Source organism: Cucurbita pepo, chromosome 7, assembly GCF_057944985.1.
Source record: "Cucurbita pepo subsp. pepo isolate OVF chromosome 7, ASM5794498v1, whole genome shotgun sequence".
Classification (NCBI taxonomy): Eukaryota; Viridiplantae; Streptophyta; class Magnoliopsida; order Cucurbitales; family Cucurbitaceae; genus Cucurbita; species Cucurbita pepo.
In genome coordinates this window covers 10,961,439-11,083,334 of record NC_141804.1, presented here as the reverse complement: position 1 = coordinate 11,083,334, position 121,896 = coordinate 10,961,439, and the positions used below count along the sequence as shown (strand labels likewise).

The 121,896-nt window shown below is 38.1% G+C and overlaps 19 protein-coding genes across 29 annotated transcripts; 7 read left to right on the top strand and 12 right to left on the bottom strand.

The window, feature by feature from the left end:
* Nucleotides 1-354: 354 nt before the first annotated feature.
* On the top strand, nucleotides 355-3,366 carry LOC111798078 (LOW protein: nuclease-like protein). The gene is made up of 2 exons (XM_023681035.2): nucleotides 355-1,774; nucleotides 3,227-3,366. Exon 1 carries the CDS (start codon nucleotides 420-422, stop codon nucleotides 1,755-1,757), a length of 1,338 nt encoding a protein of 445 aa, XP_023536803.2. The 5' UTR covers nucleotides 355-419; the 3' UTR covers nucleotides 1,758-1,774; nucleotides 3,227-3,366.
* Nucleotides 2,350-5,555, bottom strand: LOC111798079 (temperature-induced lipocalin-1-like). The gene is made up of 2 exons (XM_087125810.1): nucleotides 4,253-5,555; nucleotides 2,350-3,649 (listed from the first exon to the last, which is right to left on the bottom strand). The coding sequence occupies exons 1-2, from the start codon at nucleotides 4,622-4,624 to the stop codon at nucleotides 3,464-3,466; spliced, it is 558 nt and encodes a 185-aa protein (XP_086981936.1). The 5' UTR covers nucleotides 4,625-5,555; the 3' UTR covers nucleotides 2,350-3,463.
* A 766-nt stretch (nucleotides 5,556-6,321) lies between these two features.
* On the top strand, nucleotides 6,322-9,744 carry LOC111798603 (uncharacterized). Its single transcript, XM_023681850.2, has 3 exons — nucleotides 6,322-6,739; nucleotides 8,328-8,351; nucleotides 9,232-9,744. Exons 1-3 carry the CDS (start codon nucleotides 6,547-6,549, stop codon nucleotides 9,528-9,530), a joined length of 516 nt encoding a protein of 171 aa, XP_023537618.1. The 5' UTR covers nucleotides 6,322-6,546; the 3' UTR covers nucleotides 9,531-9,744.
* Nucleotides 9,745-10,142: 398 nt separating this feature from the next.
* Nucleotides 10,143-13,790, bottom strand: LOC111798601 (two-component response regulator ORR24). Of its 3 annotated transcripts, none has more exons than XR_015421677.1 (7): nucleotides 13,581-13,789; nucleotides 13,278-13,432; nucleotides 12,540-12,692; nucleotides 11,960-12,361; nucleotides 11,798-11,874; nucleotides 10,287-11,686; nucleotides 10,143-10,193 (listed from the first exon to the last, which is right to left on the bottom strand). XR_015421677.1 is itself a non-coding variant. In XM_023681849.2 (7 exons), exons 2-6 carry the CDS (start codon nucleotides 13,423-13,425, stop codon nucleotides 10,499-10,501), a joined length of 1,968 nt encoding a protein of 655 aa, XP_023537617.2. In that variant the 5' UTR covers nucleotides 13,426-13,432; nucleotides 13,581-13,790; the 3' UTR covers nucleotides 10,143-10,193; nucleotides 10,478-10,498. The 3 variants fall into 3 exon arrangements, 2 of the variants coding, with proteins under 2 accessions (XP_023537617.2, XP_023537616.2); XM_023681849.2 differs by having other exon boundaries at nucleotides 10,478-11,686; nucleotides 13,581-13,790; XM_023681848.2 differs by having other exon boundaries at nucleotides 10,143-11,686.
* Nucleotides 13,791-14,753: 963 nt separating this feature from the next.
* LOC111798237 (Calcineurin-like metallo-phosphoesterase superfamily protein) lies at nucleotides 14,754-19,992 on the bottom strand. Of its 2 annotated transcripts, XM_023681264.2 has the most exons (9): nucleotides 19,788-19,992; nucleotides 19,570-19,620; nucleotides 17,760-17,781; nucleotides 17,372-17,486; nucleotides 17,084-17,116; nucleotides 16,269-16,391; nucleotides 15,441-15,547; nucleotides 15,274-15,345; nucleotides 14,754-15,201 (listed from the first exon to the last, which is right to left on the bottom strand). In XM_023681264.2, exons 1-9 carry the CDS (start codon nucleotides 19,923-19,925, stop codon nucleotides 14,813-14,815), a joined length of 1,050 nt encoding a protein of 349 aa, XP_023537032.2. In that variant the 5' UTR covers nucleotides 19,926-19,992; the 3' UTR covers nucleotides 14,754-14,812. The 2 variants fall into 2 exon arrangements, with proteins under 2 accessions (XP_023537032.2, XP_023537034.2); XM_023681266.2 differs by lacking the exon at nucleotides 17,760-17,781 and having other exon boundaries at nucleotides 19,570-19,680; nucleotides 19,788-19,919.
* Nucleotides 19,993-22,889: 2,897 nt separating this feature from the next.
* LOC111798239 (putative cysteine-rich receptor-like protein kinase 20) lies at nucleotides 22,890-29,531 on the top strand. 2 transcript variants are annotated; one of them, XM_023681269.2, is made up of 7 exons: nucleotides 22,890-24,041; nucleotides 24,123-24,257; nucleotides 25,569-25,732; nucleotides 26,646-26,856; nucleotides 28,288-28,525; nucleotides 28,608-28,758; nucleotides 29,002-29,531. In XM_023681269.2, the coding sequence occupies exons 1-7, from the start codon at nucleotides 22,955-22,957 to the stop codon at nucleotides 29,311-29,313; spliced, it is 2,298 nt and encodes a 765-aa protein (XP_023537037.2). In that variant the 5' UTR covers nucleotides 22,890-22,954; the 3' UTR covers nucleotides 29,314-29,531. The 2 variants fall into 2 exon arrangements, with proteins under 2 accessions (XP_023537037.2, XP_023537036.2); XM_023681268.2 differs by having other exon boundaries at nucleotides 25,563-25,732.
* Nucleotides 29,532-30,303: 772 nt separating this feature from the next.
* MCM5 (Minichromosome maintenance (MCM2/3/5) family protein) lies at nucleotides 30,304-35,780 on the bottom strand. The gene is made up of 18 exons (XM_023681271.2): nucleotides 35,342-35,780; nucleotides 35,102-35,245; nucleotides 34,784-34,963; nucleotides 34,599-34,697; nucleotides 34,371-34,507; nucleotides 34,175-34,280; nucleotides 33,700-33,834; nucleotides 33,547-33,624; nucleotides 33,319-33,423; nucleotides 33,071-33,162; nucleotides 32,863-32,995; nucleotides 32,675-32,770; nucleotides 32,284-32,375; nucleotides 32,095-32,185; nucleotides 31,900-32,009; nucleotides 31,117-31,246; nucleotides 30,924-31,025; nucleotides 30,304-30,667 (listed from the first exon to the last, which is right to left on the bottom strand). The coding sequence occupies exons 1-18, from the start codon at nucleotides 35,633-35,635 to the stop codon at nucleotides 30,584-30,586; spliced, it is 2,208 nt and encodes a 735-aa protein (XP_023537039.1). The 5' UTR covers nucleotides 35,636-35,780; the 3' UTR covers nucleotides 30,304-30,583.
* Nucleotides 35,781-37,023: 1,243 nt separating this feature from the next.
* Nucleotides 37,024-40,225, bottom strand: LOC111798241 (uncharacterized). The gene is made up of 2 exons (XM_023681272.2): nucleotides 37,580-40,225; nucleotides 37,024-37,499 (listed from the first exon to the last, which is right to left on the bottom strand). The coding sequence occupies exons 1-2, from the start codon at nucleotides 40,206-40,208 to the stop codon at nucleotides 37,192-37,194; spliced, it is 2,937 nt and encodes a 978-aa protein (XP_023537040.2). The 5' UTR covers nucleotides 40,209-40,225; the 3' UTR covers nucleotides 37,024-37,191.
* Nucleotides 40,226-44,406: 4,181 nt separating this feature from the next.
* On the bottom strand, nucleotides 44,407-59,567 carry LOC111798953 (protein ENHANCED DISEASE RESISTANCE 2-like). 2 transcript variants are annotated; one of them, XM_023682309.2, is made up of 22 exons: nucleotides 59,158-59,567; nucleotides 58,947-59,021; nucleotides 58,755-58,808; nucleotides 57,718-57,783; nucleotides 57,448-57,506; nucleotides 56,913-56,989; nucleotides 56,578-56,703; nucleotides 56,445-56,479; nucleotides 56,160-56,260; nucleotides 55,984-56,079; nucleotides 55,691-55,755; nucleotides 51,529-51,600; nucleotides 50,687-50,857; nucleotides 49,579-49,784; nucleotides 49,377-49,443; nucleotides 48,539-48,714; nucleotides 48,283-48,384; nucleotides 47,819-47,866; nucleotides 46,625-46,768; nucleotides 46,455-46,550; nucleotides 45,172-45,273; nucleotides 44,407-44,708 (listed from the first exon to the last, which is right to left on the bottom strand). In XM_023682309.2, the coding sequence occupies exons 1-22, from the start codon at nucleotides 59,392-59,394 to the stop codon at nucleotides 44,616-44,618; spliced, it is 2,268 nt and encodes a 755-aa protein (XP_023538077.2). In that variant the 5' UTR covers nucleotides 59,395-59,567; the 3' UTR covers nucleotides 44,407-44,615. The 2 variants fall into 2 exon arrangements, with proteins under 2 accessions (XP_023538077.2, XP_023538078.2); XM_023682310.2 differs by lacking the exon at nucleotides 51,529-51,600 and having other exon boundaries at nucleotides 59,158-59,566.
* Nucleotides 59,568-62,837: 3,270 nt separating this feature from the next.
* On the top strand, nucleotides 62,838-64,176 carry LOC111798562 (uncharacterized). Its single transcript, XM_023681799.2, has one exon. The coding sequence runs from the start codon at nucleotides 62,982-62,984 to the stop codon at nucleotides 63,588-63,590; it is 609 nt and encodes a 202-aa protein (XP_023537567.2). The 5' UTR covers nucleotides 62,838-62,981; the 3' UTR covers nucleotides 63,591-64,176.
* LOC111798561 (adenylate kinase family protein) lies at nucleotides 64,098-69,954 on the bottom strand. Of its 2 annotated transcripts, none has more exons than XM_087125547.1 (19): nucleotides 69,528-69,954; nucleotides 69,356-69,448; nucleotides 68,988-69,116; nucleotides 68,765-68,899; nucleotides 67,958-68,104; nucleotides 67,752-67,826; nucleotides 67,577-67,664; nucleotides 67,330-67,367; nucleotides 67,019-67,147; nucleotides 66,715-66,750; nucleotides 66,568-66,648; nucleotides 66,363-66,501; nucleotides 65,924-66,003; nucleotides 65,755-65,820; nucleotides 64,977-65,006; nucleotides 64,795-64,904; nucleotides 64,524-64,661; nucleotides 64,392-64,421; nucleotides 64,098-64,307 (listed from the first exon to the last, which is right to left on the bottom strand). In XM_087125547.1, the coding sequence occupies exons 1-19, from the start codon at nucleotides 69,732-69,734 to the stop codon at nucleotides 64,283-64,285; spliced, it is 1,776 nt and encodes a 591-aa protein (XP_086981673.1). In that variant the 5' UTR covers nucleotides 69,735-69,954; the 3' UTR covers nucleotides 64,098-64,282. The 2 variants fall into 2 exon arrangements, with proteins under 2 accessions (XP_086981673.1, XP_023537566.2); XM_023681798.2 differs by having other exon boundaries at nucleotides 69,356-69,457; nucleotides 69,528-69,953.
* A 1,090-nt stretch (nucleotides 69,955-71,044) lies between these two features.
* LOC111798397 (transmembrane 9 superfamily member 11) lies at nucleotides 71,045-73,752 on the bottom strand. The gene is made up of 2 exons (XM_023681507.2): nucleotides 73,551-73,752; nucleotides 71,045-73,366 (listed from the first exon to the last, which is right to left on the bottom strand). Exon 2 carries the CDS (start codon nucleotides 73,346-73,348, stop codon nucleotides 71,360-71,362), a length of 1,989 nt encoding a protein of 662 aa, XP_023537275.2. The 5' UTR covers nucleotides 73,349-73,366; nucleotides 73,551-73,752; the 3' UTR covers nucleotides 71,045-71,359.
* Nucleotides 73,753-78,178: 4,426 nt separating this feature from the next.
* LOC111798188 (uncharacterized) lies at nucleotides 78,179-78,946 on the top strand. Its single transcript, XM_023681193.2, has one exon. It carries the CDS (start codon nucleotides 78,328-78,330, stop codon nucleotides 78,655-78,657), a length of 330 nt encoding a protein of 109 aa, XP_023536961.2. The 5' UTR covers nucleotides 78,179-78,327; the 3' UTR covers nucleotides 78,658-78,946.
* A 2,473-nt stretch (nucleotides 78,947-81,419) lies between these two features.
* LOC111798189 (uncharacterized) lies at nucleotides 81,420-82,247 on the bottom strand. Its single transcript, XM_023681194.2, has one exon. The coding sequence runs from the start codon at nucleotides 82,175-82,177 to the stop codon at nucleotides 81,692-81,694; it is 486 nt and encodes a 161-aa protein (XP_023536962.1). The 5' UTR covers nucleotides 82,178-82,247; the 3' UTR covers nucleotides 81,420-81,691.
* A 3,118-nt stretch (nucleotides 82,248-85,365) lies between these two features.
* Nucleotides 85,366-89,075, top strand: LOC111798918 (uncharacterized). The gene is made up of 3 exons (XM_023682268.2): nucleotides 85,366-86,740; nucleotides 86,834-86,949; nucleotides 88,745-89,075. The coding sequence occupies exons 1-3, from the start codon at nucleotides 86,570-86,572 to the stop codon at nucleotides 89,016-89,018; spliced, it is 561 nt and encodes a 186-aa protein (XP_023538036.2). The 5' UTR covers nucleotides 85,366-86,569; the 3' UTR covers nucleotides 89,019-89,075.
* Nucleotides 89,076-90,086: 1,011 nt separating this feature from the next.
* Nucleotides 90,087-95,950, bottom strand: LOC111798027 (putative protein phosphatase 2C 27). 2 transcript variants are annotated; one of them, XM_023680976.2, is made up of 4 exons: nucleotides 95,114-95,880; nucleotides 92,675-92,872; nucleotides 90,931-91,142; nucleotides 90,087-90,859 (listed from the first exon to the last, which is right to left on the bottom strand). In XM_023680976.2, the coding sequence occupies exons 1-4, from the start codon at nucleotides 95,285-95,287 to the stop codon at nucleotides 90,298-90,300; spliced, it is 1,146 nt and encodes a 381-aa protein (XP_023536744.2). In that variant the 5' UTR covers nucleotides 95,288-95,880; the 3' UTR covers nucleotides 90,087-90,297. The 2 variants fall into 2 exon arrangements, with proteins under 2 accessions (XP_023536744.2, XP_086981783.1); XM_087125657.1 differs by lacking the exon at nucleotides 92,675-92,872 and having other exon boundaries at nucleotides 95,114-95,950.
* A 2,894-nt stretch (nucleotides 95,951-98,844) lies between these two features.
* Nucleotides 98,845-100,639, bottom strand: LOC111798028 (small ribosomal subunit protein uS17). Its single transcript, XM_023680977.2, has 6 exons — nucleotides 100,501-100,639; nucleotides 100,350-100,390; nucleotides 100,085-100,185; nucleotides 99,341-99,485; nucleotides 99,165-99,254; nucleotides 98,845-99,073 (listed from the first exon to the last, which is right to left on the bottom strand). The coding sequence occupies exons 1-6, from the start codon at nucleotides 100,510-100,512 to the stop codon at nucleotides 98,986-98,988; spliced, it is 477 nt and encodes a 158-aa protein (XP_023536745.1). The 5' UTR covers nucleotides 100,513-100,639; the 3' UTR covers nucleotides 98,845-98,985.
* Nucleotides 100,640-101,752: 1,113 nt separating this feature from the next.
* LOC111798029 (ubiquitin-like domain-containing protein CIP73) lies at nucleotides 101,753-109,650 on the bottom strand. Of its 4 annotated transcripts, XM_087125628.1 has the most exons (17): nucleotides 109,490-109,620; nucleotides 109,370-109,398; nucleotides 108,442-108,567; nucleotides 108,198-108,315; nucleotides 106,786-106,863; nucleotides 106,365-106,483; nucleotides 106,218-106,277; nucleotides 105,954-106,115; nucleotides 105,686-105,755; nucleotides 105,407-105,588; nucleotides 105,017-105,181; nucleotides 104,867-104,938; nucleotides 104,649-104,778; nucleotides 104,145-104,567; nucleotides 102,861-103,159; nucleotides 102,677-102,757; nucleotides 101,753-102,313 (listed from the first exon to the last, which is right to left on the bottom strand). In XM_087125628.1, exons 3-17 carry the CDS (start codon nucleotides 108,562-108,564, stop codon nucleotides 102,305-102,307), a joined length of 2,091 nt encoding a protein of 696 aa, XP_086981754.1. In that variant the 5' UTR covers nucleotides 108,565-108,567; nucleotides 109,370-109,398; nucleotides 109,490-109,620; the 3' UTR covers nucleotides 101,753-102,304. The 4 variants fall into 4 exon arrangements, with proteins under 4 accessions (XP_086981754.1, XP_023536746.2, XP_086981755.1 ...); XM_023680978.2 differs by lacking the exon at nucleotides 109,370-109,398 and having other exon boundaries at nucleotides 109,490-109,650; XM_087125629.1 differs by lacking the exon at nucleotides 109,370-109,398 and having other exon boundaries at nucleotides 104,873-104,938; nucleotides 109,490-109,650.
* A 6,151-nt stretch (nucleotides 109,651-115,801) lies between these two features.
* Nucleotides 115,802-120,361, top strand: LOC111798180 (S-adenosyl-L-methionine-dependent methyltransferases superfamily protein). The gene is made up of 8 exons (XM_023681185.2): nucleotides 115,802-116,019; nucleotides 116,539-116,639; nucleotides 116,740-116,880; nucleotides 117,084-117,165; nucleotides 117,994-118,187; nucleotides 118,320-118,431; nucleotides 118,937-119,041; nucleotides 120,017-120,361. Exons 1-8 carry the CDS (start codon nucleotides 115,867-115,869, stop codon nucleotides 120,143-120,145), a joined length of 1,017 nt encoding a protein of 338 aa, XP_023536953.2. The 5' UTR covers nucleotides 115,802-115,866; the 3' UTR covers nucleotides 120,146-120,361.
* The last annotated feature ends 1,535 nt before the right edge of the window (nucleotides 120,362-121,896 follow it).

Below are 121,896 nucleotides of genomic sequence, written 5' to 3'. Positions count from 1 at the left end.
ATAATATCCTTAAATAAAACAAATACACATAAAATTTGAAAAAAAAAATCACAATTATTTCTATTATTATTTTTTTAATATCAATTACTATTTAGTTTTAAAAATATCTGAATGTTTCAAAAATATCAAATTTAAAAAAAAAAATTAAAAAATATACGTTTTAAAGATATTAATATTCTCAAAATTTTAGAAAAATAAAATTAAAAAAATTTGGAGATATTATATCAAAATTAAATTTTAAGTATTTTTAAAATAAATTAAGGATATCTTTAAAAGAAATTAAAAAAATTTAAGTTTTTATTTTTATTTTTATTTTTATTAATTTAGTGTTTATTTTAAATTCCTTTTATTACAAAGGACAGCGATATTCAAAGTGTTCACTGTATGCCCTCTGACGCCTAACGCCTCCCCTCTCCGCCATGGCCGCTGGAGGATTCAGCGGCGATAAGAGAACCACCAGAAGCTCCGCCATTAACGCCGGTGCCGTCACTACCAGAAGCAAGGCCAAGAAATCCGACCGGAAGAACCATCTCAAACACCAACTGGTAACCCTCATCGAAACCACCATTTCTTCCGCTCACTCATTTCTCTCTCTCAACGATCTCCACCTTCTTCCCTCTCAAACTCTTGCCCTTGAATCCTTCATCTATTCCACTTCATCCTCTCTTCAAGCTCTCTCTCCTTGTCTCCCCAAAGTTTCCCTGCATCCGCCGCCGCGGCAATGCTGGTTCCAACGCTTCCTCTCTGCGACGGCGGAGGTTGATTGCGACCCGAGATGGAATCTCTTCTTCCGTATGTCGAAATCGTCCTTCTCCCTCCTCCTTCGTCTCCTTTCCCCGATTCAAAGCTCCTCATCCACTTCCGTTCCGCCTGATTGTGCTTTAGCCGCTGCGCTTTTCCGATTGGCGCATGGCGCGAGTTACAAGGCGGTTGGGAGGCGGTTTGGGATTGATTCTGCTGACGCTTGCCGCTCGTTTTATGCGGTTTGTAAGGCTATCAATGACAAATTGGGGCATTTGCTTGAGCTTCGGTCTGATATTGATCGGATTGTAGTGGGATTTGGGTGGATTTCGCTTCCGAATTGCTGTGGGGTTTTAGGACTAAGAAGATTTGGGGTTGAAGGTGACCTTCTAGGTAAAGACGGATCGCTTCTGGTTCAGGCATTGGTTGATGCTGAAGGGAGGTTTCTGGATGTCTCTGCCGGATGGCCGAGCTCAATGAAACCTGAAACAATCTTGCGGCAGAGCAAGCTATATGCAGAAATTGAGAAATCCGGTGAATTACTCAAAGGCCCTGTTTATAATCTCGACGATGGAAAGCCCATTTCCCAATACTTGATAGGTGATTCTTGCTTCCCCCTTTTGCCATGGCTTTTGACACCATACATGAAACTGAACGAGGAAGATAGCTCTGGTTTTCCTGAGAGAGCATTCAATTCCACACACAATCGTGCAATGGGGTTGGTTAACACAGCGTTTTGCAAAGTCCGAGCTCGGTGGAAGCTTCTTTCAAAGCCATGGAAGGAAGAATGTAGAGATTTCTTCCCATTTATTGTGTTGACTGGGTGTCTACTGCATAATTTTCTCATTAAATGCAGTGAGAAACTAGAAGAAGAACAAGATGAAGAAGACGGAGCAAGTTGTTCTAGTGAGGAACAGAAGTTTCCTCTTTATGATGGTGAGACAGGAGATGATAGAGGTAAGGATATCAGAGATGCACTTGCCTTGCACTTGAGTAGGCTGAGCTTCAGAAGATGATTGCTTTGAACATCTTGGTAATTTTCATCTTTCATCAGCTGTATATATTCCTTTCCAATCTTTTAGAATATTTTGTCAAAACTGTTGATTGGAAGTCCTAGTTTGCTAGAAGAATATCCATTTTCTTTTGTCAACTCATTAGCTTCGTAATGATTTGATTCTTCTTATAGTTAGAGAAAGTATTTTTACACTTATCTACCATGAAAGTGACTTTGAAATCATTCTTTCTATATATAAAATTTCACAGAATCTGCAGTTCATGATTTGGAGTCCTCGAGAATGCAATGTTTTTGACATGATTTATTCCATTAAGTGAATAGTAATCACTTTTTGAATCTAATCATCTTAGGAAATTAACTTGAACCCCATTTGGATTTGCTCTGGTTAAGCTTGATCTTGAATTATAGTTGAAGTGAAATAACTACTCCGTGTACTGCAAGGGCTTTTGAAATATTTCTAGATGATTCTTTTTAGGGTAACAAAAAAGGTGGCCTTTTAAAGTTATACAGATGTTACCATTCTTCATCACAGACCATCCTAAAAGGCTGAAATTTCTATTCAAAAGCATCTTTTTTTTTTTTTTTTTATATTATTAACACCCCCTTTGGCTGGCTAAGTAACATAACGTGTTGAAAACTTTAATTTTAATGAACTAAAACACTAGAATTCTTGATTATGTAGACAGGCACTTTACTTTTCTACTGTATGAACTTCTTTTATGTGCTTATATAACCAGAGGCCATGAATGCAATGTCATGTTGAACTCTGAGAAACAAGTACAAGTGTGATATTAAACTGGTAAGAACATATACTACACTTGATCTCAGGCCGCCGAGAACGGTTTAATTACATGTTAATGTTGAGGATCGTTGGGAGGGAGTTCCACATGGAAATAATTATGGGTTTATAAGTAAGGAATACATCTCTATTGGTATGGGGCCTTTTGGCGAAACCATAAGTAAAGCCACGAGAGCTCATGCTCAAAGTGGACAATATCATGTCATTGTGGAGGGTCGTGATGTGTGGCTACTTTCTCATTGTTCTCCAGACTATAGCACATCAAATTGGAGGCTAGTTTGGCTTTATATACCTTCGTAGACTTCAATTCTCAACCCTCATAGCTCTTCTTTGCTTCTCTCAATCTTAATGAAGTTCTTGAATTATCCTATCATTACACGAGACTTCAGAGAATATGTTAAGTTCAATTTCATATATACTTCAATCTGGAGGGCTACCTGTTCTTGTATAGGACATTTTCACAGGCAAGGAGCTTGGATTGGAATATTTTTGCAGATTTTAAGTGGTTTTTAGGATAAATTCTGTGTGTTCAGGATGAACTGATATATTTATTTTGTTCTAAACATCCAACAAGCTGCCTTTTCTGTTTGATTGCCAACAAAAGGTAAACTGAAAAGAGTTGTAGTTTATAGCATATAAACTGCATTTGCATTCAAATTTCATTTTTACAGGATTGGGAAACTTCAGAACCTGGCAGTTCAAAAGTGAAATGTTGAGCTCACAGCCCCAGCTTCTTTCAACATTATTCAAGAAGGCTCTATACAGACAGCACAAAGGATTTATTGTAACAGTTCCACAAGATCAAGCACAAAGTCTTCACAGTATCAAACAAAACGTAGTGAAGCTTGACAAAATCATTGATGAACTCAAAGGTACAAAATTTAACTTCTTTTGTCTTCAAACCTTGATCATTTTCCAAGGATTGATTTGATCCACCATATTCCTTTTGTATCTTTTGGGCCTTCATCTCCCTCTGGTGGAGGGTCTGTGTGTGTTGTCCTGCGCAGCTTGCTCACATCATAACCCTGTTCCTTAGCTTTCTCCACCAGCTGATTATATATCTCCTCATCCAAATGATTCTGTCTGCACAAAATCTGTCAAAAAGACACCACGAAACAACACGATTCATAAACCTTCCATCGTTATAACTCAACCGTTAGAGCCTGTTTGGTGACCATTCCTGTGAGATCCCATGTCGGTTGGAGAGGAAAACGAAGCATTCTTATATATAAGGATGTGGAAACCTCTACCTAGCAGACACGCGTTTTAAAAACTTTAAGGAGAAGCCCAAATAGGACAATATCTGCTAGAGGTTGGCTTTGGTCGTTACAATTCAATTTTTGGTTATCTATTTTTAAAATTTATACTTATTTTCTTACCAATTCTTCAGTTTTGAAGAAAAGTTCGATTTCTTATTCAAATTCCAAAAACTAAAACAAGTTTTTCAAAACTACCCAAATAGTTATCATGTTAGGAATCACGACCTTCCACAATGGTATGATATTGTCCACTTTGAGCATAAGCTCTCATGATTTTGCTTTTGGGCTTCCCAAAATGCCTCAAATCAATGGAGATCTATTCGGTACTTATAAACTTTTAGCCAACGTGGGACTCTCTCCCCACGAACACTTCACAAACAACATCCGAAACTCCCCATGGAATCGTAGGATTAACAGAAAAGATAATCGAAATCATACCCAGAGGTAATTTCTACTAGGCTGACCAATCAAAGCATGGTGATAATCACCATCAAGATACAACACCCAGTAATCTCCAACAACAGGAACGATAGGCATAAAAGGAGGAACATAGAATTTAACTTGGAGCTTAGCTTCATCACTATCAGGGTTGGCCTTAACAGCAGTACCCTCAATGAACCCTCTCTTGCCATCAACCCATGTCTCATTTACGACATTCACCGACCGGTCGTCCCTCAGAGTGTAGGTCGCTCTGGTATTGGCTCCATTTCTGGGCTGGAACCTCGAAGGAAATGAAGCTATTTCGTACCATCGACCCATGTACCTCTGTAAGTCGACACCCTTCATGGCTTCCATCAATTTCTTCGCCATTGTTGAATGTTTGAGCTTCTGAGAGAGATCTGAGAGGGGTTTTTGTTCTGTTTCTTGGTGCTTTGATTTGAATATATGGGTGTTGAAGTAGAAGATGTCGATCCGTTTTTAGATTTTTTAGTGCCAAAGTTTTATATTTAAGGCTTATTATTTTAAATCTTTTGAAATTAAAAAAGGAAAAAAAAAAAAGTGATTTTTTTTTTTTTTTTTTTTTACTCATGTCAAATTCATAATGAAGTTCATTTAATTCTACTTTTTATCCATTTTTGGGTTTCTTATTTTTTTAGTATTATAACTAAAAATATTTTGAATTTCAAAGTTTTTTTTACTAGACATATGGGTTAAATTTAAACTTTAAAAATTAAAATGAACTCGAGATCTAAATGTGCTACTAAAAAACTTAATCTGTGATGTCTCACATTGGTTTGGGAGGAGAACAAATCACCCTTTATAAGAGTGTGGAAACCTTCCCCTTGCAGACGGGTTATAAAGCCTTGAGGGGAAGCTCGAAAGGGAAAGCCCAAAGAGGACAATATCTGCTAGCGGTGGATCTGGGTCGTTACAAATGGTATCAGAGCCAGTCACCAGACGATGTGCCGGCCTTCTTGCTGTTCCCCGAAGGGGGTAGACACGAGGCGGTGTGCCAGTAAGGACGCTGGGCCCCGAAGGGGGGGTGGATTGTGATGTCCCATGTTGGTTGGGGAGGAGAACAAATCACCTCACACTAGCAGAGCCCGAAACCTTCTCCTAGCAGATGCATTTTATAGCCCAAAGAGGACAATATCTGCTAGCGGTGGATCTGGGTCGTTACATAATCAACCGGAGGTATCATTTTATTTGGGTTTATTTGGGTTAAATTGAGTTCTCAATTGAACAATTTTTAATTCGTTATTAATCTTAGGAAACATATATATTTTGTGTTAAGGGTACCATTATACATACTATATTAATTTTAATTATATATATTTTTTACTATATTAATTTTAATTATATATATTTTTTATTATTTATTCTTCGATTAATCTTAAAAATAAAAACTTTAAGCTTTTAGAAAGTTATTTAAAAAAATATATGAGGGTTGAATTACAAATCTTAATTTAATATTTTAAAATAAATAAATATTTTTTTTTGCAATATAATGAAAATGTCGATTCATCTTTCCCGCACCGAAACAGTGCAGTCAACTGTTGCGCCTCAACTCATTTCGGGGAGAACTAGCTAGCTCTAGGTTCGAGTGGCATTTCACCCCTAACCACAACTCATCCGATGATTCTTCAACATCAGTCGGTTCGGACCTCCACTTAGTTTCACCCAAGTTTCATCCTGGTCATGGATAGATCACTCAGATTCGGGTCCTTAAGTAGTGACAATTGCCCCAGGAAGACTCCCTTTTGCTCCGGCTCTAGTGAGTTCCCTTAACAAAGCCACTGCCTATGAGTCCCAGTTCATTCTTCAACAGGCACGCGGTTAGAGTCCTGGTCGTGTCGATATCAAAATTTTGAAGAAAAGTGTACCAAAATTTCCTATATTTGAAATATATTGAAATAGGAAGATGTATTATTGATTTTGAAAAGTGTGTGTATATATATGTATATGTATATATATATGGTGGGGTTGGCTTTATTTAATTATTATCTCCTTCTCATAGCTATTGCATAATGAATTCAACTGAATTTAGAGGAAAAAATGGAAACTTTTTTTCTTTTTTAATGTTCATACACACCCACTTAATATTTACACCCACTTCTCCAAGAACAAATTGTAGCTATAGCTATAGTTTTGTTTGTTTTTTTCTCTCTTTTTTCTCCCCATTCATAGGTTTCAAACTTCCACTGCTGCAATTAGATCTCACTTCCTCAGTTTCTCACTAACACGGAAAGAAAACAAGAACCAAAACGGAAATTGGAAGATCTGGGTGAGCAATGTCACGCCGATCTGGGGCTTGCCTGCGCTGTTGTCTCGTGTTCTTCGCTGTAGTCTCTGCTTTGGCTGTTTGTGGACCGGCTTTGTTCTGGCGATTCAAGAAGGCTTTGCATTTGGGCGATTCCAAAACCTCCTGCGCTCCTTGCATCTGCGATTGTCCGCCCCCATTATCCCTTTTGAAGATCGCCCCCGGTATACTCTTTAATCTCTAATCTCTTGGCTAAGAAAACGCCTTCTCTTGTGGGTTGTTGCTTTGCATTTCTGTTCTTGTTGGATTAGTTGTGGAATTTAGTGAGATTTACAGATACCCTTTTGGAGGATTTGGTTGTTTGATCTGTTTTCATTGATGATTTTGATTCTGAGCTGTTTGTGTTCTTTGTAAATGGGTGTGGAAGAGTTAACCCATCTTAGATTTGGATTTCTACTCCATTTCTTCTCTCCTGTTAGGGCTCATAAAGCATGAACAAGGCATTTTTCAGCTTGAATTGTTGGTTTTTGTTAGGAAAATTTCCTGGAATTTGTGTTTTTCTTTACCTTCCTTTGGAGTAACAGCAATGGGTCGGTAGTTGCCATTTTACTGCTCTTTTTGGACGATTCACCTCTTAAATGGCGTTCGGATCTGAAATTATGAACATTGATTTGTTTCTTACTCTTCATTTTGAGTTCTGGTTGACGTGGGATCTCACAATCCACTCCCTTCGAGGCTCAACGTCCGTGTTGGTACTTGTTCCTCTCTCCAATTGATGTGGATGACACACTGCCCGGTGTCCACCCCCTTCGTGGATTAGTGTCCTCGCTGGCACACCACCCGGTGTCTGGCTATATACCATTTGTAACTGACCATCTCACAATTCACCCCCTTCGAGGTCCAGCATCCTTATTGGCACTTGTTCCTCTCTCCAATCGATGTGAGATCTCACAATCCACCCCTTTCGAGGTCCAGTGTCCTTGCTGGCACACTTTTCGGTGTTCACCCCCTTTAGGGTTTAGCATCCTCACTGGCACACTGCCCGGTGTTTGGCTTTGATAACATTTGTAATAGTTCAAGCCTACCGCTAGCAGATATTGTTCCCTTTGGACTTTCTCTTTCGGGCTTCCCCTAAAGATTTTTAAAACGCATCTGTTAGGGAGAGGTTTCCACGTCTTTATAAAGAATGTTTCGTTCTCCTCTCCAACGGATGTGGGATCTCACATTATACATCATGCTTACTGTCTATCCTTGATCCACGACCATTGAATTAGCAATGGCCATGTAGAATTGCTTCATAAATGAATATGATTCTGAACCTATTTCTGTTGTTTGGAAAAGGAAACACCCAGTTTCAATATAGAATGCATATGCCTCCAAGGCTGGTCCTAGTAGCAAAAGTTCGAAATATTTGGGATAAATTACCTAAGGGTCTCGGGCTCGAGCCTCTAGGGGAAGCCCGTTTCTCCGTTGAGCATTGAGTCTCGATACCATGGCTATAAAAATGATTTATAGATTGCACATGGTTACTCAATGCTTCTACTTGTCAAATGAATATAAAAATGATATATTCTGTAACGGTCCAAACCCATTACTAGTAGATATTGTCTTCTTTGAGCTTTCCTTTTCGGGCTTCCCCTCAAGGTTTTTAAGACGTGTCTACTAGGGAGAGGTTTCCACGCCCTTATAAAGAATGCTTCGTTCTCCTCCCGAACAAACGTGGAATCTCACATATTGTTTGATTTGTGTTGTTACTAGATTCATTGTTGCTTCTACACTAACACATCTTTTTTCTTGCTTCTTCTTTTATAGGTCTGGCCAATCTCTCTGTAACAGGTTAGAATTCATCCCTCGAATTCAACTTCACGATGAACTTCTTGTCTTCATTACGTGAAAATCACGACGATGTTTTCCTAGCACTGTCGTGTCGCTTTTCATGGTTGACTGAATTAAACTATTTTTCGTTCAAATTTTATATTCTACCTTTTCTTCTATACAGGAGAACACAAATGGTATGTTTGAGCTACTTGCATGTTTTTTTTCTGTTTTTTTGGAGAAAACTGTGCAGCTTTCATCACATTTTTCTCTCGTCTATTTCCACGACGTTATGATCTTTTTGAAGGTTTATATTTACTTGTTTCGGGTTCGATGTTTTCATTCTTCAACGAATCAAAACTCTCTTGAAATAATTTTGTATTCTACATTTCATTAAAGGGATTCTGCCAAAAGTTTCCTTCTTCTAGTCCTAGACATTCTCTGATATAGTGTTGTGCACTACGTCCAAACATTTGTCTTCCACTGCTCTTGTAGGCTATAGCATCTTCTTATATAGACGCTGGCTCGTTACAAATGGTATCAGGGTCAGATACCCGGCAGTGTGCCAGCGAGGATGCTGGACCCCCAAAGGGAGTGGATTGTGAGATCCTACATCGGTTGGAGAGGGGAACGAAACATCCCTTATAAGGGTGTGGAAACTTCTCCCTAGTAGACACGTTTTAAAACCGTGAGGCTGATGGCAATATGTAACGGGCCATAGCAGACAGTATCTACTTGGACTGTTATCGAGACAAATTTCATTCATATTAAGTATTATATGCACCATCGACCGTTTGCAACTCTTGTTCGAGCTTGAGACTTCATTTTGTTTAAGATCTCGAGATTATATCGACTTTTCTTTGACTTCCTTCAATGTATCTCATTTATTTATACGATACAGACTGTGGAGGAAATGACCCAGATCTCAAGCGGGAGATGGAAAAGCAATTTGTGGACCTTTTGACAGAGGAATTGAAGCTTCAAGAAGCAGTTGCTGGCGAACATACTCGCCATATGAACATCACTGTATTTGAAGCAAAAAGGGCAGCTTCTCAGTATCAGAGGGAGGCTGAAAAGTGCATTTCTGCAACCGAAACTTGTGAAGAGGCTCGAGAACGTGCCGAGGCATTGACGATCAAGGAGAGGAAGCTTACATCATTATGGGAGCGACGAGCCCGCCAAATGGGTTGGGATGGGTAATAACTCTATCATCTCATAGTCCCGTCTCTTAGTTCAACTAGTCGTCAAGCCTTCAACCCCACGAGATCAATCGAGCGAAGTGCTCGGTTCATCAATTTCTCAAGGCATAATGTTCTCTCTTTTCTCCATTACTTGTGTTGCACTGTTCCTGAAAACATGTCAATTCTACGTCAAAATTCATACATGACAATGTTATAGATCCCACTCTTCTGCATATGCTACATGACCTGTTCTTGAGCGTGTTTAATCCGTTCATGAACTTGGAATAGATCGTATGTTTCTCGTATCGAAAAAACTGAGCTGTTCTCAGCTTTGACACCAGGTTATTTCTAACAACTAAAAAGAAAGTAACGATACTTCAAAACGACGGTATTAATCGAAATGGAACCGGGAAAGGATTTCATACGTAGAAGAATAGAACGAGTTCTCCTGTCATTATTCTAGTAACAAATCAACCAGGCAAGAAATATAGCTAATGATAAGAGAACTACATCATCAAAGAAACATGAAGATACAGTGTTGGGATTCTGTTCTAAAAATCATTCCCCTTTTCCAATCATTCAGCAGCAGCAAGAGTCTTCATATACACGACGACCCGAGAGACCCGAGAGATTGAGTATCAAATCCAAATTCGTCATTTATTTGAATAGATCGATCATGATCCTGCATCACATAGCGATGTAAATGAGAAACAACTTGTCGAGCGGGTTCGAGAGCTCCCTGCTCCATTCGAAAACCAACTATGACCTTACTAACCCATTACCCGTCCCGCTAACCGGTTACATCGAGCCCCACTCTTTTACATTCTGCTAAAATGTATGCTATTCTGTCCTCGTTCTTACATCTGTCCGATCTTGAACCAAGGGGGAATATTGTTCGAGTAATCCGAATACAACTAGGAGAACAATTGAATATAGTTACGAAAAAAGGAAACGTCTTGACGATACCTGTTTCGACGGAGCATTCATCTATTCATCCAGGGAACTAAAACTATAGTGTAGCTTTGTTGGATCCATGAGACTTTTTCCGTCGAAGTTCATCCAAGTCTCCATCATCAACGTTTCTGCGTCTTGCTGAATGAAGGCGGGAGCGTCGTTATTCAACTGGTTAGTCAAAGAGCTACCGATGTTTTCGAGACAGATCGCATTGTTCGGATCTGCTGAACTCGGGTCCAAGGGATCTGCAACACTATTCCCAGAAACAAGAGAGTTTCTCAATATAGAACTATGGTTGCCATAGTAATTCTGTTTAGCTGTTTCCCATTGTTGCTTTGATCTGTCATTCATGGCATCGACAACCCGATCCATTAGTTCGTCGTAGCATTGCGTCTCCCCTCTTAAATCAAGCTGAGAACTCGAGTCCACGCTAGTCGAAGGAAAACCAACAGGAAAGTTTTCGTTATCGGGCTGAGCCGAAGAAATCGTCAAATTAATCGCAGGCATTCCATCAGAAGGGTAAGTTCCAGTGAGCGAGACACCCTGCCAGTTTTTGTTCGACTGACCATGGCTGCCCAAGATATTAGATACGCCCGTGCTGCAGCCAACGGATTCCGGGTTGATTGGAGATACCTTAAAACAAGACTGATCTCGAAACTCTCCGCTGCCATGACTCTGTTGCTTATGTCCTTGTAACATCAACGAATGGCTCGAAACACCGAAGTCAAAATTGCTCGAGCAACCAACAGCCACTCTAGCATCAGGGAAGCTCGTGGAAACTGTAAAACTCGAGACATCATTTATCAAATTCGACTCTTTAAATGGTGCGTTGTGTTTGTCCCAATGCGACTGGATGTGATCCGATGGCGTCGAAATACTGTTGAATATACTTGGTGGTCGGTTTGAAAGCAAGAGAGTCGGATGGGGTTTCCCGAGTATATTCAATGAGCTACTCAAGTTATGGGAAGCACCCTGTTGGATCATTCCCGAGGAAGCAATACCGTGTAAGCTCAATCCAGCAGTAGAGTTTAATCTACCAACGATTCCTCGAGAGGGATACGACGAGAACGTAGCGTTCGAGAGCCTTCCCGTTCCCGTCATTGAAAATCCATTGAGTGAAGCCATGGGCCTGAAGGAGGTGTCTTTACCTCCAAATGCAGCCATCATATTACATTGCTGAGCTTCCTTAGTACACATTTTTTTAAGGTACTGCCTGTATTTCTGCAATGAAGCACAAGAAAGTAGAGTTTAGGTAGCCATTCAAACCGAACGAGCTTCACGAACCTCCCACCGAAATTAAGACATAAACGAAAAGAACGAAAAGATCAATGCCTGAAGATGGCTAGCGACATTTTCTCTTGTGAGTCCTTCGACGTTCATTAGATCGAGGATCTTTTTAGGAACGGCCTCTGCATCAGAAATTTATATAAAGATCAAGAAGAAAAAACAAAGAACTAAGCACAAGAATGCCTAAAAAAACACCAAAAGACATACTTTCATAGCCCAAATGATTAACAGCTGCAATAAACTTCCTATGCAGCTCACCGAACCAAACTACCCTTTGCTTTTTTTGGGACGAGGAGTCGTCGGTCTCGTATGCGCTCTCTTCTTCACCTCCTTCCTCATCGTCATCGTCGTCTTTCCGCCTTTTACCAGGTTTCCCGTTATCAGCACTCGCCGCAGACGGGAAACCTTTTACAACTTCAACAGTTTGACATAAAGTGTCATTACCATTAGTGCACTCATTTTGGTTCTTAGCTGAGGAAGTCTTTCTTCGGAGGACGTGTTGCCATATGTTCTTCAGCTCCTCAATTCGAACGGGTTTCAGCAAATAATCACAAGCACCGTGAAAAACTCCCTTCTTTACAAGCTCGGTATCGCTATGCGCAGACAGCACTAGAACCATATTTGAACAGAGAAATGCAATCAAAACCAACCCATCCATCAATTCAACACAATTAAATTTATATCTGCATCTATACATAAAGACCCGAATAACGACGGTAAGACCGAGATGAAGTAATAAAGAAAGAAATCAACTAAAACATCGTAGAGTAGAAGTGTTCGTTCTCACTGATAACAGGTAGGTCCATTTCAAGGCCTACGAGCTCGAGGAGCTTAAAACCATCCATGTCTGGCATGTTCACATCACTGATAACCAAATCAAACTTGTTTCTGTTTTCCCTCAACATTTTAAGTGCCTGAATCGCCTGATTCGTCGTTGTAACTGCGATAAATAACATAAGCTCGAGGATAAACATCAGTATGCAAAGCCATTGGAAGCCAAAAAAACAATCAGTTCATTAACATCCTTAATCGCCAAAGTCAAAGTGTTTAAGGTGACTTTCGAAACGACGAAAGGTACTTTTAAAACATTTTCGATATTTCATGATGTTTGGTCGTTTATTCAAAAGAGATTCTAAAAATAGGATACCAAAGATTCACTTAAAAAGAAGCATATGATTAAAGATTCCACCAAAAAGTATCCATAAAAAAAGTGGCTAAAAACAATACTCAAAATCATCCTTAACTCACTCAAAACATCACAAGGTAATCATCAAGAACCTCAAAGAGTATCCAACAATCCAAAATCAGACAGATTTGGACTTACTATTTCCAGACAGACAAACATGTTCATGATAGAAATGTTTCAAAAACAAGACAAAAGGTGTTCTTGCAATCAAACTATGTTCTTCAAACACATAAACAAGATTCACTGACAAAAAACAAACCAATAAGCATTTGAGAGTCAGAAACATTCAATAAACAAAGATTTCCTCAAAAAAAGACACTAAATCCAACAAAAACTTACCATGATATTGACATTTACGAAGCAAATTCTCCAAAACCTTAAGGCAAATGGGGTCATCATCCACAGCAAGAACACGCATACCAATAGGAAACTGATCCATAACCCCATTTTCACCCACCAAATTAGCTCTTCGATCCTCCACAGTCATAGTGAACCTAAAACCCACACGACCCACAACAACAACAACAAAAAAAACCTCAAAATCCTCAAAATCATGAACAAAGAAACAAAGCCGACAAGATGGGTATGTCTAAAAATCAAAGAAGAACGAGGGAATCAATGTCTCCGACCAGAAAAACAAACCTTAAACTTCACACTCTGTTCTTCTTTCTTCTTCTTCTTCTTCTTCTTCTTCCCCCTCTTCTGGGTCTGTGTGAAACCCAAAATTCCTTCGACAGAGGACAAGAACAGCAAATATTTTTATAAGAAAATGTCAAATGGGGGCATAAAAATTAGTGCTTTGTTCCCTTTTTATGCCATTTTGCAGCCTTCATTTTCCTTTCTCTTTTTCTTATGGTAATGTCCCTTTCTTTAGCCTCTATATTATTGGAGGCTCCCTGAAAGTTCTGATCTTGTGCATCTCGACTCCACCTTTACTCCCATGTGCCCCTTCTCCCTATACATTAATGTTTGAAAATGCACTCCCAATAGTTTCATTACTTGTAGTTAAGACCCCTTCACGCAATAAACAAAATATTCTTTATTCCATTTATGACTTTCGGAGACCATAAAAATCCATTTTTTCACCCAATCCATTGCTCGTTTTAAATTACGTTTTTCCTTTTCTTCTTCGCTTCCATATATTCTCGATCGAGATAACAAAATATTCCATTTTTTTCTACTTCACGTGTTCTTTAAACCGAGTAAGAAAACTATATATATATATATACATAAATAGGCGTGTCAAATGAGCTACATTATTTAACGAACAAACTGTTATTAATATTAGAAATTAAATAGAGTTGAAAGTTCTATTTTTGTTAAATTAAGAGTTTAATTTTTTTTTTTTTTTTTTGAAAATTTTGTATTTAATAAAGTTTTAATATGTTTTTAAGCTTAGTTTTTTTTAATTAACAAGTTTATTAGCTTTAATTCATTTTATAAATTTTAAAAAATGTGAAATAATTTATATGAAAGTATTTTATGGACAAAATTAAAATTTTAGGAATTTATATTTAATGATATATTAGATATAAAATTATATTAAGTAAATATAATTATCAAAATTATGGTAGTTTATTTTTCATACCATAAATAACTTGCCACATTCCATTTTTATCCCTCTAATTATCAATTAATATTAATGAAATATATATAATTCTTCCTTGGATTAGTAAAATTACAAGAAAATAACGATTTTTATTTTTATTTTTTTAAATCATGTTTTTTTTTTTAATTTTAAAAATTATTAATTTATTAAATTTATAAATTTTAAAACGTGTAGAATCTTCAATATGATAGTAAATAAAAAAAATTAAAAAAAAAAAAACTACATTTGAAAAACGTTTAATAAGATTTGAACAATTTGGAGGAAGCTAATGGCTACTTTTGTACATCAAATGCTCCTCATTCAACAAGCTCTCATCACCAACAACAGAGATCCAACTTTCAGTGATCTTATCCACCCGCCCATCTGAAACGTCGATTACAGTGAATGCTCGTTTGGAGCGTATTGGAACGGGCTGGGAAGAGGACGTTTCGCTACTCGTGAAGGTTGTTCTTCCCTCGCATTCTTCATCGAAGTTACTATGAACCCTTGGAACTATAGCTCCGTTAAGGTAAATGGTATTGTCAGCTGCAACGACTATCATTTTACGATGACCGCCGCCGTATGCGAGTTCTTTATGCATATGCCCGAACACAACCAACGGAGGGACGTGAAATTTTCCGTTCTCTTTCAAGGAGGATATGGCTTGTGCTAGATCTATACCAGAGCAACATGTATTGGAATGATAAAGTCCCCATTTCTAAAGTTACTTTGGAAGAGATATTTTACCTTCATCACCATTGTCTCCACCCCCAAATACCCAATCTTTTCCACAAATGTCACTTGCACAAGAACCAAGACCTGCAAAACAAGAAACACGAAATCGTTCGGTCGAGAAGAGCAATAGATGAATGCATCTCGAACAGAATTTAATCAACTTTGCTGATAAACCGCACCAGAAGGCCCGTTATGTGCAAGAATTATAACCAAATGATCTTCGGGCGCGCCTATCGCAGCTTCGTATATTCTCTTCGCACTTGTTTCCATGTCTTTGACGCCATATCTAAGGGGACAAAATCCAATTTTTAGACAGCTTTAGAATTCAAAATGGTCACGAGGGTTGAAGAGACTAGTAATGTGAGATCACACATCGATTGGAGCGAGGATGCTGGGCCCAGAAAGGAGGTGGATTGTGAGATTCCACATCGGTTGGAGAGAGAAACGAAGCATTCTTTATAAGGGGGTGGAAATCTCTCCCTAGCAGATGCGTTTTAAAAACCGTGAGGAGAAGCCCAAAAAGGAAAGCCCAAAGAGGACAATATTTGTGGGCTTGGACTGTTACAAATAGTATCAGAGCCAACACCGGGCGGTGTGCCAGCGAGAACGCTGGCCCCGAAAGGGGTGGATTGTGAGATCCCACATCGGTTGGAGAGGGGAACGAAACATTCTTTATAAGAGTGTGGAAACCTCTCCTTAGCAAACGCATTTTAAAAATCTTGAGAGGAAGCCCCAAAGAGGACAATATTTGCTAGCGATGGGCTTGGGCTGTTACAAGTAATACGTTCACGCGGAAGCTCTAAAGGTAGTTAGGATAAAGCAGCTAAGGTTTCATTAAGAGAGAGTAAACCAACTGGTTGATCAACAGTTCTGTTAAACTAAAAGTTTGATCTTAAAAGTTCAGAATAACAAGGAAAATTTAATATTAAGGTAATTAGAACTGGAATTGAACTAATTAAAGATGTTTTAGTCCACTTCAAAAAGAACCGATGAGAAATGATAAGTACCTTGCGGAAAGAAGCTGCCTCCTAAACAACCTTCCACCATGGGAAAAAGGTCGTCCACCGACAATGCTTAGTTTTTGCTCGGGGAAGTCCACGCGTCGGTAAGCGATATGGTCCTTGCCAAGACTGTTGACAGAGAGATGAACATTTTCCCTTTATTCTTGCAGTTTAACCAAGCATGAATCCACACTAGAACATGCACACAGTTATGAAACATCTACTGAAAATATGTTCGAATGACTTAACTTCCACATCGCAACAAACAAGCTAAGAGCTAACTCAAAGCGAATAGGAAAAACCCATATCACTAACCATGAGTATTTCTGTAATAGCCTTGGCCAACGCTAGCAGATATTGTTCTCTTTAGGCTTTTCCTTCAAGGACTTCCCCTTGACGTTTTAAAACACGTATGCTAGGGAGAGGTTTCCACATCTTTATAACGTGGGATCTCACAATCTACCCCTCTTGGGGTCTCAACGTCCTCGCTGGCACACCGCCCAGTGTCTGGCTCTAATACTATTTGTAATAGTCCAAGTCCACTACTAGCAAATACGATCCTCTTTAGACTTTCCCTTCAAGGACTTCCTCTCAAGATTTTAAAACGAGTTTGCTAGAGAAAAGTTTCCATACCCTTATAAAAAAAATGTTTCGTTCCCTTCTCCAACCAATGTGGAATCTCACCATTTCTAAATTGAATCATAACATTCTAAAAAATTTATAAACAACCTCGTGCAATTCATATTGATTTTCATTTTCTTTTCGGAATTTCTCGAGCCTCCTAATTGTATCAATTAATCATACGTATGAAATAGACTCACCATTCTAACTGGAGTTGAACACCATCCTTTTTCCTGAAATTTCACATTCAAATCAGGAGTTAATGAAGTTAATGAAGTTAATATATCACATCAACAACATTAAGTGGTTTACATGCAGCATATCAAATGCCCCTACACTTCATCTCTGACAAACAAATATCTGGACAGAACATTACTCTTCACATATTGGAACCAGATATTGGAATGAATCAATTTCCAATGTAAGCAAAAATCTTTGACTTAATGAAAATAATAACTTATAATAAAAAGGGGCATAGCTGTACATACTCTTGAGAAAAGCATGGCGTAAACCAAGCATCATGGTTTCCCAGAATAGCTAGTTTTGCAAATTTAAGCTCTGCAATACTTCGAACCAGTTCGACGTTCTCTTCACCAAAATCGCCTGAAGAGAATCGAGATGGTGAAGGAAGGTGATAAGAAATGAGAAAAAGAATTGGAATATGCATATGTAACAAAGAAAAATCTGTGGTCTCTTAGACATCAGAGGATCCAATAACATGCTCAGTGTTCTGCGTTTCAGATTTTTAATAATAATCTCTTGTTACCGTTATTATTATTACCAGCAACCTGGAAAGGGGGGGGAGTATATAACATTCTCAAAGGTAGACGAAGAAGCATGGAAGCACAAGATAAAAAGAGAGAGAAAAGAGCATGCCTGTAAAGAGCACTAAGTCTGGCTGCATTAAGACATAAACCAACGTTAGAATGGGAAGGAAAAACATTGAATCAGAGTTGAATTGAAAGAAGAAATTGAAGGGAAATGAAGTGCAGGAATAAAAAGGTTTAGGATTGGGAGATAAATCCAAGATTCCAAGGGAATAGCTAGGCTAGTGTTTGGGGTAGTTCATCTGTAACAGCCCAAGTCCACCGCTAACAGATATTTTCCGCTTTGGCCTGTTACGTATTGCCATCAACATCACGATTTTAAAACACGTCCACTAGGGAGAGGTTTCCATACCCTTATAAGGAACGTTTTATTCCCCTCTCCAACTGATGTGGGATCTCACAATCTACCGCCTTGAGGGTCCAACGTCCTCGTTGGCACACCGCTCGATGTCTGGCTCTAATAGTATTTGTAACATCCCAAGCCCACCACTAGTAGATATTGTCCGCTTTTGCCTGTTACGTATCGCCGACAACCTCACGGTTTAAAACGCGTCTACTAGAGAGAGGTTTCCACACGCTTATAAGAAATGCTCCGTTCCCCTCTCTAACCAATGTGGGATCTCACATCATCCTTAAGGTTTGTAGAGTCCTACGTGTCATTCCACCCAGATGAAAATCTTTATTTAAACCAGCATACTATATATATATCCTCCAAGAGCAGAAACATCCATTTAAAATCTCGTTCATTTAATTAGATAAGCTGGAATGAGAGTTTCTAAGAAGGTAAAAACAATGACGCATTCATTAAGCTAATAGTTCTAATTCAATGCAGTGACATTTCCAACTTCCAAGCATGCAAAACACTATAGTATGTCATCATGCTCGCATCCTTTTGAAGACCAACCAAACATTACTCAATTTTCAGTCAGATTGGTTTGGTAGGCCATTGGAACCTAAAGATCTCCATCAGGGCAGTCTTCGAAATTCATTCAGTGGGGAAGGGATTCTCGAGCAAGTAAGAATTTGATCAATTATAGAAGTCTTAGTAGCACACACTCACAATATAGCTCCTCAGTTTCTAACATCAAATATGGTAAACGCAAATACTTATCCTATTCCTACGAGATTAATCATAATATGTACAAGTTTACACGAACACTATATGTAACGGCCCAAGGCCACCGCTAGTAGATATTGTCCTCTTTGAACTTTCCCTTTCGGGCTTACCCTCACGGTTTTTAAAACGCATCTACTAGGGAGAGGTTTCCACATTCTCATAAAGGGTGTTTCGTTCTCCTCCCCAACCGATGTGGGATCTCACACTGTAAATATGAGAATTGTATACATAATTGAAAGTTAACCATCCAATATTGTTGCAAGTTCATCTCATTGACTTCGATCTTACAAAAGAAGTTACAACTCCTAAAACTAAACACTTCTCCACTGAGTTAAGGGAAAAAAAAAGTCTCAACCCAAACCACCCAATGAATTTTCTGCAGATTGGAAGTAGTTTCATTTCTTAATCGATTCAACCAGCATCGGGTTCGCGTCAAGAAGGGCCGTAAACAATAAAAGGTTTAGAGAGCTTAAGATTTAATATCTTACGAGTTATCTTCGTAACCAAAAAAAGTTGATTGAGAAACAAAGAGATTATGTTTCACTCAGACCCCAACTCATAGGAGCTAATAGTGTCCTGTACTGACACTTAAAACAAAAGAGGAGATGCAATGGTTGAACCAGGAATCAAAAACCAGAACCATTACAAAGCTCAATCAATCCGTGTAAGTATTCTCTAGACAAAAGTTTCAATAATAAGATTATAATTCAGCTAAACTACGGATTACAGAAAGAAAACTTACCTGCAATAGTTGAAGTGCCTTGGTGTCTTCTCGTAAATCCCAATCCCCATGCTAGAAACCGTAAAGAGTAAGCAGGACAATCCATTCAAAGAACAGAACAACCGCAATTTCCTCGAAACAAAAATTAATGAATACAAAAATTTCCTAACCATTCCATTACATAAAAATGAGTTCGAATTACCAAAATCAACAGTCGAAAAAGAGAAAGAAAAGCTTACGACGTCACCGACGACGGCAATTCGAGCAAAGACAGCCATTGGAGAGAAGCGATGAAGGCTGCGATTAGGTAAAGAGGACGGAGGAGGAAGAGCAGAGAAAAAATAGACGAATGGCGCGGGGCTCAACGCGCGCAGCATTTGGTCGCCGGTTTTGTTCCGGCGACTTCTTTTCCACGCTTTTCCTTTTTTTTTTTTTTTTTTTTTTGGAATAAAAAAATTGTTTTTCTAGAAGAAAAAGGAATATTAAACATTTGACAAAATATTATTTATTATCTATTTAATATTTTCTAATTCACTTATTAATTATTACAAAAAAAAAATAAATAAGTAATGTAAAAATATTTATAAAAAAACTTAAATAATTTGAAATTTTGCACGAATTTGAATTTGATTATTGTATAATTAATTATAGAAAAAAATTGAAATCCAAAATTATTTTTTTGCCAAAAAAAAAACTTCTAAATATTCATTATTTTTTATATTAAATAATATTCAAAATATAATGTCGTAGTTATTTATATGGTTACGGCCGACATATAATAAATTATTCTCCTATTATTCCACGAGTTTCATTTTGACTTTTAATTTTAGAAATGGTCTATTTTTTTTATTTTATTTTTTTCATTAGCTAAATGAAAACGGGGACGAGGACGAAGATAAATAAAATAATTTAAAGTTACTATCGCACGTTTGAATGGACTAAGTAATGGTTGGCGAAGGAAGTTAAAAAAAAAATAATATGTTTTTTTAGTACTAAATATTTATTAGATAAATTTTAAAATTGAGAAAATTGAGAGATGCAATGTGGAGTTGACTCTAGACTTTTTTATGGATCGGATTGGTTTTGATAGTAATTTTTGAGCTACGGGCATGTAGGTCAACCTTTTAGGTCAAAGGATCGAGGTTGAGGCTAGAAATTGGGCTTTAGTTCTCGTTTTTAGGCCCATGTTAGATCTTGGGCTATACTTCGTGGCTCATTGACTAGTCAACCTTTTGTTCGCTTTTCATTTTTGGTGTTATGCCCTTGTCCCATCTCGAGGTCTTGGCTCCAAATGTTTTAGGTTTTATCTTCTCATTTGAGTCTTCAAATAGAGGTTGACATCTCGTTTGTGATCGAAGTATGCTTGAGGTTGATATACGAGAGAATTAGGTTGTGGGAATGGAAAACAAGCTCAACGAGGACGATGCAGCTTGAGGGCATGTAAGGAACATGCCTTCTCGATGCTAGATGAAGGCCTTAGCCTCGACTTCGTGTCGAGGTCGAACCGAGGAATTGGATCTTAGCCGCCAATTCATTTTCTCATTTGAAACTTTGTGGGATCCTTTATTGTTTCTCAATTTAGATATTTTTAAATTTTGATTCCAATTCTCGATGGACTATTTTATAAAATTTAGAACATAATTTTATAATTCTTAAATAAAAATATTATTTCAATTTGAAGGCAACCTTGATGATGCCAGCTGTATTATTAATAAAAAAAATAAAAATGTCATTTTCAGCATTAAAAAAAATCGTTCCAGAAATTTGGGCATAATATTTTAATTAGGATCATAATTCCAAATTTTATACTTCAACGCATACTCTAATTAAGATTAAAATTAACAAAATAATAATAATAATAATAACAATAAGTTGGCATTTTATTTATTTATTTATTTATTTTGACTTTTCTTATAATTTTTTGTGTTAAAAAAGAAAGGATAAATGACTGATTTCATCTCGAGGATTGAAAACGATGTCATTTCTCGATTTCAAAGTTGAGACAAACTATTATCGGTGACTATTGAATGGAGGTGAGATGTGACATTTTTTTAATAAAATATGAAAAAAAATCCTAAAAATCTCGAAAGATAGCTAGTTTGAGAAAACTCTTTTAGAGTCAGTATATAAGCCAAATCCGTTTGATTCAACGACAAAAGTTGATTATAGAATAGTCTTTTTGGTCAACTTTTTTGTTCTTAGAGACTTTGTGGCGGGCTCGTAAACTCAAGAACTAGAAGAAGGATTGGTTTCGGTAGGGCCATTGTTTCTGGAATGTTGTGAATTCATCTGATCTTTCCTTAAATAATTGATTTTTATGTGAGAACCCACATTGGTTGGGGACACAATCCCACGTTGGTTGAGAAGGAGAATGAAACACCATTTATAAGGATGTGGAAACCTTAAGCCTTGAGGGGAAGCCCGAAAGGGAAAGCCCTAAAGAGGACAATATGTGCTAGCGGTGGATCTGGGACGTTACAAATGATATTAGAGCCAGATACCGGACTATGTGCCAACGAGGAGGCCCTTCCCCGAAGGGGGTAGATTTGGTGGGGTCCCATATCAATTGGAGAAAAGATCGAGTGTCAGCGAGGACGCTAGGCTCGAAGGGGGTGGGAGACCCTTCCCCGAAGGTGGGTAGATTTGGTGGGATCTCACATCGATTGGAGAAAAGAACGAGTGCCAACGAGGATGTTGGGCCCCAAAGGAGGTGGATTGTGAGAACCCACATTGGTTGGGATTATAAGGGTGTCCGTTTTCCGTAGAATACCCGTTTTAAAGCCTTGAGGGGAATCCCAAAGAGGACAATATTTTCTAGCAGTGGATCTGGTACGTTACAAATGGTATCAGAGCCAGACACTAGACTATGTGCCAGCAAGGAGGCCCTTTACCGAAAGGGGTAGACATGAGGCAGTGTGCCAGTAAAGAGGAGTAGATTTGGTGGGGGTTCGGACGAGTGCCAGTGAGGAAACTAGGCCCCGAAAGGGGTGGATTGTAAGAACCCAAATTGGTTGGATGGGAGAACAAAACACCCTTTATAAGGGCGTGGAAAAGTTTCCGTAGAATACACATTTTAATAAATCTTCAAGAGGGGGAGTACAATATCCACTAGCATGGATCTGGGCCGTTACATTTTTCCTCCGAGCTTTCCCGACCCCAACCCCGTCCCATCTCCTCGTACTCTCCCCTTCCTTCCCTCTTAATCCCAATTATTGGCCCTTTCAAGTCTTATGCAACATTAATAATGATTCATTAAACAAACAACAATGAATGAAAAGTCAAGTTAATCACCTTAGTCAAATGGGTTTCATTTTTTTTAAAAGAAAAATCAAAACTTGTGGATGAACATCAACAAAGATCATAAAAAAAATGTAAATTTCGTACACACAAACACCAGAATCTCCTCATGGTATCAAAATCCTTCATTAGTGCTCTCTTCTTCTTCACGTTCTTACAAGCTTCCAAAGCTCAGCCATGGATCAAAGCTGGGTATTGGCTATCAGCAGCTGCTTCCCCTTCATCCGACATAAACTCACCTCTGTTCACTCATCTTTTCTGTGGGTTTGCAGAGCTCATAAACTCCACTTCTTACGAGCTTCATTTTTCATCCTCTGAGCTTCAAAGTTTCTCAAACTTCACAGCAATTGTCAAGCAAAAAAACCCTTCTCTGTCAACTCTTCTCTCCATTGGCGGCGGAAATGCAGATTATCATGTTCTATCCTCAATGGTTAGCAATTTCACTCATAGAAAGGCCTTCATTGATTCCACCATTAAACTTGCAAGAACCCATGATTTTGATGGGCTTGATTTTTGTTGGGTTTCATCCAACACGACATCCGACATGTCCAACATGGGGAAACTCTTTGAAGAATGGCGACAAGCAGCTGAAACAGAGGCTAAAAGCTCAAAAAGGCAAGTGCTTATTTTGACAGCAGCTGTTCAAAGCACTCCAGATTTGGAATTTGGGTCATATCCTGTTGATTCCATAAGAAATAACTTGAATTGGGTTAATTTTTTGGGTTATGATTATTACATGCCAAGTTTTTGGCCAAATTTTACAGCTCCTTCTGCAGCTTTGTATGATCCATTATTGAATGAAACAAACACAGACAGTGGAATTAGTCAGTGGATTGCAAAGGGATTGCCTGCTGCTAATATTGTTTTGGCTTTGCCCTTTTATGGCTATGCTTGGACACTTAAAAATGTTGAGGATTTTGGTGTTGGAGCAGCAGCCATTGGGCCAGCCATTTCTGCTGATGGGTCGATTACATACAAGGATATAAAGGATTATATGAGGAGCAACAGGGTTGATAATGTGGAGTTTAATGGTAGCTATGTGATGAGTTTTTGTGTGGTTGGATCTACTTGGATTGGGTTTGATGATGCTAAGGTTGTTAAAATTAAGGTTAATTATGTCAAACAAAGGAGGTTGCTTGGTTACTTTGTTTGGTTGGTGTCTAATGATGACAATTGGGAGCTCTCTTCTATTGCAGGTTGAGTCTTTTTTGAATTCTAGACTTGAAAATGAATTGTTTACATTTGAATTGATAAAGTTCTTGAACTTTTGGTTGCAGCTAGCGAGTTTGGGAATGAGAAAGAAAACAAAGTATCTTTGTTGATAGTTGTCCCAACCACAATTGGTGGTGCCATTGTTCTTCTCTTACTAGGGTTCTTGTTGTTTAGAAGACTCAAATCCAACAAATCCAAAGGTAATCGTCTTTTTTTGTTTGTTTCGTGATGGATTTGTGTTAATACAACGATATCTTTTATTGGGTCGTGAAGATTTGAGTCTCTGACCTTAAAAGAAGAGTTGATGTTCGTTAACACTCACTAAGTCGTGGTGTGAGATCCTGCATCGGTTGGAGAGGGAACGAAGCATTCCTTATAAGGGTGTGGAAGCCTCTCTCTAGTAGACGCGTTTTAAAACCGTGAGGCTGATGGCGATAAGTAATGGGCCAAAGTGGACAATGTTTGCTAGTGGTGGGCTTGGGCTGTTACAAATGGTATTAGAGTCAGACACCGAGCGGTGTGTTAGCGAGGACGTTGGGCCCTTGAGGAGGGTGGATTGTGAGATCCTACATCTATAGGTGAGGGGAACGAGCATTCCTTATAAGGGTGTGGAAACCCCTCCCTAGTAGACGCGTTGTAAAATTGTGAGGCTGATGACAATACGTAACGAGTCAAAATGGACAATATTTGCTAGTGGTGGGTTTGGGTGGTTACAAATGGTATCAGAGTCAGACACTGGGCGGTGTGCCAGCGAGGACGCTGGGCCCTTAAGGAGGGCAGATTGTGAGATCTTACATCGTTGGAGAGGGGACGAAGCATTCCTTATATTGGTGTGGAAACCTCTCCCGAGTACACACGTTTTAAAACCATGAAGCTGACAGCGATACGAAACGGGCCAAAGTGGACAATATCTGCTAGCGGTGGGCTTGAGCTGTTACAAATGGTATTAGAGTCAAACACCGGGCGGTGGGCCAGCATGGACGTTGGGCCCTTAAAGAGGGTGGATTGTGAGATCCTACATCGGCTGGAGAGGGGAACGAAACATTCCTTACAAGGTTGTGGAAACCTCTCCTTAGTAGACACGTTTTAAAACCGTGAGGCTGATGGCGATACGTAACAAGCCAAAGCAGACAATATCTACTAGTGGTGGCCTTGGACTGTTACAAATAGTATAAGAGCCAGACACCGGGCGGTGTGCCAACGAGGACGCTGAGCCCTTAAGGAGGGTGGATTGTGTGATCCTACATCGGTTGGAGAGGGAAACAAAGCATTCCTTATAAGGGTGTGGAAACCTCTCCCTAGTAGACACGTTTTAAAACTATGAGGCTGATGGTGATACGTAACCGGCCAAAGCGAACAATATCTGCTAGCGGTGGGCTTGGGTTGCTATACATGCTCGTGTCGGTTGAGGATAAGTTGTTGTTAAAAGAACTTATGTTTTTCTTTACAATTCGTTATAAGATCTTCATGAAATAATTTTCCATGGTTGAGCGTGGTGCTGATAGATGCAGGAAGAAGATCAAAATTCAATATAAAAAATCTTGTTGGAGGAGAAGATTTTAAGAACAGTGCTCCTGATTTGCAAGTGTTTAGCTATGCTGAGATTGAGAGAGCTACCAACAAATTTGCTTTCAAGAATAAACTTGGACAAGGTGGCTATGGCCCTGTTTATAAGGTACATATATAGCTACCCACCACAAAATCTTTGATATCAATATGAATTGTCCTAAGTCCTTTTAAGTATAGTATAGTATATCTTACGACTAGGATGATATCAAAAGTTCGTAAAATCAACTAAAAATGGTGTCAATCGGTTTGGAGGAGTTAGAAAAGTGAAGTATATGTGTGAGATCCCACGTCGGTTGGAGAGGGGAACGAAGCCTTGCTTATAAGGGTGTGGAAACCTCTCCCTAATAGACGCGTTTTAAAACCGTAAGGCTGACAATGATACGTAACGGGCCAAAGCGGACAATATCTGCTAGCGGTGGGATTGAGCTGTTACAAATGGTATTAGAGCTAGACACCGGGCGGTGTGCCAGCGAAGACGCTGGGCCCTCAAGGGGGGTGGATTGTGAGATCCCACATCAGTTGGAGAGGGGAACAGAGAATTGCTTAGAAGGGTATGGAAACCTCTCCCTAACAGACGCGTTTTAAAATCATGAGGTTGACAGCGATACATAACAGGCCAAAATAGACAATATTTGCTAGCGGTGGGCTTGATGACTGCTACAAATGGTATTAGAGCCAGACACCGAGCGGTGAGCCAGTGAAGACACTGGCCTCCAAGGGGGGTGGATTGTGAGATCCCACGTCGGTTGGAGAGGAGAACGAAACATTGCTTGTAAGGGTGTGGAAACCTCTCCCTAACAGACGCGTTTTAAAACTAAGGCTAACGGCTATATGTAACGGGCCAAAACAAACAATATCTATTAGCAGTGAGCTTGGACGGTTACAATGTCTTAGTATTACGATGATACGAACCTTCAACTTAAAGAACATTATTTCGTGTTTTATCTACTCAATTATGTTCGGATTTGAATCTCGGGCCGTATTTCAAATACTTAGAACAGGTGCATTCTACTTTGCAGGGAGTATTAGGAAATGGACAGGAGATAGCCGTGAAAAGACTGTCAGCAACTTCAGCCCAAGGTTTTGAAGAGTTCGAGAATGAAGTTTTGCTCACTGCAAGACTACAACATGTCAACCTTGTGAAAGTTGTTGGATTCTGTGTTGACACTCAAGAACATATGTTGATTTATGAGTACATGCCTAACAAAAGCCTCGATTTCCATCTCTTCGGTAAGACTTTCCTTCGGTTTAATTTTCTAAAACTTGGTGTAACAGCCCACCGCTAGTAGATATTGTCCTCTTTGGACTTTTTCTCGAGGTTTTTAAAACGCGTATGCTAGAGAGAGGTTTCCACACCCCTATAAAGGATATTTCGTTCTCCTCCCCAAACGATGTGGGATCTCACAATCCACCCCATTTTGGGGCCCAACGTCCTCACTGGCACTCGTTCCTTTCTCCAATCGATGTGGGACCCCCCACCAAATCCACCCCCTTCGAGGCCTAGTGTCCTTGCTGGCACATTGCCTCATGTCCACCCCCTTCGGGGCTCAGCCTCTTCGTTGACACATTGCCCAGTGTCTGGCTCTGATACCATTTGTAACAACCCACCGCTAGCAGATATTGTCCTGTTTGGGCTTCCCCTCAAGGTTTTTAAAACGCGTCTGCTAGGGAGAGGTTTTCACACCCTTATAAAGGGTGTTTCGTTCTCCTCTCCAACCGATGTGGGATCTCACACACCAAGTTTGTTGAGAGCGTAGAAAGTGTACCTTAGAATGTCGTCAAAATTCGTATCTTATACTCGTTTACTTGTAACATACATTTAAGTACTCTAACACTCTTCAAGAATCTCACCGGAATATCTAGTCATTGTAATTATGAACCGCTTCTACTCAATCCCTCCCGAGCTCAATATGATCCTTTGAGTGTCAAAGAGTTGGTTATTAGCCAACATTGACCTTCTCTCTCACCCTTAAGATTGGTTTCTGTAATAGTCCACGCCCACCGCTAGCAGATATTGTCCGCTTTGGCCTGTTACGTATCATTGTTAGCCTCTTAGTTTTAAAACACGTCTACTATGAAGAGGGACTAGCCCTACTCCGACCAGTGTCTCCCACCGTCTGGTGACTAACTTTGATACCATTTGTAACAGCACAAGCTCCTCGCTATCATATATTGTCCGCTTAGACCCATTACGTATCGTCGTTAGCCTCATGGTTTTAAAACGCATCTTTTAGGGAGAGGTTTCCACACCCTTATAAGGAATAATTCGTTCCCTGTTACTGTTTCATTTCAAGGTTCATCATGAGTCTCTCAATTGATTCTCGAAGGGATAGATTGAAGCTATGGTCGAACCTAGGGACTTTGCCAAGCAAACTAGCATGACCCCTCGAGTGATTAACTACATTGTTTGGCCGAATGAGGCCTCAAAAAAACCAGTCTAGGTCGACCCATCAAGGAGTTGACCAAGTCGGCCTAGGTCGACTCCTCAAGAGATTGGCCAATTAGGCCATTTGACTAACTCCTCGAGGGATCGGCCAAAGGAAGTCCGGTCCAGTTTGTTAGACAGACCCTTCTAAGGTCTAGTCGGGCTTAACCTCATGACTCGTTGGATCACACGTTAGCATATGTTAACCCTACTTTCCTTAACATGTTGCAAGGAAGGCCATGGAAGAGGAAATTTGTTGAATTGGGCAAAAAGAGTAGAGATCATTGAAGGGGTAACTCAAGGACTTCTTTACCTGCAAGAATACTCAAGATTGACAATAATTCATAGGGACTTGAAGCCGAGTAATATTTTGTTGGACGATGGCATGAAGCCGAAAATTTCAGATTTTGGCATGGCTAGAATCTTCGCAAAAGAAGAACTTGAAGCAAACACGAGCCGAATTGCGGGAACATAGTGAGTGCAATATTTTCTTTCACAACGTTACGATTCAAAATAAAAGTGTTCTCACATTAACTTCCGTTTTCATCCAATGCAGCGGCTATATTCCTCCTGAATATGCGAAGCAAGGAGTTTATTCTACGAAATCAGACGTCTTTAGTTTTGGAGTTCTTCTTCTTCAAATCATAAGTGGGAAGAGGACTACCGAGCTAAATGGGGAGCACGAACGTTTGAGTCTTCTAGATTACGTAAGTCTTTCATTATTAGTCTAATGTGGTAGTTTTCTTGAAAGTAGATGGATTAAGATGGGACGAGTCCCGACATATAGAGCCTGAATGGTATTTTAACCTTGAATTGTACCGTCCTGTCAACTCGAGCATATTTGATATCGCTTTGAATCTAGTAGTAGCTTAACAAATCTATCTATCTCCGTTCACTTTTACGATGAGATCGTTGATGGCTTTGAGTTTCAATTCAAAACCCATTTTCAGGCATATGAGGCTTGGAAAGAGGGCAGAGGAATGGAGTTTATGGATCAATCACTTGATGATTCTGAGTCAACTTGCAAACTAACAAGATGCATACAGATAGCTTTGCTTTGTGTTCAAGAAAATGCAGATGATAGGCCAACCATGTTGGAAATCTCTTCAATGCTTAGGAGTTCAACTTCAGAGCTTAAAGATCCACAAAGGCCTGCTTTCTCTGTCAAAAAAGTTCGTGATGAAACCGATCGTAGCCTTACGGTCGATCGACAAACTTACTCTGTTTCTAGTGAAATAGTTACAGAAGTTGTAGCTCGATGATAACAGTGTTTTAGAATGATTTTAGAATGCGACCAAAATCACTTCGTTATGAGTAAAGGCATGTTTATGAGTGATTTTAGAACGACTATAATCACACACAAGCATGCTCTTAGTATAGTTTCAACTGTTCTTTTTAGCTTCGGAATTGAAAACGTTTGTAAGATAAGATTTTTTGTGATGGTTTTTATGTTATGTTGGTTGGGGGATAATTAGGTGCATTTTTTGTCTTTCAATCCTGTTGTGGTGCAACTCTGATCGTTCTGGTTAATCACATCATTGACCTTTGTGATCTCAAAGGGATACAAGGAAGAAGGCACATCATATTACTAGCAATTATGCAGATCACAGCGTTCGTTCTCTAGCCGTTTCTCATCAGGTGAACGATCACGGACATGTAATACTTGACGATGAATGTTCTTAGAGGAATTAGTAAGCTTTGCACTTCATTTTAGACTGTTCTATAGAAGACCATGAGAGTGCTGAAGAGCCTTGGGATTTTGTGGATTTGTTGAGTGAGATCCCACATCGGTTGAGAAGAAAAACGAAAGATTCTTTATAAGATGTGGAAATCTCTCCCTAACAGACGCGTTTTAAAAACCTTGAGAGAAACCCGAGAGGGAAAGCCCAAAAAAGACAATAACTACTTACAGTGGGCTTGGCCTATTGCAAATGGTTCAGAGCCAGACACCGAACGGTGTGTCAGCGAGGTTGTTGGCCCCCAAGGAGGGTGGATTGTGAGATTCAACATCGGTTAGAAAGGGAAACGAAGCATTCTACGAGAAACATCTCCCTAGTAGACGCGTTTAAAAAACCTTGAGGGAAAACCCGAAAAAAAAAGTCCAAAGAAGACAATATCTGCTAGCGGTGGACTTTTGTTGTTACATGTTGTACCTATTGGATCCTCCATGGCTGTGAGTGCTGAGACTATTCGTCACGCACTTGAGGAACACTTGACTACATCCCCATGAAAAAAACAGTAGAGGTGCCACCTTTGAACAAAGACAAATAGCACATAAAGTAGACCATCGTGTCATATCCTTACATGTAAATGTGTAGTGTCTTCACCAGTTCCTACACAGTGATAACAATACAATTCTCTCTCTGAAGGTGCTTCCTTTATAATGGGGATGAGAGAAGATGAAAATGCAACTTTACTGATGTTTCTGGTTTACAACAAATAACATTTGCTACAAATACATATGGAGGTCAGCAGTATACCTATCATTCATGTCAGTGCAAGGGCACAATAAGGGGACTTAACTTATCATGATCATGCCTTGCGGAAAATGAGACGCCTCTCTCTTTTATATTCAACTTCATCTCTCTGGTGCATAATAATCAGGGCTCTTCTCACCTGTCCATAACATTCCTAACATAATCAGATGTTCGAACTGAAACATGAAAACGTTTAAATGATGATAAACATATGAGTTTCTTTTTTTATACAAATTCAAGAGTGTCCAGATCAGCTTGCACATACTTCGACTATTCTCACAATATAGCTTTTTCATTGTACCTATCCTTGTAATAATATTTCATCACTTTTTTATCTTATGCAAGTAATGAATGCTAAGAATGGTGAGGTTTTTTGCGTTCAGAGGGGGGCTTACAATTGACTCGTTCATCCCCATTTTGGTGAGCTCATCAATCAGTCTTCTCTCAGATATGTGGTTGCCAATTCCTATTCTTCTCTTTATCTGTGTTTCTGCTTGCTGTTTATGGGGGAGATTACACGAAATTAGAATAGCTGGTGAAACTACGAGGAAATGAGATTCCGAATTTTGGTTGTAGCACTAGACAAACCTTTATTTCATTAGCCATTTCAGGAGTTAGATTTACTTGCTGATGAATCCCAGAGCGTGCTGCATCCATCGTGGACACAGTAAAAAGTCTAATAGCTTCCTGCACATTTTCTTCTGTGGCAACATGGGACCTGATCATTTTGTCAATACAAAGATTTAAACAATGATTTAACACTGGGAGCGGGGTAAATTGGGTAAAAGGAAGAAAACATATACCATACAGATGAATTTAATTTGTTAATCAGACTTGCACAAACTTTCGTTTGAAACGGATGTTAACAATTCTAGTAAATATAGTTGGAAATAATGCCAAGAATGAAAAAGGGCACTTGGTTTAGAGAATCAGTTCTAAACTTTTGGTTTCTTAGTTTCCAAAGCCAAATGCAAATTCTGAAACCAGTTTATAAAATTTACTTCACAACTAAAACCTACTTTCAGTAATCAGTACTGTGAACTTAATGCGCAATTACAGTTAACCAGCCCAAACACTACAGATCTATAATAATTCAATAGTAAAACTTACGCCATTAATCAATGGAAAAACACAGCACTTATGATTAGACTAAGAATTTCGAGCATCTTACTGAAGGGTTTGACTACAACATGCTATTAGAAGTATTCTTAAATCCATGAATCAAAAAATCCTGATTAACGCTATGAGAAGGTGACACAAAATCAACTTATACAATTTGGTAAAACAAGCTCTCCGTAATGTCGACCAGATTTTGTTCTTAAATAGGAAAAGGGCAAGACAGGAGAAAAGGTTGGTAAGTAAGATACTTACAACTTCATTTTCGCAAGTGCCTCGCTTAATCTGACTATAGCTTCCAGCTGCCTAACTGTGATCGGAATTGCAGCAGCCTCACCTGTTTCATTTGCTTGTTGTCTCATGTCCTGCAAAAGAGATTAAGCATTCAGAGCTCAAGTTCGTGAGCAAATCCAATTTAAAAAATAAAATATCTTCCATGCACAAGCATACCTGTCTGATTTTAACATAATTATTCTGCAGCATTGTGGACGCGGATTCTGACAAACGGGGATGACAATGAGATCGGCAATATTGAAGATACCTGCCAAAATTGCAATCCAGACAGTTGGGCAACCACAAGATTTACAAAAGCAAGAAAAATGAAGTACATGACTACTTTCTCTTTATAACTTCCCTCACCTCTTTAGCCAATTCTCTTCTTTAGAAGTTCTATGTTCACCCAAGTTGGCATCAGCAGATGCATGAACTTTTATAATGTGGCTTGCTATGATCTGCAGTTATTAAGCCACTGCCATTAGCACAGGGTAGCCTGACACTATAACTCAGATGTTTCAAAACTAAACCAACCTATATAATCAGTTTCTATTCTAATCTTAATGAAACGAAGTAATAACCAATAATACATTCTAAGAGATAAAAATTGACAACTTATTGTGCCAAACACTCCAGTTACGTGGTCGTCTCTTGAGTTCACATTAAAACTCAAGAAAATAGAGACAAGCCCAAGCCCAACACAAAAGGTGAAAAAAGGCATTTTGAGTTGAAATAGAAGAGCAAGCTTTACAGTTACCTTATCTTGACTGTACATCCTTATATCTTTCACGATGAAAATTAAATCAAATCTGGAGAGAATTGTCGTTTGCAAATCAATGTTATCCTGTGCTGTCTGCAATGCAGATTAACAAACACGTAGCTATTAAGCTAGGCCATTAAGAAACTTAAAAATAGGCAATTGTAAAAAATGATATGAATAAAGACCTTAAGATCATCATAACGTCCTGACGGAGGATTAGCAGCTGCAAGCACTGAGGTTCTGGAATTAAGAACCGTTGTTATTCCTGCTTTGGCAATGGATATTGTCTGTTGTTCCATGGCTTCATGAATAGCAACTCTAATAGCAAAATGAGGATTTCAAAAATTAAATAAGGAACTTCGATAGATATAACTAAAGTCTCTTTAGGTTTACCTATCCTCTGATCTCATTTTGTCAAACTCATCAATGCAGACAACACCTCCATCAGCCAAAACCATTGCACCTCCTTCAAGATAAAACTCTCGCTGGATTGCACAACCAAGTGAAAAAATCAGAATTTTTTTTTTTACCATTAAGGAAGAAGACACCTTCATTTAATTGATAATGCTTTTAGAAAGCAATGCAAAACCAGACTTTAAACCAATACGTGTTCACAAAGCAAAATAAAATTGAGCACTCACAGAGCTGCTGTCCCGTATCACTGAAGCTGTAAGACCAGCAGCCGATGAACCTTTTCCAGAAGTATAAACAGCAACTGGAGCTGTCTTCTCAACAAACTTGAGAAACTGGGAAGGGAAATTTGACAATTTATATCAACACAAGGGAATATGGTCTACAACAATGAAAAATTACAGTAGCATTTCATGAGTTGTATATTATATTAGCCATAATCTCTTGAAGCAACTAACCTGGGATTTAGCTGTAGATGGGTCCCCCAAGAGTAATACATTAATGTCGCCTCTTAACTTAACCCCATCAGGCAAATTCTGCTCGTTGGAAAGATTAAGCATCAATACAAACTAATAAATAATTGAAGTTAAACATCATAGACCATGACAAACCTTCCTAGATCCTCCAAATAGAAGGCAAGCCACTGCCTTCTTCACATCTTCATGACCAAATATAGAGGGGGCAATCTTTGAACAAATGGCTTTATAGACATCAGGCTCTGCTGCAAATTTTTTGAACTCTTCTATCTGCAAATTTTTCCACCATGTTTATCCATTAGAAAAATGAGACTTGCCTCATGGAAACTAATCAGTGGTGGGTAAACTAAAAGGGCTGTCGACATGCAACTTTGAGGATATCTATCAAGCATATGGGGAACCTCGCTAAAGACAAATTCAAGAGATATTCTGATATAAATGAATGGCAAAATTAAACAGTCATTCGATGTAAACCAACTAACTATACATTCCATTGTACTAGTGTGTCACTTTAAACATAATATAATACCCACATGTTATTTATTAGCACTAACATCGTGTAGAAGATGGTAGAATTCAATAAATTTTTAGCGGTGATTGCACCACTTACATCTTCTGTTGTGAAAGATGCAGGGCCACGAGAGTTAGCTTCATTAGTTTCTTCAATGCCTACAACCCTGATATAAGGCTGCCTGATTGCAACTGCTCCTTTGTGGCTGCAAAGTTAAGTTAAGAAACATCAGCCATTGTGAGAATGACAATAGAAAAGGCACTGATAATATATATCAAAGAATGATGGTTCTCACGATGCGGCAGAATTGGCAGCTTGAAAGATACTATATATCCCCATGATGGTCAATCTAGTGCCTGGAACAATTGTTTGAACAAGATGTCGATCTACTGATAGAAGCATGTTCCTAGGAAGTTCCCCAGTTGGGACATCCTTCACATTCAGAAGAAACAACATTACTTGCTGCACATAAGCTACATGGAAAACTAATATTCACCATAATTTGTTACAATCAAATCCTTACTTCTGGGTTTTCCTGAAGTTTTAAAGTCTGTTGATCAACATACATGCTCTTATCAGGAACCACAATCCAAGGATCTAGAGGGCATGGTTCTTCTCCGGCCTACATGAATATCAAAGCTTGTCAAATTGTAAGTTAAAACTATCAAAATCCAACTAATTTAAAGAAAATGATAACAAGGGGTGAACCTGGGGCATATGGTTACATGATCGAGGGACAATTGCCCCTCCAAGTCCTGGCCGACACGGAACTCTTAATGTACTTCTACAGTTTTTGCACAATAAGGTCACATAAGTAGCCTTTGCCTTGGTCCTTGACGCAGCTATAGTGATTCCAGATATTTTAATAAGTTTTGAAATGTATTGAGCCTGCCCATGAATGCAGAAATATTCAGGTCCGACGAACACCAGTACAAATTAGCCTTTAATTGAAGAAGTTTCAATTTCTATCTCTTCTTTCTATCTCTAGTTTCGTTTCAATTCAACAAATTGAAAAAATTGACTAACCCCAAGTGACCGCATCGAGACCGGATCCTCCTTTGACGTTAGCAGAATTTGAACATCCCCAGGCACGGGCTCCACCATTTCTCCAGTTTCACCAGCCACCTTCGTCTTCAGATTCATTAAAACCTCCGCTGCAGCAGTCTCAAACTGCCAAACGAGGGAGATAGCAAAAAAGAAACAACAAAAATCATATAAACCCTAACGAGCGATTATCAACAACTATATCCAATATTATCACCATACCAATGGCAAGAAATCGGCAGGAGCAGATCGAAGCTTGGCCGGAAGATCGGAGTCGAAAGCGTGAACGTCCTCCATATCAACGCGAAGAAATTTCGGGTTGTGGAGAAGGCTCTCTCTGTAGGGGAAAACATTCTTTTCCACTTCAAATCCACGGATGAACTCCTTGAATTTGCGAAGGACCGAGTGATGAGTGGCCTTCTCGTCGACAACTCCGCTGCGGCCGAAGCCAGTTCCGTCGCCGAGGGACTGCGCTTGATCGCTGTAGTAGATTCCTCCTTCATCCCAACCCGACATCTCTGGGTGTAGATCAGGGTTTTTCCTCTAAGAACAATGAAGCCCTTCTCTCCCGACTGAGCTTTGAGATTTCTTGTTCTATGCTTAGCAACGGAGGCGAAGGCTTAAGAGGGACAGTTTTGGCGGGAAGAAAGAATTTGGCGGGAAAATGGGCTACTTGACTTATCATAAACCACGCGCCTTAATACGCGCGTGGCTTTGTCCACCTCTTCGTTGTTTCTAAATACTATTCCAAGTTTCGTTGTTTTATTATTATTATTATTATTATTTAGTTTCTATATATAAATATATATATATATTATTTTTTTTTTAAACAATGTAGTAACCGTAATTGTATTTTTGAGACAAAGTGCAAAGTTTAAGAGTATTTTTATTAATTTAGTGTTTCAATCAAAATATAGGAACCGAGCCAATAGTAGCACACTAATGTTGGATTTGAAAGATAAAGATCATTCTTGTAAGTTGTAACGAGTATATCGTAATGGAATAGTCGGATTCTTAGCTATAAGGATTGAGCGGAAAAAGAAAAAAGAAAAACATCTATCATATGTGAAAGAAGATTTAAACCGCTCTCTGTTCTCACTCATTCACCGCTAATCAATTTTCAGAGTCGAACAACTACATATACATATTTCTTCGTACTTCAACGGCCTGAAATCAAATTCACAGGCTATCGAGATAATAAAGATCGATTTTTTCTCTTAGTTCAAACAATACATATATAACAACTCAAAACCACCCCTAGTAAATATTGTCTGTTTTGGCCTGTTATGTGTCGTCGTTAGCCTCGTGATTTTAAAACGCGTCTAATAGGGAGAGATTTCCACACCCTTACAAGAAATGCTTCTTTCCCCTCTCCAACCGATGTGAGACCTCATAATCCACTACCCTTGGGGCCCAGCGTCCTCGCTGGCACACTGCCCAGTGTCTGGCTCTGATACCATTGTAACAACCTAAACCCACCACTAGCAGATATTTCCGCTTTGGCCCGTTATGTATCACCATCAGCCTCACGTTTTAAAACGCGTCTACTAGGGAGAGGTTTCCACACCCTCATAAGGATTGTTTCATTCCCCTCTCCAACCGATGTAGGACCTCACAATCCACCCCCTTAAGGCACCCAACGTCCTCATTGGCACACTGCTCGGTGTCTGGCTCTGATACCATTTGAAATAACCCAAACCCACCGCTAGTAGATATTGTCTGCTTTGGCTCATTACGAATCACCGTCTACATCACGGTTTTAAAACGCATCTACTAGGGAGAGGTTTCCACAGTTTTATAAGGAATGTTTCATTCCCCTCTCCAACCGATGTAGAACCTCACAACATAGGAGGAGAAAACTCGAACTTCTAAGCCTTAACATGACTTAACTGATTGAACCCAGGTAGCAGAAAACCGAGCATTTATAGAATAGACCGACTTTAATATAAATAGTATACATCCAAACCACTAGTACTATAAAATTACTACTTACAAAACTACAATTTATACTATTTTGGAGGGGTAAAAATGAAGCCAAGAGTAAGAACACAAATTCTTGGTTCAAAATTTTACTATTTTACCTTTGGTTTTACATCTGATAACAGCTTCAACACATCTTCCATGGATGGCCTGTTGGATGGCCTGCTCCTACTGCATTGCAAAGCTACACCAAGCACCTGTTTTACCTCTTCCTGTGATGAATCTGCACAGCTAATCCCATTTTCTTTGTATATTTCTCTTAACAGAAGATCTCTCGCTTTGTTCTGTGTGCTCGATCCCGCGGTTGTCAACCGACCGTTGCTTAGAATTTCCAGGACGATCTCCCCGAAACTACGAACATCCATCCACAGCTCCTCCTCCGTTGCACTATTGAATTCACCTATACAAGACGAGAACAAATCAGAACAACTTCAATCGGTACGTATGTAGCGAAGAAACATGTATGGTTTCAGCATATACCTTCGTTAATCTGTTGTAGAAACCGGAGCCCAAATTCCGCTAGATGGGGTTCCATATTTTCGTCGAATATGACGTTACTCGACCTCAAGTCACCATGTGGGATTGCAGGATAACAGTCATGGTGAAGAAAGTGTAGTCCTCTTGCTATAGCTATTACTAGATTGAGCTTAGTTGACCATTCCCTTTTGATAGCAATTTTCTCTGCTAGATTTCCATTGGGAAAGTAATCATATAAAAGATAAACCATCTGTTTGTTGTAGCAGAATCCGAGCAATCTAACCAGATTCTCGTGCCTCGTACTACCTAATCGAGTTATGAAATCCGACATCGTCCTCATTCGTTTCGCTTCCCAGTCTATCTTCTTTATCGACACTGTGATTCCAGTCGGCAGAACTGCTTTGAATATCGAAGCAGACAATGGCAATATCGCTTCCTTCGATTCCGTAGCGTCAAAGCTCCTAAGAATATCATTAGCTGTGAATGGAGGAAGTCCAGAGAACGACACCATTTTCCATTTGCCTTTGCTCCGTCGTCGAAAGACGAAAATCCATGCAATCGATATCGTCGTGATTATAGCAAGACCTGCACATAGTATCAGGACGAGTATAAGCTTCCCCGTCCCTTTACTTCCCAACATTGCCAATGAACCCGAACATGGCCTCAAAGGTGCTCCACACAGCTTAGGATTTCCAGCAAATGCACTCCTTCCCATTAACCGAAACACGTCATTTTCCGGGATGGAACCGGAGATATCATTAGAAGAGACATTTAGTAGAAGCAAGCTCGACAAATCCCGGAACTTATCAGGTATCGATCCATTGAAACCATTATGGGATAGATCAATGATGCTAATAGAAGGAAGACGTGCAAGTTCTTCCGGTATACGACCCGAGAGATTGTTGAACGACAAATCCATCCGCACAAGAGCCTGGCAACTTACAACGCTTTCCGGGACATCTCCAGATAGATTATTATCACTCAATTCAATAGTAGAAATGGATTTACAGAGATGAAACTTGGGAAGGCTTCCTCTTATGCCACAATCAGAAGCTGAAAAGTTTTGAAGAAGAGGTAATGTCCATATCTCTGTAGGAACAACACCTCCAAGTTCTGGGTTATGAGAGATATTAACGTATTGAAGGTCGAATCCTTTGCTTATATCTAAAGGAATCCCTCCACTAAACTTGTTCCGAGAGAGATCGACGTATGAGATACGAGGAAGACGACTAAATTTCAGAGAGATATCACCCGAAAACGAGTTATCCTCTAACCGCAATCGAACGAGCGACGAACAATTCGATAGAGAAGGGGAAACGCCACTACTAAACTTATTTGAAAAGAGTATCAACTTAAAAAGAACACCTCCTAAACAGATATCAACAGGGATATCACCCACAAACTTGTTTGTGGACACATCCACCCATTTAAGCTTTCTATTGCTACCCAAATGGCTTGGAAGTGGCCCAGAGAACTGATTGTTCCATATAAAAAGAGTCTCCAATGAAGGAAGCTCTGCAATACCCATTGGAACAGAGCCAGACATTTCATTATACATAAGACTAAGCAGTTTAAGATTCTTGAACTTTGAAAAGCTTTCAGGAATTGGCCCAGAAATATGATTATCAGAGAGATCTAAGCTAACAAGAGAAGAGATTTGGCTCAGTTCATCAGGCAAGAACCCAGAAAACTGGTTTCTAAAGAGGAACAGAGATTCAAGTTTTGTTAGATTACCAAGCTGTTTAGGAATTGAACCAGATAGATACCCACCAGCAATGTCTAGATATTGAAGGCTACTCATGTTGCCAAGCTCCCATGGGAGCCTTCCATGGTAATTATTGTAGCCAATTTCCATGTGGGTCACTGTTTTGAGCTTACCCAATTCAGGGGGTATGTTTCCAGTAAGGAAGTTCCCTGCAAGATGGATGAACTCAAGGCTTTTGAAAGAGCCATATTCTGAAGGGATTGATCCATTGAAGTAGCTACCAGCTAAGTTGAGGAACTTTAAATGTTCAAGCTCAGGAAGATCAACAGGTAATGACCCAGAAAAACTATTGCTAAAAGCATCAAGAACAACCAAATTTTCAAGAACAGATATCCCAACAGGAAAATGCCCAGAAAAATTGTTTCTACTGATATCCAAGCTTCTTAGGTTACTGAGATTGAAGATACCAATGGGGAGTTTCCCAGAAAAATAGTTATGGCTTAGGTTAAGATCAACGAGTTCTTTAAAAACATGAAACTGCTCACCGGAAATCGCCCCACCAAGGTTCTTCATCGAGAGGTTGATTCCGATAACAATGGTGGAATCCTTGTCGCATTTGATTCCTGACCAAGAACAGCCATGGATTTTCCCAGATGGGTTTTGTTTATAAGGTATAATCCAATCGCTCAAACTGCCAAAATCATCGAGAAATTCAGATTTCAAGGTGAAAAGTGCTTCGGTGTAACGATCGGTGGCGGATGCCGCTACACAAAGAAGGAAGAACACAAGAACATTGAAGAACAGGTATCTAAAAACCTCCATTGGAGCTCGAATAACCCCACAAAAGAAACAAGTTGTAGTTGGGTTTAAGAAGCGATCAAAATGCATGGGGACTAGAGAAAGCTTCCATAAGAGGGGCCCTTGCATTTTGGAATTAAAAATGTTCATATTTGAAGCATCTTCTTTTTGCCATCGCTTTACAAAGGGTGAGAATCCAATAATGATCATGACTGACAAATTTGAGTTGGAATTTGAGCAATATGGGGAGGCATGAAATCCCATGAATATTGGAAAAATTTGTGTTTATTTGGCTAAGGAACAAAACAAAATTCCTTTGATTGTTCCACTTTTTAGCTAAATAAGTTCAATTTCTTGCTCAATTTATGGTGAGGTCTTCAAGATGGATTGGAACGAAGATGACATCTTTTTCAAGAAATTAAGGAAGTTGTTTGGGATAAGATATATTTGTTGAGAATGGTCCCGATTCCATGTTGACTAACTAAGGAGACGATTATGAGTATATAAGTAGGAGGCAGTTAATCTTCTAGTGTCAACTTCTCCCTGCCCAAGGTTATTTATTGTAAGCTTGCTTATATAACCTCTTTCGAAAATCTCTCTCTGACCTCGCTTTCTAAAACATTCTCTTAAAACCGAGGCTAGAGGCTCGAGCATACGTCGCTTGGTCGTAGGCGACGCAAGAACGAATTGGCTTAGCTCACTTGTCGTTGGAAAGTGAGTGCCGCACAATCGCAAGTCTGCTGCCATTAAAAATGCGATTGTGAGTTTTTTTTAGAAGTTAAAAGAAAAGCCGTGAATATGATGTGGTAGCCCATAGAGGTAGAGACGACAATATTGTGACAAACTGCACTCAAATATGGCAAGACTAGGATAGACAACGAGTTCAAAAAAACATACTGTGATGGACGACTTTCGACTATAAATGATTGACTAATTGAGAAGGAGAGGACCAATCGACACTAAGACCCACATGTTATGAACCACTAACCTCCGCAATGATAGAAGTCACTCCGAGCAATCTTCAACAATCCTCCACTCTAACAAAGTACACCCTAGAGTCTCCCCTGAGGCCTATGAAGCCTCTGAACAGTCTCCCTTTAATCGAGACTCGACTCTTTTTCTAGAGCCCTAGTCACTTTTGGCTACACTTTCGAGGCTCACAACTTAGTTGTTCAACACTTCAGAATTATATTGACATGACTAAGTTAAGGGCATGACTCTGATACCATAAACGCGAGAGTATTTTTTAAAAAATATATTTTTACCATCTAAGTTTTCATAAAAACTCGAACACATCACTAGTCAACACTCCAGTCAATGAAAAATGATGATATAAAAAGTAATGTGAACCCGTTTTTATGAATAAAAAGTCGTGTTCTTTCGTTTTAACCGGACATAATTTACTTATAAAAGTCGTTTAATTTATAATTTTGATAGGTTCGTTTTAACTTAGCATTTGATTACTATATGATAAAAGCTTAATGAAGATTGGTTTAAGCTCCTTTAATGGTGGGGACTCTTCACATAGTTTATTTACATTGTGATTATAGTAATAATGATGGAGCTAAGCTTCATAATGCATGGAGAGATAAAAACTACACTAAGGGCAAATTAGTCATTTGCAAAAGGTTAAAAAGTTTTATCTTTTTAGCTTGAATTTTTCCGTCTTATGGATTATGAATTTTGATATTTACTTATTTACCGAGCTGAAATGGAGGGAAATAATAGATAGTCTAGCTCCGATAAGCTGTAACCAATGAAAATGGATAGTCGAGAACTAATAGACTGGAAAATAATTGTAGCTATCAATACTATATTAATCGTTCAATTTTTAATATAGTCAATTTGAATATAGTTCAACCGATGAAAGCATATTATTTTTTATCAAATAGTCTCCGTTTAAATTTGATTATTGTCGGTTAAATTATTTTATTATTATTATCTTAACAAATAAATTAAAAAAAAAAAAAAAAAAAAAAAAAAAAAACACCAAATAGGACAAGGTTAACGTTAATTATGCATGACGATGAGAGGTGGTTTGGAAAGTGAGATAAGGACAAAAGTTGCCAACAATAATCAAACAAAACCCTAATTTCATTTCAATTATTTTGCAAAACCCTTTTCAATATATATATATATATATATATATATATATATGTATATATGTATGTATATACGTACGTACTTGTGTGTATGTATATATATGATATTAATTCAAAAATAATAAAAATTAAGACGTTTATTTACCAGGGGGCAACGATTTTGTAGCAAATAACGGTAAAGAATGTTCATGAAATTTTTGTGGATAGAAGTAGAAACAAAAACTTCTTATGTCAGGTTGTTCGGTCAAGAGGTTACAAATTTGGGTCTACTCGTCTCACACATAGTCTAACTCAAATAAGTTTAGTATAAGATTCATACAGTTATGTATATGAAAATCTCACATTGTTTCGATAATGTTGTTGGTTGTAATGCGGTTTGATATAAAAGTTTTGAGACTCTATAAATCTTTCTTTTATTAAAAAAACATGTGACATCGAGTAAAATAGGGGTGCATGAATGAACCGAGAACATATTCGAATGAGAGCGATCATGAGGATAAAATGAGTAAGAAAAACTTACAAGAATTGATTATAGGAACTCTAAAGTTCAACGTGTTTTTTTTGGAGTAATTCTATATTGGGTAATCTCTCAGGAATTTTCCTATGAAGCATGCGAGTGAGGATAAAACATGCTGAAATGACTCGGGTTGGTTTGCGGGAATAGTCTTCACTCTTGAAAGTAAAAAATGGGTAATGTGATAATGTTGTAAGGGAATGTCGAGACTGTTAGATATCCGAAAAAAAAACCGTAAATTGTGTCGATTTTGTGTGTCGGAGAGAAAATATAGAAGTAGAATACAAAGTATACATAAAAAGGAGTGTGGAGGGCAACAAAAAGATGAATGGACATTTAAGTACAAAAGACACAAAAAATTTGTCCATTGTGCTTTTAAATCTTTTCTCCTTTCCTACAATATTCCAAATTTCACTCATTTTTTCTGACCAATTTTATTAAAATAGGAAAACAAAATAGGAACATTTAGATCGAAAATATAAGACCTAAAACAGTTCGAGTTATTATCAGCCCGGGAAGTTTAAACCCTTGAGAGGGAAGAGGGAATCCGAGGAGAAAGGGTTTTAAAGTATATTAACAAAAACGGGATGACAATCGTGTGGCCTCGATCAAAGAAGTGAACAAAAGAAAGAAACGCATCTTTTAAGGGAAAAAATGATTAATTTGACAGCATAAAACAAAAGACTATTGGGGTAAAAAAAAAACAACCAACATTGCTTGCTTGCATAATTGTAACATATACTTGGCTCGGGTAGGTCGGAATCTCTCTGCTCCCACCATCCAATTATGGTCAATAAAAAGAGAGAAAATATTTTTCACTTTTCGCGATTTTATTGGTGTTTCTCTTCTTGTTGTCAACAACTGAACGGTGGAAGTAAATGTTCGACTCGAGTAGGTCGAAATCTCTCAGATCCCACCATAAAGAGAGGGAACATATTTTCTACTTTTCTCGATCCTATTGGAGTTTTTCTATTTTTTATCAACAACTAAACAGTGGAAGCAAAGATTTCTAGATATCGTTAGTTGCTTGAAGTGTTTATTTACTCCCACATTTAATTTTTTTTTTGATAATAAGTCTCTAAATTTTTAATATCGTGTCATACGAAGCTATTATACACAAAAACAAAAGTTTCGATATTTATTCGACAGGGACCTCTCCGCATAAAATTGAAAGTTGAAGGACCTGAAACCAAACTTCATAAAAAATTTTAATTCTTTTTTCATTAAGGTCACACTAATAGATTTACATGAACAATAATGAATCCCAAGGGATAAACATTATGCAAATTAAATCATCCAATCAACCTAAAGTTTGTCCACTGATATGATCATAAAGTAAAGCAAAGAGTCGTTGGGAGTGAGTAAAGTGATTGCAGAAAGGCCTTTTTTTCTCATTTTTTTTTTGGCTTCAAGATGGAAAAGATTAGCCCTGCAACAGTATAATGATTATATATATATATATATATATATATATATATATATATATATATATGATTGATGATACCGAGCTGGTGGAATTATGATGAACAAAAGCAGAGAAACAATCAAGAACAGTGATGAACAATGTGAAACAATTTGCAGCAGTACTGAACAGGGTGAGGCCTATCCCATCAATCCAATTCCTTTATTGAATTTGATTCAAATTATGATAAAACAAACAGAATGAATGATCTGTTACTGATAGATCGGTGAATCAATGAACAAAATGAAGTATTGATCCCTCTGAATGAGCTAGAGGAGAAGTAAAGATTTTATTGCTGATTTCGTTATTAATTTATAATAGGTGTACTGATCACTTGTCTTGACTATACTCGGATGAACAGACTACCAGATGTAAAGCCTCGCTAAAGTGACCATGTTACAAAGAATGAATGAATGAATGAATGTGAGAAAGTTTGGTAAATGTAACATATAGAGACCTCATTTTTCCAAAGTTACTGCTGAATCGAGCCTGACACGGTTTAGCCGAACCGTTCCAAGAATATACTCGGGCAACTCTTCCTCTTCCTTTGCCTGCATTTGTGAATATCTGTCAGCATCCACGGTACTATGTTTTCTAATGATGAATTAACCTGTCAAAATATGTGGATAAACAAAACTACTATAGCTAAGAAATGAAAATATCAGCCATTTCCTTCATTGTTTCTGTAATTTCTTGAGGGGTGGGAGTGTGAGATCCGAGAGGAACGAGTGCCAGCGAGAATGCTGGGCCCCGAAGGGGGTGGATTGTGAAATCCCACATCGATTGGAGAGGGGAATGAAACATTCTTTATAAGGGTGTGAAAATCTCTCCCTAACAGACGCGTTTTAAAAACATTGAGGGGAAGCCCGAAAGGAAAAACTCAAAGAAGACAATATCTACTAGCGGTGGGCTTGGGCTTGGATTGTTATAAGGAGTGTCTATACAAGACTCAGAAGAGAAGCAAATAGGGTTCTGGATATGGATATAGAAACATAGTAGGCATAGAGCGACAACCTCTATGAGAATCGCAAGGTCAACGACTAAGCTTGTGACGTATCCGAGGACGAGGCCAATAACACTCCTGGCTACTGTTGAAGATCCAATATCCACATCAATCTGCAAGAAATTTATGAAGAAATTAGTAAAATAACTTAACATATCTTAGAACATGTATATCTGATATGGCTTAAAAGAGCTCTGGTATTACTTATCAACAATAGAACAAAGCTATAATACTTCAGCAGTTCAAGATGTCTGGTGCTTGACTCTTGGCCAAAAATGCACGACTAAACCGAATCCTAATTGCCTCCCTAGAACAGATTAGTACGTCTATCATTAGTAGGATATTAGTATGGGGTCAGGGAGACTTCGATGTAAATAGGGGGAGTCAGGGATCTTGGGAGAGGAGGATTACTTTGGGAGAGATAACTCTCTTGAAAGGCTAATGATATTGCAATCTCTTTTGATATCGTGTTTGTGAGATCCCACATCGGTTTGAGAGGGGAACGAAGCATTCTTTATAAGGGTGTGGAAATCTCTCCCTAGCATACCCGTTTTAAAAACCTTGAGGGAAAGCCCGAAAGAGAAAACCCAAAGAGGACAATATCTGCTAGCAATAGGCTTGGACTGTTACAGTTGGTATCAAAGCCAGACACCAGGCGATGTGCCAGCGAGGAGGCTGAACCCCGAAGGGGGTGGATACCAGGCAGTGTACCAGCGAGGACACTGGGCTCTGAAGGGTAGTGGATGGGAGGGTCTCACATTGATTAGAGAGGGGAACGAGTGTCATGGGTCCCGAAGGGGGGTGGATTGTGAGATCCCACGTCAAATGGAGAGAAGAACGAAACATTCTTTATAAGGGTGCGGAAACCTCTTCCTAGCAGACGCGTTTTAAAAAACCTTGAGAGAAAGCTCGGAAGGGAAAGCCCAAAGAAGACAATATTTGCTAGCGGTGAGCTTGGGCTGTTATAGTGTTATTGGATCCTAACACTTCATTCAGTTATCCTATCGGACTTGCTTCTAGCGTATGTAAAACACGTCGGGGGTTTGGCGTTCTTAACGACATCATCTACTATTCAAGAACTAGAAGAACTCCACATAGGGTGTAGTAAAGTTAAATAATGCGAAGCAGATGATACATGCAGTAAATTTTATCGAGCTTGACATGAACTTGCCTAGCAAGAAGACACAGACAATATCTCTCAACTTGGTATGTCTAAGTAAGCGTAGGACATCTCTAGCAAAAATTGCACCTGCTTATGAATGCATGCTACTAAGAATGGGTTAGAGTTATTTACTTCCAGAAAATTATCCCGTCTAAGGTACTTGCATTTAACTGCTTTGCCCAAAAGGCAAGCTTTTGTTCCAACTGCACGCTTAACCATCCAATAGCCCTGTTGAATTAAACTAATCATTAGTAGCAATATCATCAAGAACTTTTGAAATATAAGATATCAGTATGATGTACCTCCACAATGCTGGGGATTAATTTAAATCTCGAATCCCGATACATGTCATTTCCATCCACAAATTTACCCAGCAAAGAACTTTTGTTTACAGGCCTGTCTGCAGCATAATACATAACCATACTATAGTTTGGCTTGGCTGGAACCTGAAACCGAAAGCAATATAAGAAGCCCGGACATGTCACAAGAACTTTTCTGTCAACCCATTAGAGTATGAAGACTATAGTATAAGAAATATGCTTGCATTTACACCCATATAAAGCCATAAATAAAACTGGATTAATAAAAGAGCCAATGATTCCATAGAGCTATCAGAGGTGCAAATATGTGAGATCCCACATCGATTGGAGAGAGTAATAAGTGCTAGCAAGGACGTTGGGTCCCGAAGAGGGGTGGATTGTGAGATCCTACATCGATTGGAGAGGGAAATGAGTGCCAGCGAGGACGCTGGGCCTCGAAGGGAGGTGGATTGTGAGATCCCACATCGGTTGGAGTGGGGAACGAAGCAATCTTTATAAGGGTGAGGAACCTCTCCCTAACAGATGCATTTTAAAAACCTTGAGGGGAAGTCCGAAAAGGAAAGCCCAAAGAAGACAATATCTGTTAGTAGTGAGTTTGAGCTGTTACAAAATTTCTCTCTATCCATAGATTCTCGGTAAAAGCTTATTAAGGAACACATAAAGACCAATCGAAAGCCTCCAAGATGTAGGAACGGTATTTACGAGCAAAAGAGAAAGATAAGAATAGGTGCCTGTAAGATTCTTCGTTCACTTCGCACATGGCACACCGACTTGGAGATTAAGTAAGTGGGGTTCTTCTTCGCAACCTATTATTGATCCTAATGCGTGCTTTCATGACTGAGCTCCCATAAGAAGAATATGATCTTCATGGGAAAACTGCCGTGGGGTCGAAAAAATTTATATGTAAATGGGGCCGCAATTGGAGTATGCAAGCTACCTCTAGATGAAGCTCAAGACTACGAAAAATATTGAGCTACATAACCATTCAGCTGAAGCTAATGACCTCTAACCACTCTACTCAACTTTCGAGGTTATATGTTTAATACCTACAAATAAGTTCGAAAATAAAAACAAACCAAGCATGTTTGTTGCCTTGCAGCTCTAGAACCAAGTTCAAAATTATAAAAATTAATAATAATAACTAATTTCACAAGAAATGTAGATGGTTGCACATACCTGGAGGTTAATAATCAGCACGAATGGGAGCTTCTTTCCAGCTTCTGACTGATATTGAAAAGGAAATAGTTAATTATAATGTAGTTAAATCATACAACTCTACATTCGTCAGGATGGATTGTATGTAAGTATACTACACGCGAGTTTTGGTTGCTTTTCTTTCGGAATTGTGGTCGAATCGAAATCAAAGATTTTCACAAGGAAAACAGCTTCCTTGGTTTGATAGATTTGAATCAGCTCGTCTCAAGACCTCTTCTTGGTGTTCTTTGTTGAAGTAGTTCGTGGGATTTTTGCTTCGAAGTGGAACGCTTTTATATATCCTTTTTAGTTTGAATTGTTCTTCGCTGTTTTTTCGTTACTTTTGTTCATTCTCATGTGGTGTTTGAATTTTAGAACACTAAGCTCTTTTTAGTTATATCAATGAAAAGTGTTTCTTGTTCTAAAACAAATGCAAGTGAAAGTACCTGAACTAAATTCTGGGGATGCAATGCAATGCCATCATAGCTTTTATCAACTTTGAACCAATCTACTGCTATGAGATTGAGAAGGGGATCGCCTCCCGTTACCTGAAACAGATCATATCATATAGCCAAGGAATGAGCTAAGAACAATCATAATGATGATTGATAAATAATTATATTCCAAAATTGGTCTCGAGTCTTCCCCTCGTCCCACGAAATTATATATATAATTTGTAACTCACAAGAGAACAAAGCCCACCTTAGAGTTATCTTTGAGGTAACTTTTGCCTCTTATCATGAACCCTGCTCCACCTGGAGAAGTCCAACAGTTTGTATCAGTGTCCACCCCCCCTTTCTGCAAAGAACCTTTAATCTGGCATGTGTCCAAGACGATAGGAGCAATGCTATGATCTAGCTCCTTATTTGCATCGACAGCTGCAACCACGATAATCACTCGTATTACTGAACATTTTTCATTTAAATGGAAACTACATGTAAAATAGGTTATATATAACTATGACCTTTTTACTTGTGGGTCAATTCAAAATAGCAGTGCCACTGTATGTATATGTCGGTATGCATGCAAATACGCATGCATACACACAAATAAATAATATGGTATGTCAATGATGCATGGAAGTATATATCTTTTGTATGTGTAGATGATGTTGGAGCGTTGATATACCCATTAGTTTAAGCTTTTGGGTTGATTGGTGATTTAACAAGGTATCAGAACCGGACGGTCCTATGATGACATTTCCTCCCCAATTAATATTGATTTCCATTTGTTGGACCTTCTACAAATTTCTAAGCTTACAAGTGAAGTGGAGAGTTAGAGTGTTGACATAATTAAGTTTTCTATATTTCAAGTTTTTACTCCCTAATTCTCTCTTCGGTCTCAATCGTTCATCTTCAAGGCTATAGTTTTCTCGAAAAGAATAGGAAAAAGAACAGTCATGAAACCTGTCTCATTCTGAAAATCACAACCAAAAGTTTCTAGTTTCCTTATGGTGTGGGGAACGAATATGTAAGCAACTTGTTTGCTTGATATTTAGTTTCACCGTAGAAAAAACGGGACGGTATGTGAAGAGACAAACCTGATGACTGCTTCGTAGAAAAGCCTGCTATAGCCCATGAAACATTTTTCAGCTTCACCTTTAAGTCCTATAATAAATAATCAATAAAAAGGCGTTTAAATTTCAGGGCAAGGGAAGCTTTGTGTGTATAAGATCTTGATGAATGATTAGTGGGGGATCAAGAAATGCCCCTAAACCAAATTCAACATCAGAAGAGAACTACCTTGTTGCCAACTTCTTTATCATTGTCACTATCATCTTCCGAAGATGATGATGAAGCAGCAGCCATAGCATCATAAAATTCATCCTGTGTTCCTCTATCATCATAGTTGCCATTCGTACCAGAGACATCTGAGGTTTTTGAATGGACAACAGTGGGCCAGGGTTCATAATTTAGAGAGGGATTTGCTAATGCATATTCCTTTAGACCTGAAAATTGGGAATACATAAACAAAATTTTCAGTGAAAGAGGATCCTAGTTCATTCCTTTTAGCTTTTGCTAAAAAAAGATTCACATGATTAAGTAAATAGTGGACACTTATTCGGACATAGCAAAGGAAATATTAGGATGAATTTCAATAACTAAATGTACAAGGCAAACACGTCTTGTTCATTTTATCTTTTTATCCACTTCGAAACGCTGACTAGGTTTAGTTGACCTTTTTCCTTTTAGACATGACGGTCAACTAATCCGATGAGCAGTTTAGAAAACCTTAGTTTGTCCATCAGTTTGAGGATGACACGTAGTTTAGAACAGCAATCCTTATGATTTGCCTAACCAGGAGAAGGAACAGAGCATCTCAAACTGGTTAGTTAGTCAATCGTCAAGAGAGAGGGATTTGTTTTTCCCTTTCTTTTTGTTAACAAGAAACAATTTTTTACTGATATAATAAAAATGATTAAAGTTTACCTACTTTGGATACTCACTCAGGCCTTTAAAGGGAGGACAAATATTGAAACGAGTTTAAGCAGATCGTTTCAAGATTTTGTCTCAGTGGATCAAGGAGAAAGGGGGGTCGGCGGGAAAAGGATTATAACATGAGAGAAGCAAGGAGGGTCATGATCGATATCGCCGGGCTAGTGCGGCTCGAGTAAGGGATACGAACTCCAAGCATCTGAATGTTTGGAGTTTGTACTCAAAACACAACCTTTGGCAGAAAAGTGCTGTTAGTGGCCTCAGACTCTAGCCTAGCGAGTAGTTTCTGTTTGACATTGAGTTGAAAGAGATAGCAAGAGTTGAACTATTATATATATAGGTAGCAACAGAATATAGGGATAAGCCATTATATAATTGGAAATATATCTAATGGTCTTTTTCATAATCAACATACCTGCAACTTGGCACAGCAAAGCATAAGGAACACTCTTTTCAAACTTTGAAGGGTGGTGTCTCTGCCATTTAGACCAACCTGCCGGTTGTATCTCTAGTATTTGAGTAACAAGACATTTTGGAACTTTTGAACCCATGGATGTGTTTAAGCACCTTATCTCCCAAGTTGAAGCTACATGAAAATTTTAAAAAAATCTATGAAAAAACCATCTTGAAACTATAAATTTAATTTATGAAGAACAACCAACAATAGTAGAGATAAGAACATAGTAAATTCGGCAAGAATTTTAACCTTAATGAACGGTAAAAAAAGCCATCTTCTCACTTTAGAGATACAAACAAGATCATATGTTCAAAGAAAGTAAAAGGCAAGAAAAAGGAAGAGGAAGAAACAAAAGAAGACAGAATAAAACAGAGATGAATAATGATGTGTTGGATATTTGTGGAGGATTCTAGATCAAATATTCTCCATATTCTTTGTGGGTAATTATTAGTGAATTTGTTAGCTATTTACTGTGGTTAATTTGTTTAACCACCTCTGTATTTACAGCCCATTATCCCATACGCTAAGCCTATATGTAAAGGCTAAGGAAAATAGTGCCATAAGGCATTCAGCTCCACCACATACAAATATAAAAATAGGGGTAAACTGCATGTGCACAATAGTGTATAACTCATCAAAAGGTCCGTTAAGTGAAAGTACTCTCCAACCAGTAAAAAGGTTAATCAAACTATTGAAGCTTTAAATAGAAAAACACAGAATAGTTCTAAGTTCCTTTTTCCTTCTTAATCGCATTAGAAATCTAGGGGGAGAAAGAAATCAAGGGAAGAAAGAACTCATACGGTTAATCCGTGTACGTCGATATCCTGATCTATGTGGTTTCTTTTTATGAACGCAAGGAATTTGCAATATTGCTGCATTAGCAAAGAGAAAGTATAGTTAGGCCAAAAAAATACTCAAAACAGAATTCTTCGCAAGGCTAGCAAATAGAATCAACACAATTCCAATGCCGCCGCAACCCATTCACTGATAAAGCAACAGAGTTGACTTGCCTCAGGCAATCAATTGGATAAGTTCAGCATTTGAGATAACATCATACATAACTTTTTTTTTTTTTTTTTTTTTTTTTTGAATAACACATAACTTTTGACCTGTGAGGTTCTCTACGCACAATCAATCTGAAAAACTCAATCAATCAAACACAAACACGGCAGAATTCCAATAGAAAACAGCACTGTTCTATTGAAAAGAACTCCCTAACCACAAGAAAACAAAGTTCACAGCAAACAAACAACAACGAAAACAGAGGAAATCAAAATACTCCAGCTTAACCAAGAGAGCTGGTTCTCTCCTACCCTGGCCTAGAGCCACAAAATACCACAATGGATTCTCTCCTCCCCAAACTGGACAAAAACAACCTTCCGTTCATAACCATACCGAGCACGTCCTACTACCCCCACTAACTGTAAGTGGTCGAATTTCCTGAGTTGCCCCCCTTAGAATATGTCTTCACAATGGGAGACCTCCATAACTTTGTAAAAGGATATGTTCTGGTTACTAAATTGGTAGACTGACAAACATTTAGCCTGTCTCATAAGCATGATAAAAACTTCTCATATCACGGTTAACAATGTTCAAAATTTCTGTTGGCCAAACTGTCCAGAAGTTGTCGGACTAGCTCTGTTATTGGTTGTAACAAACTACCTGGTAGTAGTTAGGTTTATATCGTATATATAGCGTAAATTGTAAATAAAAATCAAATAAATAGCAGTTAGGTTTGTATCCAGCAAAACCCATTATTGGTCCCTAGACACACTAGCACACTAAAGAATGAAGAGGGTCCTTGGGAAACTATTGAACCCCTAGACACACTAAATAACCAGCCCACAAAACCAATTATTGAGTCCACACCTAGTACCGATTCTAATTATGAGTCCACCCATACTAATGTAGATTATCAGTCCACCCCTATTGCCATAGAGTTACCAGCAGAACCATACACTCCATCTCCATTACCAAATCTGTTGTTCTTTCAGGTATATGTGCTAGAAGGAAAGTCATTTCAGAATTGATACAAGTCCAACGTCCGACTCTACTCAAAATGAGGATGTAACACAAATACCAATAGATGATAGACCCATAGCTCTCCGAAAACCTACTAGATAATGCACAAAGTGACCCTTATACCCCCTACCAAACTATGTCTTTCTTGAAAGACTATCCCCATCACACAAGAGTTTCATTGTGACTCTAAATTCAATAGTTATACCTAACACAGTTTCTGAAGCTTTATTCAAAAGAGAATGGCAAGATGCAACGAAAGAAGTAATGAATGCTCTAGAAAAGAATAACGCATGGGAAGTTGTGGATAAGCCAAAAGGAAAAAATATAGTTGAGTGTAGGTGGCTTTTCACAGTAAAGTACAAGGATGGTGGAATGTTGGAAAGGTATAAGACAAGGTCGGTAGCTACGGGATACACTCGAACTTATGGAAGATGAACACCGTAAGAACATTGCTACCCTTAGCTGCCAACTTAAATTGGCAACTTTCACAGTATGATGTGAAGAATGCATTTCTTCATGGCGATCTAGATGAAGAAATCTACATAAGCACTCCTCCTGGATTTGAAAGCTCAAGAGGTAAAGTATGCAAATTGAGAAAGGTCTTGTATTGACTAAAACAATCATCAAGGGTGTGGTTTGGAAGGTTCACAAAAGTAATGATAGACTGGGTATAAGCAAAGTCAAGGAGATCACATTCTCTTTATCGAGCATTCAAAATCAAGGAGAGTTATAGTGCTTCTAGTGTATGTAGATGACATCATAGTGACTGAGATAATGAAGAATAAAATTTTGAACTAAGAAGAAAATTGATGAAAGAATTTGAGATCAAAGAACTTAGAAAGCTAACGTACTTCCTCAGTATTGAAATAGCATACTCAGCTCAGGGTATTTTCATATCACAACAGAAATGTAGGATGGATTTATTGATGGAAACAAGAAAAAATGGATGTAAACCTACAACAACACAAGAGATCCGCACCTAAAATTGGGAGAGTCAAAAGAAGAACTTGTAGTGAACAGAGAAATGCATAAGAGGCTAGCAGGGAGGCTTATATATCTAGCTCTCACTCGACCGACATATATTCAGTGAGTGTAATCAGCCAATTAATGCATGATCCACGGGAGCCTAACCTTCATATAGAGTATTACGTCAATTGAAAGGAACTGAAAAGGAATTTTATTCAAACAGAACAATTCTCTTGTATTGGAAGCTTACACCGATGTTGACTATGCTGGATCAGTAGTGGACAGAATATCTACTACAGGGTATTGTACTTTTCTTGGAGGTAATTTAGTAACATGGAAAAGCAAAAAGCAAATGTGGTGGCTAGATCATCTGCCGAATCAGAATTCTGAGCTATTACACAAGGGTTATGTGAACTCTTATGGTTGAAGATAATTCTTGATGAATCAAGTGAGAAGCATATTGAGATAAAGTTATACTACGACAACAAATCAGCTATCAATATTGCACACAATCCCATCCAGCATGATAGGACAAAACATATTGAAATTGATCGACATTTTTCAAGGAGAAATTGGAGGAGGTAGTATGCATTAGTTTTATGCACTCACAACTTCAACTAGAAAATAAAACAAAAGAACTTCACAATTCAATATTTCATGAGTTAGTATTCAAACTAGAAATGGATGATATCTATTCCTCAGCTTGAGAGAGAGTGTTAAAGGAATGACCTTGATTTAAGGAATATTTGAGTTATCCCTCTTTGAAATTACATAAGAAAAGCAGCAAGTTAATTTAGACTTGTAACGAGACTTTATGCGAGAAGGGCCAAACAAAGATGGACGTAACCACTTGGTTAGTGGTAAGAAAGTTGATGCACCTTTAATTTGGAGGGCAGGGGGTTGGAGATTTGAGAAGAAAGAACCTGGCATTGCTCTCTAAGTGGCTGTGGAGATTCATTCAGAAGGAGACAGCTTTATGGAAGACAGTTATCAAAAGCAAATATGGGCGTCTGATGATAGATGGCTGCCAAAGGAAATTAAGAAGAGCTCAAGTTGCAGCCGAAACACATTGGTAAAAACAGCAGCTCTTTTTAAAGAAATATCAGTTACAAGCTTGGAAATGGGGAAAAGTCGTTCTTGGGAGGATAGGTGGGCTGCAAATAGTCCATTTTGTGAGGAATTCCCCTCCATTTTTTAGCAAATTCCAAAAGGCTTCTTACTGTCAGAGATTGTTGGTCAGTTGGAGTTGAAGCTTGGGACCTAGGGCTCTTTGATAGAGAGTTGGAGGAATGGGCTGGTCTCACCACAATTTTAGAGGGAAGGAAGCCAAAGGGAGAGAAGGATAAGGTTTATTGGGATTTTTCCAGCAAATCAACCTCAAAGTTCCTGTACAGGTCCCCTACTTTTTCGAGCCACAATCTTACTAGTCTGATTTCGAAAGGAAACAGCCTAAAGAATACCGCTTTCTTCATTTGGTCTATCGCTCGTGGTAATCTAAATACAACAGACAGGAATCAAAAACAATATCCACCCCTTCTTTGCAATCAAAACTTTGAGAGTAGTAATCATATTTTCCTTCACTGTCCTTTTGCCTATAAGGGGTGGATGTTCCTCTTGAATCTCTATGATTTGGCCTGGTGTACTCCAAAAGAGGTGTTTTGTTGAAAATGTACGGTTTACAGCCCCTACATTGAGTGTTTTACACAATTATTTTTTGTAATACATAGTGTAATCTGATTAATTTAGCTTGGAGATCTTTTGTTATCAATCCTTCGAATTAGGCTTGGGAATCCCTCATCCCGAAGGCCATTAGACCGTGTTCTCCATTTTGTTGAACATATGCTGTAAAGTTTCCTATTTAAAAAAATGGATGTTTAACAGCAGCCTATCTGTTCTCAAATCACCAGAAACTATATATATCAATGGCCTTTTAAAACAGTGTAGCATAATAGAAGTACGAAATGTTTCTCTTACTATAAGTTCCATCTTGTCCTCGAAACCATTGTCGAGAGAAGACAAAATCTCTTTTGCCTTGCGATCTGCAGTTGAAACACAATGTAGAAATATATGAATAAAAAACTGAACAAGAATTTGAACATAAGTCGAAAACAGACAAGTAAATGGAACTAATCACCTTAACAAGTTTGTTTGTTTTAAGGTAAAGAATACAATTCTATACAATTGATATTAGTAGAATATTAAGGTTAAGAAAAGTAAACGTGACAATGTTAAACTATGTGACCAAGTTGTAAGTCTTGTAGCATTACTGGCTAAGATGCGTGGGATAATTCGTCCCATAAAGAATATCATAATGCCCATGGTAAGCTTCAACCAGTTCCATGTCACTTATCAGTGTATCCCACCTGCACACATTGATATCAAAGTCAGAACTCTGAGGTCAAAACCATTGAATCCAAACTTAAAAGAAATATTAGCAACTAACTCATATCTCTGCCTCCAGTCCGAGTTCAGGATTATATCGAAAACAGTATCCGCATGAGCATCAACGACACCAACAGACTTCACGAGAACCCCTTTACCACTCTGGAAAAAAAACCAGAAAATCACTGAAGCAGAGCTTGGAAACCATCTGAGTGACCATTTTAAAGAAAAATCAGGTAGTTGCATCACTCAATTCCTGTTCTTCCGGAGTATCATGTACATGGAGTTTTCACAATAAAACTTTAGCATTTCTTTAGGTAATAGGAGGCACAACAATGATCGATACCTTATTGTCAGCAACATCTTCAAAAATTCTAACACCTAAAAGGCCAAAAATAGGGAAAAGTAAAAATAATGAAAGTTCAAATTTGTTCCCTTTAGTACTGCATAAGAGGAAAGTTAACTTAAGACGATGGTACCGTTAAATGTGCGAACACATTTCCACCGATGTCTTTCAAGTGCATCACCGAAATCCTTTTCAAAGAAGCCATCAGAACCGACATGAGTATTCAAGTTTGTAGAATGATGCAAAAGTGTCTCTGGACCTGGGCATAACAGGTTAAAAATGAATGTAAAAGTGGATTTCTTCTTGCTTCTGATGGAAAAAAAGAAACAAAGATATGAAACAGGGTGAGGGAGCAAAAGCCACAGAACCGTTTACAAGGTTAAAAACATTTTTAGGAATGAAATGTGAATTTTGATAACATGAAAGAAAAAATAATAATGTGTGTATTATTCGTAAAAGGTACCTCACCTTGACCAATTTTTATTAGCTTTCTTAATCCATGTGCATAACGTCTAACTCGATGTCTGTGCCCGTCCAGATTTATCCTTTCCATACCATGAAAATTGATCAACGATCAGAAATCAACCAAGAATTGCAGAGAATTAAGCTGGTTAAATGAACAGTTAGGCCAGAAAAGAAACAATAAGACATGAAAGAACCCCAGAAATAGAACACCAGTGATACTCAGGTGCAGATCGAAACATCCAATTGAACCAAGCCAATGTCACAAATAGATATCAAATTGTAACTATTTTCCAAGCCTAGCAGTTATATCTTTTTCATGTTATTCGACCACGGGAAGCTTCCTACTATTACATAATTATAATGGTGAAGTTAACAACATATACTATCTGTGGGGCGTCGTTCTTTTTTCTTTTTTCTTTTTTTTTCTATTTTACCATTATTATTATAAACAGGGAACATCAAGCATCTGAATTACAATTGCACCAAAACTGAATCTGCGCAAACATTCACGCAGAGATTGTTAAAGAAAAATGCTTACTCTTCCTCCATGTTCAGTTTCTCTCGGGGATTACCTCCTCTGGAAAGCTCATACTCAGCCTATGAAGTTAATACTCAATCAAATAAAGACAAGATAAATAGTTCATTGTACCAATTGTAACATTTCAAATTACAGGACCAAGTTTCATGCTTCGCGAAAAACTTTCAAGTTGTATTCTTGTTAACAGGTAATGATAAATTGTCACCTGTTCTTGTTACCTTTATTGCCCATCCAGACATGAAATACTATTTCCAAATGAGATTTTAGTACCTGTTGCTTGGCATGATCAAATGCCTCCATCCATTTTGTGACCTCTCCAGCCGTAGCACAAGCAATCTTAAGCAAAAGAACACACATGCGATTTAGATTTTTGTCCACTAAAAAAAGGAAGTTTCATTGATTGTAAACATCATCTTAAACATCAGTTTCAATGATAGTTTAATGTTATCATAATTTGAAATAAGGGATTCATTTATATTGGTAAGGTTTCCAAAACTCGAACTTCTCTAAAAATAATGGAAGCAACTTTTTTCCACTTAACCTGAGGGCTTCCTCCTCCCACCTCAAGCCCCTTCAAACCTTAGCAACTTGCCAAAACTTTTTGGATAGAAAAGAAAGACAGAGGAAATGTTTGAATCAAGGTTAAGCCAACTACCCTTAGCGAGGATCTCGATACCGTTACTAGAAAGACATGAAGGAGATTAAAAAATGCATATGCCTCATACAATTTGGCTGACTTGAAATAAATGGCTGGAAGGAGGATCCCAATTTAGCAATGGTAGAGGTGAACAAAATGGAAGCAAGAATGCTGACTGCCATCCTGTAAAATTTTACGAAGATCTCTATGAAGAAAGGTAGCGTCATGAACAATTTCCAAAACTTGACCAAAATCCTTACACTTGCAACAAAATAATCTATTGCTTCTTTCAATCCTCTCATTTCGTGGTGAGCATATGTAACAGTCCAAGCTCACCGCTAGCAGATATTGTCCTCTTTGGGCTTTCCCTTCTGGACTTCCCCTCAAGGTTTTAAAACGCGTCTACTAGGGAGAAGTTTTCACTCCCTTATAAGGAATGTTTCATTCTCCTCTCCAACCAATGTGGGATCTCACACCATAACTCGTGTGACAAAATTTTTTTGGTTGGAAATTCCCTTAGACATGAAATATAGAGAAGTTTCTTTTATGTGATCCAATTCACAAGGGGGGGGAAAGCGCAAAATGATGCCAAAAACAAAATAGCAATAAGGATAGTTATATTTCAAACACGATGATAATGAAGATAAGTTCGAACGAAACTATCACTTACTTCTCCTTTCTTAGAATCATCCAGTCGATTATAAATTCGTAATACATAAACATCCTGCAATAACAAACACAATCACCTATGTTTAGCTTCCATTATCTTCCATAGATCATCAAGATTTGAATATAATGATACAATGAGATCATCAAACAATCTTATACAATGAAAATGATAACAGATATACCATTCCCTTACCCCATGGTTAACTTTTCGACGTCCCAGCTCTTCGACCATAAGCGATGGCCCGACAACACCCCTCCTAATAGGTTTCTAAAACAGAGTACACCATTTCATACAATTAACTTCAACCCAATAGAACAGAATAGAATAATCACTCGCAAGCACATTCATCCAATCCAACATTAAGAAGAAAAATTAAAGAGAGAAATGGAAAGAAGAGGCTTACAATGCCGGGATTCTCATGAGGATCGCGCTTATACAACTCAACGTATTTACGACGAATAAAGAGAAATCGAAGATGGCAATACTCATGCCCTATAGAATTAAATCCAATATGATACACCCAACCGAAATACTCAGACGAACCCCTCTCCTCCGGTCCTCCTCCTCCTCCGCCGCCGCTAAAACTATGCCCCGACACCTCGCTCTCGCTTCCCGCCTTTTGCAACGGCAATGCCTCCATCCCTAGAACTCCCGCCGGCGGGAAAATTAGCGGTGTTTTTGATCGGAAATCTACGTGAAGCAAGGAAGAAGGCGAGGTGAAAACGAAATCGGAAGGGCTCCAAGTTGTTTGGATTATGGAAATCGAGGATTAAATGCTGGAAAATGGAGGGAGATGGAACTGCCCTCCCCCTCCTCAAACTACGAATGACGACAAAAGGTTGAAAATCGATCCACGTCAGACCTTTGACCGACCAACTAACCAACCAACGAAAAACCGTTGCCTCTCTTTTTTTTTCTTTTTTTTTTTGTTAAAAATAACTAATTAATTTCAATAATCAAATTTATTATTTTAATCTTTATATTTTTTTTATTACAAATTTTGTTTGCCCATCTAATAATGGAATTTTCATATCAATTAAAACAATGAAAGTTATTTATAAAAATAATAATAAATAAATATATATATATAATTTAATAGAAATAATAATAAATAAATATATATAATAAATAATATATATATATATATATATAATCTAATAGTTTAAACTATAATTTATAAATTAATTAATATTAATGACGTATGATTTTTATGTCAATTTTATAACTATCTAGAATTTAAAAATTAATTAATATTAATGACATGTGATTTTTATGTTAAATTTATGACTATATAGTATAAATTATACCTATTTTTTTAATGGAATATAAATTAAGAGTCGTTGTCCGTCTTTATTTCAGACTAGCCAATTTTTTTCTTTTTGATTTGGAAGATGGATGTTGCATTCGAAAGACACATGGTTTTCAGTACGTCTCCATATAGGGTCCCACAAGTTCAGGTAGTCAGTCTCCATATAGGGTCCCACAAGTTCAGGTAGTCAGTGAGTGGCTCTTTCACACGAGAAGCGAAAATCTTTTAGCACCACAAGCTACCGTGTTCATTGGTATGTTCATCAATTTGTCTTCGGAAAATAATTGATTAGTTATTAAATATTTTGATAAAATATATCACCTCAAACTTTTTTAAAAAACCTCATAAATAATTTTGGGGTCCGTTACCGCGTTTTAAAAATATTAATAAATTCTCAAAATTAATATTGATCTTGCTCTTTTGATGTTTTTTTAAATATAATATTAATCATAAAATAAGGAAGTTTTTTAAAATTAAAATAAAAGGTAAAAATATATTTTTAAAAATTTTAAGGATATTAGTGATTATTATTGAATTTTTAAATAAAATATAAATTTAAAGATATTTTTATTAATTAAGCATTTATTTATTATAGAGGTAGATTTGACAGATAGGTCGGCCACGTCTTTTGGTCGGCGGATGGATCGCCACATAATCCTCTTTCATTTCCTTTTTTTGCTCAATAAATTTATGGAATTAAATACTACGTGGCGTCGTGGACCCATTATTTATGGGTAAATAAATTATTTACGTTTATTTCTCTCCTACGTGTAAACCATTATTTTTATTTGTTATTGGAAAATAAATACGTCATTCTTTTTTATTTTCTTTTCTTTTTAAGGCTAAATAATTGATTTCTCTTCAAAAAAAAAATTTTTTAATTTGAAATTAATACTTTATTTATTTACTTTTACCTTTTAATAGAATAGGTGTCGTTGAATTATGCTTATCTTTTCTTTTTAAAAATTCTAAAATTTTAATTTAAGAGACAGGGAGATTTGATTCATTCCGAATGAAAGGGTTCGTTTTGACCGTTAAGAGTAGGTAACCCGTTCCGTTCCTTGTGTCTTTGTTTCTATTGCATTCTATCTCATCGTATCAAATTCTGTTCTGCGATATTTGAGAATCACCGTCAATACCTCGGTGTAGGTCCGGGATAATCCTTTGTGTCCACAGTCTGGGTCTATTTACAACTAGCCAATTGAGAATTCTCAGATGTACTAGTACTAGCAAGTGCATCTTTGATGCAGTCATCGATTCTCCCGAGAGGTCACAATTACCGCAAGCAAACATATTAATGACGAGGAACACATTTTTGCTATTCTACAAATACTTGTACTTGCTCTGCTATTCTGCCGAAGCCTGACTGAGGAAGAATTACGGAACGTAAAACAAAAAAATATGACACTGTTTTTCTATTAAAAATAAGGTCGTTGATGTATATATGACATGACTGTTACACGAGAAGACATTCATTTAAAAGAAACCTTTTCATAACGAGGTTACAGACTTACACGTTCATTGTAATGTGGCGGAAAATAAATTACACGAATTAAAATAAAACAATGAAAATAAAGTATTTGTTTTGATCTAACCAACGTAGATGCATCTACCCTAGATGGCTGTCATCACGACGTCGTCATCCGTGCATAGGAGCTTTACATGGCCTTAGTCTATGCTTCTTGTTTGGGTAAAATTGGATGCGTAGTACTTCTCTACACACGGGCCATGTATACACACATGGAACCCTAGGCAAGCTCGAATACGTATTCCTAGTCCAAGCCTTCGACTTGGCTGTCATCACGACATCATCATCCGTGCATAGGGGTTTTACATGGCCTTAGTCTTTGCTTCTAGTCTGGGTAAAATTGAATGTGTAGTACTTCCCTACACACGGGTCATGTATACACACATGGAACCCTAGGCAAGCTCGAATACGTATTCCTAGTCCAAGCCTTCGACTTGGCTGTCATCACGACATCGTCATCCATGCATAGGGGCTTTACATGACCTTGGTCAATACTTCTAGTCTGGGTAAAATTGAATGCATAGTACTTCTCTACACACGGACCATATATACACACATGGAACCATAGGCCAGCTCAAATATGTATTCCTAGTCCTAGCCTTTGACTAACGAACACTCACGCTGTCGGTTATACCATGAAGGGAAGGGAGCGTGCACAGTATTGTGGTATACACAATACCGTGATCATAATATTGTAGCGTACGCGTCCATACTAATCATAGCGATATCTGATACCGTATCCCAATACATATGCATAAAATATTTTATTTTATTATAAGCTCATATGTAAATTAAAATATGGAAAATATCTTAAAAAAGATACATCCATTAAAAAAAACCAAAGTCGGTTCAGTTGACTCGAACCAACACGTGGCAAGATCAGGAGCTTTCTACGAACATCACGACAAGCGCGGTTCTTTTCTTGCAGGCGTCGCTTTACCTTTTTTAATATTTTTTATTTTGCAAGTTTGTCCTCCTTTTCTTCCTTAATTACAAATTAGCCACAGGTTAACCTAACCCTCCTTCTGAGTTAATGTTAAAACGATGTCGTTTGAAACTTCAAAATATATATTAAACATGGAGAAGGAAATTAATTAACCGTACCAATGAAATTCGTCCGTGACACATCTATATCAACTACGGGTAACCCACGTCATACCCACTAAGGCGGTTCACGATCACACGTGTGGTACGTGCGAAAACCCTCACGAGAAATGTCTATATAAACCACATTTCAAGTTCCGATTATGCATCCCTCAAATGTCTCTGTTCTAAGAAGGAAGACGGTGAAGAAAAAGTTTTGTTCTTCTCTTTCTCTCTCTTGTTTGCATTGTTGTTTCTCTCTCCTTTCTGCAATTTTTTCTTTTGGATTTTGTGATTCTGAAGATATATGGCTACTACCGTGATCCTTCAGCCGCAGGATTGCCTTGGGAACGGGTTACGCCACCAAGGTTTGGTTCTATCGTCTCCGCCTTTGAAATCGCGGCGGAATTCTAACCGTATTAGTTCTAGTTCTTCTTCTGCAAACCCTAATTTTAATCAGGAGGATGCGACTTGTTCCGGTAGGCGGCGGAGTTCGGAGGTGGGAGTTAAGGCTAACCGTCGAGTGAATAGAGGTCGGAGTCGGGTGGTAGAGACGTCCACGGCGGCGAAGATTTCACCGAAGAATCTGGTTATGGGACAAGTCAAGATCTTGAAGCGTGGAGAGATGTTGAGTCCCGATGGAGGTGTTGGTGATGGTGGTAAGAGGATGTTGGAATCGAAGGTTGAGGATTTGGATTTGGTTTTGGGATCGACTGATCGGTTGGGTCCAGACCCTGATTTGATGCAGAAGCAGGTTGTATTTTCGGAATTGAAGGTTGCCGATGGGATCTATGCTGGATCGGGTGCGTTCTTTGCTTCGCCGCCTCCGAGTTCGGTGCCCTTACCGTCCTTTTTAGGTAAGAACGGTACTGCAACTAACGATCTGCGGCGGTTGTTGCGACTTGATTTGGACTGATCACGTCGGAGCAACAGAAGTGAACAATCCAGAATAATATGGGTTTTGGTCACTTGATTTGGACCGATCACATCGGAGCAACAGAAGTGAACAATCCAGAATATGGTGTATGGGTTTGGTTTGGTATGGTGTATGGTTTGATTACTCCAGGGTGTAGTAATGATAGAATATGAAGTGATGTGCTCTTTTCGATGGCGATTGTTCGGTATACCTCGGCATCTCCCTTTATTTTTTCAACAGGAAGATGCTTGAGTTGCGAGCAGATGAACTGGCTGAAGTGAAGCAACATGACAGTTCTTCTAGGTTTACTATAACTCAGATCAATTAGGGTTTAGCTGGTTTTTTCTTTCTCATAGAATATATTGTCTGCTTTGAGCGTTTCCATTGTAGTAGTTGGTAATCTTTGTTGGTGGCTTGGTTTGTGTTTTCTTAGGAGACAAATAGCTTTTAAATTTGGTGTGGGTTTTCCTTTTAGGAGCTCTTAGATATTGCCTTGACTATGCTAGGTACCCAGAATTTGTAGTTCTTTGTATCTTTGCTTTGTTTCTTCAAACAGATTTGGTTGTATAAACGTAGTATTTCCTTACCTTCTCTGTACATGGGTTGTGCCTAGAATCTACTTTGCATATAACTCCATGGCTGCTCGGTTCTTTGGTTGACATGTTCCAACTGAAGATATCATCTTCATAAGCTCAAAAGATGCCACTCAGGAACCCCCTGAATTAGTCAAAAATTTAATTTAATCTGGGCTGATCAACAAAGAGCAACTAGTATTTTCACGTTACAGGGGTATGTTCTTACCAGATTCCAGATGATTTCTTCTCTGCATTTCTGCAAGTATTTGAAATGTAATTGCAGTGATTAGATCAGGCGGCAGATTTTGGTAATAAAGTTTAAGGATGAAGTGTTCTTATTTTTTGTTCTTCATCTTACCTTTCTTTTCCTTGGAAGGCATCATTGATATCATCAGTGGACGGCCTGGTGGGATACTTGGTTAGGAGAACATACCTTTCCTTCCCAGAAGGTTCATCCACCCTTCTATAGAGCTCATAACCATAAGGGTGAGACATCCTAAAACAAAGAGTTGTGGATCAAAGCATGATCATGGTTGTCTCTTAAACTAATGGTAGAAGATGGATTTTGATTCGAACACTAGTGGAAGGAAATCATTGAAGATCTTACATTTGTTGGTGTTTTATTTTACCTGAGAGCTCCCATGATTGGATACTGTGTTCCTGCATAATAGAGAAGCCGAAAGAAGTAACAGATTTGGAATGATGCTGCATACTCCAGCCTCTTGTCACGGCCCATCGTCTAATAAGGATGGGAAGGATTAGAACTGAATTATACTCAGAAGTAACTCCAATTGATTTTTTTAATACTCACTTGCATGATACCACTCGAACCAGGTAAATCCTGAAAATTGAAAGAAGTTGAAGCCGAGTTATACGATAAACAACTAAAAAGTAGCAGCATGAAGGTCCTGCTTTTTTACATGAATGGAATGATCAGAGCTGTACTATTAAGAGAGGACATGTAATTGGTGTACTACAAGAATAAACCAAACGGCCTCTAACAAGAGATTGAAAAGATCCCACGTCGATTGAAGGGATGAATGAGTGCCAGAGAGGACGTTGGACCTCAAAGGAAGGTAGATTGTAAGATCCTACATCGATTGGAAAGGGGAACGAAAATTTCTTTACAAGGACATCGAAATCTCTCCCTATCAGACGCGTTTTAAAAACCTTGAGGGGAAGCCTGAAAAGGTAGATTGTGAGATCTCACATCGGTTGGAGAGGGGAATGAAACATGCTTGACAATGACGTGGAAACTTCTCCCCTCTCCCTAGCATATGCATTTTAAAAACCTCGAGGAAAAGCCCTACAAAAACAATATCGGCTAGCGGTGGACTTGGATTGTTACACCTCCGCTGCTATAAAACCAACATAGTACTATTCAACTATGATTATTGTCAAATGGAAGTACTAATGAAGACTGATACAGTAGTTTCTACTCTACTTTTCTTTTACTTGGGGCTTCTATCATATCCGCAGGATTTATTTCTTGTCACGTGATTTGTTTTGGTTACAGGTGCCTAGAAGTTAGGACAGTGTTCCTATCAGCAAATTAAATCATACCAACTTAGGATCACTTAGAAACTTGCCTTGAGTCTGGGATTTACAAGAATAACAGGTCGGTCACCAGCTGCATCTGTCATCGCTTTCATATCCTGCATTTACTTGACATCATTATCTTCACAAAGCTTCATCCTTAATCAAACAGTTCCATTTTCCTATTAAACAGAGTCGACAAAATCTTATGATGTCACTTACATCAATGATACAATTTCCAACAGCATTTTGAGGAGCCACTAAAATGAACATGTCATCTTGCTCGTCAACTTCTTTTGCACCTGCAATTAAAAATGAATTTGAAGAAGTCATTCGTGTGTAAAAGATTTTGCATTTGATATAGACAGTTTAAAGATGATCTTCATGATAATGAAACGTGTTTCTTCATGGTGATCTTCAAAAAGAGACGTATATAGAGCAAGAATAGAAAGGTATGCCCCTTCAAAGGTATAATTTCTAGTTTCTAGTTCCTATAGGTAAGAACCAACATGAATATGTACTGTTCTTGGCTATTCTGGAGAAGTCTTGAAGGAAATCATTGAGGAATTATGTAGGAAGGCTCATCTTTTCTGAGATTAACATGCAGGTGCAAGCAAACTAAAGATGCACAAACGAATCTTTCAAAATTTGAGTGCAGTACCAATTGAACCAATCTTGACAAAGGTCCCCAAAGCCCCATATTCGCCCCAGTCCATGTATTCTAAGATTTTCCGAGTTCCAGCAAGCTGCAGCGGCATTCCAGAAAGTGCACCTTCCCCCATGGATCCTTGAATGCATACCTAGGAGATGAAGTTTCAGATGGTGGTCACGAGCACTCTGATCTTGAGGGAAATCAGAGAAATTACCTTGACACGTTTTCCATCATCAGCAAATGAAAGGGCAATGGTCCGAATAAGTTCCATAAGAGTACCTATTCGATAGACATCCTGTGCATTGCAGATGCGGTTAACTCAGATCGTTTTTAGGAGAATCAGGAGGAGTAAGCTTCCTACCATTTCAGGGTTAAGCTCCGGAATATTAATCTCCACCTGTTCGTTGAGATTCAAAACAAACAAAAATGATCAGCCTCAGAAGTTACACCAATCAATGTCTCGCACCGATTGGTGACTGGCTCTGATACCATTCGTAACCATCCAAACCCACCGCTAGCAGATATTGTCTGCTTTAGCCCGTTACGTATCGCCGTCAGCCTAGAGAGGTTTCCACTCCCTTAAAAGGAATATTTCGTTTTCCTCTCCAACCGATGTGGGACCTAACAATAGTCTTGTGTGAATAACAATAAAGTTAACACCAAACCTTTAATCTAGTTCTACCATCTTTTACAGCGCGTTTGGTGCCTTCAAGCACATCATCATAAAAATATTTCCTGATTTCTCTGGAGTGAGGAATGTTATTCAATCTAGTTGGTATCCCTCTCCAGCTATCCTGTAAAAAGAGAATATCAAACATTTTTAAGGGAACCTATATATTTGAGGGATTCTTGTTATAATATCAAATATCAGCTTATATACTTGAGGAAACCTTATTATAGTGTCTATTACGAACACGTGAATTCGGGAAAATAACGAACAATTCAAGTTTCTTATTCTCAATCATACAGAGCATACCTGAGTTGAAGTACTCTTCAATCCAAGGGTTGATTTCCCTAATACACAAGAAATGCAGGGGGAGATGTGAAAATTATAAAAATAAAACTCAATTCAGATATAGCTTCTCTTATATGGAAAAGAAATGTCCTAGTAAGACCAGGTCGAACCTTTCAAAGCGTCGGTGTCGATATTAAATCTAAACTTATAATTTCTAAACTATCCAGTAAACCTTTTCAATGAATCCCATGAGAACACAAACAATTACCTAACTTCGTAGCCTTTTCTTTTTGAATCTGTGATAATAATGATGATATTTCTTCAAAAATTTCTTCTTTAGGACGGCTTCCATCAATCTAGATTCACAGAATTTAATATGCACAGAAGAACAGAGTTAGAAATAAACGCTGGAATTAAACAGAGAAGAACGCATAATAAACTACCTTCTTTGTAATACTCAAGTACACTGGTGCTATTGCTTCTGCATTACGCTTGTAAATTTCCAAACGCTGCTTCACCTAAACAGAAATCACATAAAATAAACGTTAGAAACCCCAAAACAAGCCTATAGCAAGCCAGTTAGACAAGCAAAAACAAGTCTAGAATCGCTTTCTGAGAATTTTTAAACAATTTCTTAGAAATGGCTAACTTTTTCCTCAGTATCATCGGGTCGAGTGACAAATCTTCCTTTAATTTCCTCTGTTTCTGGGGGAAAATATTTCAGATGGTAAATCTTCCCCGTCTCTGGGTCGAGCCTTCGACCAACGCATCTGTCGATTAGAATTTCATCAGGAACCTGAGTATTAGAAATGTAAATCAAAATATAAATACAGAAATGGATATCTAAACACACAAAAAAAGATGTTCATTATTGACTTCACTGATAAACTGAAGAAGAAATTTGAATTTATTCAACACGAGCCAACTTCTTGTGTGATTAACACATAAAACGCCACCCCTATAAACTTGTGGCAGATTCACAGTATAATTATGATACTCTGTTACTTCTTTCAAGAACACATTATAATTTAAAGGAAGACGCAGGATAGCTAGCACAAACTTCAACCATCAGTTACAGATTTAATCAAAATAACTCGCAAAATGATTGCTTCGTGGATGTTAGGAATCACGACCCTCCACGATGGTATGATATTGTCTACTTTGAGCATAAGCTCTCGTGACTTTGCTTTGGGCTTCCCCAAAATGCCTCATTCCAATGGAGATGTATTCCTTACTTATAAACCCATGATCGAACCTAAATTAGCCAATGTGGGACTCTCCCTCCCAACAATCTTCAACAATGGATGCATGAAAAACATCAGATAAGAACTAATTCTAGAGGGTGCCAAGAACTTTCCAATTTAGGTTCATTAAATCCTTTATGCAACTTTTTCACCACCACCAAAAACAAAACACTAAAGCCTCAACATAGGATATTAGTATGCAATGTACATACATCCAAAATAAGATAAATATCTGGTTTAATCTGCAACTTCTGCAAACTTTCTGCTTGCAAAAGGGTTCGTGGAAATCCATCTAAGAGCCACCCCTTCTCGGTTGCATCTTCACCTGATAACCGTGTCGTAACCATCTACAAACCAAAATAAGCTCATTATATGAATATTGCACAAACAAGAAAGTAACATTCAAGCTAGAAAGAGCTTAGATCCACATCCTACAGCAGTCACAATTTCATCAGGAACAAGCTGTCCAGAATTCATGAATTCTTTTGCTTTATTGCCAATTTCTGTCCCAGCTGAAATTTCTGCTCTTAATATGTCGCCAGTTGATATATGCACCAAGCCAAACTGAAGAATGAAGAGAAATCAGTGAAGGAAGTACACTACATATGATGCTTTGTTTTTAAAAGAGAAACATTCTATGAGAAATTCCATGTGCCAGTTCTAGAACTGTCTTGAACTTCACAGTTTACAACCAGATTATCAGGGAAATCAAAATTTCTTGTTCTGGTAACTGATAAGATTTCCTTCTTGTTGAATAATTCATGTTCAGAATCACAAAAAATCAGTAAAAGAACTTCAATTACCTTCTGAACAATCAACTCACACTGAGTTCCTTTACCGGAGGCCGGCGCACCTGATATCATAACCTTCAGCGGCTCCCCAGCTGCACATTTCACCTTCAGTCCCTAGCAAACACACAATCTCAAATCACATAACGAAACTCAACAACAGAAATCAGAAATCCAGAAATTAAACCTTAAATTCAGGGCTTCGCTTCAAATGGAGGTCACCAAAGACATAGGAAGAGCGAAGGCGAGTGGAGAAAAGTGAGGATGGTCGAAGAGAAAGAGAGGAACACGAAGAAGAAGAAGAAGAGGCGAGAGAAGATATGGAAAGAGGCGAGATGGAGGGGGTGGAAGGGACATTGCTGGATTGAAGGGAACAAAATGAAGTGGGCACCATTGTTGCTTGGTTTGTGCTCTGATTACGCCATGAAAGTTGCAGAATCTGCAACTGGGAGTGGAATTGGGTGAAGGGATTTTAGTGGCGGAGTTCAAAGGGAGGATTGAGGAAGCTCCATGGGAGGAATTTTCCGGGAAAATTTGAAGAGAGGATCGTAATGTTGTTAGAGGATGTGGATGAACCCGCGCTCGACAAACAGATAAGTGGGGAATGGCCAGTAGGGATCGATGGAGGAGAGCAATCGGTTAAAAAATTAAAACCGTTAATACTTTATTTCAAAAATAAATTTAAAATATATGATTAAAAAATACCGTGAAACTTTAAAAAATGTTTAATATAAAAAAAAATATATGGATCGCCGATTGGTGGACTATTATCTTGATAAGATTAAAGGGTCTGAAATTCACGAGCTAAACTGTAACAGTCAAAGTGCGCCATTAGTAGATATTGTCCACTTCGGCCCGTTACGTATCACCAGTAGTTTTACGGTTTTAAAACGTATCTAATAGGGAGAAAGTTACGCACCCTTGTGAGCCAACGTAGTCACTGGCATGGCACACCGTCCAATGTAGACTCTTATAACATTTGTAAGAGTCCAAACTCACCGCTAATAGATATTGTCCACTTTGACCCTTGTGAGCCCCAACGTAGTCATTGGCACACCGTCCAATGTCAAACTCTTATACCATTTGTAAGAGTCCAAACTCACCGCTAATAGATATTGTCCACTTTGGCCCTTGTGAGCCAACGTAGTCATTGGCACACCACCCAAAATCAAACTCTTATATCATTTGTAAGAGTCAATACTCACCGCTAATAGATATTGTCCACTTTGGCCCTTATGAGCCAAAGTAGTCACTAGCATACTCACCGCTAATAGATATTGTCCACTTTGGCCCTTATGAGCCAAAGTAGTCACTAGCACACCGCCCAATGTCAGACTCTTATACTAGCACACCGCCCAATGTCAGACTCTTATACCATTTGTAAGAGTCCAAACTCACCGTTAATATATATTGTCTACTTTGGCCCTTGTGAGCCAACGTAGTCATTAGCACACCGCCCAATGTCAGACTCTTATCCATTTGTAAGAGTCAAAACTCACCGCTAATAGATATTGTCCACTTTGGCCCGTTACGTATCACAATCAACCTCACGGTTTCAAAACGCATCTACTAGAGAGAGGTTTCCACACCCTTATCCAACCAACGCGGGATCTCACATAAATATTCAACAGATACGAGAACATTGATTCATTTATAGCTCAATTGAAGTACATAAACACTCTAACAAGGAATGAATCAAATATATAAAGGACAAGTGAAATGAAGTGTACATATACTAATAAAACCCCACATAATTGTGTTACAAACTACCATTAAAACATCTAAGAATGCAAATGAAAATCTATTTGTATTGTATCATATCATAATCCAGGCAACAATCTCTCCCTTAAAACACAAAGAAAATACATCAGAACTGGACGGTATTATTCATGTCGTCGCAAGCGTTTGAAATGAATCGACGAAAACTAATATATCATATCATATCATAATAATCAAACAATCCATACAATTCTACTAAACTGCCTGCCACTGATCTTCTGCTGTTTCTAAGAAACTCCATCAATCCAACTTCACTGAAGAGAACAAGTAATGAACAAACCAGAACGAGGAAAGAAACCCGATCGTACCGGTTGCGAGCATGATCGCGAACACCATTAGAAGGGAGTATCCGAGGTAAAGGGTCGAAGAGACCGGTCCGCTCAGGCTCTTGAGATCGAAGATCAGATAGTTAATGGAATACAAGAAGATGTATATGGCAACCGAACCAGATGCAAAGAAGGACTTCCACCACCATTTCCAATCCTCCACACACAGATGCATGTAGGTAAGAACTAAAGATACTTCGGCGCAAACCACCACGAGAAGGACCAAGACAATGAAGAGAAACCCGAAAACGTAGTACACACGACCCATCCAGATACTAGACATGATGAAGAACAGCTCAATGAATAGCGTTCCAAAAGGAAGAGTGCCAGCACCAAGAACTAACAACCAGGATGGATATTTCTGAGCAGGGATTTCACGAGGGATTTGGTTAGTACGAACCGGGTACTCGATATGAGACGCTTTGGACCCGAGGTAACCCCCAACGAGCGTAAGTGGAACCGATATGCAGAACCAGAGCAAGAGCAGAATAACAAAAAGGGAAAATGGAATGGCTCCAGTGCTATGACTTCCCCATAAAAGGAAGTTCAGAGTGGTTAAGATCAAAAAGGCTATACCAGGAAAGAAGCAAGAGACCTTCCATGAGACAGAAATCCATCCTTTGTTGTCACCACAACCCATTGTCCTCCACAAACGAACAGCAACGTAACCAGCTGCAACGCCGAGAATCATATAGAAAAACAGCATACCAGTAATGAGGGCTCCACGAGACGCTGGCGACATGAATCCAAGGGCTGCAAATAATATCGTCACAACTGCCATTCCAAGAATCTGAACCCCATTACCAACCATGATGCACAAGAGTGACGAATTCGAGGGAGCTCTAAAGACATCACCAACAACAAGTTTCCAGCCAGATAACTCCTCATTCATCTGTGCTTGAGCCTCCTTGTCGAGCTCCTCATACCGGGTCAGATCCCTCCGAACGGTCCTCAAGAAGATAACAAAAACAATACCAGCAAGAAAAGTAATCACCATCATCGAATTCATGATCGAGAACCAATGGACTTTGGATCCCTCCATCTTAAGATAAGCATCCCACCTAGATGGCCATTTGATATCACTCTCCTCGAACATAACTTCATATGTAAAAGCAATAGGCACTCCTTCCTTGATCGGCATCGATACAGTGGTCGGATCACACTGTATCGCATTAGGATATGTTTGGTACATTTTCAAGTCCTTCACCTGTTCGATATTGTGCACGACGCTACAAGGAACCACCTCAAACCCAACAACCATATATCCAGGAATATCAGATCCCTCTTTCCCAATCGTCGGGATCAACTCAGCAGCATCACCAGTGCCCATTACGCGAGCCATATCGGCCTCCTCGTATTTGTGAACAAGAACCTTGAATTTCAAATGGTTGAACACATAATAAGCATCTTTAACCTTAACCCCAACTGGATAACCAGTCCACCGCAGAACATAGCCTTCCTTCTGAGTATAACGGATCGCAGGTAAATTGTCAAGAATCAAATTAACCTGATACATTTCATCAATTCTCTCCTTCGTGATCTTAAATTGATCAGATGTCAATGGACCTGAAGAACACGTAAAGATATCCGTCTGATTTGTAAACATCTTAAACTGGTAAGGCGAGTTTTCAATTCGATCTCCCATCAGAAGCTCACCAAGATTCTCGGCACTGTCCTTAACACCCTCTTTAGGCTTACAAAACGGCAAACTATAATACCTAAATGGCAATTCGGTCTCAATAGAAGTAAGAGAATTAACCTTCACCGACAACAAGTCGCCCACAACGTATTTGTGGGGGTAGCTACCAGGAAGGTAAAATCCATATCCGAGTTGAAAAATCAAAGAACAAGCTAAAACCAAGATCCGAAATCGACTTAACAACTTCATTCTCGACAGACCCATTTTCGATTTGAATCGGATCTGAAAACCCCAGATTCAAGAAATATCAATGCCGAATCAAAACAAGCAAATAGACAATGATTTAATCGAATTCGTAATGAATTCAAGAACAAATACTACAAAAAATTAGGGATGGAAATAGAAAAAAACGAGGAAGTTAAATCAAAATGCCTCGAAATCTTTTGCAAGAAATGAACCGACTGACCTTTGTACAGAGATCTGAACGATCCCCCACGAGAAGGGAAATGGGAAACAGCAGCGGCGGCGGCAGAGATGGAGGAAGAAGGCAAGATTTGGGAACCGAAGAAATTGCTATGGCGGAAGAGACAACTCTGTAGAAAGGCGAAACGTCCGTATATAACGAGCAAAGAAAATTTTCCGTTTCTGGGGCCTGCCGATTGCCGGACTCGTTTTCCTTTACATTTATTATTATTTTATATTTTCCAAAATTTTATTTTAAAAATAACCTTAAAATAAATAAATAAAATTTCTTAAAATTTGCCGGGACAGAGTGAGCTTAGCTTAGTGACAACGAGCTAGCATGTGAAGTTAAAGATTCGAACCTCAACATTTTTAATTAGATGTATAATATTTAAATCAGTTGAATTATAACATTACAATTATATCGCTCGTTGAAGTGAGCTTAGTTCAATAGTAACAAGCTTGGAAGTTAAAATCTTGTATTGTGAGATCCTACATCAGTTGGAGATGAGAATTACCCGCGAGGACGCTGGACTGGTAGATTATGAGGACGACTTAAAAGTTTCCACATCAATGGAAGAGGGGAATGAAACACTGGATGTGAAAACCTCTCACCAGCGATACGTTTTAAAACTTTTAAAAAAAGTCCAGAATAAAAAGCTCAAGTAGGACAATATCTACTAGGGGTGTACTTACGTTGTTACACAACATAACCCATTTCTTCTCGTTTAACCCATGAGAGTAAATATTCGACAATATCTGTCCGTGGTGGATTTAGGCTATTAAAAAACATAACCCATTTAGTTTTTTTTTTTTTTCAGTTTTAATCTAAATAAGTAAATATTCCAACGTCAAATATTTTGATTAGATATATAATATTTTAACTAATTAAATTAACCGGTAAATTTGGAAATTACAAGTTTAGTCCTTTCGGAAAAAAAAAAATTATAATTTGAATTTTCTACTTGTAAAAATTATTAAAATAAAGTTTTTTACCGAGCTCGCTAAAAGTTCACGCATCTAAAAATTGAAATTCTCGATATATATTTTTATTATAAACTTAAAAAAATGAAATAAAATTTAATTTAATAAAGGGTTGACTTGCACAATTTTTGGATCTATATTGCAATGGATCTCGCCTAATACTTTTTAGGTATTTTTATCTTAACGTGTGAGCAACTTAGCATTGAAGAAAACTAGCAAAATCAAATTACATTATTACCCCTTAATTTTTTGTACGACCTAGATTAACCGCTAGCAGATATTGTTCTTTTGTTGGGTTTTCCCTTTGGGGCTTCCCCTCAAGTCTTTGATGTGGGACCGCCCCCAAATCCACTTTTGTTGGGTTTTCCCTTTGGGGCTTCCCGTCAAGGCTTTAAAACGCGGGACATCACATTCCTCTAATCGATGTGGGACCGCCCCCAAATCCACCATTCTTTAGGGCTCAGTGTCCTTACTGGCACACCGCCTCATGTCTACCCCCTTCGAGGAATAGCGAGAAGACTGACACATCGTTCGGTGTCTGGTTCTGATACCATTTGTAACATTTCAGATCCACCGCTAGCAGATATTGTCCTCTGCTACGGGAAGATTTCCACACCCATATAAATGGTGGTTTGTTCTCCTCCCCAACCGATGTGGGACATCACATATTTTATTAATTTATTAATTTTCATATTCCAATTGAATTACCTCGTCAATGACCCAAAACATAGACAGAGGCCATCTGAAACTGATTTTCTGACTAGATTCAATCTACCCCTCACCTCAAATCAACCATTAGTGGAAAAGCTTCAAAGTCCAGTGTGCCTGTGCCCGTCGCCCCCAACATCACGTCGGATTAAAGTTCAGTCACAACAGCATCACTTGGTGGGTCCCGGATGTTATTTTATTTTATCTATAAGCTAAATTCCAAATTCGGTTAGAGTAGTTTAGAGAAAATTAAAATTTAATTCGTAAAGTTTTAAAAATTATAATTTTGTTCGTATGATTTAGTAAAACTTTACCGATAGTCTTAAATATTATTTATAAGGGGTTGGACGTAATAGGAATAATAAATTAAAATATAATTTTGATCTATATATTTTGAGCCTATTTATTTAGTTTATTATATTTTTAATAAATCTTTTAAATGATTATTAATAAATAAGTATAATATAAATTAAATATTGTGTAATAAATAATAATAATAATAATATTATATTTTAAAATGGATTAAAAAGTAAAATTAAAAAGGCCACCGACGCCACGAGTTCGAGATCTGTACACGTGGAGGAGCCCAAATTCCTTGTGGACCTGACACGTCATCAGTTAACGGACAAATTACAACTATATAACGGCGCAACGTCAAAGGTGAAACTGAAATTAAATTAAAGTTAAATTAAATTGGTTTAAAGCTTTAAATAATAAATATTGATTACATTAGTTTCCTAAACTATAACATGTCGAATTTAAAGCTATTTAAAAAAAACATTTAAGAATTAAATTTTGAGTTACGTTATAAACGAGCGGTAAATCTTAATTAAATATTTAAAAATAAATAAATAAATATTTTACGGCATGATCATTCTCTAAATTAGCTAATGTAAGACTTCATCCCAATAGTTATCAACAATCCATCAACAATCCTTCCCTCGAACAACGTGCGCTATAGAGCCTTTCCTGAGGCCTATTGAGCCATCGAATAGACTCCCCTTAATTGAGGCTCGACTCCTTTTTTGGAGTCTTCGAACAAAGTTCCCTTGAACAAGGTACGCTATAGAGCCTCTCTTGAAGCCTATTGAGCCTTCGAGTAGACTCCCCTTAATCGAGGCTTGATTCATTTTTTGAGTATTCGAACAAAGTACACCCTTTGTTCGACACTTGAGGATTCTATTGACATGACTAAGTTTAGGGTATGGCTCTGATACCATGTTAGGAATCACGGACCTCCACAATGGTATGATATTGTCCACTTTGAGCAACTCTATGGCTTTGCTTTGGACTTCCCCAGAAAGCCTCACACAAATATAAATAGTATTCGGTTCATTCTTTAGTAAGAATTGTTTAAGTTGAAAAAATTTATAACCCGAATATTTGGATTGGATCTAAAAAATGGTCAAACTCGACCCAATTCAGCCCACGAACACCTTACGTCATCATAGTAGATGATCGTTTATCCTCTAGCAGACTTTGTCGATAATGCAAGCTAGAATTTAGTCCAACCTCGTACATAAACTTTAGTAAAGAACAGTAACATGTCTTGTTTGAAAGACAACGAAAATAAACTACGAATATTAATTTTATATATTTAAGGAGATCGATGAAAAGTCAAAATACAATGTAATTCCCGTTATATAGCTTAGTATTTATCGATAATTTTATCCGTATTACTATATTAGATGTGACAAATTTTCACTATGAAAGACTATATATTAAAAAAAAAATGAAATAATACAATGCTACATAGTTAACAAAGATGTTAGGTATATAGGACAAATTTAATTTCAATGTCACATCAAATAAAACAAAAAAATAAATAATTATAAGATATAGAAAGAAAATGTCTCTATATGCGCATTTTTTTTTATTTGTTTTATAATTTACTTTTAATAACATTTAAAAATATGTAAGAAAATTTTATTTTAAAAAATAGTTTTCAAATTGAAAATTAAGTTATTGATAAATAAATAGAAAATAAAACCAACAATTAGATTAAATTACAAATTTCATCTATTTTGATTATCCGTCCTTTCATTTAAACCTTGAAAGTTTCTTATACCGAACTAAAAATGGTCGGTGTCTCCCTACGAGACATTACCTCTGCATGGCTATCTGAGAATATATGGTATCTTATCTAGGGGTGTGCTGAGTACCTCTTGGGTCCATGATGTTGGATGATGAAAGTCCCCCACGGCTAATTTAGGGAATGATCATGAGTTTATAAACAAAGAATACACTCTCCGTTGGTACGAGGCATTTTGGGGAAGTCCAAAGCAAAGCCATGAGAGCTTATGCTCAAAGTGGACAATATCATATCATTGTGGAGAGTCGTATTCGTGTAAGACATGATAGTCCCTCTCATTGGGGGGCAACTTCTCCCTTGTCCAATGGGGCTGTAGGACGTGGGCTCACATTTTCCATGTGAAACGGCTAAGAGTGAGTAGTGGGAACTGATTAAGAACCCCGCTCTAAAATTTGAAATTTTAAAATTATAAATTTAGTCTTATTTTGAAAAATATTGTTTTAAAATTTGAAATTTTATATATTTTGACTGTTTTTTTTTTTTTCAAAATTCTATCCCATATATTTAATAAATTAATTAACTTTTTTTATAAACAAATATTTTATTAAATTTATCTATATAAATTTCATAAATATATTTAAATATATTTTTTATTATATAAAAATTAGTTATTTTAATAAAGACCAATTGTAAGCTTTATTTAAATTTAATTTTAAGCTAAATTAAAATTAAAATATTAATAAATCGTAAGCACAAAAACAAATAATATTAATATTTATTTTAAAGCTAAATTTATTAATTAATACATTAATTTATAATATTAAAATTAAAATAAATTTAGTTTTAATTTATAATATTAATATTTATAATAAATTATAAAAAACAACGCCCTTCGCCTCTTTATTCCCCCGTTCTCCACGAACCAGGCCTTCCCTTTCGCATTTTTGGCGCCTATAAATACTCCCTTCCATCCCTTCCCCTTTCACTCTCTCGCGCTTTTCTTCAAACACCTTCCGGGCACCTGGTGGTCGGTCATCTCCTTCCTCCTCGTTCTTCCATGGCCGCCGACGGCGTCCTCCGCCCCGTCTACGAGGCTTGCATCGCCGGCTGTGACTCCGAGATCCACCGTCGTCCCTACCACCGCAACTGCGGCTGCGCTCTCCACGAATCCCGCCGTCAACTTTCTCACTGCTACCATTCCAAGTACAAATCCGTCTCCTATCCCATTCGCCGATCCTGGAGCGAAGGTTGCTTGACGCTCGCCTTCGCCTCTCCTTCCTCTTCCCCTTCCTCCTCCCCTGTCGTCGGTAAGTCCTCACAGCCTGGTGCCGCTTTGAGCGACGACGACGATGACGACGACGCTCCTGTTCAGTTTACCAGGAGTTGATTTTTCCGTTCTTCGTATTCTATTGTTTTCTACAATTTAGGAGTTGATTTTCCTGCCCTAGACGTTTAATAATTTGGAACCAGATGAGATGAGATGAGATGAGATGAGATGCGGTTTTTGATTGTGACTTTTTTATTTTATTTTTTTCCATGTTTCTGTGATCTGAAAAACGTTATTGGATCCGTTCGTGTGTTTTACAATTTGCAGTGATATAGATGGCGAGGATTGAAATTTGGTCTTCTTTGTGTTTGGAGAACAATTAAGATATGCGATCTTACGTTTTTTTTTTTTTTTGGTGTATGTGCATATATATCTTGTTTTTTTTTGTTTGTCTTCTTCTGAATTTGTACCTGATTTCTATGAAATCTGCCATGGAAATCTTTTCGGCAGCATTTGGCTTTCCGATCGACTGTTTCTTTCTTTCTTTCTTCGTTACTAATGAGCTTAAGGAATAATCTGGCAAGGGGAATGATAATGGATAGAAATTGAAAATTTCTTCCATTGTAGACTCACCATGATCTTCCGCGACAGTGAATGGAAAATTGAAATTGGTTTTGTGCTTCATTCCGTCCTAAGCTAAAGCTCTCATAATTAGGTGGCTCCCGATGGTACATGATCATTTCTTAAATTGATGATCATAAATTAGTCGTGGTCGTCGGCCCCGTCATCTCCTCTCAACCTCCCCTTCACAACTCCTATTCCCCCGTCATCTCCTCTCAATCTCCCCTTCACAACTCCTATTCTTTTGGAGTCTATGCATTCGAGGCTCACAATACTTGTTCCAACGGCTCACAATACTTGTTCCAACGGCTCACAATATTTGTTCCAACGGCTCACAATACTTGTTCCAACGGCTCACAATACTTGTTCCAACGGCTCACAATACTTGTTCCAACGGCTCACAATACTTGTTCCAACGGCTCACAATACTTGTTCCAACGGCTCACAATACTTGTTCCAACGGCTCACAATACTTGTTCCAACATTTGAGGACATGACTTTGGAATAGGAGTCTATGCATTCGAGGCTCACAATACTTGTTCCAACATTTGAGGACATGACTTTGATACAATTTCTCAACCTCCCCTTCACAACTCCTATTCTTTTGGAGTCTATGCATTACTTGTTCCAACATTTGAGGACATGACTTTGATACAATTCTAAGTTTAGGACATTACTCTTATCCCAGGTTAAATTCCATGTATTGACATGGCTAAGTTTAGGACAGGACTCATGATACTAACATGTATTGACGTGTATTGACCATGTATTGACGTGGCTAAGTTTAGGACATGACTCTGATACCATGTTAGATGGGCTCTGATACCATGTTAGATGGGCTCTGATACCATGTTAGATGGGTTCTGATACCATGTTAGATGGGTTCTGATACCATGTTAGATGGGTTCTGATACCATGTTAGATGGGTTCTGATACCATGTTAGATGGGTTCTGATACCATGTTAGATGGGCTCTGATACCATGTTAGATGGGCTCTGATACCATGTTAGATGGGCTCTGATACCATGTTAGATCAACATGACTCTCCACAATGATATGATATTGTCCATTTTGAGTATAAAGCTCTCGTGACTTTGCTTTGAACTTCTCCTCCAAAAGGCCTCATGATTATAAACTCATGATCATTCCCTAAATTAGCTGATCTGAAACCTTCAAAAGCCTCATACCAATGAGCACCAATGAAGATAGTATTTTTTTATTATAAACCTCTCATATGAAAGTTTCCGGATCATTTTCTAAATTAGACTTTCTTCCAACCTAGCCTAAACACACCCAAAGAATGTCCTTTCAAAAAATAGTAATAAATTCTTTTTTTCTTCTTTTCTATTTGATGGAGTATGCATAAATAGTTTTTGCTTAATTACTAATTGTAACCGACTTTTGAGTTATCGACTATTTTCATTTATTTAATAATAATAAATATATTTTTAAACTTTAAGAATATTATTAAAACTAAAAATTTAGATTATTTTCGTAAGACGGTACAAAGTTAAAAAATATATTTTATATAAAAAAGGGAAAAGATAAAAACCTATATAAAAATAGTATTTTAAAAAAAAAGTTTTATAACTAAAATAAATATTTTGAAAATTGTTTTAAAAGCTTAAAATCAAATAGAAAAAAAAAAACAATTATAAATTCAATTAAAAATATAAAAAATATTTGGGTTTTAAAAATATAAAAATAAAAAGAAGATTCTTAAATAGGCCTGGATTCAGTTTTAAAAGTATATTAAATATCAAATACATATTTTTAATAATTATTGAAAAAGAGTCATAATTGATCATACATGTGAAATAATAATAGCCATACACACACCACGCCAGTCCCAAGTCGCATCAATTTAATGATTTAAGAGACTACTAATTATCAATACTAATTGATGTGATATCTTATTTGTTGTGAATCAATAATTTATTTAGTAAGATCGACTCATTATTGAAGTAATATTTCTTCATTTACTGAATAAAATTCAACCATTCTTCAGTATACAAGGAGTTACTATTTATGAATTTCCTACTGTAGAAATAGAAAATGCGAACTCATTTCCTTAAGAAACAAAACAAATTTGTGTAAGATCGGCAAAAGCGTCTTCAAACAATGGAAAACTGTTTGAACATCAATCATAATTCTAAAAATTTTATTGTAGCAAGTAATTTTAAAGAAATCTTAACGAAACAAAAGAGTCTTCAAACAAGAACAATTTTCATATATATATATAGACAAGAACAATATGAAAATTATGTTGAAAAATTAGAATATGCTATATAAACACAGGCAATGGCATACATATAAGTTGTTTGATGAATAAAAAGTTATGCAAAACCAAAACGCATTTCCAGACGATTTATACACCGAAAATTGGGGGAAATTTACCTTTGGCATTCAATCGCTTCCGCTCCAGGGAACCTTGTCGTTCATAAGTATAACCACACCGTACCGTTGCAAGAATTTTTACAATCGGCCGCGAATTAAGCCTCAAAACGCCTCCAATAATAAATCAATTAGAAATTTAGCTATACGCCGTGGTCATCTCCCTCGACGTTTCCGAGGAAGACGGCGCTGATTTCGGCGGAGAAGCCGGTAACCTAGAGGAGAAATTTCTGAGCGGAAACGCATCATCAACATGTCCTTCATCGTATCCTTCATCAAAATTAAGCGCATAACTAAGCGCATCGTAGTGAAAATCGACGGAAGCAGAAGAGTGACGACGAGAATGGCGGCCAAGTCGCGAAATGAAATGCGGACGCCAATCGGCCTTAGACTCAGGACTCTCGCGAGATCTGGATTTATCCTTGGCAGAGGAACACCTCGTGAGCGGACTAGGCACATCTCCATCAGAGGAAAACGACATCCGCCGTTGGTGTTGGTGGCGTTGAAGGTGGTGGTGGCCGTTCCGGTGCCTACGAAGGCAGCAGGACAAACACAGAGAAGATTTGATTTTCGCCTTCAGAGACGACGGTGAGGCATTTTCTTTATGCTCGTTCGAATCGTCCATTGGAGAGAATAATGGTAACTGAAAAACGGTGTAAGAGAAATCTGAGAAAATCGAATAATAATGATGGTGCTGGAAGAAAAATGAGTGGTTTGAGCGTTTATATATACCCCGTAGGTGGAGCGTGAAACTACGAAAAAGCCCCCGAATATGTATTTGTAAAGAACCAATAATGAAACTTAAAAGGGCATCCTTGTAATTCTACCTCTCACGGTTAAAATTGTGCCTTTGAGTCGTTGCCTTTTCTTCTTTGTACGGTTATAATTCTTCGTTTACCTAATTTTGATGGGATTTTTCTAATTTTCTTTATTAATCAAAATTAGAATTTAAATATAAACTTAAATTTGCATTTTAATTAAAGTTCCCTGGGTTGAATTAGCTAGGTGTAACGACCCCGCTAGCAATTATTGTCCTCTTTGGGCTTTCTCTTTCGAGTCTCTCCTCAATCAATGTGCGACATCACAATCCACCCCCCTTCGGGGCCCAGCGTCCTCGCTAACACTTTTTCCTTCTTCCAATCGATGTGGGACCGCCCGACCCCGCTAGCAATTATTGTCCTCTTTGGGCTTTCTCTTTCGAGTCTCTCCTCAATCAATGTGCGACATCACAATCCACCCCCCTTCGGGGCCCAGCGTCCTCGCTGACACTTTTTCCTTCTTCCAATCGATGTGGGACCGCCCCCAAATCCACTCCTGTTTGGGGCCCAGCATCCTTACTGACACACCGCCTCGTGTCTACCCTTCTTCGGGGAACAACAAGAAGGCTGGCACATCGTCCGATGACTAGACGCTGGCACTCTTTCCTTCCTCCAATCGATGTGGGACCGCCCCCAAATCCACTCATGTTTGGGGCCCAGCATCCTTACTGACACACCGCCTCGTGTCTACCCCTCTTCGGGGAACAACGAGAAGGCTGGCACATCGTCCGATGACTAGACGCTGGCACTCTTTCCTTCCTCCAATCGATGTGGGACTGCCCCAAATCCACCCTCCTTTGGAGCCAACATCCTTACTGGCACACCGCCTGATGTCTAGCTCTGATACCATTTGTAACGACCCAGATCCACCGCTAGCAGATATTGTTCTCTTTGGGCTTTCTCTTTCGGGCTTCCCCTCAAGGCTTTACAACGGGTCTACTAGGGAAAAGTTTTCACACCCTTATAAATAGTGGTTTGTTCTCCTCCCCAACCAATGTGGGACACCACATTAGCAATGCTAGAAGTGTACATAGGTTCAATTGAGATGTATTATACATTTTTTTGAATCGACATGAAATTTCAGTTTGGTTGGGTTGGTAACCTGAATAACGACCTAGATAGGGTTCACAAACTAACCCAACTCAACCCTCTATTTTTAGTTAGGTTGTCGGGTTGTTCATTTTTTTAATTATTTTAAAAAAATATTTATCAACGGTACATATTACACTAATAACTAAAATTTCATAAAACTCAAATATCAAACATTTACCGACTTGGGCTGTGAACCCTATTTTTTAAATTGACACAACTAAAAAAGTCAACCCGACCCATTATTCACGTCATGAGTTACACAATTCCGTTCAATTTTTTAGAACAAACGTGTGAAGTGTTTACCGTGGTTAAGTATAAAGATTCAACCGAAGACATCTTGGAGATCGATCGATCGATCCTATGAACCAGAAAACGACAAGAGTAGAAATGTCACCAATGAACCTCGTACAATAACCGAACTACGAAAATAACAAATTCCTTCAAATGTTGTTGGGCCCAGCAGCTTTAACGTGACAAAGCCCACACCCACACAAATAATTAAAAAATAATAATAAATGTTTTTTATTTTACAAATTCCTAAATAATAATAGTAATGTGATATCCAATCTATAAGGGTGTGAAAACTTTCCGTAGCAGACACGTTTTAAAGTCTTGAGGGGAAGCCCGAGATGTCCCACATTGGTTGGGGAGGAGAACAAACCACCATTTAGAAAGGTGTGGAAACCTTCCCCTAGACGTGTTTTAAAGCCTTGAGAGGGAGCCCCAAACGGAAAGCCCAAAGGACAATATCTGCTAGCGGTGGATCTGGGCCGTTACAAATGGTATCAAAGCCAGACACCGGATGATGGTTTTAAAGCCTTGAGGGGAAGCCCGAAAGGAAAAGCCCAAAGATGACAATATCTGCTAGCGGTAGATCTAGGCCGTTACAAATGGTATCAGAGACAGACACTGAACGATGGTTTTAAAGCCTTGAGGGGAAGCCCGAAAGGAAAAGCCCAAAGAAGACAATATCTGCTAGCGGTGGATCTGGGCCGTTACAAATGGTATCAAAGCCAGACATCGAACGATGTGCCAGCCTTCTCGTTGTTCCTCGAGGGGGGTAGACATGAGGCGGTGTGCCAGTAAGGACGCTTGGCCCCAAAGGGGGTGGATTTGGAGGCGATCCCACGTCGATTGGAGGAAGGAAAAAGTGCCAGCGAGGACGCTAGGCTCCGAAGGGTGATGGATTGTCACATTGGTTGGGGAGGAGAACAAACCACCATTTATAAGGGTGTGGAAACCTTCCCCTCAGGCGCGTTTTAAAAGCTTGAGGGGAAGCCCGAAAGGAAAAGCCCTCGGGCAAGCCCAAAGAAGACAATATTTGCTAGCGGTGGGCCTGGGAAGCCCAAAAAGGATAATATCTGCTAGCGGTGGGCCTGGGTCGTTACAAGTAACGAGTAGCTTATCAAAGCCCGAAAGGGAAAGCCAAAAGAGGACAATATCTGCTAGTGGTGGGCCTAGGTCGTTACAAGTAATGAGTAGCTTATCTTTTGTGCTATGTTCGAGTTCACCGGACACCACTCACTCGCTCGAGAGAGAGAAGCGAATTGAAAATTAGGGAGAGGTTTGACCTAAAAGGGCTATGCTCGAGTTCTACTTTGACGTAAAAGGGCAATTTGGCTCATAATTTTAAAACGCGTCTATTAGAAATAGGTTTTTACGTTACCCTCTCCAATAGACGTAGGATCTCACAATCGATCGTCTTTAGGGCCAACGTCCTCATTGACATACCACCGACTCTAATACAATTTGTAACCGTTCACCGTACATATAGGAGATATGCTCATTTAACCTATCGAACTAAAATTGAATTAATATTAACTTTTTCTTAAAAGAAGATACACACAGATCCACTATGCTTTATCTTTTAGTCTGTAATTTTGTAGGAAATTTCTTCCCTTCTTCCTCTTCCTTGTTTTCTCTCACTACTTTCATGAGAGAGAGAGAGGAATGATTGAGAAAATCGTGTTGTTATTATTGTACGTTTTACGCTCACCTTCAATGGCGGGGACCCGTTTTTGTCCATTACCTTCATCATTTCCATGCTTCGTTGGCCTTCGTTCTTTATCATGATTTTAATTCATTCTGATCCAATTTCCCCATCTTCGATCGATCTTTCCAGTTCGTTTCATTTTGTTCTTTGTGTTCTTCGTGTTCTTCGTGTTTCTGTTTCTGGATTTGTTGTTTGATTTGCTGGAAATGAGAGATTTCGATTGGAATTGTTCTTTTTCAGCGCATCTGGATTTTGGTTCATTTTGATTAAACTGAGAAACTTCATTGATTTTGAGTTGAATTTTTTCTGGATTTGGCGAGTTTTTCTCTGTTCTTTGTCGTTCTGGCTTTTCAGCAACTGTGTGGTTCTGATTCATTGGCTGAAACTGAGAAACTCCATTGATTCTGTGTTGAAATCAGTGAGTGTTCGGGGATTTTATAAGCTATGTTTTCTCTGTTCTTCTTCATCCGATGAACTCCATTGATTCTGAGTTGAAATCAGTGAGTGTTTGGGGATTTTATAAGTTATGTTTTCTCTGTTCTTATTCATCATTTCTCTGTTCTTATTCATCTGATGAACTCCATTGATTCTGAGTTAAAATCAGTGCGTGTTCGCGGATTTTACAAGTTGTCTTCTCTCTGTTCTTCTTCATCTGATGAACTCCATTGATTCTGAGTTAAAATCAGTGCGTGTTCGCGGATTTTACAAGTTGTCTTCTCTCTGTTCTTCTTCATCTGATGAACTCCATTGATGCTGAGTTGAAATCATTTAGTGTTCGGGGATTTTATAAGTTATCCTCTCTCTGTTCTTCATCATGTGATGAACTCCATTGATTCCGAGTTGAAATCAGTGAGTGTTTGGGGATTTTATAAGTTATCTTCTCTCTGTTCTTCATCATCTGATGAACTCCACTGATTCTGAGTTGAAATCAGCGAGTGTTCGAGGATTTTACAAGTTATCTCCTCTCTGTTTTTCTTCATCTGATGAACTCCATTGTTTTTCTGCAATTATGCTCTCATTAATCTGCTGAAACTTACAAGTTCTTCAAATTTTGAATCAAAATCTGCTCAAAATCATCTTCGAATTTATTTCATCTAAATAAACTCGTCGATCCATGGCTGGAATGTTGCCTGGAGTTGAATGCGCAAGACGGCGGCGGTTCCACCAGAGCATAACGTCATCGGACTCGGCGTCCACGGCGGCGAAATTAGGATCCACAAGAAGGTCCTCCTTCTGTTTGTATACAAGCAACCGTGATTTCCACCTCACTTCATCTTCTTCACAGGTATCAAAACAAATCTAGAAAATTCCATCACATCCTTCGAATTTTCCGTTTGTTTCCCGGGAAAATCTTGATGAATGATTTCAATTGTATAAGCAACGGTGCTCTTCGAATCACGCTTACCAGAACGAGAAGCTTGGGCAAGCTGCAAGAGAAGCTAAGGAACGGTTGGATGAGAGGTTGAGAACGCACAGAAAACCTGAGAATTCAAGGTAATTTCTTCATGAACCACCTTATTTCTTCATAATTTTGTTTATCTTTTTATATATATATAATAGTAATTAAAATATTATTTTAGTTGATTTTTTTCCTATGATATCCCAGTCTGAGTAGGAGAACGAAACACTTTTACAAGGGTGTGTGAAACCTTTCACTAATAGATGTGTTGTCAACTTCTCCTTGCCCGATAGTTACATGCAGTAAGTAGTTCTTGTTGCCTTTTGCTTACATTCCCATCTAACACCAATTTCAATTTTTCAAATCTTACTTTCGAAATCTCTCTACCCCTGTTTTCTAAAACTTTCTTCTTGAACTGAGGCCAAAGGCTTGAGCATACGTCGCTTGACCATAGGCGATGGAAGAACAAATAGGCTTAACTCACTTATTGCTAGAAAGTGAGTGCTAGTGACGGAAAAATGAATAGGCTTAACTCACTTGTTGCTAGAAACTGAGTGCTACCTTTTGCTTACATTCCCATATATAACACCAATTTCAGTTTTTCAAATCTTACTTTCGAAATCTCTTTGTCCCTATTTTCTAAAACTTTCCTCTTGAACCGAGGCCAAAGGCTCGAGCATACGTCGCTTGACCATAGGCGACGCAAGAACGAATAGACTTAACTCACTTGTTGCTGGAAAGTGACTGCTACACAATCGCAAGTCCACTGCCATCAAAAAACTACTTACTGCATATAATTATCGGGTAGGAGATATGACTAGTAAAACCTAAACAAGATAATATCTGTTAGTTGTGGGGTTAGGCGGTTGAATTTCTAATTTTAGTCTATATAGTTTAATTATTTGATAATTAAAATATATATATATATAGTTTACATTAATTATCCTTGAGCCTAAATCATTTGGTCTTTTAAGCATATAAATGGTTATTATTCTTATTTAAAAAAATTAACTTTAACTTACTAATTTTAAAAATATTTTAATCATATTTGAACTAAAATTAAGTAAACTTGAAAGTAAAGAAAATAAAAACTATAAACTTTAATAAGAAAATTGTAAAAATTATTATCGAAAATTAGGTCCTTCAACTTTATTAAGTGTATAAATTGGGGTTTTCGTGCTAACCCATAAAATAATTAATTAAATTAAAAGTTTAAGGGTATAATTACGACACGAAACAAAGTTGAAGGAGTTGATTGCAACAAGTACCAAAGTTTAGGGATTAATTGGTCAAATGTTTTGTTTTAATTATTAAAACTTTAGGGTTAGAAAAAAAAAACTAATTAAATCATTGTATTAATTTTCATTAAATTGAACTTAAATCTAAATTTATAGCAAAAACCAAACACTTGACCTAGAAGAAGAAAGAAATATAAATTTAATAATAAAAATAAAAGAAAAAAAACCGTCGAAATAAATATAAAAGAAAAGAATTTGAGCATAGTTCAATTGATTATATATATTTTATCAAAAGATAAAATAGATGTAGCTAAATAAACCGTTCCTATAATTTAAGCTTAATTTCAATTTGGTCCCTAGAATTTTAAAAGTTTCAATTTAGTCTCTAATTTGATTAAACCTTACAAATCGTCCCTAAACTATATCCGTTAGCCACTTAAAAACCTAATTCACTTATGTTTATTTTTACTCGACCCTATAATTTAATCCCGACAACTAACGAATTAGCTACTTGAAGGCTCTACTAAATTATCACAATAGAACTAATTCAAAACTTTTAAATCAAGTTGAAACTACGAGAATAGCCGAATTTAAAATTTAACCTAAAACGAACGTTAAAATTTATTATTATTATTTTTTTTTTGAATTATAGGAAGAAGAGTAGTAGTGAAGAAGTAGGGTTGAAGAAGGAGAAAGCGAAGGGAAAGGAAGAAACAACAACGAAGAAGAGGTTCAGTTGGGGGAAGCTAATGAAATGGAAAGCCTCCGAACAGGAAGAGTGCACTGTTTGTCTCGAAAGGTTCAGAGCGGCCGAGCCACTCGTCCATCTTCCATGCGCTCACAAGTTCCACTCCACCTGTTTGGTCCCTTGGCTCCAAGCTAACGCTGATTGTCCTTGTTGTAGGTACCCTGTTCTCGCTCAATAACAATCGAGAAATTATTCGAATAAATTAAAATAATACGAATAGCAGTGTTCCATTGTAGATGTACGAGAGACAAATAAAAAATTAAAAATGAACAAACGGGACCTAAATTATTGTCGGAGAACATTTTCGGTAGCACGAATTACATTTAATTAAAAAAAAAAAGTTATAATTACTCAAAATGGATAATAAAAGATGAAATATTTGAAAAATAATTAAATATAAGTAAATAAATAAGAAAATGAAATCTCATTTTACAAAAGGATTAAAATTAAATGGAATAAAATCAGTTTGGTTTGATTCAGATGATTCAGCTTTCCACAATTTAATTCATTTTATTATCCAAAATACAAATGGGAGATCATTAAATATCACTATTTACACAAATAAATCGGTTGATGAACGAACAAAATATCCTTTATAAAAGCGTGAAAACCTGTGAGGCTGACGACAATACGTAACGGGTCAAAGTGGACACTATTTGCTAGCGGAGAGAATTGAAACGAGCAGATTGGAATTCGTAGGTGTTTTTCACAACTTTCGGTTGTGGGTCCGACTAAAACATACTTTTTCTCCATTTATCTGATGTTATGATAGGTGTTGAGGATTGTTGGGACGGAGTCCCAGATTGGTTAATTTAGGAATATGGGTTAACGAGTAAAGAATACATCTCCATTGGTACGAACTTTTTGGGGAAGCCCAAAGCAAAGTCACGAAAGCTTATGCTCAAACTGGACAATATCATATCATTCTGAAGAGTCGTGATTCCTAACATGGTATCAAAGTCGTGCTCTTAACTTAGCCATGTCAATAGAATCCTCAAATGTCGAACAAGGAAGTTGTGAGGCTCGAAAGTATAGTCCAAAGTGACTCAAGTGTCGAACAATGTTCGAGGGCTCCACAGGCCTCAAGGGAGGCTCTATAGTGTACTTTCCATTGGTATGAGAAGCAAAGCCCTGAGAGCTCGAGAAGTCGTGATTCCTAACAATAGGTTTAATAGATTCCGACAGAAGTCAAAAGCTCGAGAATATAGCATAAACTAAACAAAATAGAGACAATAAACACGATATATTTCCCTCGAATTCGGGATAAATTTTGCATTATTATTAAGCAAAGAGAATGAAATAAAAAGGAAGTATAATTATACAATTCCAAATATTTTGTGTTTAAGCTTCTAATTCCCTTTCTATTCCATATAAAATTCCACAGGAAAAAAGAGCTCAAAATACATTGGTTTAGTATCGAACCTTGGCCGATTACCAACAAAGAATCCTCTTCAATTCTATCCCTCTAGCAGAAATTTCAGGTTCTGAAGCCCTTCAGCTGAAATGCTTCGTCTAAATCTTGGCCTCTGAAACACCACAGGCTCAGGTGGCTCCAAATGAAAGCTAACCAACACCACTGTTAAGTTGTCCGTGGCTCCTCTCTTTATGGCTTCTTCTACTATTTCCTTGCAGCAAAGCTTCACGTCGTTGTGTTCTTGGAGCCTCCGACGAGCAAAGTCGATAGCGTTTTGACTCGTGAACACGTCCCATATTCCGTCGCTCCCTATGATCAAAAACTCCTCCTCCTTCGTCAATGTTATTAGCTTAAGTTCGGGTTCGGCGCTTAATGGTCCACCTCTCTCGCTCATTTCCTTCATTCCTTCAAGATGCCAGTCTCCTAACGCACGAGTGACCCCAAGTAGTCCGTTTAGGTAATCGTCGTCGATGAATCCGCCTAACGCCTCGATTCTCTTACGTTCTTTTGTGCAGCATGGTCTGTGGTCTTTAGACATTTCTATTGCACATCCTTGTCTTGATAACACTGCTCGGCAATCGCCAGCGTTTGCTACAAGCAAAGATCTGTTTGAAATTATGACGATTGTAAAAACGAGAAGATCGAAATCGGCGTAAACGAAAGTGAAAACGAGTACCTTCCGAATATCATTGCAGTCAGTGCAGTTGTGCCTGAAGATAGAGATGTTTCGAGAGTGCAAGATCTAGCGAAAGCTGCATCGGTCTCCATAAACGACCTCGTGACCACTTTTTCAAGCGCTAAAGGAAAGTCGGAATCTTCGATGATGACTCTTGGTAAGTGGTCACGAACGAATTGTGCAGCGCCTTTTCCTCCGTGACCATCGAATACCTATTTGTTCATGATAAGCTAAAGATCAGAAGTTGCTATCCTCATGGCTAGATCTAATCCAACAGAGTGATAAAACTACGTCGAACCAAATGTACTTGTTTTTATATATGGCTCGAGACGAGCAACGAAAACTAGCTCTACGAACAAACCTGAGAGCTTGGTTGATTCCGATTACAGGAGCGGAACGGGGTTTGCAACGTCCATGTAAAATCTCAGGCCTCCCCTTACCCGACTATCAAACCCGTTAAGCCAATGTTTCCCCACTTGTGCAATTTGCATATGTCAAACAGACCAAGGGCTTACTCACTACCAATCGAAACGCATTACCTCGTCCTCAATTTGGCTACCACTATAGGTTGTTGGGTTATTAGTCTTGTAACAGCCTAAGCCCATCGCTGACAGATAGACATTGGTCCTCTCTCGCTTTCTCTTTCCCTTTCAGGCTTTAGCCCACCTGCTACAGATATTGTCCTCTTTGACTTTCACTCTCAGAATCGATGTGGGATCTCACAATCAATTAGGTTTCTACACCTGTTCCCCTCTCCAACCGATGTGGGATCTCACAATCCAGTTCCTCTCTCCAACCGATATGGAATTTCATAGTCCACTCCCTTTCGGGACCTAGTTCACAGTCCACTCCCCTTCAGGACCCAGCGTGAGATCTCACAATCCAGTTCCCCTCTCCAATCAATATGGGATTTCACAGTTCACTCCCCTTCGAGACCCAGTTCACAGTCCACTCCCCTTCAGGACCCAACGTGGGATCTCACAATCTAGCTCCCCTCTCGAACCGATATGGGATTTCATAGTCCACTCCCCTCAAGACCTAGTGTGAGATCTCACAATCCAGTTCCCCTCTCCAACCAATATGGGATTTCACAGTTCACTCCCCTTCGGGACCCAGTTCACAGTCCACTCCCCTTCAGGACCCAGCGTGGGATCTCACAATCCAGTTCCCCTCTTCAACCGATATGGGATTTCACAGTTCACTCCCCTTCGGGACCCAGTTCACAGTCCACTCCCCTTCAGGACCCAGCGTGGGATCTTACAATCCAGTTCCCCTCTCCAACCGATATGGGATTTCACAGTCCACTCCCCTTTGGGACCCAGTTCACAGTCCACTCCCCTTCAGGACCCAACGTGGGATCACACAATCCAGTTCCCCTCTCCAACCGATATGAGATTTCACAGTCCACTCCCCTTCAGGACCCAACGTGGGATCTCACAATCCAATTCCCCTCTCCAACCGATATGAGATTTCAGAGTCCACTTCTCTTCGAGACCCAGTGTCCTCACTTGTAGACACTCGTCCCTTTTTGTTCCTTTCTCAAACATATTTAGTAAAGCTATATACCCTAAATAGATAGTTATAGAAGGTAAATGACTATAATTGGTAAAACTAGTATGTAAGTAAAATTTGGAAAAGTTTATAGAACATACTAATGTTCTAATGTTCTCATTCTCTGTCGGGGTCGTATTCGTTTTGCATACGAAGATTCCAAGTCAAAATAACATTAGTTTTATGAACTTACACCATAGAAGGAGACCGCTTCCTCGTTGACGAAACTACACCCGAACTTCTTAGCCATGTCCTGAATGCATACATGAGTGTCCTCCATATACGGACGCTTTCCGATATCAGACCATTCTCCCGATCTAAGCGCAGGAACAAAAGTCGATGGGCTCTCTTTCCTGTCTACCACTGCAGCGTCCTCGGAAATGCTCTCGAGCTACATGAATCAAGAGAAACGAACAATCAACAAGTTAGATGGGTTCGTTGCCACTTTCTGCATCGACAAAGTTTGAACAATGGCGCTATTCAAGGAGCGGCATTAACGACTAACAGAGAACTGAAGGGACCCCATCTAGATGCTTCAATAGACGTGATACTAGGAATATCTATAGGTTTATCATATCGTTCAGCTACACGAGTATTCAAATTCAGGGAAGTTTTGTCAGTTCGGATTCATATCAACGAACAAGATGCTTTTAGGGACAAGTGAACCAAGTCAAGGTTACAGAGATGTGTACTTAGGCAAAAAAATTCAACTATATCGTTCAACAAAAGATCATATTAAGTAGAATTCATAACTACAACTATAACAGCTCAAGCCCACCGCTAGCAGATATTGTCCTTTTTGGACTTTCCCTTTCGGGTTTCCCCTCGAGGTTTTAAAATGCGTAGGAATGTTTCTTTCTCCTCTCTAACCTATGTGGGATCTCACAATCCACCCCTCTCGGGGGCCAACGTCCTCGCTAGCACACTGTCCGGTGTATGGCTCTGATACCATTTATAACAGCCCAAGCCCACCGTTAGCAGATATTGTCCTTTCTGGGCTTTCCCTCTCGGGCTTCCCACAAGGTCTTAGAACACGTCTGCTAGAGAAAGGTTTCTACACCCTTGTAAGGAATGTTTCCCTCAAGGTTTTAAAACGCGTCTATGCTAGGGAAAGGTTTCCACACCCTCATAAGTAATGCTCCGTTCTCCTTTCCAATCAATGTGGGATCTTACAATCCACCCCCCTTGGGGGCTCAACGTCCTCGCTGACACATCGCCCGGTGTTTGACTCTGATACCATTTATAACAGTTCAATCCCACCGCTAGCAGATATTTTTCTTTTTTTTAACTTTCCCTTCCGGGCTTCCCCTCAAGATTTTAAAACGTGTCTGCTAGGAAAAGGTTTCCACACCCTTATAATGAATGCTTTGTTCTCCTCTCCAACTATGTGGGATCTCACAATCCACCCCCTTGGGGGGCCAGTGTTCTCGCTAGCACACCTCCCGATGTCTAGCTCTGATACTATTTATAACAGCCCAAGCCCATCACTAGCAGATATTGTCCTTTCTGGACTTTCCCTTTCCGGCTTCCTACAAGGTTTTAAAACACGTCTGCTACAGAAAGGTTTCCACACCCTCATAAGTAATGCTTCATTCTCCTTTCTAACCGATGTGGGATCTTACAATCCACCCCCCTTGGGGGCCCAGTGTCCTCGCTGGTACATCGCCAGGTGTTTGACTCTGATACCATTTATAACAGTTCAAGCCCACCGCTAGTTGTCATTTTTTAACTTCCCCTCCTGGGCTTCCCCTCAAGATTTTAAAACATGTCTACTAGGGAAAGGTTTCCACACCCTTATAATGAATGTTTCGTTCTCCTCTCCAACCTACGTGGGATCTCACAATCCACCCGCTTGGGGGCCAGTGTCCTCGCTAGCACACCGCCCAGTGTCGGGCTCTAATACCATTTATAACAGCCCAAGCCCATCACTAGCAAATATTATCCTTGTTGGGACTTCCCCTCGAGGTTTCGAAACCCGTCTACTACGATAAGATTTCCACACCCTCATAAAGAATGCTTCGTTCTCCTCTCCACCCAACGTGGGATCTCACAACAACAGTCCTCATTGGTTTTTCTCCCTTATCCTCTCCTTTCTTCCATACCAAGGGACCATAAACTAAAGTAGGAATTGTACAAGCTACAGAAACAAGAAATTCATGCTCAAAAACTTTAGAAACTCGACAATGGAACCTCAATTACAACATAAAAGGACTAAAGTAACAGCATCTTTTAACAAACACATTAACGACAAAAAGTAGCTGTTCCTGAAACATAGAACTTTCAAATCAATTACAGTGAACCATACTTTCATGTTCTTAAACAGATTTGGAATTGAAACAGAGAAGAACCCATCAGATCAAACCAACATAAACAGAGAACAGAGCTCAAATCAGTGAAGAACACCATACAGTGAAATCCAACCAGATTTCATAGCAAAACACATGAATTATCAGCTACATTCAGTGAAATCCAAGGAACCCCATCACAGAAATCCACAAAAGAAGAACAACAAAACAAGTTCATCACAAAATTTCACCAAATACCCAACAAAAAAGGGGGAAAACCCAGTACGAATCTAACAAAATATCCCTCAAAATCATAGAAATGAGTATAAAGGAAGCAAGATTCATACAGGAAAAGAATTCCCAGAACGGGTTAGGTCGCTAGTTCCACCAAGATCAAGCTCCTGATCAGGATTCCCCATCTGGGTCTCCAAAAACTCACAATGCATGCGCCATGGCTTGCTATTAGTACTCCCAGAAGGCGCCCTCTCAGCCCCAACCGGCTCGGAATCCGTCACACACATGACGATAAAATACCAAAAGAAAAAGCTGTGAGGAGTTGGGTGGCTCGGGTTCAACTTGCAGTAGGTGGGTATCCAAAGAAACAGAGAAAGCACAAAGTTAGAGAGAGAAAGAGAGGGAAGAGAGAGAGAATGAGAGGAAAATGATGGAGGGAGAAGAAGATTCTGAGAATATGTGTAATGGGTTAAGAGAAATTGAAAGGGAAAACCCTGATTTCAGCATGAAAAACAGAATTAAACAACAAAACAGAGACGAGTTGTTTTTAATTTCCAAATTTCCTTTAAATTGGGAAATGTTCAATGTTTGTAAATTCAATTTAAATTTCTTAACTTTTCAAGAAACTTACCTTCTTCCCCTTTTAATTTAAAGACATAAAGTTTGGCCATTGGAGTCGGATAAGGATAATGATGAAAAAGTTCCCATAGAGATTATAATATCTTAAAAGTAAGTCGGAGAGAAACGTAAGGTAAAAGAAAGTAAGTATCGGTTGCATGCACTGAAATATAGTTCGAGTCTGTAACGTATACTTCAGTATTCTGATATGGAACAAAAATCTTGTTGGTTTCGAGGCCAATTCTGACTTTTTTTCTTTGTTCATTCTCGTCAACGAGGTTCATGAATGTCCCTTTGGTTATTTTCTGATTAGATTGATCCAGAATTTAGTTAAATCAACTTTGATCAACCCAGTCGACCTAATGGCTTGTTTGGTCCTTTGTAGACTTAGAGATGGTTCGACCATGTCTCTCCTTAGAGTCATAGATGTTGATTATGTTGGACGATAAAAGTCACACCTCCGCTAATTTAGGGAATGATCATGGGTTTATAATCAAGGAATACTCTCACCATTGGTACAAGGCCTTTTGGGGAAGACCAAAACAAAGCCACGAGAGCTCATGCTCAAAGTGGACAATATCATACCATTATGAAGAGTCGTGTTCGATTAATCTCAGCCTCACAATCACATATATTTTAACTCAACCCTATAGTTAATTTTTGACTCACATCAAGTTAAAAAAAATATATATATATATATAGGTTTCCATGATCTTGACTTGTGAAGGTTTTAAAAATGGGAGTCATTAAATTTATTATTTGAGCTGCATGTTTCACATTCCTTGAATCATTAGTTGGCAAGAACATTGATCAACTCTCTCTCCTCTTTCTCTCTCTTCTTTCTCTCTCCTCTTCTTTCTCTCTCTACAAAGCAAAGAGATGAATGGTAGGTATTGCATCCCTAGAAATAGGCATCTATGGTGATAGCTACCTTTACATGACATGAGGACTTAGAAAGGAACCTAATTCACACATTCTTTTTCTTTTTCCATTCATAAATTCAAATAATATTATTATTTCCACAACCCATCAACTTTATTCTTTAAAAATTATTATATTTTTATCGGGGAGTGAGATTCAAATATCTAATCTTTTAATAAATAATATATATATTAATTAGTTGAATTATAGTCGGAACGTATTTTCAACCTTTTAGTTAGTTCACGTATCATATTAATTATATTAACGGAATAAAAATATCTGATATAAAATTTTTAAAATTTAGTGACGAATAAATACTTATTTATATTTGATAAAATGAAAGTAAATATTTTAAAAAAATATATTATTATTATTATTAGTAATGATTAATTGAAAGGAGAAATATTCTTAAAATAAAGAAAATAATAAAATTTTGATTCTGTTCACACTGAATTTTGCCGAATAGGGCCACGCAACACAATCACTAACCTCAATTTTATTTTTTTTCTTTTTGTTTTTATTTATTTATTTTAATTTCCCAAAAAAAGTGACAAAAACCACTAAATATGACAAATTACAACTTGTATATTTACCAAAAAAAAGTTCCCATTAATATTAATTAATAAAATATTTATTTAAAATTACTAATTAAGTCGGTGGGTTATAATTAAATAGCAATAATTGTGACAAAAAGAGATGTGGAATGAAAATGACCTAATTAAAATAAATAAATAAATAAACTTTCATTAATGAATGCATTTCAATTTAATAAATGCATAAATTTATTGCAAATGGCCTATGAATCAGATACAATATTAAAAGTTTATACATTTAGTTTAAAATTTTAATAAATGCAATTTAAAAAAAATATATATATAACCTATAAATCAGATATAATATTCAGAGTTTATTTTTGCAATAATTTCTTATAAAATATATCGTAAGAAATTTAATTGAAATTCTTAGAGAGTTGGGTAAATTAATCTATTTTCTTCTTATATTGTACGACATGGCCTACAAGTTTAATCTTACGATTTTAAGTTCCGATTTCAATCTCGATCTTCGTTTAGAATTTGCTCAAAAAAATAGTCATTTTCACCCCTTCACGTCAAGATCGACAAGAAACCAAATCATGTCATTTCATCACTTCGACGTGAATAGAATAATATCTTCCTTCCCGAACGCCTACAAAAAACAATGTTCTAATATAATGGCAGTTGGATGTATCAAGAGGCAACAAAATTGTAGCAATGAGATGGAAAGAAACCATGTCCTAATCTAATGGCAATTGAATGTATCAAGAGGCAACAAAATTGTGGCAGGATCGACCTGAATAGAATAATCTTTCTTCCCGAACGCCTACGAAAAACTATGTTCTAATCTAATGGCAATCGGATGTATCAAGAGGCAACAAAATTATAGCAATGAGATGGAAAGGGATCGACCTGAATAGAATAATTTTTCTTCCTGAACACCTACGAAAAACTATGTTCTCATCTAGTGGCAATCAGATGTATCAAGAGGCAACAAAATTATAGCAATGAGATGAGAAGGGATCGACCTGAATAGAATAATCTTTCTTCCCGAACACCTATGAAACCTATGTTCTAATCTAATGGCAATTGGATATATGAAGAGGCAACAAAAATGTAGCAATGAGATGGAAAGGGATAAATAGGCAGCAAGACTAAGCCTTGGGAAAGAGATTGAGATGTTTGGAAAGGCATTGATAATAACAAACAAGAATCTCTATCCATAACAAGCAACATAATTGGGCCACAAAAACAAAGCTTGGAGTGATCATAAATAAGGATTCCAGCCTTACCATAACAACAAGCAACATAATTGGGCCACAAAAACAAAGCTTGAAGTGTTTATAAATAAGGATTCCAGCCTTACCTTGGAGTCCAATCGGTCGGCATGTCTTTTTATAGACCAATGCAACCTCAGAAGAAACAGATGCCTCGTTTTTTGTTGCACATCTAAGCCAACTTTCCCTGAGGAAAAGCAAAAGAGACCCAGAAGAAAGTGGAGGATCTTAACATATTCCTTGAACATTAATCCCTGGGATTGCCTTATTGACTCAAGAAATTTGGTGTCATAAACATATTATTTGCTCTAAGGAACAATGCAAAAGCAAGATCAGCATTTCGCAATACGTCGACATGGACATGGAAAAACAAGACGAGAGTTCGACCAAAAACCTGCTAGAACAAGTTTGTTAATATGATATGACAACCAGGAGAATATGGTACCTTCAAAACCCCAAATTTACTAGAAATAAGACGGGACATGAAAACAAAAAGAACAGAATAAAACAGTCCATATTGATATCAAAATCCAGACTGCCAAGTCTTCAAAACCCTCTTGAATCAAATATGGCCTACAACAACTCTAAATAGTTCTTTCATGCTGTTTTTGTATCAAAAGCAGAAGTCTACATAATTTAAATTCCAGCAAACGCTTTCTTCCCAGTTGAGGATCCTGCAGGAATAACCTTCAACACATTGAACCTCACTGTCTTCGACAATGGCCTGAAATTCAAAGGATAAATGTGAGACTCAATGGGAAGAATTTATCATATCACGAGGATCAATGGGAATAATTTAGCATATCTTGATGTACCTGCATTGGCCAATAATAACATGATCTCCCTCCTTTACACGAAAGCAAGGAGAAATATGGGCAGGAATGTTGGAGTGCCTTTTCTCATACCTGAGGGAGACAAGAAACAAAATACATCAAAATCATGAAGAGAAAAATCGGGTGGTGAGGTGGTGGGAGGGGGATCGGGGAAGTACCTCTGATACTTCTTGACATAATGTAGGTAGTTCCTCCTGACAATAATGGTTCTGACCATCTTAGCACTATGGCAAGTTCCAGCTAAAATGCGGCCCCTAATAGAGACAGTTCCAGTGAAGGGGCATTTCTTATCAATGTACGTACCTGCATGAACACAACAGAATTGCAAGTAAATAGCGTTGCGAAGCAAAATGCTTCATTCCTAAGACGTTCTCCTTTTCACTGGATAATCCTTATTTCCAGCAACAATTCAGAGAACATGTGAGCAAGAAACGCCTAAATATCGGACCGTACTAAAAACACACAAGGTACATAGTATAATTGATGATGCTTTAAGGATTAAACATTCTTTTTTTCATCCATTTATCTAATAGGTATCATTGTATTAATGCAGAAACAACCGCCCATTCTATGACTAGAAGGTTATAATATCATCAACAATACAGCTAATAAAGTTTTTACAATACGTTCTTAATAAAAAACAACCACCCATTCTACAGCATTACTGATTATTGGAAACGAAGGTACCAATGAATCTCAACCCAGATTAACATGATCACAGCTGTTATCAGTGATAAAACCACAAAGTGAAAATTCTATAGAGGAAGACAACCAGTTCAGAATAAACAGTACGTTGAGCTACCAACGTTTAATGCTTGAGCGAATTCGAAAGTTAAAAGAATTAAACACATTCATATTACCAAACCAAGAAACAAAGCAATCGGAGTTTAAGAAGACAGAACCTTCAATGGCTTCCCTAGGCGTCTTGAATCCTAATCCAATACTCTTGTAGAAACGGTTCCCGCCCTTTCCAGGTCGCTTTCCCTTCCCAATCTTTTTGGAGCTATTTTGTATCGAAACAGAACAAAAACTACATCAGGAAAGAGAATCACAAAAACTAATCCGAAAAACAGAAATAAAATCAGGATTACAGCAAACAATAAAAAATAAGAACTCGAACATATGCCATAGTAAATCAAACAGAGAAAAGTAAATCAATTCGTTTACCAGAGAAAAACTTTGGGTTGTTTCAAAAACGCCTTCTCGGTCTGCAGAAAAAGAAGGAAGAGCTCAGATACAGAACGCTGAAGACAACAAAACGGAAACAAAGAAGGTTTGAACTGAAAAAAGAAGTGAAAGCCGTCGATTGAATGGAAACCTGTTCCGCCATGATTAGAACTTCTGAAGAGAGCAGGAGCTGTGGTTTGCTCAGGCGGCCGAAGGAGGAGACTTTGATTACTGGAAGAAACCCTAAAGCTGCTTCAGAGAGTTATAGAGCAGACGGGACAATAAAATGGGCTTATTAGCAATATTGGGCCTATACATGAAAATGGGCCTACTTTTAAATAATGTGAATTAAATATATTTTTTTCTTTTAAAAAATAACATTAGTTTATGATTTTTTAAGTTAAATATATATATATATATATAAATATAAATGTTGCTTTCTTTAATTATCGTTCTCAAATGAATTTACTCGCTCATGTTTTCTAAAACATTACTCGCAAACGTGACTCGAGGCCTAACATATGCCGACGTTGTCTGCGACGTTCGAATTTCTTACGACTAACTTGTTTACTGGGTTACAATAAGTGTTGCACAATAGCTGTTCCACTATCGTAAGAGTGTGATTGTAACAAGTGTATATATATAATGGTTATATAAATTGAAAGTTGCATTAAATTGATTTAATTCATCCAACTAAATTTTGATTGAAATTACGTAGTTAACCCATACCAGTCGACGATCATATACCCACCCCAAAGGCATCCAAAGTTCTCAACTTGAATCGAGATTTCTGTTTAAAGATTTTCATTCAGCCTACTCTACCTATATTCAACATATTCGAGATGACCTTAGAGTGCGTTGAAGAAGTGAATCCTATAGAGCTCACCAAACTTGGCAACTCTACACATCCTAGCCTTGCTTGTTCGGGTCGGTTGACAAGAACGTCAACCAATTGAGTGTGGGAGGATGTCATGGTCATGCATGTCCAAGGCGTGTTGTCAATGGCCGCATGACAAATATCCCAATCTTGTTTATCCAGGACGTGTTGTTGCACGCCCGTCACTAAACCCCTTTTACATGCTTTCATCCTAGATAGGTCTTTACCCTTCCATATTGAGTTAGTATAAGAGTGTATGATCGTTCACCAAAATCGTGTCTACACCTGCAAGGGCTAAAATGCTCCAAAATGTACTATAAAGGGATATGAATAGTTGTCAACTTCTTCCTACCCGATAGTTATATGCAATAAGCAGTTGTTATTGTATTTTGCTTACATTCCATTTTGGTCAAAGATATATGTCTTAACTATATAAAAAGTGCTTCAATAAGATCCCCTCGTTATTCTCCTCTAACTTGATCACCCGAGTATCTTTAACAAATAACAACGACAAATAACAACGATATCAATTGAATATCTCAACCATCTTCACCGATAAACAAGACAAAATTACATATTTTCGATGCGATCGTGTTGGTGCTTCCCAATTGACATATAAGAAGATAGATAATAAACTAAAAATGTAAAAAGGATACAAACATCTGTGCAATTACTTCACTTCTTCTCCATTTCATAATTGTAACTTGAAAAAAAGGTAAAAATGCAAAGGGAAAATCAATGTTGGCGCTCTCCTAACTGAAAAACATTACGAAACTCAACTGGAGCACAGCACACCCTGCTGCATATCAGCTAATAGTTTGAAGAATGCTTTCTTTCACTTCTTTTCCAACTTGGGTTCTACAAGCTGGGCGAGGGGGCGGGCGACGAGGCAAGGGGTAAAATAGGGAATGTCACACAGTATCGTACGAGGCGGGGCCGGGGGTTGAAGAGCAAAAACGAGAACGAAATAGTGTTCCAAGAAGTTTGGAGGTGTAGAGTGCTTCCCCTATTGATTCTGCTTCGTGGTAGTGTTCCAAGAAGTTTTGGAGGTGCATTTCAGATAAAAGATCCCATAATCTCAATCTTTCTGCAACAGGGAAACGTAAAACATATATAAACGATCGTGAAAGAGGTGATCAGAATGATACTCGAATTCGTTAACCATCCCGAGTTTCCAGACACATCGCACTTCCACTCGGGGTGAGGCCGCCACTCGGCCCTAAGACGGATCAAAGAAGAGTGGGAAACCTCTAGGTGGTTTTTGGAATTCGACATTAGGAAGTGTTTTCACGTTAACATCGACTCATCTCAATCTTGAAGGAAGAGATGAACGATCCCAAGTTCTTTTTAATGAATATAACAGGTATTATATTACCAAGCCAAGAGTCGGATTAAAACAATATTATCCGGTGAAATGCACGTATGGAACGAAGTTTTACAGCAAGCATACCTTTTGACGTTTCGAACTTGGAGCACCTGCTTCACCATCAGTTCGTCTGCGTGACATCTCAGCATCCCCATTTGATGAAGCCTGCAACAAACCCACATTTAGATCTTTTGTAGATAAAACCCCGGCTCGTAAAAAATAGCGAAGCAACAAAAAGACCAGAGTTCGTCTCATCAGAAGTTCATACTTGTGCAGACGAATCTGAAATGTTTCGACGCTCGGAAGCATTTGCCTCTTCTGAAGGCACGTTTGATTCGTTGTGTCGTCGAGATGTGAACGGCATGATTTGGTGAAAAAAGTTGGACAAGAACATTCCTTCACCAGTAGTTCTTGGTTCTGATTCTTGTACATTTACAGCAGAACCACTAATTTCCTGGAAACTACCGTCTTCAATGTTGATTTCACCACCAGGAAAGAGAGTTTGAAGAAACTGGACAACGTTGCTTGGAACATGTCCTTCAGATTCCATGTTATTTTGGGTCCCATCTGTACGAAATATATCAATATCAATACTATAATCTTGAGAGAGCTATGGGCGTACAAAGTTGTTAAACATGTCAGTTCGATATATGTAATGACCCAAGTCCACCGTTACCATATATTGTCCTCTTTGGGCTTTCCTTTTCGAGCTTCCCCTCAAGGTTTTTAAAACGCGTCTACTAGGGAGAGGTTTCCACGCACTTATAAAGGGTGTTTTGTTCTCCTCCCCAACCGATGTGGGATCTCACAATCCACCCCCTTCAGGACCCAATGTCCTCGCTGACACTCATTCCTTTATCCAATCATGTGGGACCCCTACCAAATCCACCTCCCTTCAAGGCCCAGCGTCCTTACTGGCACACCGCCTCGTGTCTATCCCCCTTCGGGAAACAGCCTCCTTGCTAGCACATCGCCCAGTGTCGGGCTCTGATACCATTTGTAACGACCCAAATCCACCGCTAGCAGATTTTGTCCTCTTTAGGCTTTCCCTTTCGAGCTTCCCTTCAAGGTTTTTAAAATGCGAATGCAAGGGAGAGGTTTCCACACCCTTATAAAGGGTGTTCTGTTCTCCTCCCCAACTGATGTGGGATCTCACAATCCACCCCCCTTCAGGGCCCAGCGTTCTCGTTGACACTCCTTTATCCAATCGATGTGGGACCCCCAACAAATCCACCCCCTTTGGGGCCCAGCGTCCTTGTTGGCACACTGCCTCATGTCTATCCCCCTTTGGGAAACAGCCTCTTTGCTGGCACATCGCCCGGTGTCTCTAGCTCTGATACCATTTGTAACGGCTCAAATCCACCGCTAGCCGATATTATCCTCTTTGGGCTTTTCCTTTCGGGCTTCCCCTTAAGGTTTTTAATACACATCTGCTAGGGAGAGGTTTCCACACCCTTATAAAGGGTGTTTTGTTCTCCTCCCCAACCGATGTCGGATCTCACAATATATTAAATAAATTAACCTATTCAACGCCTCATACTAATAGGATTACCGTCTCTTGCAGCTTCTTCTACATTTTGCTGTACCGCAACAGATTCGAGCATTGTATGCTGATCACTCTGGAGGTCAGAAGATCGATGCTCTGATGAAGCCTGACTTCCTAGCTCAGGCCTTGCATTTCCTGAAGCAGGGTGAGGCAATCTTCCAAGAACAGGATAGTACAACCCAATTGAATTACCAGAAGAATCTGAAGGTAAGTGGCTAAAGGTCCCGGGTAATGCTGCAACCATGGTTCTAATAGGCATCACTCGCACTCCAGATTCTCTTTCCATACTTGGGCCCTCGCTCGCGCTAGTGGCTGCTTGACTGGTGGGATTTTCACTCGAGCCTCTGGCTGCTTGTTGTTGCCCTGAAGGCTGCTGAGCTCCACTGCGTTGTTCCTCCGGATTACCGTTTGGTGCCGTAGTCGATGAACCTTGGAATAAGTAGAAGTAAATACGACGACTCTAGACCAGTCGAAAAAGGAAGAACAGTTAAGGCAAAGTTTGAAAGTCACCTCTTCGTATTTGTATGTCGATACGCCTTGGGAGAAATCCAGAACCAAGACCATGAATTAGTGCAGAGCTAGGCTGCATGGCTCTCATGGGAACTGGACCAAGGCTTGCATTTTGTTGAAAGGGAAGAGGCTGTTCATAGAAGTTATTATTAGCAGAAGAGAATATAATCTCGAACCCGAAAAACAGTCAACTTTCCAGTAAGGTGTGAAAATAAGACCTGAACCATTATGGGATTCGGACCAGTTTGCGAAATAAAAACTGCAGGTCCTGCATTCACAACAGCTTCGGACTGCACGCCGAACATCAAATTAAGAAACCATTGAAATCAAAAGGAAGCAATGGTGAAAGAAAAAGAAGAAAATCATACAGGATTTTGGCCCATTCGCACCATCATCATAGTGCGACCGAGTTCGAGAAGATATGCACCCAGGTTATTAAATAGAACTCCGCTTCTCCATGCAGAAGACTGGGTATTCGTCCGTAGTGTAGGATCGGTAACGTTCCTGTGATTCTCCAGTTGCCTTGCAAGTTGCTACCAGCAGATAAGCATAAAAAATTAAATTGTACCATCTCCTTAATCGAAAGAAGAAATAGCTATAAACTCGTAAACGTTCTAGCTCCTTAATGAAATATTTGATAAATGGAGGACCGATCAGCAAACGCTTGACAGACCGTAAAGACCAAGATATTATACTTTTTCGTTTTATAATCCCAAAGTTTCATACTAATTGTGAGCACGAGATGGCTTAGAACGCACGAATAGGCTGGCTGAGACTTCCTCTATAAGCATCTGTCTAGTAGAAAGCATGACTTCAGCCAACGATGCAGGAGTAGGGAAGCTCTCTTGGGCGGTGCTCGGCCGAGATGAGGAATTAGAGTTGCTTTCCTCAGCAGCCCCATGAGTATTAGCTTCTTGAGAATTATTTCGTCCGACCCTGCCTGCCAACACCATTTCGGCGACAATCAAATATTAATTATACACATTAGGAGACTTGCAATACGATGACAAGATCTTGTCAGACGGGACTGAACTAACCAATATTTTCAAAATCACGCCTCATACTACTGAGGTTGTGAGACAAAGTCGTCAAAGAATCAGGAATCGCCTGCAAACACCAAGAATCACTACCATTTGTGTCAACCATGAATTTCAGAAAAATCCACTCGTGGAAGGTAGAAATAAAGTATAATGAACACCCAAGAATAGTGTGGTAAACAACATTGTCGAAGAGCTTTGTATAGATTCCATAAGAATCCCGGATATATTAACTATTTGGAAATACACAAAGAAAATCTCAACTTACAGGAGGAGGAAACGACCCTAAAGAAGGAATCGACGGATGTCTAGAAGTGCCATGAAACCAATCAGAGAGAGGCCTTGGGCCATTGTCACCAGATTGATGCTGGCTCAAATCTATCACCCCAGCCGCAATCACGCGTTCTCCAGATCTTTGCTGGTCAATTTCCTTCAGCATCCATCACAAATCAGATGAGAAAGACAGAATTGTACATACGACAGCACCGAACGAACACAATTTAGGAGACTAGAGTTGTAAATGAAAGCTTACCCTGACAACATCCGTTCCAGAAGTTGAAAGTCCGATTGAACTGAGAACGGCAGATACGATCTGTGCAGCAAAAAGATATTGTTTAATTACACACTTAAAACATACTACACTAAGGACCTGAAAGAGCTTCGTCCTCCATAGACTAACCCTGTTGATTTCCGGGGACGCACCATCCCCTTGAACAGGCATACTAAAGGTTTCAATCACCACACCCGGAGCCACCTGATTGATATGAACACGACTTGTACTTGAATTTGGATCAGTCTCTGCAAACAACTTTCAGCAATCAAAATTTAGTTGATACAGGAATGATAAACATGTAAGTTTGCAACATAGTTTGAAGTGATCCAGGCGGTGAAGCAAATATCATTAAAAATGTGCAAATGGGTACAAGTTTAGTAGTGTACTTAAGAATTATGTGGTTATGCCTAGATATATGCCTCAAGGTTGCCTTCAGTCCTTTATAACAATTGAAAGTAGCACATTTTGCTTTCAAGAGATGTGCAACAAGTATTGATAATGAATGAAATACATATACAAGAGTATAATGCATGAAAGCGGACTGAACCTGGACGATTTGACAATGTCTCTGATAGGGGAAGAGGTTGCCTGACAACCAAATGTAAGGTGTGACCATCTTCAACGTCTAGCGCCCATTAAGGAATACCCAAGGATATATTTCCAACTGAAAGAACAAGTGACTACTAGATACATTGTAACAGCTCAAGCTCACCGCTAGCAGATATTGTCCGTTTGAGCCCGTTACGTATCGCCGTCAGCCTCACGGTTTTAAAACGCATCTACTAAGGAGAGGTTTCCAGCCTTATAAGGAATGCTTCGTTCCCCTCTCCAACCAATGTGGGATCTCACAATTCACCCCCCTTGGAGGCCCAGTGTCCTCGCTGGCACACTGCCCAGTGTCTGGCTTTGATACCCTGTGTAACAGTCCAAACCCACTACTAGCAAATATTGTCCACTTCAGCCCGTTACGTATCGCCATCAGCCTCACAATTTTAAAACGCGTCTACTAGGGAGAGGTTTCCACACCCTTATAAGGAATGCTTCATTCCCCTCTCCAACCAATGTGGGATCTCACAATCCACCCCCCTTGAGGGCCCAGCGTCCTCATTGGCACACCACCCAATGTCTGGCTTTGATACCATGTGTAACAGTCCAAGCCCACCGCTAGCAAATATTGTACACTTTAGCCCGTTACGTATCACCGTCAGCCTCACGATTTTAAAACGCATCTACTAGGGAGAGGTTTCCACACCCTTTTTAAGGAATGTTTTATTCCCTCTCCAACCAATGTGAGATCTCACAATCCACCCCCCCAGTGCCCAGCGTCTCGCTGGCACACCGCCCAGTGCCTAGCTTTGATACCATTTGTAACAGCTCAAACCCACCGCTAGCAAATATTGTCCTCTTTAGCCTGTTACGTATCACCGTCGCCTCACAGTTTTAAAACGCATCTACTAAGAAGGAATACTCCGTTCTCCTCTCCAACCAATGTGGGATCTCACATACATAATACTAAATAGTTTGCAGTACAGTATGAAAATCCACCGTACACAAAAAGATTAATCCAAAACAACATATTTACCAACCACAGTCCAAGCAAACTACATAATATCACCAAAAAAAAAAAAAAAAAAAAAAAAAAGGATCATGCAATGATCGAACTAGCGGTTGAACAGCGATTCAAGCTATTTGTGAGCTTAGTTCACAAGAAATACTATACACCTATACCCAATTTGGTCTGAAATTTTGTGCATCTAAAAGTTCTTTTTAGTACGAAACACGAAAACTTTTCCTTGCAAATATATCAAAAGTACAAGAATGGGATGAAAGACCCCACCAACTAAGAGGCTACAAAAGGGTGCTCCAAGGTTCGAATTATTTTACAACTCTGTACAAATCCTACACAAAAAAGCAGTTTATACCACAAAGAATATCAAAAGCCGATCAGATAGAGGATACGGTAGGCAGACAAGAGCTGATCATCCTTTAGAACTTTTCCTCGACATATAAGACGTTGTTGTTCTGATAACACGCCAGTTACAGAAGCAATTTGTTCTTTCAATGCAGGGACTGGCATCTATACAAGTACACAAAATTAATCTACTTGTATGTTGATGTAATAACTCTTCATTGAAGTTAGAAAACTTGTATAAAATTTAAATGCACATTTCTTTATGATCTAAGAAAAGGTGAAAATATTAACCTGTTTATCCACTCTGAGAGTATAGGTTTCTGAATCTAAAGTTTTTATCTTAATCTCAATAGTTGTTTCAGATCCACCAGCCTCACCACAGTTCGTAGTTTCACCAACAACATTGCTTCCCATACTCTGAAAACCGAAGCAAAAAGATTAAGTGTAACGACCCAGATCCACCGCTATCAGATATTGTCCTCTTTGGGCTTTCCCTTTCGGGCTTCCCCTCAAGGCTTTAAAACGCGTCTGCTAGAGGAAGGTTTCCACACCCTTGTAAAGGGTGGTTTGTTCTCCTCCCCAACCAATGTGGGACATCACATTAAGATACTCACACAACTTAATTGCAATGATAAATTTCAATTAATACCTTAATTGCAATGGGTAAACGTGCTTTTTCGCGTTAGAACGTAAAATTAACTTCTGAACAAAATTTAGAATGATATGAAGAACAACAGCTTTGATTTGCCAAGCCAATGACCAAAATACATGCCATTTACATTGCCAAATAATCAATTACGTTCATCCACCTAAATCAAAGAAAATTGAGGCAATTCTCCTCACCAATGCACATCGAAGTCGAAAATTCAACATAAGTACGAACCCCTTTCAATATCAATCATCCATTCAAAACGAAAAACCATGGAATTCAAGAAATTCATCACAGGAAATGGGGAAAAAGGAAAAGACACAATCCAATCCCCTAAGCAATTCAGTATTTCCACATGAACAGGAAAGACAGCACATAAGTGAGCAGTCCAAGAATCAAACCCAGTAGGAGAAAAAACGAAAATCAAGACAACAACAACAATAATCCTAGGATTCCCAGAATCAAAACGACAGCAAACAAATTCCAGATTCACCGAAACAAGAAAACAGAACACAGACGATAACCCTGATGAGCTATACACAGAACGAAAACAGGGATTATAATCAATACCCTTTTAAGAAATCGAAGCGCAGTGAAGGCTGAACAAGAAAAGGGGTTGAAAGAGAGGTATGTGATGATTTAAAGAGGAGAAAAAAACGATTAAAAGGGACAAAAGAAGCGAAATCTCACGGTGAAGGTAGGTGGTGGCGGGGGTAATTCAGAAGGGGCGGTGTGACCCTGCGAGGGAGAGAGGAGGGGCGATGGGGAGGCCCGCGAGAGCTTTGTAGTAGCCGAATTTTACAACTACTGACTGAATTTCTTGCGGCTCGCAACAGAAAATTCCTATTTTCTTCTCTAGAGTTCTATGACTCATACTACTTAGTTAATTTAGCTTTATTAATTTAATCTATTTTTATTTTTAAAATTAACAAATAAATTTTATTTTTTTAATCTAATTTCTATTAAAATATTATAATAAATCTAATAATATATAATCTCAGTCCTCAACTTCGAACCCGGAGAAATCATTTTCAATTCGTTCTTCATTTTCCATTTAAATAGAGATTTCTCACCGCGTTCAAGGTAGGTCCCACAGGTTAAATGAACTTACGTACTCTTCATTTGTCTAAATAGATCATTGAAAGAACGTGGTGAAAAAAATGAGTTACTATCTGTTGGATGATGAAAGTTTCACATCGACTAATTTAGGGAATGATCATGGATTTATAAACGAAGAATACTATCTCTATTGGTATGAGACATTTTGGGAAGCTCAAAGCAAACCCATGAGAACTTATGCTCAAAGTGGACAATATCATACCATTGTGGAGAGTCGTGTTCGTCTAACATGGTATCAGAGTCATGCCCTAAACTTAGTCGTGCTAATAGATCGGTAAATTCTCAAATGTCGAACAAATGACTCCAGAAAAGGAGTCAAGCCTCCTTGTAGTAAAAAATGACTAAGACTCCAAAGGAGTCGAGCCTCGATTAAGGGGAGACATACTTTGATCGAGGGGGAGGTGTTGGATGATGAAAATCCCACATCGGCTAATTTAGGGAATGATCATGGGTTTATAAACAAATAATACTCTCTCCATTGGTATGAGACCTTTTGGGGAAGCCCAAAGCAAAACCACGAGAGCTTTTTTTTTTTTAATTAGAGGCATTTTTAAAATACTTTTTTTTTTTAATTAGAGGCATTTTTAAAGTATTTTAAAAAATTAAAGGAAATTAATGAATATTTTTTTAAAGTAATGGTATTTTTAGATTTTTTTCGATATATTTTAGGGTAAAGTTAAAAGGATATTTTTATTAATTTAGTAAAAAAGATAATATATAAAATGACAAAAAGACCCCATAAATGTTGCAGATTTTCCGTATACTTGCCCCTCTACGGGTTTCATTCTGCCGTTTCCTGGATTAATAATCATATTTTATTTATTCATTAATAAAAACTAATTATAATTACTATATAATATTCATAAAAAGCATTATAAAATAAAATAAAATAAAATAAACCCAAATATTAAACTATATAATATGATTAAATGGTAGCCAGCTAGATAGATTGGTCTTGATTAATGTGAGCATATACTATAATCATAATATTAAAATATTCATTTTTATTTTTATTAATTTTAATTTATTTTAATTATCTCTACTACTTTTAATTAAATATTTCTATTTAATTAGGTTGACCGTGGTCAAAGAAAAACAAAATGGCGGGAAAAAAAAAAATATATATATATATATATATTAAATGAGTTGTGAGCCAATTAGCTTTCAAAAATTTCCCAAATCTTATTTTATAACTTAAAGATAAAATAATAATTATTTCCTCAATTTTTCTCGAGCTACAACTAAAAAAAATTACTCGGTTGTCGCCTATCTTAACGTTTAAGAGTGCCCATTTGTTGGGTCAAACGAAAATTTCGAGTTGATTGGGTTGACGACCCGAACAATTCGATTAGAGTTCACGACTCAACCTAACTCAACCCTCTATTTTCGAGTTGAGTTGTCAGGTTGTTTTTTTTTTTTCCTAATTATTTTTAAAAAATCTTACTTGTTATTATAACTAAAATCTCACCAGTCACAGTACATCACTAACATCAGTTACAAACGTCTAATATTCTTAATTTTCATAATAATCTCAAAAGTATGGTAAGATTGGGTTGGGTTGTAACCCTAATTTTTGATGGGTTAGGTTAACCCAGCCAAAAAAATGTTAACCCACGAACCGGATTTCACCAATCACAATACATCACTAATCTCGGTTACAAACGTCAAATATTCTCAATTTTCATAATAATCTAAAAGTAGGATAATATTGAGTTGGGCTGTAGCCATATTTTTTTGGTGGGTTAGGTTAACCCAGCCAAAAAAATGTTAACCCACTAACCAACCTGAATTTTTCAGTGTTTTATGGTTTGAGTTGGGTAGTTTGAGGTTGATCAGTTTCTCTGTCGTATGAACACCTCTACCATTCTGGTTTTTCTCGTACAATCAACGCATTCAAATCATCAGCTCTTCAAATAATTTGTTCTAACTAAATCAATCGGTTACAGTCAATCCTACTAAACGAATAACATCATCTCAACGATGTTCGGTTTCTATTTACGTCTCGAAAAACCCTAAAAAAAAAAAAAAAAAACCCTAATGGTGCCTAGATTTATGGCTTCTTGGACCATGATAATCCTCTTGAATGCCAGGTAGCCAATGAGAATAGGGTTTTCTCCATGCCTTATTTGGAGCTCTCCATTTCATCGTCCCCAACAAATCTCCCCCATTTCTCTTATCCTCTTTGCTCATCCTTTTATCAAGCAACCTAATCCCTTCATCAAAAGAAACCCAAAAAGATTCAATTTTTATTCACCAATCAAATCCTTTGCAAAAACAAAACAAAACCCATTTCAGAAAATCATCTCAGGAATTGAATGGTACCTTCAGCTTCGGAAATGATGAGGAAAAGAAGAAGAACCGCCATTGATGAAGGCTTCATTTGAAGAACTGAAGAAAGCTTCGCCTGGTGCAACAATGGCGGATGAAGATGAAAATCAAGAACAGCTTGAACCCAATGAACTTTTTGGCAAACATTATATATATAAGAGAGATAATATTAATTTTTTTAATATTTTATGTTCTTGTCTTATGAAGATGGGGAACAAGGTCTGAATATTGAGAAAAAATCAATCATTTTATAAGGAATATTGAATCATTGATACATTACTTGGTGGAATGTGGGTTGGTTTTTGTTTTTTAATTCTTATCTTATAGTATAAAATTTTAGGGTCAAAGCATTCAAACTATAATTAAAATACTAGTAAGATCTGATCATTGAGATATATTATTATAACGATAATTACATTCTTCGATAAATAATAAACTTTAATGAACGTACTACAGGGATTTTTTTGTCTTTGACAAAAAAAAAATTTCTTGTGACCCAACAAAAATGGTTGGGAGAAACAATAAATCATTTACAACTTCCAAGATAAGAGATCGTTTGTGTAAGATCTCATATCGGTTGAATAGGAGAATGAAACATTCCTTATAAGGGTGTGGAAATCTCTCCCTCGTAGACACGTTTTAAGATCGTGAGACTGACTACGATACGTAATGGGCCAGATCGGACAATATCTACTAGTAGTGGCTTGAGCTGTTACAAATGGTATCAGAGCCAGATATCGGACGGTATGCGAGTGAGGACGCTGGGCCCCAAAGGGGTGGATTGTGAGATCCCACGTTAGTTGGAGAGGAGAACGAAACATTTCTTATAAGGGTGTGAAAACCTCTATCTAGTAGACGCGTTTTAAAACTGTGAGGCTGACGGCGATATATAACGGACCAAATCGGACAATATCTGTCAGTAGTGGGTTTTAGCTGTTACAAATGGTATCAGAATAGACATTGGGCGGTGTGCTAGCAATGACACTGGCCCCCAAGGGGGTGGATTGTGAGATCCCACGTTAGTTGGAGAGGAGAACGAAACATTCCTTACAAGGGTGTGAAAATCTCTCCCTAACAGATACGTTTTAAACCATGAGGTTGACAGCGATACATAACGAATCAAAGCAGATAATATCTACTAACAGTGTATTTGGACTATTACAGTACGAGAATTACGAGAATCAATTGAGGCAACCAAAGCTATTGAATATTCTATCCATTGACCATCATTACATATTTCTTCATGTTTTTAGGAAAATCTAAAAAGTCAAAGTCTTATTTAGTTTCAATTAATTTCTATTAAATAAGCTTATAATGCAAATCAATGTCTCTTCCACCATGGAATAATTGAATTATTTTTGCATTTAAAATAAGAGACTAATAGTACGTGACATTAAAGACTATAGTTTTAACTTATAGTAAGATAGAAATACATCAAGAATTTAATTAATTGTTTATAATAAAGTTTGAAGCCACTTTTCATCTCCCACTAAAATGTAATGTAATATCAAAATTACCTAAGTGCATAAGGTACAAGAACATCGTGACAAACTTACATTAAAAAAAACAACCCATTAACAGACAACATAGTATATAATCATACACCATGTCTTCTTTTTACACATCGAACTTGCTTAGGTTTTGTTTTAATGTCTACACAAGATTACATTACCTCGTTTTTATTGGATGAAAGTCCCACATCGACTAATTTAGAGAATGATCATGATTTTATAATCAATGAATACTCTCCCCATTAGTACGAGACTTTTTGGATAAACCCAAAGCAAAGCCACGAGAGCTTATGCTCAAAGTAGACAACATCGTACCTGTGGAGAGTCTGTTGAACTGCTCTATTATTTTTATTTTTATTCTGCGTTGACCGGTCAATTTGGTTGAATTATTTAAAAAAAAGGTCTTTCTTTTTCAACATGCATCCCAACTTCCGAAGACAAGTGAGACAGGAAAACATGTTTTGCTTGTTTGTTGGAATTGGTTTTCATTATCGTCATGTCGTTCCAGCCGATTACGTGCGTCATGTCGTCGTAAAATACGTATGCTTTATTTTTTTAAATAATATCAAATATAATTATATTAATACGATTTATTTTCCTTGACTTGCTAATTTAAATTATTATTATTTTTTTAAATTCAAAAGCTGCTAATTGGAGTAATTGAGGGGTTATGTACTTTTCTTTTTTCTTTTCACGTGAACTACACGTGGGTGGGTGATAAATTCATTATATTTATTTATTAGGAATCGTTTTCTTTTAATTAATCCATGCACACGTGGAAATTCACCGTGAGGGGTAGTTGCCACCGTGGTTGAGGGAGGAGGAACTACGCCACGGTCACCGGAGGAAGCGCCAAGGGAACGAACGACTCACTTGCACACGTGGAAAGTCGTGCCCATGGCACCAGTTTGTGTGGACCATCGCTCGACCATTGACTGATCCACCTAGATTGTTGACTGATTCACTCGGACCATCGTAACTAGTTTACTTAGACCGTTGGGTTTCTATAATTGAACAAAAAAAAAAAAAAAAATGCACATGATTGGTATAGATAATTTTGTATTATATTAAATCGAAAGTCAGCCTCAGTGATCCGACGGTGCCGAGTGGAAGGGCCGTCGCTCAATGGACAAAAATTACTCTAGGGACAACCGGTTGATCTTCCCCAAGAGTTCACATCGACGGGAAGGTTTGACACTTCAATGATGGCTCTTCGCCACCTGGGGCTGTAGTATGTTCCAAGGGATGGGCTGTTCGCTCATTAAAGTGGTACATGAGCTGGGTTTAGAACGTCATGAGACAGTTCGGTCCATATCATTTATCTTAGGAAAATTTTCAAAAGGCAACCCGACATAGAATTCTTTCAAGCAAAGTAAGCTTAATTATAGGGCCTGTATGATTAGTAACTTTCAATTCTTTTTCAAGCATTTCTTAGCTATTCTATTCTCAAAATCTCTCTACGTTCCATTAATTCATGTACCTTTCATTTACTAGTTTAAAAGTACTCCTATTTTTATAAATACAGAAAAATTAAATAAAAATATTATTTATTTATATGAAAATTTCATAAAATCGTATTTTAAAATTATTTTATTTCAAGTGTTTGAAATATTTATTATTTTTTATTTAAAATTCCGGCTGTGGAGCGCGTGGTTCCACGTTCCAACCTTTGATTTCATATATATATATATATATATATATTTTCTTATTTGTATTTTTTCGAAGAGATAATTTTTATTTTTTTATAAAAAAAACATGGAATATTTGTTTAATTTGAAAACAAGGGCCCACTTTTTTTAATTAATTATATAAAGACTAAATTAATAATTTTTTATTATTAAAATTCAGATGCAACCAAATAAAAAATGTATTTATTTTTCCAATAATATTAAAATTGAAAAATAAGCTAAAAATTTAAAAAAAGTTATGGCATCCACATATTAATTTCTAGAGATATTAAAAGTGAGTGATTTATTTATTATATTTAAATATTAATTTTTGACGCCAAAATTTTTAGAAATTTGTTATAAAGAATCGACGTCACTCAACCCAGCGCCTTTGATTCCTGAAAGAAGAAACAGAGTTCCGAGAAGCTCTCGATCCATTTTCATGGCGGTAGCTACTTTCTTTCCTTATCAAACTTCAATCAACAATCGCCATTTTCTTTCTCGCGATACTCGATTTCGTTCTCCTCTTCGAGTATCCACTCGTCGTTCTTTCTCGTTTACTGTTCGGGCGAGCTCGACGCTTGTTCTTGAGTCGGTAGGCTTTACCTTATGTTTCTTGTTCTAATTATCGTTTATAATTTGAATTTTTGATGTTTAGTAGTTTAAATGAATTTCTGTTGTGTGTTGAAGTTGAATTGTATTGTGATTTGGAGTTGACGATTTGGAAATGTATGCTTTGCGATTGATATTAGGCTGAATTCTGCTATGATTTGGAGTTGATTATGTCGAATGCTATCCTGATTTTGTTTTTTAGGGAAATTTGTAATTGTAGCTCAACTTCGTACTGTTTCATTAGGTCGATTGTGGAGTTATGATTATTGTTGTTGTTGTTCTGTTGCTCTTAGGATTTAAGCATTAGGAAATTCGTAATTGTGGCTCAACCTCGAACTGTTTCATTAGGTCGATTGTCGAGTTATGATTATTGTTGTTGTTGTTCTGTTGCTCTTAGGATTTAAGCATTAGGAAATTCGTAATTGTAGCTCAACTTCGAACTGTTTCATTAGGTCGATTGTGGAGTTATGATTATTGTTGTTGTTGTTGTTGCTGCTCTTAGGATTTAAGCATTCAGCAGGATCGTAATTCAAAAATTGACGTGTTTTCATGCCCGGTTTGTTTTGAACCACTGTTGAGAAAAGGCCCGCCAGGTTTTAACTTGTAAGTTGATTTATTGTGATGTCTACCATCTTTGATCATCTGATACTCATCTTGTTACATTGTATGATATTTTGATCTTAGTGAAGTGGAAAATTTGCAGGCCAGCTATTTATAGGTCTGGTTTCAAGTGTGGAAGATGCAATAAGTCATACACTAGCAAGAACATCTTTCTGGATCTTACAGTTACTTCTGGAATGAAGGAATATGTTGAAGTCAAACCTGGGGGAACTGAGCTGTTTCGGTATCTGTCTGATATTTTCTTTTCAAATTTTCTTGTTAGTATTCCAATCACTTTTAAGATTTCCTTCTTTGCTTCATCAGTTAAGTATTAATTTGATGTCAACCATTACAATTTGTCTAGTAAAAGGATGGGGTACTGTATCATAGCCATTTCCCCCCTAAAGGAGTCGATTTTCAATTGCTTCTGGTCTTTGTACTTTGCAGGAGTCCACTTGTTTCATTTCTGTATGAAAGAGGATGGCGTCAAAACTTCAACCGAAGTGGATTCCCCGGCCCTGATGAAGAAGTATGCTTCCTCTCAATTATAACACTATCATTCAAATGTAGGATGATTTTAGATTTATAGTTTGATGCCACTCCAAAGATTATTTTTTGGAGAAAAACAAGTCTTATTGTATTGTTACATGAGTTGCCTTGGTATTGGATGTATAGTCTTTTCATTTCCTTGGATAATGTGAATTTTGTGAGATCCCCCATTAGTTTGAAGGGGAACGAAGCATTCCTTACAAGGGTGTAGAAACCTCTCTCTAATAAACGCGTTTTAAAACTGTGAGGCTGACGGTGATACGCAACAAGCCAAAGTGAACAATATCTGCTAGCGGTGGGGTTGAGTTGTTACAAATGGTATAAGAGCCAAACACTGGGCGGTGTACTAGTGAGAATGCTAGGCCCCCAAGAGGGGTAGATTGTGAGATCTCACATCGATTGGAAAGGGGAACAAAACATTCCTTATAAGGGTGTGGAAACCTCTCCCTAACATATGCGTTTTAAAACCGTGAGGCTAATGGTGATACGTAACGGGCCAAAATGCACAATATTTGCTAGCGGTGGGTTTGGGCTGTTACAAAGGGTATAAGAGCCAAACACCGGGTGGTGTACTAGCAAGGATGCTGGGCCCCCAAGAGGGGTAGATTGTGAGATCCCGCATCGGTTGGAAAGGGGAACGAAACATTCCTTATAAGGGTGTGAAAACCTCTCCCTAGCATATGTGTTTTAAAACCGTGAGGCTGACGGTAATACGTAACGGGTCAAAGTGGACAATATCTGCTAGCGGTGGACTTGGACTATTACAAATTTGGACTGATATCTTTTCTGTAACTATATACTATTGCAGTTTAAAATGGCTATGGAATATTTTAAATCTGCTGAAGGTGGTCTTTTAGTGGATGCAAGCTGTGGTAGTGGTTTGTTTTCCAGAAAATTTGCAAAATCAGAGGCTTTTTCAGGTGTTATTGCACTTGATTTTTCTGAGAATATGCTCCTCCAGTGTTATGATTTCATCAAGAAAGATGCTACTCTTTTGAACAGGTAATTTTATTCTATTAGTTTTCTTCTCTTATAATTAATTCCTTCAAACTTCAATACACTATTAAGTCCTCTCCGCTTCCTAGAAAGTGAAGGCTATCCTAATTGGTTTATCTTCTTTTGGAACATATGCAGTAATCTTGCTCTTGTGAGAGCAGATATCTCTAGGCTTCCCTTTTCATCAGGATCAGTGGATGCTGTTCATGCTGGTGCAGCATTGCACTGTTGGCCATCTCCTTCCAATGCTGTAAGCATTTTGTCTTGTAGGATCATGTTCTATCATTTGATTAACCCGTAGTTGTAATCCCTTGAATGCAACCAGGTTATAGAATATCACTTGTTGACTTCATCCCATTATTTTCGCTATAGAAATTCTCTTCTCAATCAGCATATGTGATTCAAATCATTTAAATTTCTCTCTCCATGCTCGCCACAATTCCTCTCAGTACTTAGTCCAGTAAAAGGAAGTGATCAAAGCTTACCCTTCACAACAATCCTATGCACTCAATTCACAAAATATGTCGTCGTGTCTGAAACAACGACACGTTCTACCGGTCCATTGGTATTTTGATATACCTTCTTGACTAGCATCCGTTTTTGGAAGTTTTAATTGAAATCTTTAGGAATTAGCTCTGGGGTATTTTATATATTTGTAGCAACGACACGTTCATTTACGACGTTTTCAGTTCAGATTCTCACTTGTCGGGATCATTATAAGGTTGGTAATGGTTTCTTTTAACTCTTCTTATCAGATTGCTGAGATCACTCGTGTAATGCGGAGTGGTGGAGTATTTGTGGGAACGACTTTTTTGCGGTACACATCATCGACTCCCTGGTTTGTAAGAATTTCTAGAGAGGTATACCCTTAATCTCTATTCTTTCTCATTTTTGCAATTCTAGATATCTGATTAGCTGAAAAATTACTATCACTAGTTAGAAGCACAGCTATGGCAAACATTTATGTTATCTGATTGATATTCCCAGAGTCATGAATTTGGTTATCATGCATTTATATACATGAAGCTAGTCCTTGCATATTTTCCTTTCTAATAATTCTTGTCATTTTGCTGATTCTTTTACTTCAAAATGATAAATAATGGAACAGCCCAAGCCCACCGCTGGCAGATATCGTCCTCTCTGGGCTTTCCCTTCCTGGCTTCCCCTTAAGGTTTTAAAACGCGTCTGCTAGTGAGAGGTTTCCACACCCTTATAAAGATTGATTTGTTTCACTCTCTAACCGATGTGAGATCTCACAGTCCACCTCCCTTCATGGCCTAGCGTTCTCATTGGCACTCGTTCCCTTTTCCAATCAATGTGGGATCTCACAATCCGCTCCCTTTGGGGCTCAGCGTCTTTGCTGGCACACCGTTCGGTGTCTGGCTCTGATACCATTTGTAATAGCCCAAGGCCACCACTAGCATATGTTTTCCTCTTTGAGCTTTTCATTCTGGGCTTCCTCTCAAAGTTTTAAAACGCGACTGTTAGAGAGAGGTTTCTACACCCGTATAAAGAATGATTCATTCCTTTGTCCAATCGATGTGGGATCTCACAAATAAAGTATTTGGACGTCCTTTAAGTTGGCGTAAACAAACTAGCTTCCTTAATGGTAAAAATTGAACCTCTTGCTGGCTTATATTTTTCAGTTTCACTCCTGAATTCTGTGTTAATCCACCAAAAGAACCATATAAATTACTGCTCACCATCATCATGTGTTAAACAATTTCTCTCTATGAACAATCTGCATTAATGTTGATGAAATTCTAGATTCCTCTAATTCTGTTTCTCAATTATCAAGATGAACTTGTGAGCGTTATAAGTTTTATATGCTGCAGCGTGCCTTTCAAAACTTCGGCTACTTAACAGAGAAAGAAATAGAGGATTTGTGCAAATCCTGCGGTCTGATTAACTATTCAAGCAAAATTCAACAATCTTTCATTATGTTCTCTGCTCAGAAGCCATGAAAGTAAGTTCTCAATCTCATCTTCATTTGTGATATCTAAAAAATTTATAACGATGATTGAATATAATACTGTGGAAATATCTGGAACTGAAAATGATAATTAATTGAATTGAATAGAATCATTTGTTAATATATACTCCACAACTGTTAAATCTTGAGAAGAGACATGTAAATTGTAATAATAATAGAAATACTTCTCTCTTTGTGTTTGTAGTAACCCATGTTTTGAAAAATGCAACTCCATAAAATCTAAAAAATATAACATTAATCATTAATTTAACAAAAAATTAATGTAGGAGTTTGAATTTAGTATATGGTTTGTGCACTTTGCAATATTTATTTGAATGATTAATTGTGATTTTGTAAGTTTAGGGGTTTATAGATTAAATTTAAACATTAAAGTATCAAAGGGTGTGATTGTTGTTAGATGAACACGACTCTCCACAATGGGATGATATTGTCCACTTTGAGCATAAACTCTCATGTTTTGCTTTGAGCTTCCCCAAAATATCTCATACCAATGAAGATAGTATTCATTGATTATAAACCCATGATCATTCCATAAATTAGCCGATTGAGACTTTCATCCACCAACACCTCTCCTTAATCGAGGCTCGACTCCTTTTCTTTTGGAGTCTTAGTCATTTTTTACTACTCCTTCGAGGAGCCTCGACTCCTTTTCTTTTCGGAGTCCCTTGTTCGACATTTGAGGATTCTATTGACATGGCTAAGTTTTAGGTCATGACTTTGATACCATATTAGATGAACACGACTCTCCACAATGATATGATATTGTCCACTTTGAGCATATGCTCTCATGGTTTTGCTTTGGACTTCCCCCAAAAGACCTCATATCAATGAAGATAGTATTCCTTGATTATAAACTCATAATCATTCCATAAATTAGCCGACGTGGGACTTTCATCCAACAATTGTAACATCCAACAATTGTAACAATTTATTGCAATTTTTTTTCTTACTTTTTAAACATAATGTTATAACGCCACAAAGTTGAGGATATAGCTTTAAACTATTCATATTTTATTTAAAAAATATATCGCTTAACCAAATGTACAGTAACTTACCATGTTATGACTATCTATATATATATATATATATTTATTTATGTTTAATTCGGTGGATTTAAATAAATTAAAAATAGCAGTAACATGGCAATATTTAATGAAATAAAATAAATAAATAAAATAATTAAAAAAAAGGGATAAAAACAAAAGAGGGTTCGGGTGGGAGGTCGGTAGATTAAGCAATTAAAAATAGGGAACGGGCAATTGGGAAGGAGAAGAAGTGGGGGTTTCAGAATTCAGACTGACACAAAGCCATCCAATCCCCACGTGCGCTACTCACGCGCTTTTCTCTCCCCCTCTTTGACCTTTGACCAACTTTTTTTCATAGCTTTTTAAAAATAAAAATGAAAAAAATGAAAAAACAAGTTAATCATAGTAATTATACTAATATAAACAAGTTAATAACATATTTCGCTAGCAGATATTGTCTTCTTTGGTCCGTTATGCATCGTCGTCAGTCGATTGATGGAAGTTTTCACACATTTATAAGAAATATTTTGTTCCGCTCTTCAATTGATGGAAGTTCTCACAATCCACCTCCTTTAAGGCTTAACGTCCTTGTTGGCACACCACTCGATATCTGGCTCTGATACCATTTTTAAAAGCCTAATTTCACCGCTAGCAGATATTGTCCACTTTAGTCCGTTGTGTCGTCGTCAGTCTCAGT

Bases quoted from the DNA above. Each gene is read 5' to 3' on its own strand.
- LOC111798078 (XM_023681035.2), top strand. From the start codon at position 420: ATGGCCGCTGGAGGATTCAGCGGCGATAAGAGAACCACCAGAAGCTCC.
- LOC111798079 (XM_087125810.1), bottom strand. From the start codon at position 4,624: ATGGCGAAGAAATTGATGGAAGCCATGAAGGGTGTCGACTTACAGAGG. The intron at 3,650-4,252 runs GTATGATTTCGA...TCTTTTTGACAG, and splicing joins CTAGTAGAAATTACCTCTGG to ATTTTGTGCAGACAGAATCA.
- LOC111798603 (XM_023681850.2), top strand. From the start codon at position 6,547: ATGTCACGCCGATCTGGGGCTTGCCTGCGCTGTTGTCTCGTGTTCTTC. The intron at 6,740-8,327 runs GTATACTCTTTA...CTTCTTTTATAG, and splicing joins CCTTTTGAAGATCGCCCCCG to GTCTGGCCAATCTCTCTGTA. The intron at 8,352-9,231 runs GTTAGAATTCAT...TATACGATACAG, and splicing joins GGCCAATCTCTCTGTAACAG to ACTGTGGAGGAAATGACCCA.
- LOC111798601 (XM_023681849.2), bottom strand. From the start codon at position 13,425: ATGACTGTGGAGGATCGAAGAGCTAATTTGGTGGGTGAAAATGGGGTT. The intron at 12,362-12,539 runs GTGAGAACGAAC...ATATGGTTCTAG, and splicing joins AATGGACCTACCTGTTATCA to TGCTGTCTGCGCATAGCGAT. The intron at 11,875-11,959 runs GTATGTCTTTTG...TTTCTGATGCAG, and splicing joins TAATCATTTGGGCTATGAAA to AGGCCGTTCCTAAAAAGATC.
- LOC111798237 (XM_023681264.2), bottom strand. From the start codon at position 19,925: ATGCTGCGCGCGTTGAGCCCCGCGCCATTCGTCTATTTTTTCTCTGCT. The intron at 17,782-19,569 runs GTAAGTTTTCTT...GTCTTAATGCAG, and splicing joins AGGCACTTCAACTATTGCAG to CCAGACTTAGTGCTCTTTAC. The intron at 15,202-15,273 runs GTAAAATATCTC...GCTCTGGTATAG, and splicing joins TGGAGACAATGGTGATGAAG to ATCTAGCACAAGCCATATCC.
- LOC111798239 (XM_023681268.2), top strand. From the start codon at position 22,955: ATGGTATCAAAATCCTTCATTAGTGCTCTCTTCTTCTTCACGTTCTTA. The intron at 24,042-24,122 runs GTTGAGTCTTTT...TTTTGGTTGCAG, and splicing joins GGAGCTCTCTTCTATTGCAG to CTAGCGAGTTTGGGAATGAG. The intron at 28,759-29,001 runs GTAAGTCTTTCA...ACCCATTTTCAG, and splicing joins GTTTGAGTCTTCTAGATTAC to GCATATGAGGCTTGGAAAGA.
- MCM5 (XM_023681271.2), bottom strand. From the start codon at position 35,635: ATGTCGGGTTGGGATGAAGGAGGAATCTACTACAGCGATCAAGCGCAG. The intron at 33,625-33,699 runs GTTTGTCATGGT...TCCAACGAGCAG, and splicing joins TATTTGGAGGATCTAGGAAG to AATTTGCCTGATGGGGTTAA. The intron at 32,771-32,862 runs GTCTTTATTCAT...TCTGCATTGCAG, and splicing joins GACGTTATGATGATCTTAAG to ACAGCACAGGATAACATTGA.
- LOC111798241 (XM_023681272.2), bottom strand. From the start codon at position 40,208: ATGCAAGGGCCCCTCTTATGGAAGCTTTCTCTAGTCCCCATGCATTTT. The intron at 37,500-37,579 runs GTATATGCTGAA...CGTCTTGTATAG, and splicing joins TCTACAACAGATTAACGAAG to GTGAATTCAATAGTGCAACG.
- LOC111798953 (XM_023682309.2), bottom strand. From the start codon at position 59,394: ATGGAGGCATTGCCGTTGCAAAAGGCGGGAAGCGAGAGCGAGGTGTCG. The intron at 56,080-56,159 runs GTTAGTTGCTAA...CAATGTGTGCAG, and splicing joins GACTGGAGGCAGAGATATGA to GTGGGATACACTGATAAGTG. The intron at 46,551-46,624 runs GTACATCATACT...TTAATTCAACAG, and splicing joins TAATCCCCAGCATTGTGGAG to GGCTATTGGATGGTTAAGCG.
- LOC111798562 (XM_023681799.2), top strand. From the start codon at position 62,982: ATGGCTACTACCGTGATCCTTCAGCCGCAGGATTGCCTTGGGAACGGG.
- LOC111798561 (XM_023681798.2), bottom strand. From the start codon at position 69,734: ATGGTGCCCACTTCATTTTGTTCCCTTCAATCCAGCAATGTCCCTTCC. The intron at 68,900-68,987 runs GTAGGATGTGGA...TTTGGTTTGTAG, and splicing joins CTGATGAAATTGTGACTGCT to ATGGTTACGACACGGTTATC. The intron at 66,649-66,714 runs GTAGGAAGCTTA...TGCAATGCACAG, and splicing joins CGGAGCTTAACCCTGAAATG to GATGTCTATCGAATAGGTAC.
- LOC111798397 (XM_023681507.2), bottom strand. From the start codon at position 73,348: ATGGGTCTGTCGAGAATGAAGTTGTTAAGTCGATTTCGGATCTTGGTT.
- LOC111798188 (XM_023681193.2), top strand. From the start codon at position 78,328: ATGGCCGCCGACGGCGTCCTCCGCCCCGTCTACGAGGCTTGCATCGCC.
- LOC111798189 (XM_023681194.2), bottom strand. From the start codon at position 82,177: ATGGACGATTCGAACGAGCATAAAGAAAATGCCTCACCGTCGTCTCTG.
- LOC111798918 (XM_023682268.2), top strand. From the start codon at position 86,570: ATGGCTGGAATGTTGCCTGGAGTTGAATGCGCAAGACGGCGGCGGTTC. The intron at 86,741-86,833 runs GTATCAAAACAA...CAATTGTATAAG, and splicing joins TCACTTCATCTTCTTCACAG to CAACGGTGCTCTTCGAATCA. The intron at 86,950-88,744 runs GTAATTTCTTCA...TTTGAATTATAG, and splicing joins AGAAAACCTGAGAATTCAAG to GAAGAAGAGTAGTAGTGAAG.
- LOC111798027 (XM_023680976.2), bottom strand. From the start codon at position 95,287: ATGTGTGTGACGGATTCCGAGCCGGTTGGGGCTGAGAGGGCGCCTTCT. The intron at 92,873-95,113 runs GTATGAATCTTG...TGATTCATGTAG, and splicing joins GTTCTGGGAATTCTTTTCCT to CTCGAGAGCATTTCCGAGGA. The intron at 90,860-90,930 runs GTACTCGTTTTC...AATTTCAAACAG, and splicing joins ACTGCAATGATATTCGGAAG to ATCTTTGCTTGTAGCAAACG.
- LOC111798028 (XM_023680977.2), bottom strand. The intron at 99,486-100,084 runs GTTCTGTCTTCT...GTGTTCATGCAG, and splicing joins GCCTAGGGAAGCCATTGAAG to GTACGTACATTGATAAGAAA. The intron at 99,255-99,340 runs GTACTTCCCCGA...TGTCTCCCTCAG, and splicing joins TATGTCAAGAAGTATCAGAG to GTATGAGAAAAGGCACTCCA.
- LOC111798029 (XM_023680978.2), bottom strand. From the start codon at position 108,564: ATGGGAAGCAATGTTGTTGGTGAAACTACGAACTGTGGTGAGGCTGGT. The intron at 108,316-108,441 runs GTTAATATTTTC...GTACTTGTATAG, and splicing joins CTCTCAGAGTGGATAAACAG to ATGCCAGTCCCTGCATTGAA. The intron at 104,939-105,016 runs GTATGATTTTCT...TTCGGCGTGCAG, and splicing joins TGCGAATGGGCCAAAATCCT to TCCGAAGCTGTTGTGAATGC.
- LOC111798180 (XM_023681185.2), top strand. From the start codon at position 115,867: ATGGCGGTAGCTACTTTCTTTCCTTATCAAACTTCAATCAACAATCGC. The intron at 116,020-116,538 runs GTAGGCTTTACC...TGCTGCTCTTAG, and splicing joins CGACGCTTGTTCTTGAGTCG to GATTTAAGCATTCAGCAGGA. The intron at 119,042-120,016 runs GTATACCCTTAA...TATATGCTGCAG, and splicing joins TTGTAAGAATTTCTAGAGAG to CGTGCCTTTCAAAACTTCGG.